At 27.1% G+C, this 136,715-nt stretch overlaps 4 protein-coding genes, 1 long non-coding RNA gene and 1 other non-coding gene across 6 annotated transcripts; 4 read left to right on the top strand and 2 right to left on the bottom strand.

The window, feature by feature from the left end:
* Positions 1 to 1,128: 1,128 nt before the first annotated feature.
* LOC136976367 (cysteine-rich venom protein 6-like) lies at positions 1,129 to 14,877 on the top strand. The gene is made up of 3 exons (XM_067271616.1): positions 1,129 to 1,267; positions 2,150 to 2,326; positions 14,677 to 14,877. The coding sequence occupies exons 1-3, from the start codon at positions 1,207 to 1,209 to the stop codon at positions 14,853 to 14,855; spliced, it is 417 nt and encodes a 138-aa protein (XP_067127717.1). The 5' UTR covers positions 1,129 to 1,206; the 3' UTR covers positions 14,856 to 14,877.
* A 4,934-nt stretch (positions 14,878 to 19,811) lies between these two features.
* LOC136976269 (uncharacterized) lies at positions 19,812 to 22,233 on the top strand. The gene is made up of 3 exons (XR_010880905.1): positions 19,812 to 19,932; positions 20,782 to 20,994; positions 22,206 to 22,233. It is a non-coding gene; the product is annotated as an uncharacterized lncRNA (long non-coding RNA).
* Positions 22,234 to 31,584: 9,351 nt separating this feature from the next.
* TRNAC-GCA (transfer RNA cysteine (anticodon GCA)) lies at positions 31,585 to 31,656 on the top strand. Its single transcript has one exon. It is a non-coding gene; the product is annotated as a tRNA-Cys (tRNA).
* A 4,855-nt stretch (positions 31,657 to 36,511) lies between these two features.
* Positions 36,512 to 38,010, bottom strand: LOC136976257 (uncharacterized). The gene is made up of 2 exons (XM_067271480.1): positions 37,325 to 38,010; positions 36,512 to 36,995 (listed from the first exon to the last, which is right to left on the bottom strand). The coding sequence occupies exons 1-2, from the start codon at positions 37,851 to 37,853 to the stop codon at positions 36,685 to 36,687; spliced, it is 840 nt and encodes a 279-aa protein (XP_067127581.1). The 5' UTR covers positions 37,854 to 38,010; the 3' UTR covers positions 36,512 to 36,684.
* A 6,369-nt stretch (positions 38,011 to 44,379) lies between these two features.
* LOC136976366 (disheveled-associated activator of morphogenesis 2-like) lies at positions 44,380 to 68,036 on the top strand. Its single transcript, XM_067271613.1, has 25 exons — positions 44,380 to 44,496; positions 57,049 to 57,270; positions 57,374 to 57,463; positions 57,585 to 57,650; positions 57,731 to 57,819; positions 57,913 to 58,048; positions 58,132 to 58,329; positions 61,588 to 61,802; positions 61,890 to 61,956; positions 62,252 to 62,369; positions 62,478 to 62,610; positions 62,693 to 62,819; positions 62,911 to 63,033; positions 63,102 to 63,279; positions 63,366 to 63,484; positions 63,571 to 63,675; positions 63,800 to 64,000; positions 65,645 to 65,751; positions 65,843 to 65,931; positions 66,003 to 66,217; positions 66,293 to 66,354; positions 66,446 to 66,506; positions 66,967 to 67,098; positions 67,178 to 67,348; positions 67,693 to 68,036. Exons 1-25 carry the CDS (start codon positions 44,476 to 44,478, stop codon positions 67,990 to 67,992), a joined length of 3,345 nt encoding a protein of 1,114 aa, XP_067127714.1. The 5' UTR covers positions 44,380 to 44,475; the 3' UTR covers positions 67,993 to 68,036.
* Positions 68,037 to 75,053: 7,017 nt separating this feature from the next.
* Positions 75,054 to 134,736, bottom strand: LOC136976255 (potassium voltage-gated channel protein eag-like). Its single transcript, XM_067271477.1, is given in 11 exon segments — positions 75,054 to 77,165; positions 77,715 to 77,911; positions 84,741 to 84,993; positions 85,078 to 85,277; positions 85,778 to 86,204; positions 86,271 to 86,392; positions 86,395 to 86,665; positions 86,735 to 86,868; positions 87,937 to 88,065; positions 93,103 to 93,336; positions 134,515 to 134,736. Coding segments are annotated over 11 exon segments (3,051 nt in total). The 5' UTR covers positions 134,594 to 134,736; the 3' UTR covers positions 75,054 to 76,160.
* Between the last annotated feature and the right edge of the window lie 1,979 nt (positions 134,737 to 136,715).

Below are 136,715 nucleotides of genomic sequence, written 5' to 3'. Positions count from 1 at the left end.
ATTTACGAAACGTTTTATTGAAACTTATCGTATTTAATGAAATAATTATTTATTTCTAGAAGATGAGTAACTACTATATAATTTATTTTATATATAAAGCAAAGAATGAGCATTTCTCATTATATGCAAAAGATAACATTTGAAATCATGTTAATTTTAAAAATATTGACAAAAACAATAGCAACAAGATATCACAAAACTTCACAAATAGAAAACCCCCAATAATATATTTGAACTGTTTCACATCTGGGGAGAAACTAGACCATATGTCCCCACTAAAGTATATATCCTTAGGGTACTCTTCAGTCTACAAATACGTAGTAAAAATAAAATTTTAGTGCTTAATTAAAGAGTTAAAAAGATCGATTGCAAATAAAATAACTCATAAGTTATAACTTACATCTAAATACCAACAATTGCAGAATCATATCGGGCTATTTATGGCTATTACATAAATTATAAACTAATTTGGCACTAGAGGTAGACGTTAGGCTCCATCTCATATTAACTTTAATAATTATAATTTAATTAATAAATTTAAATAATTTAGACCTACTGGAAGAAAAAATCGTAGTGACATCGGGCCAATAGAGAGCAGGGTGCGCGATCCTTGCGTAATGAGGTTTTCGCGCTAATTTTTATATGCGCGGTAATCAAGCCGAATAATTTGGCCGAATATTCGGCCATTCGGCCACGCTCCTGGCCGAATATACTATTCGTTACATCACTAAATTAATTTACATTTACACTGTTTGAGTTTACAGTTCGCCAAAGTTAGTCATTCGCGATTTTTTAGACAGATAATTTTGCTTTTTTTATAGTTATATTTCAAATTAACATTTAGGTAGTTGTATTTAATTCTCAGTAAGTATTACTTTCAAACCTTACTACAAAAAACGCTTTTGTGTTCGAAATGTAATTTGTATTTACAGCATACTGTAAACATAGAAAATAAATGTGCTTACTATAATTAAATATTAGAATCAATTGTATATTAATTTTTAAAAAAAATAAATATTCCTAATTACTTATGCAATTATTTCAAAAATTTATTTTAGAGTAATACAACTGTGGTTTTATTACAATATATAAAATATCGTTATTTTCTCTCAATATTTTGTAAACAGGTGAAGGAAATCACATTTAACCTATAAAAGGAATATTAAGAGTTAGTGTCGAGCCGGTCTTTGTGGTTAATTATCAAACATGAAGTTTCTTGCAACTTTTTTAATAATTTTTGTCGTTTATGCTGATTTTAACTTGCCCCGTAAGTATAATACATTACAGTAAAAATGGTTTACAAATTAATTTTATAGTTTTCATAGATATAGAAATTTATATACGATATAAATATACTTATATATGTAATATAAATAAATATAATTTACTTATATTATTATACAACTTTAATAATAGAAGTACAATTTATTTATAATAAATATAAATTATACTTGTACAGTACATGAAATAACTTGGAATTTAGATACAAATTATATTATTTTTTTGATGTCTTTAATATTTAAATATCATTGTTCATTTGTTCATTTTCATATGATATTTCACTTAAAAATTATAAAAAGTTAAAATATTTCCACTTATTAGTGACGTATTTTCTAAATTCAGGACACTAAAATATGTACATTTTTCAGAAGGTATTCAATATCTTTTTATCCTAAAACAAATTATTCTAAATCCTTTGCATAACGACACTAAATATTTTATTTATTTATTTATTAGAAAAACTCCATACATAAAATTAATTTTTAGGAGGAGGGATTACAATTAATTACTTTAGTTAATAAATTATATTTACACCAAATGGACTCTACTGAGTCGTTGATGGAGAATATGAATTCAATCCTCTGATCTTTACAAATACCATTATTAATACAAAAAACATTATTAGAAGGTGTTGATAAACGCAAATATTCAAGATCCTCACAGTAAAACATATAGTGATTTAAGGCCGCATTTCCTTTCTTACAATACGGACACATATCTGGTGAACGTAGATCAATACACAAATGTTTCCATATTAAACGGAACTTATTTAGCCGAATCTGTATGATCCTAACGACATTAAATATTTCATAACTGAAAATATGAGTAAACTTTTGAACTTTTATGTAGTAACATTTTTATTTTACAGGGTGTGACAGAGAAAATAAAGAGCTATTAGAATGCGGACCTGCATGTCCTATAACATGTGAGAATTACGATAACCCACCAAAATTTTGCACCATGCAATGTGTAAAAGGATGTTTTTGTAAAAAAGGCTATTACAGAGCATCAGATGAATCTTGTGTTTCGGAAGAATATTGCTTTTAAACATAAGTCATATTAAATAAGTTTCAGAAATAAAGACACGATTTAAAGCTGTATTCTGTGATTTCTAACCTTTTTATCAAAATTACGCAAACGTTTGAAAAATATTGTGTTTTACTATTATCGCAGTTGTTTCTAAGCAAATTGGCTATCAGTAACTTAGTTTTAATTTAAATTCAGGCTTGAGAAAAGGTGACGCTCGCTTACAAGCCACCTTCTTGTTGAAGTCTCTTATTGGTTTAAACAGTACTTCTATCTTTAATAAAAATATAAATACGACTGTTACAAAGAAGAAAGTTTGCATGTTGTCCTCCTTTTTAACCGTTTACACCATCAGCAGTCCTTGAACGATTCACAAAAATTTCGGAGACGACCATCCTTTTGAGGCTACGGTGAGAAAGGAGGACAACATGCAAAGTTTTTTCTTTGTAACAGTCGTATTTATATTTTTATTAAATGTAAATAGCGCCGGCCATGTACTGTACCTATATTGGTTTTTTACTTAAAAGTACTTCTATCATTTAGTCATATAATACTTTTTACTAAAGAACGAAAGTGCTGAAAAGTCTAGTGTTTGTCAAACTCACTGTATGATGAACAAGAAAAAATTAGATAATTAACACAATTCAGAAATTATACCTTTCCGTTGCAATTTAGACTGATACTTCAGAAAAGTTAATAATAATAAAAAGATTATTTTATTTACTTCTGAGAGATTTATAATTCATTAGAATAGGTTTTTATTACAGAAAGTAACTTTGAAGAATAATTTGCAAACCCGTAATTTTATTTTCATACTAAACTATATCATGATAAGAATTCAAGTAAACTACTAAACTTGTTGGCTACTAATGTAAGAAAATATTTTTAAAAATTATGTAGTTTACTATTCATCGTGAGATAGAATGTTTAAAAAATACTGTTTTCCATTGTATGTCGAGAAGAATCCTGTTTGAAAAGTCATTGGCCTTACCTTAACTTACACAATTTGTTTCTATCATCTCTTCTCGGCTGGAAGAAAGTAGGTACATTCCAGCAGCAGAAGAGATGATTGAAATTAAAGATGATAGAGATTAAATTATGAAACGTAGAAATGACAACTTTCAAAAAGGATTCATTTCGAAATACCTGGAGAGAGAGAGATTGCTTATTAGCACAAATGTACAGTACAAGTCACAGCAGCTTGTATTTACAACACATTGCTACTTGTAGTGTGCCTGTGTGTAATAAGATTGAGATTTTACTAAGCTTAAATAATCCCCTTGAAAACAGTAAGATAATTTAACTTCCTTACCCCGTATTTACCAACACGAGTTATTTCGAGAGTTGATATACTCGAGTTATATAACAACCCGGGTAGTATGAAGAGTTATTTAGTTTTGTATTCACTAATTTGTAGTTTCTGAATTCGAAGTTTGTTTACTCGTTATATGTCTGAGGTCGAGAGTTGTTGATTTGTTAGTATCTAACAGATACAGTGATTGTTTCAATAAATCACGTGATGTAGTGGATAAAATGGCGCAGGAAGTCGAAAGTGTCTGAAAGCATTTTATCACATTTGAAAAATAATTTTTATTGGAATTGATACAAAAATAAAACAGCATTATAAAAAATAAAAAATTCTATCTCAGTTAAAGTTTTGAATATTTTAAAAATTTATATTTTTTTATCACAGTTATAATCATTTATTTTTTATTAATAACTAACAGATATGTTCAGCATTTTCTGGTCAGAAAGTAAAAAGGATAAACGTTAAAATGAAAACTATATTACAAGTTTTGTTACTTTAGCTTACCTGTTAGTTTATCATGAAAAGTGAAGGAGATCAAATCAGGAAAAAAGTGGGCGTCTGGATTTCATGTCTATGTTTTCCTCAGGTTTCCAGAGAGTAAGTATGAAGAATTTTATGCAGATCGACCAAAAAGCTAAGAACAGAAATATTCGCAAACATTCTATCATAGATAACCACGAATAGACAAAAAGTCTCAAAACGTGGATATTTGGCAAAAAAACTGGGATGGTTAAATTTGACACGATTCCAATACTTTTCCTTGTTATACATACATAACAGCATTTAAAGAAAATGAGGCTTTATTTTATAAATATTCTATTTTTAAATCATTACGCTTGTATTAATTAATAGACTAAAAGTAACCGCAAATATAAAGTTACGCGATAGCCTGTACTTCAACATGTCACTTAACAGTTGATTGACCAACATGTTACCATTTAAAAAACGACTATTATTTTATAAATACTCAATATCTTAAATAAAACCATTAAAAGAACCACGTAAGAAATGGTCGACTGTCGAAAGAGTTATTAAACATAAGCAGACTCCTAGATTCTTCGGTAGCTTGGTTTCGCTATTTTCTTTCGGCTTAAATCTAGGCGAAAAATGCGACAAAATGCCTATTGCGTAAGTCCAAAAAGAACCAACGAATTTATTCAAAGTTTAAGACTTCCGTAGTACTCATCGTGAGCAATAAATACTTTAAATTTCATCTAAATCGGTTCATTGGTCTTGGAGATATTAAGGGTCAAAGTTGGCACTTTAGCATTACACGTGTGGCTAAGCTCTATTGTAGAAAGATGTGTGCTTTCTTCCGTTAACTTCTCGTAAATTTTAAATATAATTAGCGTCCTGGCTATTTACTGGTTTTATTAATGCTTTTATAACATGTTTTTTTCAACAAGGAAAACAACACTCGACAACGACGTTGACAGTGGCGCATTCGGGAGAGCGAGTTGAACGGATAAAACATTTTTAATGTTGAATTCAATAAAATTCCCACCGGTGGTCGCTAATTCATAAGTAGTATAGAAATATGACATGACATAATATAAATGCAAAAAGTGAATTTTAATTAGAAAAAGATTTTTAAAAAATTTTTAATGTTCTTTTTCCTTTTCCTTTGGAGGGTGCCTGGGCCCTTTGGCTCCTTCTCTGGGTACGCTACTGGACGTTGATAGTTCAAATGTCAAAAGAGCAGTTTCTTGGCTCATTTTTAACAGAAATTGTTTGTAAAGTGTCAGCCTTTGTTAACAGTTGTACCAATATATTTCAGTGCTTATATTATTTTGTTAATATTGTGAGAAACCGTAGGTCAGGGGATTAAACCTCTCTGACCGCTTACTCGGCAACAGTCTGCAAAGACCGCCCACGCTGTCGTTTCGGATGGCTTTTTATCGCGTGGCGAGAGGAGGTGAGCAAGTCAACAGGTGCTTGTGAGTGACAGGAGACAGGTTAAATAAAATAAACAAAGCATTTATTAAAATCTAAGGTTAACAAGGTCTACAAGGCTATAGTCGGTTAAAAGCGATTAACAACTAGAGATATACTGTACATAAAAGCCTATTCTCGTAGCGAGAGAGAGTTCACAATGGTCTAACAAGAATACCTCTATGAGGAAACGAACGGTATGCGTCGGATGGTTCGTAGAAATCGTAGTCATAGTCGATGTGACGATATGGCGATATGACGATATGGCGAGCTGTGTGGAAGTTCGAAGCCGTGATCTGTCTTCTACTGGAGTCTTCTCCTTTCGTTGAATCGGGTCCGTTGTATGGAGGTCCAGGTGACGGAATGCGCACAGTGACAAGTATAACTTCCTTTGGATCGCCCTAAGCTTCTGGGGACTCGAGCTTTTATTGGATTGTCGTGGGATAGGAGTCACATGATCGTCATATGTTGACAATAACGGTGCATTCTTGACACCTATGTGTCAACTTTCCCATCTAATTGTTATCACAACCGGTGACCTCTGGTCTATTCTCGCAAGGAGCGTTTTTTTTTCTATCGGAGTTGTTTACAAAATTTTTTCGACAACTGCGTTAAATTCGTGGATTTCACAATATATTTCAAATCACACGATTTTTCTGTAAAAGGCCTCGATAGTATTACTCGCATTAATTTTCCTTGTTGGCTTTCGAATTCATAATGAGGAAAATTTTTAAGTGCAAGAAAGATTTTTTATATACGAGAAAGAGATTTTGTTTCATATAACTTGAGAACACTGGATATCGTATCGAAATCGGTATGTAATATCAACATATTATCGTGTATACACGATACCAACGATATTATCGAACGTTAACATAGGTCAGTGATTCTTAACAGGGGAGCCGCGGCCCCCTGGAGGTCCATAAGAAGCTTGCCGGGGGCGCCAAATTATGCAAAATTTCCTACAGAATATAATAAAAAGAAAATTGATGTACAACCGAATATCGTATTGAAAAATGAAATAAGAAAGATAAAATTTTCCTATTTGGTTTTATTTATTTATTTTTTATTTCTTTCTACATACAACTTCGTTAGTACAGAAGAAATAAATGCAAATATGCTACTTACACCACAGTATTTACTTCTTTTATTCCAAAGCAATTCTAAGAAACTATTAATGCTTGGAATTTTAAAAATAATTAGGAAAAATAGTAGGCTTAGTAGTAGGCTTTAAAAATTTAAATATTTTTGCAAAAGATATACAAAATCTTCACGACAAGTTGTGGGTGTTTTAGTTTAGTTTTAGCATCGACTTTGGATCGATTTATCGACATGTTTCTTATTTTATTTTTTGTTAAAAATCAGTTTTCATGCTTAATTGTGAAGTTTGAATGTCATTTAAATAGATAATGAAATAATAAAGTTATGATTTACATTTATTATATAAAAAATAAAGCAATAATAAAAAAATCAATTTATTATAGATAATTTAACAAATATAAATTATTATTTAAAAAAATGGGGGTCACAAAAAAATTATGAAATATTTGGTGGGCCGAGAGTATAAAAAGGTTAAGAACCACTGATATAGATAATATCGTATCGTATTGAACAAGCTTAGTGTCTGTCTCAAAAGATGGCACTACTCTATTAATCCAATATCTCTAATCTTGAAATCGCGACTAATAATGTTGCCCACGCCATTTGGTCAAAAAGTTTTGCTCTAGAAAGTACTTTAGTTTCACTTAAAATTAAATAATGTACAAATCAATAAAGAAAAGGAAATAGATTTTATCATTTTGAATAATTTATCTATTTTTATAACATTATAATTTTAATTTTTTATTTTTTATACAATATTTCGGTGGTGCGCAAATGACGACCCCCGGGACAAATCCACCTCGCGAACATCACTTGTAAACGATAGAAATAGGCCTACTTTTAGTATATATTATTAATATTAGATATTAATATTGATTTTATAATTATTTTATAAAAATTTAATTATAAAATTTTAAAAAATATATATTACTAGCTGACCCGGCCACACGTTGTTGTGGCTCAAAATGTATCTATTATAAATGTATAACACTTACCCCGTGGGAGAAATTTCGAAAAATCCCTTCTTGGTGTACATTCTCTTGACGTACTCTATTAAAACGCAATCAAAAACGCATCTAAAATAGTATAATAAAAGCCGAGTTCTTCACAGTAAGCCTTAATCCTGTCCCTTTCCCCGCTGGGGAATATCGAAAAATCCCTTTTTAGTGTATATTCTGTTGACTAACCTATTAAAACGCAATTAAAAACGCAAAAAACGCAAAAAACGCATGCAAAATAGTATAAATAGAAGCCGAGTTCTTCACAGTAAGCCTTAATCCAGTCCCTCTCCCCCCAGTGGGGGGAATTTCGACATGTATATTATATAAAAACACGTGCGTATTCGAATGCAACGTGGTGTCAAAATTTCAAAGGAATCGGTAGGAACAAACGAACGTTATATTTTATTTATATAGATAGATAGAAAATGATCTGGTTTAGTCCGTTCTCACAGAAAAACAATGCCTCACAGAGAAGCAAACTTAGGTCGTCGGAAGTTAGCGCCATCTGTTGGACATAAAAGCCTTAATCCATATATAAATATATTTTTGAAAGGGGGGAAATGTGGTCTTCACATATGCCAGAAACCTTCGCGGGAATGTATTAAACAACTTTCCAAAGTTTTATGGCAATTGGATAAATGGTATGGTAATGCATGAAGGACAAACACACACACACACACACACAGACATACATTCATTTTTATATATATAGATTAATATATATTTATTTACTTACTATAAAAGCTTTAGGTAAAAATTTTATAATTAAAATTTTTATATCTCGTTTTGTACATTATCAGCTAACACATATTTTTAACATCTATAAACTATTCAAGTAGTGGTATATTTTAGTGACGGCACCTTTACATGTGTTAAATCCTCTGTGAGGGACTTAACACGTGTAAATAGAGGAGAAATCCTCCGCTAAGCGACGACGTGGAGTATGGTTATACGGAGACGATGACGGGAAGGTTTTCGGAGTAGACGATGCTTTAAAACGTAATCGTAGATGCTTCAGTTGTGACGGTACGAAAGTGAAAGGAAAGTAAAACTTAACTAACATATCCGACACATTGGAAACTTGGTCAACGCCATATATATCGATGTTACGCGAGTTTTCTTCGTTCTTTTGTGGTTCCTCATGAGCTTGATAACATTTCTCGCGTTAATTTTCCTTAATGGCTTCCGAATTTATGAGGAGAATTTTTCACATATAATTATATGAAAGGGATTTTTGTTCGTACAACCTGAGAACACTGGATATTGTATCGACATCGATATGTAATATCGTGTATACGAGATGTCGCTATTTTAAGACAACATATCGATAATATTATATCGTATTGAACAATCTTAGTGTCCGGCTCAAAAGATGGCGCTACTCTACTAATTCAGTGACTGATTTTGGATTGGTGACTAATGATATTTTCCATGTGGTAAAAAATTTATTACCATTGATAAAAAGAGTTTTACTTCCACTTAAAAAACTAAATATTGTACAAATCAATAAAGAAATGAAAATAGTTTTACATTTTAAGGTAATTTATACACTAAATCTCCTTAACAATATTTTAGCAAAAGATGATCGGTATCAAAAATTATTGCAAAAACGCAAAGGATCCTTCGCTCACGACCTAGGTTTTTAAAGCCGTGAAAAATGAATAAAAACCTCGTCTTATACGCAAGTAAATACGGTATTTGAGTATTTTTTCGGCCTGAAACGCATTATCGTATTTTACATTAATTTCTGTGGAAAAATTTGTTTCGCTTAACGCGTGTTTCGCATTACGAGTAAGGTTCTGGAACGAATTTTGCTCGTTAAGCAAGGTTCCATCGTACTTCATTTATTTTGCATTGCATACTACAATATTAAAAAGCGAAAATAATTGCAATGATTTAGTAGGAAACTTAAAACTGTAGTGAACAAAGTTTATATAATAGAAAATTTTACACACACACACACACACCCACCCACATACGTATATATATATATGTAAAATTTCCTATAAAATAGCCTTTATTTCTCGATTTTGCAAACAGCCAATTAAACCAATTTGCTCTATTATCTCAAGCTAACAGGTAATTTAATTTTATGGTTAACTAGCAGATAGAGTATGATCGGCACTGCCTGGGCAAAAAGTAACAAGAGCAAACATAAAAATGAAAACTTTATTAAAAGTTTGGTTATCTTAGTTGTCATTGTTATGCTTATTACGATATCTTAAAAATAATTAATATATATTATATATATATATATATATATATATATATATTATATATTATATATTAATAAGTATAGAAGAGTACAGAGAATAAGTATATAAGTATTACGCAATATTACAGCATTATCCTTTTTTTAATTCTTGATAAAATAGCAACAGCTTTTTACATTGTTTGCATGATTCTGTTGTTAAAACATTGACCATTTATATATTTTTATAATCTTAATTATTTTAAATTTACTAATTTCATATTTTAATTGTTAATTGTAATTATTTAAGGTTCACTAATTTTAAATACTATAAAATCAATAATTTCTTCAGACTTTAAATCTTCTATTTGCAGTTTTTCACTCGGAAACTGAATGCATTTCATTCTTTTTAATCTCATCTTTAATAGGAAATTCAAAAATAACAACTTAAAAACCACAATAATTTTATTATTTTATTATATCGATACTTTAATTATTTGTTTCAATTTTATTTTCGTCTTCTGGTTTAAACATTATCTTCCAATTTTTTTAAAAATATTTCAGTGTTTATTTAATAATCTTTATATATCCTATAAAATAACTGGTGAAACCAGGTTGAAAGTTTTGGATGAAGCGATGTCACCATGATAATAAATAAGAAAAATAAGAATCGTCACAGAAAAAAGCTTTAAGCTTTACTTTGTGCCTTAAAGTCGTTGCACCTATATTAATTTGGCTGAACGTTAAAACATCTTTTAGCAATAACAGTGAAAAAGTTTCAGGCCAAAGTAAAGCTCGACGCTTTTTTTTCTGATGATGTTTATTTCTGAGATTTATCATCATGTTGACATTGCTTCAAACGAAACTTCCTGTAGTTATACTCTGTGTAATGTGCACTTTATTCACATGTTCGGCCTTACTGCCAATCTACTTCCACTATTCTTATGCAACAAGTTTCAAAAGTTTCCTTTATTTAGATGTTTTTGTTGTGCCTTACTTTTTCAACTTGACTCCACCAGTTTTTTTATGCGATTTCAAGTATATTTCAATTATCAATAACTTCATAATAGAATAGTTTTCGTGATAATAGTTCTATATTGACGTGATAGCTGCAGATTTTCCTCGGGGCCCCAGAGAATAAGTATAAAAATTTGGTGCAGATCGGGCAAAGGGTTTAGTAGTTAAATTAACTTTTCTTTTTCTTTCTTGTACTTTTTATCCGTGTGTATGTTCTTATAATTTTTAAATCGGCAATTTTTAGATAGCTTCATTTGCGTGACAAGCATTTTCTACATAGACAAATCACGCGTTGATGTATAGGTGTCAACGTAGTGTAATAATTTGCAGTCAATTCTGTGAACATTTGCAAGCGTAATAAAACTTGCCATGTGTCAACAGCAAGTTGCTTGTTAAACATTACTGACATGTAAAAAATATTTCTTAAATGCATTTATAATAGTTATATTCAATTAAATATAACTTGACATCAGTAATCTGAAATAAGTATAAATATATTTAGGAAAGATGTGTTACATACCCATACATCAATAAATATGTATGTCAGTGCAGTCAAACATCAATAAATCATTTAATAAACTATTGATATTTATTTAAGAATAAAAACTGCATTTAAAACTTATAAGATAATTTTATTATAATAAAAATATTAACAAATATTTTTCTTCTGTTCGATATTTAAGAACATAAAACTTTAGTATTATGCATATTTAAAAACAGATACGTTATATATTATTATTATTATGTTGGGTTAAGTGAGAGATACTCAGTTAACACCGGTGGCTGTGTACTATGCCGGACCAAAGTCAAGGCATAGTAACCAAAACAAAAATTAAAGAAGTATATCAGTCTGTGTGTGTGTATTCAGGAATATCCTCACAATATGACATGTATTCAATATAGTGGCCTTCTGTAGTGTGATGTATGTGTTTCTAGTCAATTGTAATGTTCCCAGGCTTTTGTGTAGTGCGTGTGGTATAACACCTATAGAGGAGAGAACGACAGGTACAGTACAATAAGCACCCTATCCATCCTCCACAGATGCCTTATTCCCTGGGCAAATTCTGTGTACTTGCTGACTATTATTATTATTAAGAAAAAATTAGTATTTAAATAGTTGATGCTATACCTCGTATACCTGTTAATTATTTAATTATCATTTATACATTAAAATTTACCAATGTATGTAGAATATTCGGTGAGCATTTATTAATATATTTCAAAAATTTACCATCAAAAATTTGACAATTTGAAATAATAAATTTAGAAAATTTAAATATTAAGTGTAAATGAAACACAAGTCATTATATAGAGATTGTTCGCAAATCAACAAAATCTGCTTTTCATAAAGATACACTGTTGTATTTACGCGTGTTGTAAAAATATTTAGAAAAAATTTTATCGACCATAACGCATTTTATGAAATCGATAAAACGACTAAAAGGAAAGCTACGAGTAATCATATCGAAAAAGAAAATTTCGGAGGTATAAGTAAATTTATTTAGGTTGTTTATCGTATGAACAATTAAATTATAAGTGTAGTTCACTTTAATATTTGTAAATTATCGTAATAAAGTTCGATAAAAAGTAAGTACATTATTACAAGAACACATTTATTTTTATACTGCTTGTCTTATTAGAAAGTATTAGGAAATTTTAGAACAAGAGTTCATGTATTTCGGTTAGGCTTCCTACAGTATTCCTGGAAAAAAGCGAAAGTAATGTGACTGGTAAATGTACTGTGTTTACTGATTTTTTTCACAAAATGATAAAATTAAAGATGCATATTAGTTTCCATTCTTATAGGTTAAAGCAAAATTATGCAATAATCAATTATAACGTTTCCAAGTGTGTTATAAATTATCTAGGGTTTCCAACACTTGACGGGATAAAGAGCGATTGAAAGTACCTTAAATATCTCATGGGCGATCTTTTACTTTAGATATGGAAACACAATACAGCAATTCCGAGGGTACTCTCTTATGTTACGTTTACACAAAAGTTTCGTTGCTACAAAAAAGTCATTGAAATTAGAACAGCACACAAGCGGCTATTTAGATGCTATAAAAAAGACCCAACGTGTTTTATTCTAGTCGCTCTCTCTTGTGACTAGATTGTCGCAATTCCCATATGTTCTTCGTGTTTTTTTTTCTTTTGTTCGAATGAGGTATGTTCATATGTGGTCACAATCACATGATCTAGGAAAAACGCGTTTGTTGTATCTATGATACAGTCGTAGAGTCATGATACATATTTGGATATGCTTTAAAGTATACCAAAAGTCTTGTTGAGCTTTTGATTGAACAAATCATAACATGAAAATACATTTTATGAAACTCCCCCTTTAGTAGACGCCGATCTATCAATGGATGAATACAATATTGACTTTTCATTCTGTCCTTACGAAGCAGCACAAGAAGCGAAATACACGTAAGCTCTACAAAATCCATTTTCATACTGAAACTGGAAATTAGAAAATGTCTCTGTTATTTCTTAGTCGCAGCTGCAATTTATAGCTTGTTTGAACGTCTAAGTGATTATCTACACTTCTGTTGCAGCTACATATTTGTTGTTCGTGTGGTTGATTATGCGATTAATCGCAAAAAGCAGCGAGCAGCGACTAGCGATTTTTTTTATAACGAGATTAAGTTACTCGTGTAAACGAGCTTAAGAGCACGTTTACAGGAAACAGGACTCAACAGTATTCAATTATTACAATCAATTATAAACTTATTTTTAAAATATAAATATCTGTTTTTATTATAAAATTTTGTAAAAATTTATCATTGCTTAATGAATAGACTTTCTGATATAAGTTATTATATACTGTATTTCGATATTTTATAAACAGATAAAGTAAACAACAATCTCCGAAAAGAAGATTAAAAGTTCATGTTGAAAAGATCGTCATTTTCATTAATTATCAAACATGAAGATTCTTCTTGTCACTGTTTTAGTTGCTGTCGTTTATGCTCAAAGACCGCTGATTCGTAATCGTAAGTATACGATATTTCGTCCAGATTAGTTTTAAAATAATCTTTGAATAAATGAATAACGAATATAAATTTGATATAATTAATATATTTTTAATTGCCATTAAAGGCAATTAAATAATGAATCAAGTAAATTAAAAATTATGTTGCTAATTTCATTTAGCTTCTTGTTTGGATCTGTATCAAATTATTATTTCAGCAACCCAAATAGTGTTGTTTTTTCCCAAACTTATCACAACGACTTCTGTATGTTATAACTCTTTTTTATTCTACATTGGGTCTTCATTGGGTCTACAACGTCTTCATTTTTATTCTACAGGGTGTAATTCATAAAAAAATTTCCATGATAAAAATATGAAAAAATGAAGACGTTGCTGATATTTCTGATTAAGATCAACAAAAATGCGCTCGGAAGATGATACTTTGTGAAAAGAAAACGTCCTCGTTTAACTAAAATTTAATATTAATGCGTAATAGAGTATTGTACGTTTAATTGTGATTGTTAGTTAATTATCGATTGCTTTAATAAACATATTTCTCTGAGTAACGAAAAATAATAATAGTATATACTTGCTAACTTCTGGAACGTAACCCTATGTCTTGCACTAGTCCTTTGTTTCGTATAGCACGGATTCGCATAACATGACACTTTTTCGGAACGTGATTGCAGTGTTATACGAGAGATACCTGTATTTCTACCGTATTATTGGTGAAATAGAATACTTTCTATAGACTTCGGAACTTTCGCACAGCATTATTGAATATTTAATAATTGAAAGTTGGGTAAAATTTTTATTTTTGTAAAGTAACATTTTTATTTCACAGGGTGCAACAGTGAACGTGAAGAGTATATAGAATGTGGAAGTGCATGTCCTGCAACCTGCGAGAATTACAATATCCCAATACCTTGCACTTTACAATGTGTCTTCGGATGTTTCTGTAAAAAACAATATGTAAGAGGACCTGATGGCCTTTGTATTTTGCCAAAATATTGCTACAGTTAAGAGCGTCTGTTGACGACTTATTTTAAAAACAAGATTTTGGCAAAAGATAAGTCGTATTAAATAAGTTTCAAAAATAAAGAAATGATTTAAACTTGCATTTATGATTTGTAATCCTTTCATATAAAGTTACGAAAATGTTTGATTTTTTTTTTTTTTTTTGCAATTGAAATACGCTCCAGAACAACGTTTTATAGCACTCTGGAATTTTGAAATGAAATGACAATACCCTAAGTGTCAGATATCTTGTTTGCTAAGTTATACAAGTTAAACTGTTCAAGTGTGAGAATTCTAAAAGCATCTAGAGATGGAAATTAGACTTAACAGTATCCTTTCAGTGTGAAGGAAGTACTATACATTAATGTTACATATTAAACTCACTTTTCCTAAAAATATTAAATAGAAAGGTTGTTCCGAGACGTACTTCAATTATCGTGATTGTTCATAAGCAAAGTGATTGTTCATAAGCAAAGTGATTATTAGGTGTTTAAATGCGGTATTTAATATAAAAAATAATATCATATATTAAAAACATATTGAACAAACTAAATTCGTCTTCACATTTCCGTCACTTATAATCACCAGGAACAAACACTATTTTTTTCCAGACTCGATCTTTTATAGCTACGACTATATATAATTATGCAAAACGATTTAAAAACGTTTTCTGGAGATAATGTCAAACATTAATGACAAATAGTTTCGATTAAGACGGCTGACAGCATTTTACATATTAAAAATCAAAATTATTTGTTTTTAAGTTTTGGCATTATCAACAGAGAATGTTTTTAAATCGTTTTGAATATTTTACGGAATCGTAGCCTCTAAGAAAATGTCTTCTCTGCAAAGGACTCTTTGTTCCTGGTGAATAAATACTAATTTTGTAACCTAACTTATCTACATTGAAAATGCATACAATGTTTAAAATACGTACCAAATATTTGTGTCGATGTTGCTTATACTAAAACAAAAGAATAAATAATTAAATTCGAGACTCGATTAGAATGATGTAACATAAAAATTCTAAAAGGTAAATCGTTCTATTATTTATGATGTAACTTAAACAAAACTGTATAAAGCATATATACATTCAAGTTGGAAAAAAATTCCAGCGACGAATTGCTTAACTTTCCCGGCAACTGTGGCGCCATCTGTTGATCTTTTATTATAAAAAATATTTATATTTTTAACTATTATGAAATGTTAAAAAGCTTAATTTCGAAGGTAGGGATGGGTTTTATAAAATAATTGTAAATACTAATAATTAGTAAATTCGTCGTTAAATCCTACCCTACTGGAGATATGACACAAGACCTTGTTTATCTCCCAACCCCTTCAGCCTTTAATCACCAAAATTTAATAGCATCAATCTTCCAATACACAAACCTTCCTGAAAAATCTTAGAAATTTTCGACAAGTACCGGAATTATTAAAGTTTAAAGAGGGTGAATAAAATTGTGCCCCCATATACACACACTCTAACATCCATACATATAGAACAACCTATTATAATGTAACTGTCGATTGGTCATGACTGTGCACGTGTATTACTTAGATGTTACATCTAAACAATTGTAACACTGGACACTTGGACTAGACATCTGGTCACTTGCTTTCCTGGTTGCTTCCATACAGAGACTAGTGTTTACATGGTTGTAATATCTATTCTTTGTCTTGTTCAAACGTTGGTGGTTAAGTTTTAGTCTTATCACGACCCATAAATTATAATAATAATAACATAAAGGTTATTAATCCAGTACTCAGTACCTAGTAAAAGTCTATGATTAAGTTCAAAACTGACTTGGTGCAAATTGGAGAACAAAGAAAGACTGTGCCAAGAAGCTGATTACCATTGAGAAACTGGAATAATTCTCCAACTTGCCTTCGTGGCAATTCAACGGGAAGATGCTATTAATGAAAGAAGAATTGTGGTCGTCAATGGAATCATCACCAATAACGGGTAGAGAACTGACGAAAAAGGAGAAAAGTTATGAACAACGTGCATTGTGAACAATAGCGCTTTCCGCCCAAGATCATGTAAAGGAGGATATTAAACACTGTTCCACAACACGAGAGGCATGACAGAGAATCGCAAGTCTCTATGAAGATAAGAGTATGTTTAAGACATTATAATTAAAGAAGGAATTGTACTCTATCGAATACAGCATGTCCTCAGAACACTGCGTTAGGCGCACGGGGTGCCCCTGCACCCTAAACACTTTAAAGTGCGTGTATTTTTTACTGTAATTAATGCGTAAAAGTGATGCACTCAGTACCTTCTTTCAAAGTACTGAAGATCGCACTGAAAAAGTTTCAAATTCCTGCGAAAAAAAATTTTCTATAGGAAGCCACACCGAAATGCATGGGGTGCATTTGCACCCCGCGCGCTTAACGGAGGAAGTTTTATTAGCGCGACCACTGGAGGGGGTGGAGCCGAGTTAGTGTACTGAAAAAACGGTCATTGCCTGATATCGAATCAGTCATAACACAAATGACGAATATGAGCATAGGAAAGAAGGAAAGAAGGTGTCCCGTAGACTTAGCGTTGAAAGTTTGAAAAGTGGAGTTTTCTGGGAATATTTATTGCTAAATTGTCTTGAAAACATGTTTATTTGTCTAAATAATGTCAAACAATTTCTCGTTACCAAATTAGAAGTAAAAAAAAACGATTAAAAGAAGCGATTTTATAGCGACTGTTTACATAAGTCAAAGTGGTAGTCTGCGGGGGCGTGGCATTTTGCAGGAATTTTACCGACAATTGTTTTTACTGGTAGATCTAATAACAGACAAAGAAGGTAACCAGATACAGTGTAAAAGAAGTTAACTATTGATGTTATCTGCCAATAATCCACCTTTTTATCTCTAGTTGCTGTAGAGTTTCGGGGGGTGTATTTTTGGAAATACTGAAATATTTTTGGCCCGGGGTTTGTGACAAAGCATTAAATGGTTGGAACACTTAAAAAAACACATACAGGAAGACGATTCAACGATTAGATAGCAACAGACTTGTTTACAGTTTGAAAAATAGACTTTTGAAGTTCACGATTTTTTCCCTGGAAAATTCCCGAAACTTAATTCTTTTTTGTTTTCGTTATAAATAAACAAAAATGATATATTTTGAGTAGTGTTTTTGATTAATACATCAGAAACACAATTCCACTAACATCAAAAACAAAAAATCGCGAAAAAAATTTTGATTTTTACAGTAACAACTTTAGTCGCAAGGGGTGCAAGTGCACCCCGCGCATCCCATTGTGTTTGTCCCCCCGCGCGCCTGACGCAGGGTTGCATTCAAAACCTAATAGATCAATTGAGACGAATAGGCTATAATGTAGATGATCAAGAGCATGCGAAACTTTTATTATTGCGGTTACTGGAATGATACGATTTAATCATAACGTTGGAACATGGTGCGGACACTAAGCTGCGTTCGTCATTAGTGAAGAAAAAGTTATTACACGAGGCGGCTCAACTTACAAACACGGACGGTAACGATATAACTGATACAAAACTACTAAGTGTAGTTAGGAAAGCGCGCAACGATCATCATATTCTTAAATTTTGGCCATAGATTCATATCTATGGCCAAAATTTATGGAAGTCAGTATAAAGATAGTGAAGCTAGAATGATCACGAAAACAGGATCGCATATTAAACGCACAAGATTCAAAGGACAATGTTATAAATGTAAAAGGTAAGTCCTATGGAATCTGAGTGACTGAGAACTGATAAAGGGGAGATTAAGAAAGAGGATAAAGCTGGGGTCTATAGGATCCCTTATGAAAACCAGCAATTAGGACTAAAACAGGAGTATATAGGGGTTACAACGAGAAACCTAGGTGTAAGAGTCAAAGAACACAAATATGATGTAAGGAAAAGTTCTAACGCAACGGTACTGGCCCAGATGGCCCAGGCCGAAGGATCCGTCGTTGGATGGGAAGAGGCGGAAATCGTCAAACAAATATGTTCTCCAACTTTAGCAAAGACGGCGGAAAAAATAGAAATATACAAGAGTAGACTCGACAATAGATGCATTAACGCCAGAGACGCTGAGGGATTACCGTCAGCTTGGAAGTTTGAAATTAAGAGACTTACAAATGGCTCATGATTTGCGATGTGTTTCGTATTTGGAGAACCTTAATATTTTATTCTGTTAAATGATGTTAGCGTGTATTAATAACTTTGGTATTGTTATGTGTTTGTTAGTTTACATTTGTGTATTTTTTGCGCTTTAATTCTAATTTTAATTAGTTGCTCCGTTGTCGTTTTTTTTTAATTTAAATATGTTGTGTTCCATTCTTTGGAATTATTTTTGTTCGTCAGTTTAAACCTGAAGATGATCTATGGAATAGATTGAAAACGTTAGTTTTCTTAATTAAAAATTCCCTCAGCAACTTATAAGGTGGTGGTTATTGGAGTGTGGCTATTGTCATTAATGATATTATTCTTTTTGCCTTGTGAACATTAAAAGGAATTAGACTAGTTGTATATGGCAACAATATGTGGAGAGAAGTGCTTCTCGGGAGAATTTTCGATGGGAAACTGATCCCGGAAAATTCTACGTTGTCAGCTCTTCGGCGAGGTGAAAACTCACGAAAAACTACAGATATTCAGTGGTTTTTTCCACTCAGCTACTGATGAGCAACTCTAAAAGGCCTTCAATACTGTTCATTGTGAGTTGAACCATACCCACAATAAAAGGTATGGTCCAACCCACAATGGTGAAGGACGGGCTCAACGTATCTGGAAAAGAGCTTTCAAGAAGAATTCTTGGAAAGTTGCTCGCCGGATTTGATCCCGACTCCTCCAGAGAGGTGGGCCAAGACCTTTACTTCCATGACCATCACACTTTAATTATTATTACACAGGGACAGATTCAAAAATTATTTTAAAAAAAATAATAATAAAACCAAAAATTAATCATTAAAATTTCTATCTTCTTCAATCAACACGTAACAAAGAAACTCAACAATTGACCTGTGATTGTTTTGGCTCTTTTATTGCGAAGAGTGCGTTTTTCGAAAGATTGAAAGATGTTTTTCGATTCTGTGAATTATCAACCTTTGCCTCAACCGTTGGAGTAAGCGATTTTTCACATTTTATTGTTATTTATGCAAATACGAAATTCATTCGAAAAATTAATGGCTTTAAATGAAATTTCTCAGTGCAAATGTTAATTAATTTAATTTGATTTTAAGATTTCGATTCTTCGATATTTCTGAATATAGTTTTTAAGCAAACATTTTTGTGTTTTGCTGTATTTATAATCACTTTGGTGTTCACAAGAAAGGGTTGGATTTGCATGCGAGTTCAACAGCATAGAGTTTAAAGTCTCGGGCTAAGTAAATACATCTTAGGGCTTTTACATTTACTGTTACTTAGAAAAGTAAACAGATTACGTTTTTAACTCTATGAACCTAATTTAATAGACTTATTTGTCAATATGTAATTAGCTTCACATTTTTTCTTTAGCTTTTCCTTTATAGTTGTATGAATTATCTGTAGCCTTTTCGGTTCACTACACATAATAGATGAATTTATTCATCTATTGTCATAAATTAATAAATTAGTAGTTAATAGATATGATTTATAAGTTGTTACATGTTAATATATCTTGTTTTATAATAAGATAACAAGTGCTGATTTATCCTTATTGAAGATTTAACCTTCATTTATAAAAACCTCTTTCCCTCGCCTAAATTAATGTAATTTTATGAGGTCCTTAAGCAATGCTTTGTTTAGCATACAGTTTGATAGGAAATTTTGTTAGACACTAAATGAAAAGTTTCTTTAGAGTATAATAATTTTTCTAAAAATTTATTAAAAATATTCATTGGCAAATGTTTGTATATTCGATTTTAAAATTAAAAGAAAGGTTTCGGAATTTAACATTTATTGTGTTATGTGAATTTTCTCTTTCCATATTGAGGGCGAGATCGGATGGATGTGCGGGATTCGTGAATCCAAACAATTTGGATTATTTTAAATTTCGAGGCAAGAAAAAAGGCCTCTTGGAGCAGGATGAACCCGCACAAAGTGGATTTGGAAAATCTATCTTCGAAAATCATATTAATCCTGCTTATAAACAGGCTTAGAAGAAGATTCGGCCATTTTACCAGACTTCGTGCGACCGCTTTAACAGGTAAGTTACATTACTGTTTATATGTAATACAGTTATATCATGTTGATCTTAATTACTTATATTTACTTAATTAATTTTGTCCACTTTGGACTTGTTATAATGAGGAAAAAGAAACACATAATTTTCAATTAAAATATATTTACTGTAACGTAATCTTATATGCCACTACAATCCAGCATTTCGGGCCAACGTTCCTTCTCAGCAGACATTACCTTTTTATGCTTATATTTTAATATACTCATACAGCTGTAGAGTAAGGTGATGTGAGCTGGATAATTACTCCGTTGAATGATGGGTTGGTAATTCGTTTAACGAATTAGTGATGGTTAAGTGAATGAAACTGTATTGTAATAAACAGGAAAATATTTAGAAAAAGTTCTGCTGGAAAAATTTAAAAAATGGCATTTTAAAGGTCTATTCCGAAAATGTTGAAAGAAGCATATGGGTATATTAAACTATACACATAAAAAAAGATAACGTCTGCTGAGGACCGAACGACGATTTTACTCTTTGTTAGCATTTACAAATCTTTTATAAAACTCATCCCTACCCTCAAAATTAAGCTTTTTATTATTTTATAATAGTTAAAAATTTAAAAAGTTTTTAAAGTAAAATATCATAGCGGATGGATTACCAAATGTTACCAAAAAATTAAGCAACTCGTTACTGGATTTTTAAAATTAAGTATAGTCATTATTAGACTCATATTTCTCTCATTCTCCAAAACTCTCCTTGTTTAGGCGATGAATATATGGTCACTCCAGTTATTTAACACAATGATGTATATCTATCTATACTTATCTACACGTAGAAAAAGTACAGGAGGCTACGTATTCTTCGGCATCATTAAAAACTATAGACCTCTGTCGTGGTGTTATTGGGTCCATCGTTAACCGACACATACCTCCTGTATATATAAACAAACTTCGACATAGCACCACTGTTCTCCTCTAAACCGAAAAATCTCAGAGATACAGTAACGAGTTCTGCACATTACTTTGAATTTGAATAAGGGGAGGCCCTACACATCCACAAAATAGTAATAACTTTAATAACGTGTATTTCTAAGGGATCGGAGGGCATCGGAACTTTAATCGTGAATCACAAGGCATCCCCCTAGGAAGATCGCTCAAGAGTTGCGTTGCCATGACTTATAACAGATATCTAAGCGACAATTTGTTTATTTCATGGAAAATTTTTTCTACTTTTAGTGAAAGATTGGTGAAAGATAAGGAGGACTATGGATTGAATAATGACATCAGAGGTCTTCCAACAAACATCGAAATGAATAAAGAATTCGGAAAGCACGAAGATTGCATGGAAAATACAAACACCATTGGTTATACTATTGGATATATACAATGGTATATCCAATGGTATATTGGATATACCATTGGATATACTATTGGATGTGCTATTAGAGATAAAAAGGCATTGAAAAAAGCCGGATCTTTCTTCAAGGCAGTATGGAAACCAGTCAAGAGGTAAGGTTTTATATATACAAAGTTCGATTTAGCTTGTCATTCGTTCGCCTCTACAATTTTCACTAAATCCAGTGTGATGCTAAACCGAAGTATTTGAAACAGCAACAATACATAGTATTAAGATGTACATAGAGATTTGAGTTTGAACACTTTTAATTTTATGAGAACGGCATTACTTTCCTATATTTTTGGCGCTGTATCGAGATTTAGCAAACTAGTTTAATTTCTAATCCAATGGAAAGATAAGCTACAAATGAAAATAATAATGAGCAATTATTTATTGTGACATTGTCACAATGCCGGGCTGCGATTTTTAATCATATTTTTAATTTATTTAATTTAAAATATATGCTTTCATCTCAAATTAGTAGTGGCTTGCCCCTGTACATCATATTTCTCCATTAACAATAGAATCGTGCTGGTCATCAATCTAGCACCTTTCAGGAGGAATTTTTTAAATTGAAATAACGTAACTTACGGTTTGCATCAGAAATTCGAATATAGTTAATCGGGCCTCCTGTCCCTAAGGTTTTATATTTGGTCTCGACATTCATCTACCTCACTTCATTTTCGAGATTAAAAAAAGACAGACAAGCGGACGGAGGAACGACAGTAAAAATTTATAAGTCTACAATTTTTTCAAATTGCAGCCCAATACAGCTTCTAGAATAGTATAATTGAATTTGAATATCGCTGAAAGAATATCATTCAGAATGATTAAACAATTTTTTTTTTAATTCTCAATTTGATACAATGTAATATTTGCAGTCAATTAATAAGAATAGATATTCAGAGCGAATCTCGATATTCGCTCTCAATAACGATTTGATAAATTTCAAATTCTGATAGAAGTTCTCAATAAATAAGTATATTTGTTTTTTCGGTTAATGTTACCTATGGTAGCCGACTCGGCGACGGGGAAATTTTTCTACCCTACAATCTAGACGGCGACAGGGATTTTTTCCCCTGCCCATACATTGCACGCGGCGACCGTGAATTTTTTTCTTTCTACCGTACATTTAGACGGCGACGGGAAGATTATTTCTACCCGACGGTCTATATTAAGAATACTAAAAAACACGACAAAAAAAATGAGCACTTACTTTGTTACTGAGCTTTTCCTCTTTTTCTTCGTTTCCCGTCGACTGAACTTGATTCTCCGGCATGAGAAGAGGATCTCTTTTGCGCTTTTGTTTTAACAATTGTCTCGTTTTTTTCCACCGTTTTCCTGTTTTTTTCCACCTTTTTCTTGTTGGCAATAGGTGCGGGAGCAGCCGGAATAGTCTCCGGCATAAACCTCCAACGACCCATTTAGTGCTTTTCATCTTTCTTCCTTTCTCGTATTTTCGTTTACATATCACTGTTTCGTCTATTTCCACTGTTTTGCCGACGCCTCCTATTTTAAACGATGTCAGATTGTGTAAGGACACTAACATAACGAAACGTACTGTACGTGGTTAGCCCAGTCTATTTCTGCCTTTTTAGAAATACCCGAGGAAATTGCCGAATTACTCGTCGTGCACTCTAAACCAATATAGTGCCATATGAATGTCAGCGGATTAGCCCATGAAATATTACCACATTTCCTATTGAACGTTCCATCGAAAGCCGAACTATTCCGCCTGCATTTTCGGCAACGCATCACGCAAGAATTCCGGTCGCTGCGATAAATCAATTTGCATGTTTGGCCACATTTCTCGCAAACTTCCTCGGTGTGTTGGAGGCCTAATTTTACGGCAAATTTCAGTCCGCCATCAATTCTTTCGTCTAATCCCAATTCGGAAGACTCTGCTTCGATTAACTGATAAAAACGTCGTCCAGTACACTGTTTCCAAAATTCGTCCGATCTAAATCACAATTCGCCATGACTTGGTTGCGAAATATCTATTCCAAAAATCACAGAAAACGCTTAGCCAACTGTTCAATAAATAACTTCCAATAGCTTAAATTCGCAAATGAAATTAACAACATTATAAATTACCTCGTAATAGAAAAATTCCAAAAGTAAGAAAAACTCAACGAAATCGCTTGGCACGACAACACGCCTACTCCACTCTCGGCGGAAAAATTTGCATAATTCCGATAATACGCAATTCTAAGAATCAAAGCGCCCTCTACGGATATCTTTAGTTGATGACGAAATCATGACGAAATCCCGGTCGCCATCTTGAACGGAGAGGGAAAAAATTTCCCCACCGCGGTCTAGAATTTCCCCTGTCGGCCTCTAAAATTTCCCCGTCGCCGAGTCGGCTACCATAGGTATCATTAACCGTTTTTTCACATTCAGATCAGTGAATAAAGTATGGAATAGCATGAAAAATGGAGAAACTGAATACGTCCAGTTTGAGTAAGGATCTCTTTTTTTCCATCATTGCATCAAGTTTCCATCTGCTTGATTTGGTCCGAGTTCGTCTCGGGTAAGTGTTTAATCAGAATATTTTTGTATTTTACACTTAACACTTAGAAGATTTTCTACTCTCAACTTATAAATTGAACACCATTTCTATCCCCGATATACCACCAACACGCAATGGCCAGGTAACGGGAGAACAGGAAATGTGTATTAACGTGGAGATACATCACGTTCTTTATATGATTGAGATTTTACATATAGACAGACTAGAGTAGGCTTTTAGGGCATTGGGATTATATATATATATATATATATATATTATTGTCCAAGTATTGAAAAGAATATATTCTGGGAGTGTACTAGTCTCATAACACAGGGAAAGCATCAAGGTAAATGGGCGTAGAGATTAAAATATTCAGCAAGTTTATGCGAATACGAGTACACGGAGATTCTAAGCTAATCAAATTAATAATAATATATTTGAAACATAATAAATGACACAACAGTAGCAAATTAATAATTATGCACCGAATAATTTTCGTTTGATTCGTATATAATTGTTTTTAGAAGGAAATAAACTTATTGATTTAAAAATTATTTAAATAATTGAATATTTCAGATTAAAATATTGATTATTTTCATTTTATTTTCACAGATTTTAGAAGAAATTTAGAGATTTTCATCTCTATCAATGTACATACACTTTTTCATCATTTATTATCTTTATTCTTTTGTTCGTGTTTGTTCATTTTTAATTATAATTTTTTTCAATTTATTTGCATTTAATCAGGTTTGAACACTTCTGATTATTTCGACTTTTTGACTGTGGCTTCCTCAAATTTGTCTTTATCTCGATTTTGACTTTAACTCGATTATGGCAGTGACCTCCTTAATTTTGACGTTATCCCGATTTTGATTTCAATTTTAACCACATCCCGATTGTGACGTCTCGATTATTGACTTTAACTCGATTGTGACTTCACCAATTTTGACTCCCAATTGCGTCTCCTCAAACTTTGACTTTATTTTGATTGTGACTCTTCTAATTTTAATTTCTAATTGTGTCTTCCCGAATATCGACTTTATATAATTGTGTCCATTGTTTATTTTGTTATCTAAATTCGTTGACTACCCGATGAAGGCGAAGAACACGAAAAGACAAAGAAAACGAAAGGCCTCTGAAACATTAAAGGATACATATTATGAAATGGTAAGTGGTATTATTTTTAGGAATATATAAATTTTAAATAAATGTTGTTAATCATTGTTTGTCGTTTCCAGATTACGGATCCTGATCCTGAATTTCTATGATTAAGAAGCATTTGGAGAGTTCGGGAGAATGGACTTTAAAAAATTTTCAACGAGCAAACAGCATGGATTCATTCGAATTACATTGAATTAAACGCGTGCATAATGCAGCTGAAAAAGAAAAAAATTTTAATTAATTTAAAAAGTTTTTCGAGAAGATGATGTTCTCTCCACAGTCCTTTGCATCAATTTGAGAACTTCTAAATTAATCGTCTTTATACGATGATAGTTTGATGAATGATTAAATGCAATCAGAATCATAAAAAAAACGAATTGTCTCTGTAAACACTTTTGTTTTATTTTTCATCGAATTATTTCAAATTCACAAAAACTTGTCGGTCGTTATTTTTGTTTTTTAGATTAAGCATTCTCTGTTTTGTCAATTTTCTTACCGCGGATTTCATGCCCACATCTATCTTGATATGCACTATTATTTGGACGAGGAGTGTTGTAACCTTAGCTGTATTTTTCTTTGTAAAGTTTGTAATTCTTAAATAATGTATTCCGCCATTAAAAATTAAAACTCTTCAGAGTAAATTCGTATACGAGATTATCAAATACTGGAATTTAAAACATTTAAGTTTATTTCAAACTAATTTATCTTAAAAATGCATAACAAAAGATTTTAAAAGTTAAATATAAGTCGGTGTAAATTATAAAATTTAAAAATCTCAATGTTATTCAGTAGTTGACAGCATAAATATTTTAAAATTCGGAAAATTTGTTAATAAGCTGTTAATTAACCATTAATTTATTTTGTAAAATTAATGCAAATTACCAGATGTTTCGCTCGAAAGTACCCAATTTCATTTGGCTATAAAAAAATAACAGTTAAAAATTTAACTTCAACAAAGATTTTTTATAAGAAGAAAACCTCATTAAATTTCAATGAAAGAGTCATCCAGCCTTATATGAGATCCAGCAGACTCAAGATGGTAGGCAGTTTTCTGCATCATGTCACAATGGCGATCGCTGAGATAAAGATCCTGAAGGTCCCTGACCGGAAGAATAGCATAAACCATATCTTCCACTCAACCCTATAGAAATAAATGTAAGAAAGTCAGGTCGGGAGATCGTGCGGCCACATTGTCTCTCATAACAGACCACGAACTTTGATTGGACAGTAATGCTCACGATTCGACTTCTATGTCATCTTGCAATACGAAAAAATTCTCTGTAAAACTTGATAAGTTTTACCACCAGATATCATTCATTGCTTTTACACATCTTAAACAATTCGTTTTTTTATGATGAATTAAAATCGAGTATTTTCGAGCGGAACATCTTGTATTATTAATTTGATAATAATACCCCGTAAAAAGGTATAATCATTTCATAATTATGTCAAAATAGCTGTTTACATTATGATCGCACTGGCAATGTAAACAGCAAATACCTTTGTTTCTAGAGTGCCTAATTGACTCTTAATACAATCAAACTAAGGAAAAAATATTTATATAAACATAAACAGTTATTGGGCTGTAATTTGAAAAATTGTAAACGTATAAATTCACACTGTCGTTTGTCTGCCCTTCCTTATCTCGAGAACTGTGTTAGTTAGATGAAAGTCAAGACCAGATATGGAACGTTTAGAGGTAAGAGGCCCCGATTACGTGTATACGAACTTCCGTTTCGGACCGCCGGAAGTCACGTTATTTCAATTCAAAAACTTTCTAAACGGAGTTAGATGCATGACCGTCATGACTATTGTTAACAGGAAAAGTATGACTTACAGAGAGAAGACCCTACTAAATTTAAAATGCATTGTGACGAAAAATTGCATATAGGCATTGTGACAATGTCACAATAAATAATTGCTCGTTTTTAAATACTGTATTTTCTTGTTCATAAATTAAATCCAGTAGTTGCTGAGGAAGAACTTTCTCATTGAGAAGAAGTAGTACTCCTTGTTTTGAACTACTCCTGTAATTAATAAGAACACGAATAACGATATACTGATCCCTCACGAGATTTAAAAAATATTTTATTATTGAAAACGCCATTAAAATTTAAGTTTCTATTCGAAAAATTCATTTAATTAAAATGTTAACAAATTTACTCGCAGCCTAATTTAAACAATAAATGCTTTAAATCATCCTGTTGGGATCGAAATCGGCATCGAATTATCGTCCACGTTGACTTTTCTCGCGATCCGAAAGGTGTCTCAATTTTCACTTGGAGTCAGGCGAGAGACCCCTCGAATCGCGAGGATGAAACCGATCAGAATGTCAGATCGAGGGCTCCAACCTTTGAAAACTCGTGTCTCGGAGGATACGAAGTTCCGTTCTATTCTCTCCAAGCTACATTAGTCCAGTCCAGAAGAAAGAAGTGTGGGTGTATGTGTTTCTTGGCGGCAGAGAACTTTTTGAATCTTGTGTGCGTGTGTCTTCTATTCTCGTGAATCTGTTATCAATCCATTCTCGTCACTTCGGAAATTGTCGTATACGAGACTCCAGAGCCTTGCCTTAACTATTTCCGATAATGCAGAAGTTTTGGTAATTATCAGAGATCTCAGAGATCTCGACCACCCGGCCATCAACGTAACATCACTGAACACTAGTCGTCGGTTCGCGTTTTCTTTTCTCTGGACGTGGCAAATTCGAAGTAGTGCTACACGTAAGTATTATTGAATGTTAGTCGCTTAGGCGCTAACGTGCGGTTTGATGTTACACCGCTAATCAGGACGAAATAACCTTCCGCCAGCAATCGAAGCCCGGAGAGAGATCTGAAGGAATCGCGCTGCATAGCGGCAAAATTGCCATTTGGCGATATTTTATTACAGTCGCAATAAAAATATAACATGGCAATAAAATTTCTAGTCCGCTTGTAACTACGTTCAGTATAAAAAGAAATCACAAACGAGCTTCAAAAAGTATAACAGAATGTCGAACTCCGGTGCAACACACACCTAGTGATGTTACGTCGTGCCGTCAATTGGCTTCTATACGTAACATCACTGAACACTAGTCGTGGGTTCGCGTCTTCTTTTCTCTGGCCGCATAGATTTTTTCCGAGTTTTCTTTACGTTTCTAGCACGCAAATACAGGCAGGTTCCGTATAGAAGTCCTTCGAAATGCATCCGTTGACAAATCCCACACAGGCCAAGCGGTTCCGTCACCTGAACAGTGGGATTTCGGTCCGGGTTCGCGCCTCGCCAGGACGGGCTGGCCACGTGGAATTTTCCGTGTTTTGTCCACATCTGTAACACCTGAATATGGGCCCGTTACCCTTAAAAAGACCTTCCGGAAGGCATTATTCCCGCGTAACGACCATCATAAATGCATACAATTACATCACACTTTACCATGGGACAACTAGCTTTATACAACACAATGAGAGAGTGGTCGTATGGATAGTTACCGCCGTGTCTTTTCCAAACTGTTTATTTAGCCGCAGCCACATACTATACTTAATTTAATTGGGGAAACGGAAATAATCTAGCGCTTATTTAAATGAAAATTCGGACAAAAGAAAATAAATGTCGTTTCAATTTTTAGAATTAATTTTTACTATTATTATTTGTTTATTTGAGAATCGTACACTCCAAATAAAAATAGAAGTAAAATAAAACAATTTTCGTTAAAAGCGCATAACAAATTACCGAGCTATACCTGTATTTTCTGTCTTCTGTGGTGGCTCGTTATAGAAAGTCTGCCATGTTGTTTCTCACTAATAGCGAATCCATTCTTTAACGTTGCTATGACTACTGTCTTAAATAGAAAAATAATTTTAATACATTAATTGTGAATTAATTTATAAATTGGGTAAATACGGTTTATAATATAGGCCGATAACTTATTTATCGGCTATACATTTGTATGTAAGTAGACACGCGGCACAATCACGCTACTAATATAACTTATACTGTTTATGATATATAGTCTTTATTAAATTGTTTTTATATTACAATGTTAATCGTATTTGGTTTTGTTGTAGTTATAAATTTATAAGGATAGTAGGGAGCTTTGTCTCTCCACTTGTTCAGAAATTTCATGACGAATCATCGATTTCCGGTGCAGCTGTTTTTATTTTTTATTTTTTCCACGGAATAAATATCATGTTAAACTAAACTAGGTATTTTAATATAGGGAGATTAGGTTTAGGAACAAATATGTGTTAACAAAACAAATAATTATTTTAAATTAATGGCGTTAATTGGCTACGCGCGAGACGGATATTTAAAAACAATATTTCTATAACGTAAAAATTTTAATTAAAAAATTACAGTAAATCCTCGCTAACCAATAGGTGGTCCGAATTTACGAGTTAGGAGGTTGTTTTTGTAGTAAACGAGAGGGTAAATATACAGTAAAGTAATTCATTGCGACAACTCTATACAGAAGTTTTAATGAGTTGAGATTACACTATTAATATTATTATTACAGGAAACGATCTCAAAAAATTTCATGACAATACAACATAATCCTACAGCAACGTACAGTTTTTAACTTACTGACTATAGTAATATAATGCGCGGCATCAAAAAGACTTCCGGATATCAAAAACACTCGGTAATTATAATTTCGTTATAATCATAATTTTTCTGGTGTCGAGAAATTTTAAATTATTGTATAATTTTTCGAAAAAAATCTGTCCGAAATCCGAGTTGATGGGGTTCGGGTTAGCTAGGGTTTACTGTACTTTAAAAAAATTAAAAAAAGTGAATTTTAAAAGGTGAAATAGAATTGAATCTTAACGAAACCGGATGTGCCACCTTTATTATTGTCTGGAATATGAATCGCTTTCGTCTCAAACAAATATAAACGTGAAAGTAATTAGGAAATTATTTAATAAATGTATAACCACTATCAAAATATAAACAAATTACTACAAAATTAAATAAAAATTGCTGTAAGTACTCGAAATCTTCAAAGCTAGAGAGCATTTCCAGTTTGCTGAATGTTGAATTAGACTTGTATGATTGGCAGAATACTTACGTGTCGTAGATGAGCCTTTGATTTTGATTGGCTGTGTTCACGCACTTCCTTAACAGACTTCCGTAATGTAAATTTCCCTAATGACTCTCGAACATACACGTTATTCACGTCAAGATAAAAGTCATAAATTTATCAGAATATTTATATGAAATGTAAAAATATACATAGATTATATAACGAGTCGATATATTGACTAATCATTTTAAGATTATATAATATCGATCCTTAAAAAGTTATTTTACAAGTGATGTATATGATAAATTCCACGTAGGTGTTGAATATTAAACTATACGCCAAATCAACTTTATAGAATCATTGCTAAATATCATATTATATAAGTTTATCTCGTGGCGTAGGCGTATGTCTCCAAGGTTACACGCTTCTAAATCGTATGGTATTAAAAATGAATAATAAGTTATTAATATTATAACGGCAAAAGATATAAATGTTAAATTTAGAATAGTCATTAAGCAATTATGTAGTTTATAATGATAACACATGTGTCGACGGGGGTATAGCTCAGTGGTAGAGCATTCGACTGCAGATCGAGAGGTCCTTGGTTCAAGTCCGAGTGCCCCCTTAAATTTTTTTTTCTCACTTATTTTCTGTTAACACTTTATATAACTTTAATCACATTTATTTAATATTAATATATCAGTTTTAAGAAGTACAAACTCTACAAATAAAGTATAAAGTTAATAGGATATTCTTATCTATAGTTATATCTTCATCAATTTTATTACAAAGCCTAACAGAAATGTAAAAGTCACTTGAATTAATATAACAATATTATTTAAATATTAATTAATTAAATTTTTTTAAATTTGAAAATACTTTACATTCAAAATTGTTTTTATATTATCTTATCGTTATATTTACTTTTATCAATTATATGCACAGAAATTGTATTTATTCTGATACTCGTAATTCTTTTATAATTTTTAATAATAAAGGTTATGTTAAAAACTTTTAATTTCTTAAAAAATTAACTATTGTAATAAATTTTTTCTTATTGTAACTTATAAAGTCAGATTTAATTATTTTCGAACATTAATTTTAATTATTTTAATGAGATGTGAGATTCCACAACGTCTAGACACATGTTAAAATACACTTACGGGAAAAATCTTTTGTTGACAATAGACATTTACCTGTCCACGTTTTATTAATGTTTATATAACAATATTAATATAAAATACAATTTGTTTATAGAGAACTTTAAATTCTTTATATTTCCCCTCCAATTTTAGAAATTATTATTATTATTATTTTATTTTTTTAAATAAATTAGAAAAAGTATAAAACTTAATTAAAAAGGAATTAAATTTAAAAAATTGTTATTTTATGAAGATAAATATAATTAAATTTTGAATTATTGTTATATTGATTGGCATTTTATCAATTGAAACACCTTGCTTTTTTATGTTATTGATTGTATTAAATTATTTAAATTATTGATTTATTTTTTAATAGAAATTATTTCCTTTCTATAAATGATTGATTTACTATCGCGACACTTAATAAGCTCCATAAGATATATAATTATTTAAGTATTTTTTTTATAAGAGTATTAAATTATAATTGAAAATCAAATGATAATTGAATTAGAAATGCGTTCTGAAATTAAAATTAAAAAATATACAAATATTAATTTTTATGGGAAAGATCAACGCGAACTTGAGTTTTGCTGCCATCTATTGTGGTAAATCGGCATTACTTGATTTAAAAATCGTATTATATAATTAAAATCTCATTAAAATGCATAAAAATAGATGAAGGATCCTTTTAAATATTTACCGATTATTTATAAAAATTTTACTTAATGGAAATAATTTTTACACTAATAAAAAAATATTAAAATTTAATTGAAAAAATATGTTAAATAATATCGATTGAGGAAAAAGATTCAGTATTTTGAAATAAATGAATAATAAATTAAAAAAGGAAAAAATTTAAAAAATAAAATAAAAATAGGGGGCACTCGGATTTGAACCGAGGACCTCTCGATCTGCAGTCGAATGCTCTGCCACTGAGCTATACCCCCAACACAACCAAAACTGCTCTACAGCTGTATATATCAGTAACACGTGATTCATTTTCTACTCGTACGTGTATGTGTTTATGTGATATTTAGATATTTATGTTATACGCATTTAATGGCCCTTAAAATTTTTACATTTTCTGGACTCAGGGACCTTGAACATCGAGAAATGCAAAAAAATTTCGCGGATATTTTCTGTGATGGGGGGCAAGATTTTGTTCACCCTGTTTGAATAACTCCTGTGTTTTCTGACGAAATTTTCTGAAATTTTACAGGGAGGTTTGTGTATTAGCGGCATTGATACTGTTAAATTTTGGCAGTTAAAGATCGACGGGCGGGGAGATAGAGGAGGGTCGTGTGTCATATTTCGAGTAGGGTCGGACTTAATGACGATTTTATTCATCATTTACAATTTTTTATAAAACCCATTCTTACTCTCAAAATTAAGCTTTTCGCTATTTTATAATAATTAAAAATATAAAAAAGCTTTTTTAAAATATCATAACAGATGGCGCCATGCGCAGTTTTAAATGTTGCCGGGAAAGTTAAGCAATTCTCTGCTGGATTTTCTTAAAATTGTTTTCTTTTCGTATTTTTCAAAATTTAGATATAATAATGTCATATTTTATAATGTTTTAGGTCATTATTATTATTATTATTTTAAATTTATTAATTATAATTGTAGTTTTATAAAATTAAAAGAATAATAATAAATCTAAGTTTGATTTATTTATCATTGACTTATATATACAATGCATTAAAATATAGGACTTTTATTATTTTTGTCTGAACATTTTGCTGACTAACACACACACGACCTTCCAATTTTGCACGTGTATAACAACAAATACTTTACATTCTAAGCTGTCTTTGTCGTTTATATGACTTTCATTATATAACTTTGTCAGTTTAACCTCAAAATCTTATTTATATTCTATAGTATCGATGTTTTATATTTTAAAAATTAAAAACAGAAAGCGTGTATTTTTAATATTATTTTATTAAGTAATTTTATCCTTCAAGGACGAGTGTAGGTTTATCACGTGTTTATAGAAACTTGAAAATAAGTACAAATATATTTGTAATTTTATTTAGAATTTACACATGTTTTTTTTTTCTTTATTTTTACATTAGAAATTATATTTAATTTTTTTTTCTTCGCAATTTCTTTATTTTTATGAGGTTATAAATATCTTCCATTAGTAACAGTCATTTGGTTCAACGCATTTTCCATCGGATGCTCTTAAAAAACCTTTCATACAAAAACATCCAACACTGCACCATTCCTGACAGATTTCTGGACTATTTTTATAATTTTCACAATTTATACAATCCGATCCACATCCAGTAAATATTTCATTATCGATTTTACAGGCTGTCGATAAAATTTCAAATATATTAAATGCATTTTTCCATAACGTAATAGATAAATATAATTTTTATTTATAATTTTATTTAATAAAAAATATAAATAAATAAATAATATATTTATAATTGTATAATCGTTATATTTTTTAAAAATATTTTATGTAATGTGACTAAAGAAACGTGTGTGTTTTTTAGTATTGAATACATATTAAGCGTAAAATTATATAAAATTAATGGTTTATAGCTGTAAAACTTATTATTCATAATAATTTATTTACAAATAGAAATTTGGTAAGATAATTTATTTTTCTAATTTATTTATTTATGTTTCGCCTTTCTAAATCTGGAGATTACATTAGTACACAAAAACATATTAATTTAGTAGCATAAACCGAAACAAATTAGGCACAAATTCTCGTTTTAGAATAATTTTGAGCGATAGAACTGATACTTGTCTTAGTTCTTGATAAAGGGCCCAGTCGGCCCCTTCATCTAGATACAGAAGGCCCTAAAATTTCGTCTTTGATATTAAGAAATATATATATAAAAGCGATTGATGAGTGTTTTAAAATCTTTTTATATCTTTTTTTTATTATTCTTAGATATTTACGGCTTTCAGAGACATACAATTCTCATATTTGTAACTAAACTGGTTTTCTTGTAATCTCTCAAGCTTTGTTTTTCTATTGTTTTCATCGCTTTAAATCATTTATTAAACATTTAAAATATTACAAATTTATTAATTTTTTATATTTATAAAAACATAACTTTTTAAAAAAGACTTTCTGTAAACTTTGCTAGTATTTAAAACAATTAAAAAAGTTTATATTGCACAGAGGATCAATTATTTTCCATTTATTTTTTGACCGCTTAAAAGTAATAAGTTTTAGCTATTCTCTCCTTTCAGAATAAGCGCTTTAGGCTATAGATTAAAAACATTTATTGGTTAATGGAAACTAGTGAGAAGTTTAGAAAGATCAAAGAAATTATTAAAGTGTTTTATAAAAACTACTTTAAGAAATAGAAAAGTTTATCTAAGTCAATTTTTTTAATTATTTTTTTTATTTAATTTTATAAAAATAATTAATAAAATTTTTTTCTTCGATTTTTTAAGATTAATTATATTGAAAAAATATCAACTTTTTATGTATAATTATCGTGTTTAATATTATAATTTTCTTCAATAAAATACCGGTTTTTAATATTAAATTTTGTTATATAAACTAATTATTATCCGTTTTATATACTTAAGGAAATATTTATTTAAATTCTCCCACGTTATATGTATGTAATTAAAAATCTTGCATGTACAGTACAGTACAAGGTTATCAAAAATTTACTGTTCATCTATATTTATCGCTTGTAATCTAGATGTACTGTACAAGGACTTTCTGATCATCTCGTAGAACAAAGTTAATGCTATTTTTAGATTATTTTCTATCAATATTTCAACAAACAATATTTACCTTCATCACGTAGAGCAGAAACAACAAAAACCAAACTAAAAAATATGAGAACAATCATCCTTACTGTTACTTTCAACTGAAACTAAGACGTTTTTAAATCTCTTACTTTTGTTGTACTGATTCTTAACAGCTGTTAGTCTTTCAATTATAAATAAAAACATCTGCATGGTACTACTAAGTTTCATAGTTTAAATTTAAAATATTTTAAAATAAAATAAAAAAATTAAATATATAAATATTTCTCCTATAAAATAATTAGACTATATTGTAAAATATAAAATGTTCATTTATAAATTTATTGTATTTTTATTTATTAAAATTTTCCATAAAAACAGCTTTAAATATAGGCTATGTACGATATGTATTTTTATCGTTTTATTTTATGTTCATGAAATCTGTCCGTTTGTCTGTTCGCATTTTATATATATATATATATATATATATGGCTAATAAAATTTTAAGAATAAATCTATTTAACCAAATTTATTTTAATGAAAGAATTATAATTTTTTTTAAAATTTATTTAGATTTAAAGAGAGTAGAAATAAAAGAAAAAATAATTTTTACCATTGCAAAATAGCAAAACTTTAATAACAAGTATACAAATTCTCCATTTATTTACATAACTTAATTTAAATTAATAAATCCCTCAATAGTGTTGGGATCATCCGTTTAAATGGCATATTTGTTTTCTAAAGACAGTTATTGTTTTATATTATATATATATTTTTTTCTAGTTGGATATAGTGAGAGTGCAGTTTATGGGATGAATACAATTTTTGTTTTTGTCTCTGACATAACCGTGTACACAAAAACAACCGGGTCGACAATCCTCTCTACAGAACGGTCGTTTTCTGAACATTACAGGACATGTTGATTCGCATGGGTTTCCACAGCTCTTATATACTTCATTCTCTCCACACGATGTGCTGTTTTGACTTGTAGATTGTTGCGTATCATCTTCCTCTTCGTCGTTTTCGTCATCGTCTTCACGTGTATCATCGTCGTACTCATCATCATCATCATCATCATTTTCACCATCGCCTAAAAAAGCCATAAACAATGGGATCTAAATTTCTAAATTAAGTAAATTACGTACTTTTTATAAATTAATTACTTTTAGATATTTACCTGCAACCTGCAGTTTAGGATAGCTCAGCTAAATCTTAATTAACGTGTATAGTAATATTTGTTATCTTATCTAATTTAATAGCTTAATTGCTTTAAATATTCCGTGCAACGAATTAAATATTTAATGGGATTACTTTGTGTCTTTTTATAAATTAAACAACTGGGGCAATTCTTTTGTTTGTCTTCCTAAGCTGCTTTTGTTAATGGATTCAATAAGAGTAATACAATTGAATTAAATTTACCATTTATCCAAATTTCTGTTACGTTCCACGATACTTCTTCTAAATATACTTTAACTGTAGTCGTTTCTGCAGGTTCTGTAGTAACATTCGTCTGTTCTTCAGTTGATGTAGTAACATTTACGGATTCCTCTGGTGTTGTAACAGAATTTGTTGGCTCCTCTGTTGCAGCAGTAACATTCATTGGCTCCTCTTCTGCAACGGTAGCATTCGAGGATTCCTCTGCCGCTGTAGTAACATTTGAAGGTTCCTCTGCCGCTGTTGTAGCATTTGAAGGTTCCTTTGTTGCTGTAGAATTATTTGTTGAATCTGTCTCCGTATTTGCAGGCAGGTTTGTTTCTGTTTCGGAAGTAGTATTTGTTGCTTCTGTTGCTTCTGTAGTAATATTCGAAACTTCAGCTGTGGAATTTGAAGCTGTTTCTATTGTAGAATTACTTACAACTGTTGTTGTTTCCTCAGCATTACTATCCTCCTGAGCAATAATTAACCCTAAGCACAAACTAAGCACTAACAGCACACTGCATGAAGACATTTTCGAATATCTGTCTAGTCTGCCGCTGTCTTCTTAATATATTTGGTTCAATCGGGGTGGGGGCGCGTGCATAATTATAAAACACTACACATCATCCTTACAAAATTGTTATTTCCTTAGAGTGCTCATGATCCGTGACATGATAGTAACAACTCAACCGAGCGTAACAGTAACAAAATGAAATGACGTAGTATTGAAGTATAATATAAAAATTACATGTATCAAAATATAAATCTTGCAATAAAATTTTATTCTATTCCTTGACATATACCGAATTAAAGATTTTATTAAGACAATTTAACAATTAGTAACTTAATACAGATATAAGATTTACGACTTTTCCATTTTTAAGTGCAATTTTTTAATGATATGAACGATTTCTTTACGAATTTTAATTTTAAATACATTTTTATTACTTACATATATTTATCTTTGTACTTAAAATTATGGAAAAAACATACAAAAAATATTTATAAAAGTTGTCAGAAAACCTTCAGATTTAATGCGTTACTTCGATGTAAGTTGCGTAAATTATTTTGAGTCAACTCATTCTCTTAGTTTTTAAAATCATGACGTCAAAATTGACTAAAGGGGGGTGTACAATTCTTTCATAATTGTATATATTAAGCGAATGAGTCATTTTTGGTGGAAAATCTGCTGATAAAGAGATTACTATTCCTTAATCAATAAAATTACGAAGGATTTGTGTCCTTCGAATATTTAAAAAGTAATTACAAAATATTATTTTACTATAAGAGAACTTTTTGAAATATTCAATTTATTGATTTATTAAATTATAATTAGTATATATTCTGTATAACTCTCGACATTTATATTTAAAATAAGCTTTATAGTTATAATTATATCAGAATTATAATATATTCGCGAGCTAAATAAATATTAAATTAATTCATTTTGATTAAATTAAAGTTAAAATATTACTTTTTAAAGTTATATTTGAACTTCATACGTTAATATATACATACATACATATATATATATAATTTATTAAAAATACTACTTAGAGAAGAAAAAAGTTAATTAAAGCTAAAGAATAAATTAATTTTTCAAATAAAACTTTTTACATTATTAATATACTTTTAGTCAACTCTATATTATTGCAAAATAATATTTAAAGATTGAAATATCTTTTAATTTTAATCATTAACTATTGCAAAGACAGATTTTTAAACTAAATTTTTAATGGCTGAGTCACTTCCTTTCATTTCATTTAGAGTTATTAACTAACAAGTCTATTAACTAAGTCAGGTTTATTATTTGGTAATTTACAGGTGCGATTTATATAAAAGTATAAGTTAATTCATTTCGTAACTCGTATTCCATTTCGTATGGGTCCGACTGATGAATTTCGTAGTTCATTTTTTAATAAATGAAATATTTAGAATGTTTTTTTAATAGTAAAAAAGCAATGTAAAAGATTGTATTTTCTGTTTGAAAAAGTAATATTATTATTAATATAGGTAGAAATCAATAAGGTTAAATTAAAGAATCCTAAACTTTCTCCAGGCCTGGAGAAAAATCCCTAGCTCTTTCTCGGTATAAACATAATTAAATATTATTAATAAATATGTAAAAATATAGAAATTTATATTTTTTCCACATAAATATTGAATAAATCAGTTTTAAATATAAAATTTCAGAGAATTCTCGTAATAAATATTAATTCGTAACTATTCTTTCCTTTATTCTGATGAACTATTTTGATAAAAACTAAAAATTTTAAATGGGAAGATGTCCCATAAAATGCACCATTTACTAAAAACAGCGTGTTTATACATACAAGTATTTGCATGAAAAAATTTTTAATAATTTTAAGGACTAAACATTACATTAACATTCTTTAAATACTAAAAACGTTACAAAGGTTTAATAATTTAAACATTTATTTATAAATAAAAAATGATTTGCTAAATTATGAATAAATTATAAATAATGTTAAAAGAATAAATTTCAATTAGAATTTTCTGTAATATTTCAATTTAAAAAATTCGTTTAAAATAATTATTTTTAAAATATTTTAAATATAAATTAATTGATAAAATATCATTTATTTTTTTTAATTTAATGAATGCAATATGTACTGTACTGTACATAGCCAATAATATTTTTTCTAACAAAATCATTATTTTTAAATTTTTGAGAATATTTTAAATAAAAATAATAAAAATTTAAAGTAGAAATATAGCAGTTTGTTTTATTTAATGTATTTAATAATGCTTTTAATAATAATAATAAATGGAGTAACTTTTACAATAATTTCTATTGACGATAACAATAAAGATTTGACGTAGCAAAGGAAAATAATATTCACTTGCTACGTCAAATCTTTATTAAAATATATAAAATTTATTAATAAATTATATAAATTTATATTAATAATAAAAATTATTAATAAATATATAAAAATTGTAAATATTATATTTTTAATATGTTTTATAAATTTATATTAATTAGTACAACTTTTCAACACCAGATGGTAGCAAATTTCAATCCGTTGTTTTAAAAATTGTACATAATTAAAATTTATTAAATAAATTTTTAAAAAAAATTAAATATAATTTATAAATATATATTTTAAATAAATTAATATAGTTAAAAATATACATACGCTTGTTGCTAATTATATGCTTTCAAACTCAAAACACAAAACCCAGTTATATGTGAGACCTTTCTCATAGGTAACATTATGCCACTTTTGGTTAGATTCGAATATAAAAAGTGCCGAAATCACCTAGAATCGATAAAAGATGACGTCTCCCGGGAGGGATTTGTATAGAAATCTGCTTTTAACCTGCGAAAAGATGAGGTCAACATAGAAAATGCATTTCCAACTTAAGTCCTATGCATTGTCCTGGAATAGTTCCCTTAATCAAAAATGGATTTGAGGACTCTCCCAATTTTATTGGGGATAAAATGCGTTCTGTATACATTTTCCTCATCAATTTCGTATTAAACTATAAAAGAAAAAAAATAATTTCGATGTTTATATTCACACGAAGCTCCTTCACATCACTATTTTTATATACATTTTATTTATTTATTTATATATTTGTTCCTTAACATAACCCAGTTTTTATACAGTTAAATTTTTAAACATGAGAAAAACTCTATCTGTTACTGAAAATTTTAATATTTCAATAAATTTATTCCAAAAAAATATTTAATTTTTTATTTTATTTCCTTTATTTATTTTTCTCTCTTGTAATTTATTCGAAATTCTTTCATCTATAAAATTCTTTTTTTTTCAATATATAAATCTGTAAATTTGCATATGAAGTGTTTCGACTTATTCTAGATATATTCAAGTATCTTTCGAAGAATCTTTAATAAACTTATCCTAATTTTTTGCTCTGAAATTTACTTTATGCCTCATAAAACAAGTAAAATATCTTTAGAGACGTAAAGTTTTATTTATCACGCATTGGTAATTCGACTTTTAGTGTATTTTTATACAAAAATATATCATATTTATTTATGTATACTAATTATTTTTTATTACTTTCTCGCGATTTATTTACACGATTGCCTAAAGTTGCAATTGGTAGTCACTATGTCGCAATTGCTTAGCAATAACTTAAAACTACTCGATGATTGTTTAAAAATAATGTTTTAGATGTAATTACTTAAATACTGCGCCATATTTTACTTTAAATAAACATTAAATTAACTTTTAAAACGTTAGAACTGGGTGAAAAATCGTGACGCGAACAGATTCGTGTCACCGGAAATTAATTTACAAAAATTCTAATTATTAACTTAAGTTAATGAAATTTAATATATATAACATTTAAAATGTTTATTTTCTATATTTTATTCTTGTAATTATTTTATATAGCGTGATAATATAACGCGATGCGATAATTTGAAATTTCGCGCTTACCGTCGCGTCGCTTAATGTCGCGCTACCACGCGCCGCGCCGTTCAGGCATTACCAAAACAACACGAAAATTCTCTCTTCGTGTATTCGATATTTGAATAAAATTATTACATTTTAAATTTATATAAAGGAAAGATAACGATTTTGTAAAAGACAAGAATTTGCATAATAATAGATTTTGTGTACGAACAGATTTTTTACATTATTCTTGACTATATACCAGGCGTAACGGATAGTATCACGTCAACTAAACGTTTAAACATAGTAGAGAAGTGACATTAGACGATGCGAAATTCAATAACATTTCCGAGATAAGTGACATGGCATTTAATTATAACGTTTAACCTCTCGGAGTATATAAAACTGAACTAGTATGGTGTGTACAGTACCTCACCATAAGCTTTAATGGCACGTAATAACAATTGGCGCACAAATGAGAAGAAAGTAATTGCAAAGTTGCAAATTTAGTTTTTTTTTTCTTTGAATTTTTCATCGTCATAATTTTAAATTATAGAAAAATTTTGTATTTATCTTTTCTGGATATCATATAAACTCCACCCGAAATTCAAGACTGTAAATAGGGGCGTAGCGAGGTCAGATTAAATATCTACATTGTTTATTTAATAATTTAATCTGTAAATTAGTCAAATATTTTAATCTCTATTTTCCAATTTCTGCGTTATATAATTTTTCACTTAAATTTATCCTAATTAAAGTCCTACGTTTGTATTCTATGAGAGAATGAGGAAGCAAATTTTTGTATATTTTGTTCGTGACCTAGTTGTTTATTTACTGATATATTTGCTTGGTTAAACGTTTACGACCTTGCTTGTGATTTCTTTCGACACCTTTATGGAAAGGAAAAGAGCATCTTAGCTGTTTAGGTTGAAGTATTTGGGATGTTGTAATTATCTTCCTCTTTCAGCTTTGATAAAGTAGATTCCAGACTATGTGTTATATGGTAGCATGAAATAGGACCTCTCTCGGATGAAACCTCTTCCATCGATCACAATTCGGACACCCCTAGCAACGGATGATGGCGCTTCCCTGGCTACAGGGACATTGACCTTGGCTAGGATGCGGGGAATCAGAGAAGCAGAGAAGACCATGAGAAGAAAACATGTCTCCAGAATTCTAGACAGCCAAAAAGGCGCCTAAGGACCATTCAGATAATTAGGGTGAGTTTCGTCTCTTGGAGATTTTTTAGGAGGATTAGGGCAAGCAATTTTTATCTTTCTCCAAACACTAAGAGATGCATCAATGTGGATGTTATTACTATCTTTCTCTCTTTTCTAGCATGTTTTATCACGTATAAAATCAAAACTTATACGTATTACAATTAAAATTATGCATTTTACATTTATAATTTACCTTTATCTTCATCATTTTCTTAACATTTTCCATTCATAATTCTTAATTTATCATATAACATATATAATCCACATTATAATTTCTAAGTGTGCAGGTTTCTTATTATAACAGTATTAATAATTTATAAGTTGTGCTCTTATTAAAAATGTTAGCCATCCGCCATTATGCTACCACACCACCCAGGTGGTGCATGTTAATGATTTCCAAACATGCATCCATTGAAATGCATGTGCAGTTATCATTAATAACCAAACTTGTCATATAAACTCATAACGTTATATTTAATGATTCTCGTATCGGCGAATACTCGATTATATTATAAATTTTCTTATAATTGTTAAACCCCACATAGCTTTCACCTTCTTGTCATAAGAAGGTGAAAGCTATGTGGCAACGCAGCGTAAATGTTTTGAGTAACAGAAATAATACTGCCATTCGTGAACGTTGATCGAACAACATGAACGTAATAGCTTTGTGTAGACGGTCCATATTAGAAGATAGGTGGCTAATGGATAAGGTGAGAGACGTTTGATTCATCAACAATAATGGACTATTTAAAAGGAGGATTAAATACTTCAATTATTCTCCATGATCTGTTATTTAAATAAATTTACAAAATGCTTGAAACTTTAAGTAATTTGCACTTTAAAAGCAGTAAATGATGTGTTTTATGGTGTTTATCCTTTTAAATTGATAACCTAACAGTAAAATTAACGTTAATTCATCGCAAATTGTCACGAAATAAGTGTATTCTTTTAAATGAATTCATTAATCTTAGAATAACGGAAAATAATCTTGTTTATGATAAAGATGTCAGAAAAACATATTTTTCGAAATTATAATATAATTTTATATTTTAAAAAAATTAAATTTTTGGTTTTATTGTGTAGTGTTTGAAGTAAAACAATGTTTTGGCTCACCATATTTCAGAAAATCTACCATTAAAAATCTATTATTGTACAGTGACGCTTGGTATATATTGAATCAATAAATATCAATATCTTGCTACGCTATACCTTCTAAACTGGTTATTTTCTTTAGTTTACGCTGATATTTAGAGTTTCTAATCAAGTTTAACGTGTATAACCGCGTATAGTAGATGCAACAGGAACCGAAGATAAGTAAGAAAAAACTATGGAGACAGAAAACGGTAACTTATAAGATAACGTGGCCCTTATACAGGTGATGCCGGATTGCCTTATTCGATAAAAGGCATTACCGCTAGAGGTCGCATTCGACCGACAAGGCAGTGTCGTAGTTGAACGACCGAGTAGCATAGCAAGAGCTGGTCGTTCTGTTGATAGAGCAGGTTGTTGTGACGGTGGATCCGCTGCAGAGGATGTTACGGTGATCATGGATACGCTAGGGATAAAGGTAAAACTTGCTTATCTATCAAATAATCGTTTACCAATTATTTTTTGAGATAATACTAATATTCACGAAATTTCGTCTCGAGAATTGTATAATCGATAAGATGTAGCCATAATTAGCTCTCTCTTAAATCTTTGTTGGATGTTAAGTTCTAGAAAGAATGTAATCCAAACGAAAACTGATGTTTTTATTCTGTGTTGAATGTTTTCTGTGTAATCATACTACCTGTAATATCGATTAATGTACTCCTGGGTCAAGTAACACGAACGTTGCCTCATTTACTAAGAAGCATTGAACTATTCTGTGTGATACTACAAAAAGTTTATCGGGTTTCTTTTAATCTAAGTCGAAATCAATTTTGTAAAGGATAAGTTAATTTAAAAGGGAACAGAACTGCTAAAATTGTCCGAAATTGATGGCTGCTGCTTCGAAATTTGATCTCCGCTTTAAAATTTCTAGCCCAAAAAGCAGAAAAATTAAAATTTTAAATATTAAAAATAAATATTTATGATATTTATGAATGATTAATTATAACATGCGACTATAAGTCAATTAGGATATTAGAAGGGATGCTACTTTAAAGGAAGCAATTCTCTCGTAAATTGCAGCGCGCCAATCGATAACTGTAAATCTAAACCAAAATTCGAACTCGGAAATCAATATTTTTATCCTAAACACGCATACAGACATTCGAGAGAATCGTATCGATAAATAATCTGCATGAATATTTCAGAAAGTGAAGCTGCAAGGTCAATCATCCGAAAACAATAGCGAAGAGATTGAACTAAACACCATAAAAACTGTTAATAATCAATTCTCTTATTCTCTCGCCAATAAAATACCGTAAATGCAAATTTATGCAAATATTTTTATGTATTGATTATACTATATTTGTAACATACTCGGATAATCGCTGGTATGTTTTATTTAAACGATTACTGTGTTTACTATAGGAGATTGCGAGTGGCTAAATAAACAAAAAATATGCATAAAAACCATGAATTCTTGATATCTCTTTTGTTAAATACGTTGACCAACAACAATTCGTGATTGTTATGCGTTTATAGCCTTATATTTAACTATACAACTCATTAAGTGTCGATTTTTTAGAAGAAGCCAACACCCAAAGGCAACGTCCTCGACGTAAACAAAGACTGATATGTATTTATAACTAAAACCATTATTGAAAAAAGTTAAAGAAAGATAGATTAAAATCACATCTAAGAACATCCATTCAATTGACTTCGTGCCACTCGCTAGATTGAATCAACCTTCTTTTTTTCTAAACAATAACTTATCATTGCTCAGTTCGGTGAAGCTCAATGAAAGCTCGCTCAACTAGTTACAGATTAACCTACAATTATTTAAGTTATGCTTGGTGTTCCGGGTTCAAATAAATCAAATATTTAGAATCTAGAATTTAAGGTTCCTTCCACTTCTTCGGGTCAAAAGTATCGGGTGTTAACTAGACTAAAACGACGTATTGAAGTAGTGTAAACGTGTATTTTTATCGCTTACACCGTTACAATTTTTGATGACTATAGTTTGATCTGTGACAATGACTTCTTTACACTCTCCACTGTAAAAAAACTAAGAACATTACAGAGCGTAAACATCCAGACACTATTTTAAAATTGATAAAAAAGTATAATTATAACGCTTGGACGATTGAATAAAGACAAAAAACAGGGAGAATCCTACTATATTCAGGTCATTTACAGTTAAGTCGTAAAGACATAGTTGTTGTGGTTCATGTAAGAATTTAATGTTTCATCTTGACAGACCATTAAATTCTCTTGGGATCATTGTTAAAGAGCAAGTTGTATCGATCTACAAAATTTCTCAAAATGATGAATGAGAGAGAGTCAGGGTTCGATTTCTGCAAGAAGATCACGATGATGAACGAAATGGAGTAGTGAGAATATATTTATAATAAATATTATTCAATGTCGACCGTACTGATACTTATTTTTCTAGGCAATTTTTGGCCTGGAGCCAATGCTTCTGCCTTCAAGGTTGGTCATTATAGTTTGGAACTCATCCTGAAATGTTCTAATAAAAAAAAAAAAAAAAAAGAAGAAGAAGGGGTGCACTTGACTCTTTCAGTAGCGGTGATGGAGAAGTTTTAGAATAAATGTCTGCATGTATTAAAAACATATCGAGAAATGGCTCTTTTCGAGAGAACAGAGGATAAAAAAAAAGTAAGAAAATGACTGTAATTTTCTATTCGTTCTGGAAGAAAGCAAATTTTCCGATTTGTTTAAATTCTGTCTGTCTAAAGAAATGGATGAACTTACGTTTAATCGATGAAGATATTAAATTTTATTGTTTTAACGTTATTATTATTTTAATGTCTGAATATAAGCACGAAAATTATTTAAATTTTAAGATATTTTATTCGTTTTATGAATCATTATTACATAAAATTCGTACGCAATAATCATTCGTCAGTTTTATAAAATTTATGATCTGTTATTACGAAAAATCGTGACATAATAATCAATTTTCTAAATTATAATTTTTAATATTATGGCTATTTTTATACATTTTAAAATTTATATTCATTTTCTACACTATTCTTACGTAAATTTGTGATGTAACCATCGTTTTTAATAGTTATTTTGCCAATTTTTTACAACGAATTCGTGAAATTGACGTCATAAATTTTGAAAACTATAATAGTATTATTACGTCACAGTAAAAATCAGTCATATTTCATATTTCTTTGAGATTTCTATTTAACGTTCGAATAAACTTCTCCTTGTGATGTCATACGTAGAAACAATTACTAGCGAATTTCTGTTCTTTCTTCACTCCACCCAATTAACTCGGGAAGATTAGATTGCTCCATTTTATGGCACCACAAAAATATTTTTAAAATCTCTTTTGTTTTTAATTTACAGTTGATTTTTTTGCTACATTTATTTACTGACTTGTACAATTTTTGCAGGTTTTTAAACTCACTCTTTTCCTTTTTACGAGTCGAGTAAAATTTTTAATATATTTTAGCCTGTATGCAGGTTGCATCACTGCGTATTATAACAGCTAGAGTTAGTGTAAAGATATAAAATACTTTTTATGGCGTTAACGTATTGAATATTACTATTAAATAGGTGGAAAGTAAGAGAATTGGTGTCATCTTGTTGATTTATACTAAGCGTGATGGCTCAGATACGCCCCTTCTACATTTCATATCATGGTTACTCCCTGCACTGACCACTTTTGAACTAGCTCTATATATCACAAATGCGACCTTCCAGTGAATAATTCCTTCTTTTTTTAGTATGTAACGCAGGTGAAGGACCTCGAATGTTGTTTTTTTTTTCTGTTTATTTATTTTTTCCCCTATATAAATATATATATCTATACGTTTCTCTCATTTTTTCTTCAGACTTTTCGCTAAATGACAACGTAAAAAAACGTAGTTTTGTGAGCCTCCATGCGGAAATTTAGCTCAATTTGTGAAGTTTGAATCTTTTTATGCCATTTTTAGTGGTGTAAACAAGTTTAATACGTAGGATACGTGTGGGTTTTATCAGTAGGAAATAGCCTAATACATTCCTATCCTTCCTGAATTTCTTGAAAGTCTACGGATTTTTCTTTTATTTGGTATGCATTGTTACTACACCGAATTTCGTTAACCATATTTTGTATTAAAAAAAAAATCGATAGAAATGTTTATAAATTTGATGCGAAACTCGACTCGTAAATTGATTTATTGCTTATTTTTTCAATTATAATCGTAGAATAAGTTTAAATAAAGAATATTTATAACTTATTTATTTGTTAAAGTACAGTATATAGCAACTCACGCGTAATGATATTACGTAAAGTCAAATATTATCGAATTTCAACTCATTGTTTATCTTTGAAGCGTCGCGAACATATATATAAAGATATTTATAAAATGTTTTCAGTGCTTAAAAAATCAGTAAAAGGAGAACAAAAAAAACCCATGCATTTTTATTAAAAAAATTTACAAATTTTATCACAAAATCATGTTAATTTTTACCTCGTGTCCCTACTTCTTAAACATAAATATATATTCATTTAGAATCTCCGTTTGTTTAAAAAGAATATAATTTAAGTCAAGAAACAAAGATTCTATAGAAAAATCTTCGTTTAGCCAATATATTTATGAATGAAGCAAGTGTAATCTGGAAAAAATCTCCTAAAATTGCAAGAACAAAGAAACTCTCTAAAAGTCACGTTTTCTAGCGATGACTGTTTGAGAGAGTCGGCACTTAACTCAAAAGTAGAAGATGCAAGTAGGAAGTAAACCGTACACGACCACGTCCTTCTTAAGTTTTTTTTATATTTGTTATCATCCTTTGCATGTAGAAGTGGTCTGACCGGTGAGTCTGTGCCAGTTCAGATCTTTCACCTTTCTCATCACGTGATTTCTCTAGTATAGCAATATCTTGCATACAGAATAAACGGTAAGTCAGTTATTATACAGTTTTTTTTACCTCTCCGCATCCAAAAGAAAAATCTTCAAATCTCCATAAGTGTGCCACGTGCTATTAAAGGATTTCTCGTCTAAAATGCCTTCCAAATGGTATAATGGTGTTTTCAAATATTGAATTAACCAGTTGAGCACGTATAATATTCATAACTGGGGTGGTTTAATGATAAAATTATTTAAATTTTATTAAAATAATTGCCTATTTAACCTAGATCTGTTTGAATAGATTATACAGTCTGTTTCGCTTTTTTTATGATTGTATAAATCGTAGTTAAATTTTATATGAGGCTTCTTATGCGTTAAAATGTGTTTATCATGAATAAATACATGACACATGTACGTCGTCACTATAACTGATGAAACAGTGTGGTTTTCACCACACCTATTCCACTGATAAGCCCACTATCCATAGAAACAAGCTTTATACCTCATTTCTAAAAGAATAACGGACCAGAAACTAGAATTTTAGCTGAATACGGTTGTTTTTCAGGTAAGTTATTGTTAGATAATGTTCTTTCCTTTGTTAATTCTTAATCTCTTCATCACAAAAGCTGTCGTTTAGTTTGCTTCTATTTACTAAACGTGACTTATATTTTGAGATTTTTTTTATAACATTAACTGTAAGACGAATGCTGTTTTTTGAATAATTTAAGGAAAATATGGATCCTGTAATAGCAATAAATCGTTTTATGACACGATTTTTTTTTATAATTATTTTTAGCTCGTAAAAAGGATAAAGTCGCGACAAAGATTGATGATGATACGTTCAAATATTTTAAATATTAATTATATGAAGTTGAAATTTTATTTTTTCTATATAAATTTACACTTAAAACGAAGCTAACCGCACCTTAGTAAAGAATTTATTACGCTTTATGACGGAAAATTTCGAAAATTGATGTTTCGGGAATAAAGTAAATAAATGTTAATTTTTTAATGAATTATAATTTAATAATTCGAAAAAATGACCTAGAGTATATTTTTTGTCGAGTTTTTTATATATTTACGTTGTAAATTGAATAAAACTAAAACAAGGGCAGAGGAAGAGTCAACGTCCAGGCGTCGACGAGAAATCGGAAAAGAGATAAACAGCCTGCTTTCAGGAAAGAATTATGTAGCCTGTTGCATAGCGGTTACCTATAGCTAAAGGCTTGAGATTTTAATATTCTACTTATCAATGATTTGGGAGTATCAACAAACCCATGGCCTTGTTAACTCATCGAGAACGACCCTTTGTTGACCAAGCGTAACATCTACATATCGAAGTAAATAGAATGTATCCGACATTTTCACCTTTCTTTATCATTTTTCGTAGAAAATCTACGGAAGTGTAGAACAATTTAGGTCATAAATTTTTATTTAACTTAAGAACTTTCTTCTCGATGAAGTTCTTTGCTCTGTAATGAGATTTTAAAGTGGAGTAGGTTGTTTTAAAATGGTTTATTCCTTCCAGAATTTAAATAAATGAGTAAAAGTAACCAGGTAAGTTTTAACTTGTTAAGCAAACTGTAGATTATTCTGTTTCTTACAATTCTAGACTTGGATCAATCAGTAATCAAGTTACAAGCGAGAAATTTGATTTGTAACCGGACTTAACTTTAGTTAGACACTCAGTAAATTATATTAATCAATTATTAATGGCTTTAGCTGTAGTAAAACCTTTCTTTCTGTTAATAAAACTCTAGGTGGAATCCGGAAAAATGTCTAAAAATTATATATTGTAAGCCTATGATTTTAGTTCCACAGTATTGAACTTTATAGTTAGTGAGTAAATGGTACACACACGATGCAATTTTAATTTCTTCAATAAATCTTTCTTCTTTTTTTTAGTCTGAAGGCTTTATAAATGTAACCGAAATGAAGAATACTGATTAAATTTTGTATTGGACAAGAACAATTTCATTAAGGATAAATTAATTAGAAAAATTAAAATGAAAATTTCTCGCATGGGAGACAGAAAAATGTCAAAAATAAAATTTAAATGATTTATAATATTTCTAAGCAGTTAGTTGAATATTCCTATAGGAGAATAAGTTAAATTTGTGTATCTTTTAAGGCAATTTTACAGGAATTTCTTATTTTCTCATTACATTTTTTGGTTCCTAACTTTGATTAGATTTTAAAAATGCCATTTTACTGATCTCTGATATAAATCTTACATAATTAGCTTTGCATATATCAATAATAAATTTTAAAAGTTTGCTTAATTCATAAAGAATTATAATTAAACTCATCTAAGCCATTTTTTAAGCTCTTTCTGCCTCGAGGGCACTATGCATTAAAAACTGCATTTTTTAAAAATTTTAATAAGTTTATTATGATTTTTATCTATAATAAGATTGCTTACGGGTATTTATAGTTTAAATTTTTATTTATGCAGGTTTAAATTTATTAATATAATAGCTAACGAAGCGAAAAAAGTTGTTAAGTTACTTATAACAATGAAAAAACATAGCTGAAAATATAACTAGTTATAAAAATTGCATTATTAATAAATTTAACTAATTTTAGTAACTATAAAAACAATATAAAAGTTATAAATAGTTTATTTTATAGCATTAAATGCACATTTTTATAGTACATTTAAGGTTTTGATAATGTTTCATTGTTTATTATCATTAGTAACACTCAAAAGAGTCGAGTTTAATATAATTTTTGAAAGGAGATAGTGATTAATTCGCTTCACTTCTAACAGAAAACGTGTAATGACATTGCTGACATGATACATTAAGCATATCCAGATCATGCAGAAACGAAACGAAAGCATGAACAAAAACATTAGTACTAGAAAAGAAGTAACAGCTTGATAGAAGAGCTTCATTTTCAGGTAATTTTCTGCTGATGTATTACTGTTTGCATTTATCTTCTTCTCTCATACACGTTTTGAAGGAAATACATTAAAGGAAATTGCTTGGAATGTTTATCTGTTATAAATCCATTATAAATATTGTTATCTTTAATGGGTAAAAAGCATACGAGGATACATATACATATATATATATATATAATTAAATCAAGTTGATGATCGTAAATTTGAGTTTGGCTTTGTGAAATATTGAAACAAAGAGGGAAATGTGTACAAATATAACAATTATTAAACAAATACGAATAAAGACTAATTAATTTAAGAAAGAATAACTTTTGAAACTTCATCAATTATTACTTGCATGTTAGAAAAATGAGTACAGACCAAACACGGTCGTAGCATGAGATGTGGAAACCTACTCAAACTCTTCGCTTATACAATCAATTATCGCTTTGGTAAAGTTTAAAAAAATCATTCTTTCATCAAGGAAAACTCTAATTAATTCATCTTTATTTCACACTTATTCAGTAATTGTTACGTTCATAAATTTCCTGTAAAAATCTCAAGTTTGGTTCTTTGTTTTCAACGCTTCAATTATAAGATACACAACAATTACACAAACTCAAACTAAAATTTCAGATTAGTAGTTTGTTTTCATTTTATAAATATGATACTGTATTAATGTAAATCGAAATCGCATAATTTGATAGTTACCAATATGCTGCGAGGAATTAATGATTAATTCATAAAGCGTTTACCTTGATACAATTTATTCATCTTATTATCTTCTTATCTGTAAACGTTTTTCGTACTTTTGATATTTCTTTAATCATAAGCCGCTTAATCGAGGTCGAGGAATGGTTAAGGGTTTTAAAAAAAATTCGCAAAATAATGCGGTCATTGCAAACTTGTTTAAAAACGACTGTCATGGTTTTGCTTTCCAGCAGGAACCTCATCACTTCTAAAGATAAAAAATAATATATATATATATTTGAGATGTGGAAAATAATTTTTAAACATTTCAATCTCACATTTTCTTCTTCCCATTTCTGATATCACGCCTTACTCTTCGGGGACAAATTCATAATCCCTTGTAGATATACACTAACATTACTCGCGCACGCTATAAATGCGAATTATTTATGAAGAAAAAACAACTACGCAAGTTTATTTTCACTCGAAAATTCAATCCTCTTCACTAAAACGTATTCCCAAACCCATATTTCATCCATTTTCAGTGAAGCCGAAGTCCCCAACAGCCATTCAATACATTTCGTGGATTAACTAGTTGAGCAGCTGCATCACGTAGAACCTAAATTTTGTATGGTTACAAATGTGGCTACGTTAATGGCATTCGATACACAGTTGACTTAATCAGGGGATATTCAATTGATAGATTGGACGAATGCAGGCTTCTCGCCCAGAACAAATCGTCTTTTCAATAGTATTTCGTGCAAGCTGTAGAAGAATAATGGCGTTAAATTATACAAGTTTTAAGCTAAAAATTATTATATTTAATGAAATTTTGTAACCTGTATAATAATAGGTATAATATACTGTTCGTTTCTAATTTATCTATTTTTTTTTTAAGTTTCTACAAGTAATCACCTTACAACTCAACTCTATTTTCATTTTTATCTTCCGTATGATCTAGATATATTTAATTTATTATATTATCCCATTGCCCATTCCCATAATATGAAGATTATGGTAATTTTTATTGTGTAATATTTTGACAATGTAATAATTTTATAAAATTATTCTTCTCCATATGTAACTACGATAACAATAAACAATACCTCTTAAAAATTGTAATTTATTTATTTAAATGCAGTTAAAATAATTGTAGACGATTCCTTTTTAATTCATTATTTATATATAACAAAATTTCATGCATTTATAGCAATAAACTGCAGCATTAACTCGATTTATTAAGTGTTTATATGCATTATATTCACAAAAGATCTAATTTTAAACCGTTTTTCATGACTTAAATTTATTCATTAAAGCAACTATAGGAATAATTTTATTATAATATACGCTATTTAAATCAATTCTAAAAGAGTACTTGAACTCGTAAAATATGTAAATTTGAGTAGTTATAAATATGAATTCATTATATGCAGTTGCATTAACAATACACAGTATATATTATATGCTAACTCCCAATCATCGTTTCTCATCTGTATCACTTTATCAGTTATTATAATATAATTTTTATTCCTTTAATAATAAATTATTAATATTAATAAGCAACTTTATGCAGCTGTAGCAATAATAATAATTATATCTGAAAGCAGGAACTTGGTGAAAACCGCTTTGCGGCCTTCACGAAAACATAAAATTAAATTGTTAAAATCTACAAATGTAGCAATAATTTTATAAAATTTAATGGTTTACACAAGATGGCCCCAAAAATTATTTAAAGTAGCTTATGCAGCCATATATGTAATAAAAATAAAAATATATGGCGATTTAAATGAACCGTAACTAATTTTATGTACTTAGTTTCGGTATAAATAAAAGTGTAGACAAGTGTCTATATAAAATTACAGTGTTATAACAGCTTATAAAATATTCTATCAATCTTCTCTGCTTGTATACATTCTTATTTTTGTGCTATTATGGTAAAAAAAAAGCAAATTTTCTACGCTGAACGTGGTAACTTCCGCTATAAAAAATTGTTGAGAAACAAAGATCACATTGGTTATATAAAATTTACCATTTAGCTACGCTCTGATAACATTTTCCCCCGTTCTGGCTGATTTAATATAATTTATAATAATTTAATAACCCGGAAGCATATGGTTTGGGATTCGAAGACAGTTTAACGAATCGTTGTCTGTCCTTTCTCTATACAAAAAAGGGAAAAGGAATTGTTCCGTTTCCGCAATTCTTTCCGTTTTTTCCCCGTATTTGTTGAATATTTATATATTTTTTCTTTAAATATTTAAAAATAGTACGGTTTATCCTCAGACGTAATCTCTTCTCCCTTCACTTAATGTTCTCGTCCCGTTATCATGGCAACAGAACAAAGGACGGAAGACATCGAAGGAACTGAAGATCGATACTTCTACATATCCGTTCAGTCTAATGAGCATAAATACATTTTTGACAATTATCTTTAGTGTCGAAGACAAGTTTAATCTCGAGAAATTTCAATTTTCGACGTAAATTTTCCATTTTATTTATCGGTTTTCAGTAATTTCGATTCCTCTTCTCTCTGCTCAGCGAAGAAACAACGATACTGTGTGTTGTTTATGAATACGATATTAAAAAATCCGTTTGTCTGTCTGAGCTTCTATCGCCGGAATTTAATACTACAAACGTAAACCTTTAATGATATTTAGATTTTTCATCATTTTAATCAAAAATTATGCTTATTATTATTGCAGTAATTGCTAAGATATATTTTTTATCATTAATTTTTATTGTAAAATATTTTAAAATATTTTTAAATTTAGGAGAAATATGTTTAATATTTAAAGACTAAAAATAATAAATTTAATTTCTTCAATAAAAATAGTTTATTCTTTAAAAGAACATTTTTAAATAAATAAATTGTTTATTTTCTTTAAATTCCATAAAATTAAAATGTATTGAATATTAAAATAAATTAAATAACAATAAAATAATATTTTTATATAAATATTTAAGCAAAAATATTTTAAAAATTTAATTTTTCTAAAATTTTAAAGACATTTAAAAAGATTTTTAAAGACTTTTTAATGTTATTTAGAAATTATTTTATATTTAAACTTCCCTAAGTTAGACACAGAAAGTATTATTATTATTATTATTATTATTATTTTTAAAATATAAATCCTTAGAAAGTTTTTGATTGAAAATTAGTTTTAAAATTCGATTCATTTGCATAATGATAAAATTCCAATAGATTTTTTGATAAAGCAAAATCGACGATCCGACACGTGACTTGATGCAAAGAGTCGGGGATTTAATAGGGAAAAACGGAAAAATCAATTGTCAACATTGAGCCATTGTCATGTAGTTGTTATTGCTACGTCACACACGAAAGTGATTGAATTGATTAAGCACGATATGCACGTGACTTTCGTTGAAACTGACATCATTGTGACGTTTGAGAAAAATGGCCGATCTTACAAATAATAATGGTTCCATTTTTCTGTATGGCATTCTGTCATACTCTGCGGATTTTTGCAGCGTTCTTTTATGATAATCTTCCGTGAGTAAAGAGATTTTTTCCATTGTTTCATGCGTTTTCCCCTCCTACTTTTCTGGAGGTCATTTGCGTCATTCAAAGCAAATGGATCGGCGAATTAAATTTGCGAATTTTGAAAAAAAATAAAAAAATAACGCAAAGTTTGTATTAAGCCGAAGAGAGTAAATGGAAGAATTTTTATGGCGTGATGCATTATATCTGGTGTTAAGTGAGAATTTTATTTAATTAATTCTCTTTTTTTTCGTATCGATTGTTGTTGCTAGGCTTTAGGAAAGATGGAAACGTATTAATCAATAAAAGGCGAAAATGGATTTTAGGTTAGTGTTTCTCGGAAGCTGTTTTCAGGAAATAATGTTCTGACTAGATAAATGCGACTGTTGCTGATCGTTGAAGAGAGACGAGACTTGCAAATCATGATAAAAATTCCTAAATCTATATGTCAAACTTTCTTTCATCCTCTAACAAATATCCTCTTCCTCTTCTGCATCTATTACGTATGAGATTTTTAACACCCTGCAGTTTGCATCTTGTTTCAACTTTGGGGATTATCACGAATTTCTTATCGATCTGTTTGAAGATTTTCGAAACAAATTCTCAATTTCAAACTTGTCATTGTAGCGTATAAAGTACTTTATCACTTCTTACCACAAAGAAAGATTGTTTCATTAAAGCTGGAGGAACATTGAATTCGAAAGAAACAATTAAATACTAAAAATCCTCTTAGTGATTTTGAACTACTAAATACCTCTTCAATAAATAAGGAAACATTTAACTAGTGAAGATCCTTTCATCGAATTTAAAGAATAATATATAAAAGTTTCTTTATTGAATTTGAAGAATCATAAAGATCTCTTCATTAACTGTGACGAACTTTATAATTAATGAAAGTTCCTCTGTTGATCTTGAAGGAAACATTATAAGTCGTTATACTGAATTTAAAGCATAAAGATTCGCAAATGTAAGAATGAATTATACTTATTTTATCATAATATATGCTAATGTAAACAGGAATATAACAATGAACAATATTTCGCTGAACAACGATTGTTTCTTCCATTACTGAACTTTAAAATTATCTTTCAGCAATTGGTTCTGTCAGTTCCCACCACCTGGCCAGCCATGCCAGCAGCCAGAAAGAAGACGAGAATCGGGTTGTGCAGTTGTTTCGGCAGCGACGATCCACCGGAAATTACATATCACGTGGTCGAGAATGGGGGCGTGGTCAGTCTACAACCACACCTTCTGACACCGACTCAACCAATGCCTGATATCGAAGAATTGAATGCCAAATTTGCCGAATTAGTAGTACGTGTTCTATTATGTTAATTAATATAATTGATGCTAATTACTTTTAAATTAATTCATTCAATGCTGGTTTTTTTTTCTATTTTTTTTTTTATGTATATAGGAAGAACTAGATTTAACAGCGGCTAACAAAGAAATTATGTTTAATTTACCTTTGGAGAAGAAATGGCAACTTTACTTAAGCAAAAAAATGGTTAGATTTGTTATATTTTAATATTTTATTCTCAGTGCAAAAATCGATAAAAAACACGAACGTCAATGCCCTCCTTTAGTGGTTCCATCTAGTGGTATAATTCTTAATTATTTTTTCCTAGGAACAAGAAGATCCCTCTGCACATTATCCCGACTACTACATCGAACGTGTTAATGCCATGTCGCATGTAAGTAAACAACAGAAAAAAACACCTTAAGCTTTCAAAACCTTAAATTTATTACTATTTATTTTTCATTCTTCTTACAGTTATTATTCCCGAGAGAAGAAGAAGAATTATCAGTAAGAGTGAAATTATTGGATAACTTGAAAACTGCTCTCAGAACACAACCAAATAGGTAAAAATCAATGTTAAAAACTAGAGGAATCTTTAGAATAATTTAATTTTAAATAATAACCTTAATATTTTTACAATTTTCACTATTTAACAGTTTTGTAACGAGATTTCTAGACCTCGATGGACTTCCTTGCCTGCTAGATTTCTTGAGCAATATGGAATTTAAAACTGCCGAGAGTTCCATCCATACATCACTCATCGGTTGTCTAAAGGCTTTAATGAATAATTCGGTAAGTTATTAAAGGTTTTTCTCTTTTAGAGTCAATTAATTATGCACTTAGCACCTTTTTTTATTATTATTTCTTTTATGTAGAAAGGTCGTGCTCATGTTCTGGCTCATCCGACCGCTATCAACACAATTGCTCAGAGTCTTAGTTCCACTAATATTAAGACTAAAATAGCAGTTTTGGAGATCCTCGGAGCCGTTTGTCTAGTCCCAGGTGGGCATAAAAAAGTTTTGGAAGCTATGCTACATTATCAGAAGTATGCTTCTGAACGGACGCGTTTCCAGGTAAATTACTTATATTGCTTCTAATGAGCGAAAAATTAAAGTAAAATGTACATTATAATTTTGCAATTTTCTTGATGACTCAGGATATTTTTTCTTCAAATCCGAAGTTTAGACTATTTACAAAAATATACATTTTCGAGTCTATCTTTTAATCCTTTAACACCACCACAGAAGTAACAGTTACAATGATTTTTGAAGAAAAACTTCATTAAAAAGGGACATTAATTCGGTAAAAAATTCACAAAGTTAAAAACGATCAAAAGTCAGCCTTTTATTCGAGGATCTGACGTTTTTACATTAAAAACAAACAAGTAAATCTCACCAACTATAATATTGGCTGAGGATTTTATAGTTGGTGAGATTTACTTGTTTGTTTTTAATGTAAAAACGTCAGATCCTCGAATAAAAGGCTGACTTTTGATCGTTTTTAACTTTGTGAATTTTTTACCAAATTAATGTTCCTTTTTAATGAAGTTTTTCTTCAAAAATCATTGTAACTGTTACTTCTGTGGTGGTGTTAAAGGATTAAAAGATAGACTCGAAAATGTATATTTTTGTAAATAGTCTAAACTTCGGATTATAATTTTGTCTTATTTATTCATTTTTATCATTATGATTTATAATATAAAAATAATATAATTTATTTGAATTAATTTACATTATTAATTAAAAAGCCACAATAATAATAATTCATTGAGAATATTATTTAGGAAACCCTCATTAAGAAGAAAATTAAACTTCAGTAAATAGTCTAATGTATAAAGAAGAAAGTTTGTTAGTTTGTTCTTTATGTATTTCGATACAGTTTGAGCACATACACCGAAATTTTTTAGGACCATCCTCTCATCTGGGAGGTTAACTTTGGTGAAATTAACTTCGACCCCTACTCGCAGATGGCCCCCTTTCTATCTGACCAGCGGGATGGTGGTGTTCGAATAGGAAAATTACTTAATAAAAAGTTGCCAGCGAACACAAAATATGTTTTTAGGGTGGTTTCGAGGATGCCGAGTTCAAACACTTGGTCCATTTATCGCGAAATTTGATTGGTTGGACGATTAATATTCACATTCGGCTGGGTATGTGATTATTTTCAATGGTAATGCCAATTTACGACACTGTGTTTACAGAAAACAGGACAGTTTGCTTTACGACCTTTATCCAAAAATCAAAAAGGGCATACACTACACATACTGTATTTCAAATTTATTCAAAATTCTTAGGTTTAATGCTTGAAACTAGGAAGATTGTAAGCAATTCTAATATACAGTATTTTCAATCAGTAAATATTCTGTAAAAATATCAATAGATGAGAATTTGGAACAGTTCAGTCATAAATACAAAATGTGATTATATTTCATTAACTATGAGATATTCCAGACAAGAGAAACAAGCAATTGAGATGAAAGTAATATAGAAGTAGTTTATTATAGAACAAATATTCTATTTACATACAAGTAAATAATATTATGTTTGCTATAGGCTAATGTTCATGATATTTATGATATATTTAATAATTTAATTTAATATAGTTTTTATACTAAAAAATTAAATTCAAATGAATAAAAATAAAGTACATAAATCAATTATTGTGTTTATGACATTATATAAATATTGAGTACATTAAGTCTATGCAGTTTAATGATTAAATATGCTTCCTTGTCTGACAACATTAATACACAATCAATATTTAATTCAATTTATAATTTATTTTATTGATTTCTGTTTATAACTATTAGATATGTCCGGGAAAAAGTAAGAATAACAAAATTTAAAATAAAGACCATATTAAGAGTTTGGTTATCTTATCCTTCCATTCTCATGTTTATCGCCATACTCGGATGATACAGAATGGCGCAATTTCGTTGGTCGAATAGACAGAAATTGATGTTTTTCGATAGAAAATAGTCGTTGACTTCCGCTTGCACGAGAAATTCGAGACATCCAAATTTTTTCTCTTAACCCTAACGCACTCTACCATTCACAGCTATGGCCGGAAGTCTCGTCTTCTTAGGAGTCTCGTCTCACTGCTCACTACTAATATTTTGGTTCTGTAACTATATCTGTATAATACCTCCAAATAAATTTGGCAGAGGATGTCAAAAGTGCTTAAAATGCCCCCAGTCTCAATGTAATTGTAACAAACTCGATCTTATATTTATTTATAGCATTTAATAAATCTCCACTTTACGAAACTCGTTCTTACGGCTAGTACAAATTGTTTATCATGACTATCATAAAATGAATATTTTTATTGGCATCTCCGTATGATATTTCTATAGTTAGAAGTACAGTACACATCGAAGAACGTAGTATCAAATACAGCACTGTGTCTATAAGAAATAGAACGACTCGCTTTACGACATGACGTCAATTAGGATGTATAAAAGAAGTCTACTGTATTATATATTAACTTTTATTTACTACGTACTATTTTTTCATAAACTGTTCTGTGGACTCTATAAATTGTATATAAAACTAAACTTTGTAATTCAGAGATGTATGCCTAATAAGATCAAAATTATTTAGGCATACTGGTACATTATACTTTAAAGCAAAATAGCTATATCTCTATATAAAATAGAATGTCTGTTCTCTTCTCTATATAATTCTAAACCTTTCGGCCGATCTGCATCACATTTTTTATAGCACTCTCCGAGACCCTGCGGAAAATATAGGCTATCATAAAACTTCGACATCCCACTCTCTCCCCTGATTTCATCCCCTATTAACTCCTAAACTCTTTGAACGATCTGTACCAAATTTTTCATAGCTATTCTCTAGGACCCTGCGGAAAATTTAGGTTACTATAAACTCGCACACCCCCATTCCTTTCACGATTTTTTCATTCCTCTTGGCACTTTATGATATTTATAACAATGGTAGGCCTATAGTCTAAAATAACTAAACATATAAGAAGAAAATGATTAGAAATAATTTTTAACGAAATAAATGATAAATATTTTAAAAAATCAATATATAAGAGTTTAAAGAATTACTTTCTAAATATTAATATTTAAATTAATTTATTTAGAATATTCAATAATAATAAAAAAGTTGAGAATTTAGTCAAAAAACCTGCGTCGCCATCTGGTGGTTGAAATTCCAATTAATTTAAAATTTTCTAAATTTAATTATATTATTCTAATTTATAATTAAAACAGTTTATTAATGTTATTAATATTTAAATGACTAGAATTTAATTTCTTTAAAAATTATTTAATGTATATATTACCTTTTTCGTGTTAATGACCTAACCAGACATTAGTCAACTATCTGGATAGCAGCTGTTTCGAATATAAAGATGAAGTTAGCTTGAAAACAGCAATAATGTCTTTTGTTAATGCTATTATTAATTATGGACCCGGAGAAGATCACTTAGAATTCCGTCTACATTTACGTTATGAGTTTTTGATGTTAGGAATCCAACCCGTTATAGATAAAATGAAAGAGCACGAAAATGCCGTTTTAGACAGGTAAATATATATTTTTTTTTTAAATAACTAAAATTTACATAAAGCAATTTTAAAAAATAAATTTGGATATTTTTAAATATTTCTAAGGCACATCGATATTTTTGAAATGGTGAGAAACGAGGACGATAAGGAATTAGCAAGAAGATATGATAAGGTAAAATCAAGGTTTTAATTAGTAAATTATCTCTAAAAACTGTTTCTTAACCTTTAAACACGCCAGAAGATACTAGTGTTATTCGATGTGTCGCGATCTACAGGTTGAAAAGTTGACACTATCAAGATTTAGTGTCGTTATTATTATTATTATTATTAATTTAGAAACATATAAGTTCTTCTGGAAAACTTCTAGAAAAATTGTTATAATACAATAATAATGCTTTATGATTTTTCTGGAATTATTGATATCGATTTTATGTTATTATATATGTAAAAATTTATTATCGAAACAGGTTCATGTAGATACTAGAAGTGCAAGCAGTATGTTTGATGTACTAAAGCGAAAATTGACGCATACTGCAGGTTATCCGCATTTTCTTTCTTTGCTACAGCATTGTCTTCTTAATCCATGTAAGTACTATAATGCAGAACGTAAAAATCACTAGTAGAGAGGATAATATAAATAATATTAATACAATAATACAATTCAGATTTTAATAATTGTATCTGTTTTAACAGTTCAAGGTAGTTCCTATTCTCAATTTTGGCTTCTCTTGGATCGAATCACCCAACAAATTGTCCTTCAGAATCCTAAAGGAATCGATCCTGATTACTCTCCTTTAGATATTAACGTTAAAGAAATTATAGAAATGTAAATAAATCATTTTTATTAAGAATTTTTTAAAATATATTTTTTGTTTTTATACATTTTGTAAATGTATTTTGAAAAATAGGTTAGTGTCGGAAGATGAATTGAAAGCGGCAAAAGAAAAGGCAGCTTCTTTAGAACTAGAAAATAACGAAATAAATTGTATACTTAGCAAAAAAGATCAGCAAATAGATCAATATTTACAAGAGAAGGTGGGGTTAGACGAATAGTTTTATCTCGTTTAATCTAAACAAAATTTCCAGAGAGTTATGGGAATCAGATAACATTGCTTTGTTTTAATAGGAAGACCTACAAGCATCTTTGGATAAGTTAAAAATAAAGCTAGAGAAGGAAACCCTTAATAATTTAGAAGCCAATCAAAAGTTAGCTGAACAAGAATGTCGCATCAATGAACTCACGCAAATGGTGAGAAGAATTTAATCCTCATTTCTTATCAGAAAATTATTTCTAAAATAAATTCATTTCATTTTTAGTTAAAGTCCGCTAGCACAGATTCTAAAGAAGTAGGTAATATCCTTCAAGATAGTAGCATCTCCGATGATGTTAAAGCTGGGATTCATCTTCCTCCCCCAACGCCCCCTCCTTGCGTCCAAACACCCTTATCAGAGAAAGGAAGACCTCTCTTCCTCCTCCTCCTCCTCCACCAGGATTAGGTACTGAATTTATTTATTAACCGAATAAATTCTTTTACAGGAAACACGTAATTATATTAATATGTAAATATTCTTAATTATAAGGTTGTCCTCCCGCACCACCGTCCATGCCTTCTAGATGTAACACCTTGAAATTGCCAAAAAAGGACATTCCTCAACCTTCCACGCCATTAAAGTCTTTTAATTGGTCGAAATTATCCGATGTACGTAAATAAAAATAAATAATTCCAAAATTATACAAATGGCAGCCATTTTAAATATTTTAAAATTACAATTATTTAAATTTTAGGCAAAACTAGAAGGGACCCTTTGGGCCGAATTTGATGTAAGCAAACTTTATAAAGACATAGATTTAGCAGATTTTGATAGATCATTCTCTGCTTATCAAAAACAAGTAAATATAAATTTTAAATATTAATTAATAATTATATAAGGATATAATTATTAAATATTATATTTAATAAATCGATTTTACTTTGTCGAATTATATTTTTTAATGATTTTTTTTTTCTTATTAGACTTTGGGTTCTGTAGAAGACATTCCTTGCATTCTTTCACGTCCAACTCGTTTTACTCGCGAACTTTCAGTCATTGATTGCAGGCGTGCACAAAATTGTACAATTTTATTATCTAAGTTGAGATTATCGAATGATGAATTATGTAAAGCCATTCTCAGCATGGATAGCAAAGATCAATTGGCTAAAGATATGCTCGAACAGGTAAGGAAATTATACGTCGCCTTCAACAAAAATAACAAATTATAGAATCACAATTGAGTTATCACTCTTAATTTTTTTTATTTTATCACTGTTTAAACGAGAAGAAAATTATCACAAAAATTAAATCAAATCGATCCACAATAAACACCAGTAAACATGCAAAGAAATTTAGCTTTTTTTTCTTTTAATTAATTGAATTAACACTTTAAGAAGTCGATCACTTAGTAATACAAAGATTCGTTTTATATTTTATCAAAATGTAGGTGAATTCATAAACAAATTCACATAAATTTCATATAAATAGTCAAAAATTGCTTCAATTGTTACTAAGAATAGAAAAGTCCAAGCAAAGAGAATAACATATCATTAATTAAAATATTAATGAAATTAATGGAATAAATTTACTGTTAAATTTAGTTTTAACTTATAATTGTAGTCAGAAAGAGCAAACAGAATTATTTTAAATTGAAATTATAATTGTAAACATAAAACTTGCAGATTTGTAGTATAGGATTGAGTAATAACTCCGTAAACAACAAATATTCTTATATGGAGGGTAATAATGCATTGCTTTATTGGCATTACTTAATAATCGATGTAATAAATAAATAAACAACTTATTTATTCTTACAGTTATCTTTTAATAAATCGATATTAAGATACATACCATATTTATGTTCTTCACGTATTATATATGATGCAAATTCATGAAATTTACCACAATTTATTAATAAATTTGTTTATAATACTTTATTATATATCAGAAAAATAAATAACTATAGAAAAGTATTTGTCCATTACATTTTCTTACAATAATCCACTGATATAATCATAAATGTATGGAAAGTTTTTCGGAAAAGTTGCCTTCATCGATGTGAAATTATCTTCCATTAACATTCACTATTTTGTTTAAGTGAAATTTTATTCTTTATAAAGTCTAAAAAATAATAATTTCTTAAGAAAACCTATAAAACAAATGCATTTTTTTTTACAATTTAGAATGTCTAATCACTAACCAGTACTCAGTAAAGACATATTTTAATAAAGGAGATAAAATACGTTAAATTGTTTAATATTTTTAACTGGAATATTAATTCCAATTCTATTAAATGCATTTTGATATTAATTTCAATCTTTAAATAATCGTTTTTAAGCGTATTCTAATCATCTGGATAATTGCACGATATCATCTTGAATGATCTAGGTTCAAATCCCTTATAATTTTGTATGGGTGATTGGATTTTGAACGTCATTTTCCATTTCTTATTAATACTGCCTAACCTGATTTAGGCTGGGCTTATCGATAATAGAACAAAAGATCAGCTAATCAGCTACATAACACTTTACGTCACATAACAAAAATCATATTGGGAGTACAGTAGATCAATAGGCACATTCGTATTTTATCTGTGATAATTTTTCATTGTTAAGCATTAATTACTCAGTACTATAAATTAAATATTCTAAATATGTGTCCATACACGATAAAAACGTATAAAATTCACTAATTTAAGTGTTTGATTCTCTCTTTTTTATCGATTTAATTACTGAAAGTTAATCTTTGAAATTTTGCCAACACGTAATAAGATTATCAAAGTGTTTCATAGTACATCATACAGATTTTCGCTTATTTTTTTCCGACAGATATTAAAATTTATGCCAAGTTCCGAAGAAAAAGCTCTATTAGAAGAACATAGCAACGAAATCGAAAATATGGCCAGAGCCGATCGATTTCTTTACGAATTAACTAAGTATAAACACTATATTCGTGTACTTAAAAAAATCATTTCTTAAGCAAATTATTAATTTTATTTATTTAATTGTATTATTTTTTATTGTTAGAATTCCTCGTTATGAGCAACGAATAAGAACACTCTTCTACAAAAAGAAATTTAAAGAAAGAATTGACGATTGTAAACCAAAAATAAATGGTACGAATCTGCGTAAACGTGTGAAAATTACTTAAAAAATTAAATAAAATTTGACCGATTTCTTTTTGTAGCTGTTTTAGAAGCTTGCAAAGAAGTGCAAAGAAGTAAAAAATTGAAAAAATTATTGGAATTAGTTTTGGCATTTGGAAATTACATGAATCGTGGACAGAGAGGAAATGCTTCAGGTTTTCACGTCGCTAGTTTAAACAGAATTGCTGATACTAAATCTAGTATCAACCGCAATGTCACTCTCTTGCATTACATTCTTAAAACTGTCGAAAATAAGGTATGTGAAGATAAAAATTTCATGAAAAACGGTTAGAAAAACCTGTTTCTTACTTATCCATCTTCTGTTGCACAGTTCAAAGATGTATTCCATTTAGAAGAAGATATCCCACATGTTAGAGAAGCTGCTAAAGTTAAGTTAGTAAATTTTATATTATTTTTAAATATTTATATTTCTTTTAAATGATTTTCTAAGATTATTTTAAAAAAAAAATATTCTTTTTTTCAGTTTAACAGAATTATCCAAAGAAATATTAAGTTTAAAAGTCGGTTTGCAAGAAGTTCAAAAGGCAAGATTTTTATTAGTTTTAATTATTTTCAAAGCTTATATTTTAATGACGATTGTTGGATTTTTATCATATTTTTCAATTAGACTCGAAATATAATTTATTACAAAGTAATAAAAAGAAATTATACAAAATTTTGACCATAAAAGTATAAAAAAATCATATAAAAAATTACGATAATTTGAATCAGACATCATTAAAATATACCTTGATTGATTTTTTCTAAGCTCTCAGATAAATTTACTTAATTTAGTGGATTTTTTTGCTGTTTTCTGTATCTAATTTTTGATGTTATGAATTTATCATTAGATAAATGAGTTTTTTACGACAAGAAATGCCTTTATTTTTTTTTATACCTTAATACTTTTATTAATTTCAAAAATCTAGATTAAAATGATTTATCCAGTTCTATAAGTTTATTGTATATATTAATTATTAAACGATATATAAAAATAACATTTAGGAAATGGAATATCATCGTTCTCAACCTCAGTCTTCTGGTGACCAATACGTTCCTGTCATGAAAGAATTCGTTACAATTGCCATTTATCAAATGTCTGAATTAGAAGAAAGCTTTCAAGATATGAATACAAGGGTATTAAATTTTAAATATATAAGTTTATTTGAATTATTTTCCCTTTATTTATTTATTTATTAAATTCTTATCTCGAAAGTATGAACGAGTATTGAGGATTTTTGGTGAAGATGCTTCTCACATGCAAGCTGAAGATTTCTTTACCATTTTTGATACGTTTCTTACATCATTTACTGAAGCTAAACAAGAAAATGAATCTATGAAGAGGAAAAAAGAAGACGAAGAAAAGAGACTTAAACAAGAAGAAGAAGTAAATATATTTTATTCAGTAGTTTAAAAAATTGTATAATTCATACGCGAACCGTCGCATCGCCGTCAACCATGTTATCCGCGGCATCGCATCTATCAAAGATTTATTTATATCTTTTTACCTTTCTTATAATTTTCGAAATGTTTTATAAATATAAAAATAAGAATATTTTTAGATTACGTTACATAAAATCATATAATAAGCGATGCGACGTTGTTTTCGCTACCGTTCGCTTCCTTTTACAATATGGCGTGAAAACACGATGCAGCTAGGAAGGAATTTTCTTTTTACTCTAAAAAAATTTCTGTCGATTAATTACAGCCTAATGTCGTTTAATTTTTCAGCAACGAAAACGCGATAGAAATTCTAAAGAAGAAACAAATTTCTCAAGAAGTAATAGACTTTCCGGTATCCACACCCTGGGAAGAGGATCCGAAAAAGGAGAATTTGACGATCTCATTTCTGCTTTAAGAACAGGAGACGTTTTTGGTGATACTTTTACAAAATATCGTAGGAATCGTAGAAGGAGTAGTGCCCAAAATTCACCAATACATAACCCGGATGTAAATCAGTGGAAGAGTAGAACCTTGGACTGCAACGATAGAGAACGTTGTTACTTCGATGGTCAAAAAGGAAAAGGATGATATCAACTATCACATTGATAGAATGACAATCTATAATTAAAGAAAATAGGAAGAAAAATAAATAAGAAAAAGATAAAAAAAAACATCCCTGTTTTAAGCGATGTAAATAATTTTTGTGTTTGCGGATTTGGAAAAATCAAATTAACTTCTTTGATTTTGAAAATATGATCCTTCAACAACGTCAAAATAGTTTAACTGATGGAAAAATAATAACGATAATACCAAAGTTTTTGATATCCCCTATTTATTAATAAGTCGATAAACATTTGTATACAAGCAAATTTTTCACATTTTTCACCATCATTCTCCAATCTTGTAACAAAGTTACTTTAAGAAAACATAAAGGCATAATTCGACTACAAGTATATTTATCTGTGCATCATTTGTCGCGTGTATAAGATTTAATCTAAATTTTTCTAACTTTTAACCATTAAAAACAACTTTTTTTAAATGAAAAAGTAAGTTTTCTTATGAGATATTTTGAAAAATTAATCATTCTGAAACAATCTTTACATTATTTTTTTTCTTTTATTTAATTTAAAAGTTGATAAATTTCTCATTTAAATTATTTTTTTAAAACTTTTTTTTACTGTTTTACAAGTAAAAGATTTCATTTTTTTAATTCTGTATTTTGTACATTTCTAATGAGTAAAAAACAGAAAAGAGTCATTTATAAAATTTACAATGTTTTTTAGAATTTTAATAAATAATAATAATAATTCTGTTCTACGCCTTTAAATTTAAATAAATTTTTTAAAAATTAATCAAATAAACCAATAAATATTCTTATTTTTAAAATTTTTATATACATTTTAAGCAATTACATACATTTTTTTTAAATCGTTTTATATATCAAAACCCTTCTTAAAAAATAAAGAATTTATGATATAAGTGATAAAGTTTTTAGAATTTTTTTTTTAAATCAATTTTTTAATATATAAAAATTTCAAAGAAAATAATCTAATTATTTATAAATCTTTTACTTTTATAACGAATATTTAATATGGAATTTTTAGCCTTTATCTGCTTCCATCTGCATAAATTTATTCTTAAGGTAACTTTGATGTTAGTTTGCACCTTTAGACAGTTTTGAATGATAGGTGCAATTTGTTGTTGAAGAAATTCTTCAAATAATAGAATTAGATTAAAGAAAATATAGGAAAAATATTATATTAAAATAAAATATATATAAATATATATATATATATATATAGAAAATAATTTGATTATAGTTGTTTAATAATAATTTTAGAATTAAATTACGTAAATTCCTTTTATAAATTAAGGGAAAAAATATATAAATTTTTGATTTTATTTACAATTTTTTAAAATGATTTTTATTCTATTTATAAGAGTTTTTATAAAAAATAAAAATAAATAAAATAAAAATATAAAAAATATATATAAATATTTATATATATATATATATACAAAGAAATAAAAATAAAAATTGTTATATTTTTATTTTTGAAAATTTTTATTATATCAATGGTTTAATTAGTTCCTCGATTGTTTTTATGGAAAAAAAAAAGTCGGAAATTATCATGAAGTTATTTCTTACGATAGAAATTAGATTTTTCTACATCTGCACTCTTTTCGCGAAAGTTTATGAAAATTTGATTAATAAATGTTCTTTTTTTAATTATTTGTATTCATTTATTTCATAGTTTTATCGCCTTTTAAAACGTTTCTAATCTCGTTTTTCGCCTCTCGAAAATGATTTTAAGAAAATTAAAATTGTTTATAAAGTAAATTTTAACATTTTTTCTCCATTTTTTTTATTATTATTTTGTTAATTTCAACGATTTTATCGCGTCGCAACGTTACTTAATGCAATTATAGGCTACTATTGTCGCGTGTAAACGCGTCGCGACGGCGCGACTTAATATATTAAATACTAGAATTTTAATAAAATGTTTAAAATTAAAGTTTGTTTGTTTGTTTTTATTTCGTTTAACAGATAATAAAATAAAATATTTATTTAATTAATTAAATCTTGTTTATTCTAAAAACACGATTTAATAATTATTAAATCGAATTTATAAGGTAAAATTTATCTTTGAAGGTCGAGATAAGACAAATGCCACACGAGCCACAGTAGTTACAGTCTTCAATAATAGCATTTTAAAAATATTTTTTGATGTATCGAGTCGCGTGTCACCGCATCGCTACCCGAGACGAGATTCCGACACAAACAAATTATTGAAAATAAATAAATAAAAATTAAAGAATATATTAAATAATTAAGTAAAATCAATTAGTACACAGACACAATATTAATTTTTGAATAACAGTTTTTATTCTTTCATAAAAGAGGTATATAAGATGCTATTTACAAGCGGGGAAGAATTTTTCGACGATGAAATATCGTGTATATTTTAATAATTCGCATTGATTTCCTATACAATTCCCAACTAGACTAATAATAAGTTTCAAAGTAAATCATTTTGTGCATAATTACAAGAGTGCGGTTCTAAAGTATACTCGAAAATGTCACAACCATTATCAAACCCGTTTCTAAAATTTGCATACATGATATACAATTACAAACTTTTACTTCATACTTTCCTCATTCACGCATCACTTTGCATTAATAATTCTTTCAAGTAACACGATAAAATTTTACTAAGAGAAAATGGATGATTACTAATCTAACAAAAAACAATTGTTTTTTTTTAATATTTGGACTGCGTTAATTAGCACAGTGAACCGATCTTTACTCCTATACAAGCATCAAAAAAGGGCACTTTGCATTTTCCTATTTGAAAAAACTATTTCAAAGGATTATAAAACTTTTCCAGATAAAAATTATTAAAAGAATATACTAAATTTTAAATTAAAATTTCTATGAAAAAGGCGCACAAAAAGAAAAGGAACCATTCCAATTCGTTCTCTCTATATAATTTTTTAAAATAAGATTCAACTACTTCCTGGAAAAGGGTTCACAACTCACAATTTTTTAAACATTCACACACCCTCTGCAAGAATGTGTTTAAGAAAATATATATTAATTATAAGACTATTTACATCGTTCTCGAAATATTCGAGTATTTTTTTTAAAAGAAAAAAAAACCGTATCTAAATTTAGATTCTATCTCGTGGAAGTTTTATATATATTCTCCTCTCCCTCCTATATATAATAAATTAATATTTACAAGAGAGTCTCTCAAAATAGGAAGAAAAAAAACCTTACTAAATGTATGCATATTCCCTTCTTTCTATATCTTGTGCAATAAGGAAAACTTACCAAAATAATTAACATATCCAGGGCTTTACCGGAAGATATTTCCTAGTGTATAACACTAGGTTAAATTTTAAAAAAAAGCATAACATATTGCTTATGCTCAGTATTGATAAAACACCTAACTTTAGAAGCTCATGTTGTACAGGTGGAAGGGAATTTTGAAGTTCACTGTGATGTGTTCAGTGAAGGATTTTGGTTAGGTTAGGCACGTAGGCTATTGCTAAGGGACTTCTCTCGTCCTATAAAGGATAATAAAGGACAGGATATGCCTATTATTTAATGGTTTATGATGATAATGTGGCACTCGCACCTCATCCCAGTGCAGCCCTGAATATAGCTATTCTTAAATTGTTTTTTTTTTATTATTTAAATTTTTGTTTATCTATAATATCTAATAGTTTCGTACTATTTTCTATAATATTTTAAAACTATTTAAAGTATCAACGATTAAATATAATTTTCTTCCAGAAAAAAAAGGAAAAAGTAATTTTAATTAATGACATATATTTACAAAGTTTTTATGGTGAGCTTTATGAAGATATGAAAAAATTGATATGCACCACATCCCATTTTCCCTGGAACGCTTATCCGAAGACTAGAGGAAAAAAAGTCTTCGAAAATGAAAAATGTGATTAAATATGGTCCCACATTAAGCTGAGAGTATGAAAAGAAGCAAAGACTTTTATTTATTTATGATTTTTTATTAATATTTTTGTTAGAATAAACTTTTTTTTAAAATTTATTAAAGCATGCAATATGAGAGTAAATGGGAATAGTAAAGGAATTGTTATGCTGGACTGCATAGATTTATTTATTTTATTTTTTAGAGGATGTTTGCATCCATAGTAATGCATTCAGTTAAAACTGTTGAAGATGCGAAAATTACGAGAATTCCCATAAATGTTTTAATTATTTATATTTATTTATTTATTTATTTATTTTTTATTTCTAACTCTCAAAAACTCAAAAAGGAACAATATATATAGAACTAAAATTTGCATAATGAAATATCACAATGGGAGTATTTACCATATTATTTTTGAGCTAAATTATAGGTATTTTTTTCTTTCTTTCTCTTTAAAAATCCCCAGACTATGAAGGGTAAAGAAGTAAAATAAATGAAATTTTTTCTTATATTTATATTTTTGTTTATTGAATGGCTGTTTCGATCTCATTTCATGGCTCCATGCTATTTTGAGAATTATCCAGCTGTGCGTGTTAGAATTGTGCGGATGGGATAAACTTCAAGTGGGATAAAATAATATAAAATGACGTTTGTCATCTCTATTTGGGAGTGTTATAATTATATAAGCTAAATTAGCATTTATGTAAAATATACCTTTACACAAGATTAAAATTTTTTTAAAAAGTTTAGAAGTTTTCTAAACATAAAGAAGATGCGATTTCAGTACTCGAGTATGGAGTATAATTATTAATATTTTTAATTGCTTATAGTTAATTAAGTTTTCTAACAATTTTAAATCGATTAAAAAAATATATAAATATTTTAAAACTTAATAACGATTGAAAAAACTCAGATACGAGGCATTCTTTATGCATTAATTAAGCACTCAAGTTGCTCTCTTTTCCATCACAGTGATCATTACGACATGATTAGCCATTCTGATTAATGGAAGCAGATTATGATAATAACTAAATATTTATAATAAAATTCAAACTATCTAATAGTAAAAATGGAAGAAAATGATAATAATGATATTCAGATAGAGAATTAATCTAAAATAGAAGAATTAAGCAGAGTGCCTCAATAGAAAACATAGGATTAATGTATGAAGAATTTAAATTATTTTTGATTTTATTACATGGATAAAAGGATTTCAAGGTTTGAATAAGTACTTTTTGTCTGGTAATCCGTAAGTCAACAACAGCAGTTAAGACATTAAGACTCAGAGCACATTAAAAAATATTCATGTCTTCGAAAGCTGTACTAGCACATCCCTATTTAGAATAATAAATATTCTAACTATTATTTAAGCTGTACAAGTTCCTCACGAGAAATAAGTAATTCAAAAACATATACACACGATTTTAATTTAACAATTCTTTAAGTAAATTAATAAAATTATAATTTCAAATCATTAAAAATTACATTTTTGAATGTCTAAAAATTATAAAAATCTAATTTACTATATTTTTTTCAGTTCGAAAGTTATTATGTTTCAATATTATAAATTTTAAAATTTAGAATTAAAACTGAGAAGAAGAAACATTTTTAAAAAGGAAACACATCTAAAGAAAAGTAAATTAATTTTTAATAAATCTCTGAATTGCATGTCTTTGTAAAGTGTTGTAGTACTTTACTACTACCATTCATTAATTATTAAATCTTATTAATAATTAATTTTTAATAAATTTAAAAACATCTAGGCAAAGAAAAAATAACACTAAATTTTGTAACAATAATAATAAAATTATTTTAGTAAATTCATTGCGCTACCAGAACAACAATCTTCATTTGATTCATCGCTTCTCGAGATTTATCTTCGGTTTCAATATATTTGTATCAGGTTAAAGTTTTCATTCTTTGCTGTATATTTATATATATAGTTATATGTATTCATATATGCATTTATTAAGTATTAACCTAAGCAGAAATAAATTATTTAATTGTGTAAAGTGCATATTTATTTATATTTTTGCATACTTAAGTATATAGTTTGCATATAAGTCTAGTTTTAAGTTACTTACGCTTTTTTAAATTTAAAATTTCCAGTTTATCAAGGATATATACGAATAAAACTAACATTAAATCGTGATAATAATTTAATTGTTTTTATATAATTTTTTCAAAATTAACATTTTTAATAAGAAGTAAATCTAGCCTTGAGCCTAAACAACAACGTATGGAACTTAAACAAATCGCCCTTGTTAACCACATAATCATGTTTTATAATTGGAACAAGCTTTAATAAGGGAATCTGATGATAAGAAATATTCTAAATTTAAATTTATTAAAATAAAATAAAAAAAAATTTAATAAAATAATAAATATGTTCTTAAGGCTCGGAAGAATCACAGATAAAAAGAGGTTAGATGAATCGAGACATTAGTTAGTAAAGTTATGTTTCCTTTCATAAACAGAAAAGAGAAAAATTTATGTACATATTTAAGAAATTAAAAAATAAACTAAAAGTGACTCGCTTCACATTCATTATTTTTAAACAGGAACTTTATAATGCGAGATGTATCTAGAGAGAAATTGCGCTCTTGAATTTTAAAACGAAACAAGAGAGGTCAAAAACATTCAAGTAAAAAAACAGCACCATACTAAATTCTATTAAGTTTCTTTACGCTTATGCTTTAACTTTCCTTTTTTTGCAGTGTTTTTTCCAACTTAATTCTTTACATCAATCTGGGGAGACCGGTAGAATGCTAAAAATGTTTACTCTTAAATAGACTCTACACTTAAGAGACGTAAATATCTCTTCGTGTTTTTTTATATATATAATTTCAAGATATGTAATTTGTTTGTGGTATTTTAAACTTCTAAGAATTTAATTTTTTTATAAAAATATAAAGTTACCCTCTTAAATATTTTAATAATTAAAGATACTATTTTTAAATACAATCTAGATCAAGAAAGATGAATAGAATGTTAAGAGTATAAAAAAAGGATTTGAATTTTTTATATGTGTGTATATATATATATATATATTTTTAAATACAGAAATTTATTATTTAAAAATATATAAAATTCTATATTCTAATTTTAATTTAATCAATTTTAAATAGAAGAAAGTAATTAGAAAAAGAGGCTCAGTTACGTCGTCCCCGAAAAAAACAGAAGAAAAAAACATTAATTGAAATTGATATACATTATTCAGCGTATAACTGTTACGTTTTTAAAATATTTTTCTAATTATATTTTAAAAATTTAATTAATAATTTGTATTATAACTCCTCTTAACTGGATTATAATGATATTGATTTGTTAGTGAGCTCGACCGTTCGCATTCGCTTCTTAATGGAGGAGGATGTAAGAAACATTAAATGCGTCCGGTCTCCCCTTTTCATCCGAATTATTTTTATTTAAAGTTAACTGTCCAACATTCTTCTCTCTTTAACCTTTCACAAAATAAACAAAAAGCCAATTATTACTTCGAACACAGCTCTTCACTTATTGACAAGGTGGGCATTGCTTCTTCGCGTTAATACCCGACTCTAGTAGGAAAGAATCACATTTATATTAAGGCCATGTCGACAAGGCGACAGACAAACAGATTGTCTTCACCTAATATCCACTAATAGGTCTATTTTTTCTATACAATATCTATGGACGGTATGTCAGCTAAATCAGTAGCAATAATAAGAAGAAACGAAACGTAATACAGAGAAAGGCCCCATGTACTACTGTCTGTTCCTTCAAAAAAGAGTTTTTCTTCAGTTGTTACACCATTAGAATAAAGTTATAAATGTTTTCGACAACGTAAAACATTTAATAACAATAAAAAAGTCTAAAAAACATTTAGTTTATGAATTAAAATTTAAGAATCTTTTCTTATCTTTCTTTTCATTTTTTACCATTTTTAATTAATCTTAGAATTTAAAAATTAATTTTGTTTTTTGGGCTTTATTCTAAAGGTGTAATTTATAACAGTATCCTTGCAATAAATTTTCCTATAAAGGCCTGAAAGAGATTTTTTACGATATTTACTTCTCAAAATATAATTATTATTTTTCCTTTTTTTTTAAATTTTTAAATGGACAAAATTGAAATTCTATTTTGGACTTCTTTTTTAAAATCTAGTTACTCTCAACCTAATGCACGAGGTTGGAGAGATCTAGAAGAAAATGGCCAAGAAAGGTTCCTTTATTGCATTTGTTTGGAACCCTGGAGTTTTGCAAAAGAAGAAATTTGCAATTTCAGGCCTTAATAGTTAGTTAAGCCTTTGCTAAAAAGATCTTACTGTGGATCTTTTTCTTGCTCATACAATTCTTTATTAGTGCTGTCCCTGTCCAGTTCCTCAATCTCGTTTTCGAGCATTGCCCTCATATCTGTAGGCGAAGATTGAGAAACTGGACCTTTATTCTTCGTTTTTCCCTTCTTCTTGGATCCTCCGTGAGTGCCACGTTCACAACCTTCTTTCTTGCTTCCAGCTTTGCTGCACGTATGTCTCGTATGATCTCCAACGTTTCTCAACACCAAAGTATTTGATTCAAAACGCGGTACATGGTGAATCAATTCGCCAATGTGATCGTCTATCCTCGTAATTTTGTTGTTGAGTCGTTGAATTTCGAGCTTAAGATCTATTCGAAGATCCATTAAATTTGCGACGATTTGTTGATAGTCCGAACTGTTACGTTGATGCAGAAAGTCACAAGTTTGCATTGAGTCCGCACTTTGTTCTTGTTGTGACGTTTGTTTCTGCAGAGAAAAGATTGCTAAATCTTTATCAGACTTGGAATCTTCGTTATCCACATCGCCACTTTCCGATTTATCCATCAGTTTGGCCCACTTACTACCTTTACCTTTGATTGGAGGTATAGCACCAATTACTTTCTTGTTATCCAATTTATTCAAACCTTCATTAAAATATTGATTTTCTTTATTTTCCAAACTAGTTTCGTCGGCTATAAGACTCCATCTACTCGAATTACGACCACTTCCATTCTTCAATTCTGTACCTTCTGAAGAATGACTCTCTCGACCTGTTTTCCTGCTGTTTTCACTATTGATGTCTATCTGACTTGAAGTGGGTCCTTCTCCTTTCTCCAAATCTGGAGATGGTAATGCAGCAACTTGATTAGAGCTTCCGGGCCTGTTTGTTGTTTCTGATCCATTCTTGCGGAACTTCGAGAAGATTTTCCTAACCAAATGGTCCTGGGAGATCTCTTGCAAAGGTTCGCTTTTCTTTCGGTCAGCCAATTCTCTTTCTCGCTTTACATCAGCGACTTTTCGAAAGATTAACTGGAAAATTTAAATATAAATATTTCAGTATTTGATATAATTTTCATTAATTTTAACATGATAAATTTAAAAAACAAGACACAAATGGAAAGAAGCAGAATATAATTGGGCCATCCCCAGTTATATTCCAAGTGATATCAATAAATTTACTTAACTTTCATCCCTCTCAGCAATTTCTGAGAGAGTAAACTTAATAATTTTACGTATAAGAAGAGTATAAATATTAAACAAATCGTTTAAATTCTCATATTAATTCAGAAAGTAATTTAATGGATTATCATCAGGTATAATTACGCATCGAGTTAACAGATTATTATCAGTAAGATAAACCGTTTACTGCATCAATGTTATGAACATTTCGTCTTATCTGATGATAATAATTTTGAAAATGAAAATTTAAATTGTCACCACAGTAAAATAGACAAACTAATGTTAAAAAAGTTTGTTTAAAATTATCCATTAATTATCTCAAATAGCAGAGATCATGAGAGGTTAATGAAATATCATTTAGAACCATTCCAAAACTTGATATTTATAACATATACTTACTCGATGCCTAAGATTATATGTCAAAACTAAGTTGCGAGCGAAGGAATTGGCGAAAGCATGATAGAAATTTAACACTTCTAGTAATTTATCTCTCTTAATTGCGTGCAGGTCGCAATATGTTAGACCTCTAACATTTGCACAAGATTGACCAATTGTCGGTTCCTTCCAAAAAGAATCGCCAAATACGTCTCCTTTGCCTGAAACGAAACATAACCATGACAATATTTTAAAAAAACCATTCTCAATATTATTTATTCTTCATCTCAATGATTAAGAAACAGTCTCTGTTAATTATAGCATACTAAAATTAATAAATATTATCAATAATGAATTCTAATCATTTTTAGCTTCGAAAAACTTATTAATTTATCCGAAAAATAAAACTAATTTTAAAAAGAAATCTTTATTTTTAATTAATGAGGCGCCTCTTTATCATAGAAAAGTTAATTGCTGTTTAATAAAAAATCGTTTTACCTAATTAAAAAAAGGTAATCGAATAAAGATTTAATTTATTAATTTATGTCAAAGTAAACATATTACATTAATAAATTGCAATTAATTGCTGACAAGTGTATTAAGGAAGCTCTTAATCATTAAAACCTTGTATTAAGTGAAGAAAAACTTAGACATTTTTATCTTTGTAATGTCTATTTTATTTAAATATTATAATTAAAATTTATTGAAAGAATATTTAATATTTTCAATAAACTTATTATATTTAAAATAAACTTGTTTTTTATACTAATTCTTTAATCAGATATGTAATGAAGTCTCTTTGGTAATGCTATCATTTCCCTACGTTCTCTTCAGTATTGTGTACTGAAGGAACTGTAGAGAGTAAAAGAAAATACTTCTGTATTCAGCACATATAAGAGAGTAAATGAAGATAAAACTATTATATAGATTGCTAACTTAATATCAAAGCAAACTCGAATTATTTCAAGAGATTATTAGAAGTTGGATGGAGAAGTTGGATGGAGAAAGTACAGATTGCCACTTTCCATTATAATACTTGGTAAATATTGTTACATAAAACGCGTGACACAAGTTCTAATATCCAGAATGAATTAACAAATAATAGTAATAATAAACGTTATTTTATATTCCAGACTGTCAAGATATCTTTTTAATATTTAAATTCATGGATATTCTACAAGAAGACATTAAAAATGTCTCGTAGATGCCAAATCATTCTACGTAGCAGATGTTTTCCAGAATAAAAGAGAAAGAAAATCTCGATGGCTTTCTGAATGACATCACGCATTGTCCACTTGAATTATTGATAAATGTGGTCTATGTTAAACTCGGCTATATTTTAGACAGAGACGAAACGATTTATTCTCACGCCATACTTAAAAATTATTGTAAATCTTGGCATACTAATCTTTGTCAAATTTTGAAAATTTATAAAAGAAGGAGCGTTTTTATATAAGCAAGATAAATCTTTTATAAAAACATCATTTTGTTATTACATTTCATACAAATTATACTCCCTTAACGTTACTAAAAACTGTTTTTGTTAAAGTTTTCCATACTTTTTATATTAAGAAAACATAAAAAAATTGAACATCCTGACGTAAAGGAAAGGTGTCTTATAGACTAATTAAAGATCAATTCTTGGGGTAACGCCTTCTTTGTGTTGTAAATACTTCAGGATCATGAAAAGCACCATTTATATTGCATGGTCACTTTACTTCCCACACAAACCATCGCAGGAACAAGAATCAATAGAGTAGAATAACATTACGAGTTTCTTCAGGAAAGGTACACTACATATATATATATATATACATACATATATATAATATTATTATATTATCGATTATGAGATGGAAATGGTTATAAATTTATACGTTACTGTTGCTTTGATCGATATAATAAATTCAAAATATTAATTATTTATGTTTTAAGAAATTGCCTACGAGAAAAACTATCTATTTAATTTATATTTATGTGTTTATTTATATAAATAATATATATATATATATAAATTTTATAATCGAATTTTTATAAAATACAAAACTCAATTTTAAAAAGTTTGAAATTAATTATATTTAAAAATATATTTTTAATCAATTTTTCTAATATTTTATAAATAAGATCATACAAGTGATGGTTAGATTTAAGTCTGATCCTATTTACCAAGAATTATAAAATTACAGATCCTGTAATGAACAATCAGATAAAACAGAAAAATATTAAGTATTTAAGAGTGATTGCGTTAAATATATTGTCAATTACCTACGTATAGAGGAAAAAATACAATAAAAATATTTTAATTTCACCTAATTAATTAAAATTATAATTTATATTATTTAATAATGTTTGTAATATGTAACAACAGTATTACTGTCGATAAGATGTAATAAATTGGTGGTCAAATGACTTTTTTAAGCTGTACGCGCGATAGCACAACTCGTCTTTCAGAATCAGATAATAAATAGTTTCGTGTAATTAAATTTTTGAATATTAAAAACCGGTTTACGAAGAAAATTGTCCAATGTATTAAATTTAATTATGCGTGTAATTTTTTCGAAAGAATGAAAGGCATATGACGAGCATCTTATTTTCATTAACCAGATATCACTTTATTTATATTTAACATAAAATACAAATAAAAAGTAAGTTGTTAACATTTTAACATTACATTACTAATCCATTTTTTAAAATTTTTCTTTATTGTAAACTGATAAACGATTTTATTTTATTGTGATAACTCCTGTTTAAGTTGATGCATAATCTTTAATTTTGCTTGAAAGCTAACGATTAACTTTACTGTTTCTTTATTATTTTTTAAGTTTATTTGTATATAGCTCATGTTTTGTTACTAGAAGCAGCTTAATTTTTATCAGAATAGAATCAAATCCTGCATTATTTTGGTATATAGAAGAGTGAATTGAAGATTAAGAATAGTTTCTCTTATCAATGGAGAGAGTTTATCTTTGTGTTATGTCAGAGTTGGAAACAACGTAAGATTAGGAAACATTATTTATATTTAAATTTTAATAACTCGAATAAAATATATTTTACTTTGTTAATTTATATTAATGATCTACAGAATACACCACAGTTATCAATTATTATAATTTGAGTTTGTTTTTTAAATTTAAAATGTCATATTTAAGAGAATCCAAAATAAAAAACATGCATTTGTTATCTATCTAATTCATCATTAAACTGCGATAAAATTACAATTAAAAAATAATGTTTCTGTAATATATCTTGTAGTTTGCATTTTTTGTAAATAAAATAAATATACTTCTTATAAATGGTATGACAATAAATCTTTCAGATTTTATATTTTCTAGCATAAAATAATTTAAGTAAAAATTCAATTTATTCCTATATAAAGTAATGCTATAATAAATATATAATTATTAATTTTATGTTAGTTAAAATATTAAATACGTTTAATCTCATCGACTTAATTAAAAATATATATTATATGCCATATATTAATTGCTTATTGTGGTCCCCAGATCTTAACTTCCTAACTTTTGTCTGTGTATTTGAAGGCTTTGGTGTACCAGGGAAAGATTCAAAACATGTATCATTTTAATAGAATTCCTTTAGAAGATACATTCCAAGTTTCAATTAGGTGCATAACGTTTGATATGTTAACATGTGTTTAGCTTGAGTGCATCCTTATGTTTGGAAAGAAATGGCCTGTATGTAAAAATAGTTTTATCGTGTAATTAAAGTTACATTTCTCTAATAAATGTTAAATTTTCCTATGTATCGCGCGACCTTTGGGATACCTTGTAAGATTTTGCTATTAAGTTACTTTTAGTCATAATATATCAATTATACGAACAATAACAAATTATAATAATTTATTAAAGTATTAAAGTTACTAGTTAACTTTCAAAATGCTAAAGACCACACAATAATTCAAACAAAGCGGTATCACAAACGTAAGTAAAATTCATATCGGTTTATAATGAAAGAAAAATGTTTAAAAATAAGTGAATCTCATTAAATTAACTTCATGAACGATAAAAAAACATATTTAATCAATAAAATTTTAATTTACTTCATGCAAATCAGAGAAATACGCCATTTAAGCAGAGCAATCAATTCTTCATTAATACAAGTTATCTTTATTCCATTTCGGGAAATATCCACGGTAATTCAGCTGAAACGCATTAATCGCATGTTTGATACATTCTGGAGGCAATATACTAAAAGCACCACCTGCAGAAACATTATACGCGTGACCTACTTTGCCCCAAATGAGATGTTCGAATAGCCCACTAAGAAAGTTGAACGTTGAAAGTAAAGTAACCTGTAGTAAAGTATTTATAGACAGAACTTGCCTCGTCTGTGATTACACCCTGTGATTTTTTTTTCTTACGAAATTACAATATAATGAAACTAAGAATCCTTTGTGAGGTATGAACTCAGAAAAAAAAAAGAAAAAATTCATACCATCTGCCATCACGTTTATATCTATAAAGTTATAAAATATCCCTTTATTTCTCTATTAGTATTTCATTATGAAAAAAGCTGCTATTTTTATCCCATTTCTATGATATTTCTTTTGTTAGAATGAATCGAAAAATTTACTTTTGATACTCCTATTATCAAAATTTGATATATATATATATATTTTTTTTTATTCTTTTAATCCATTTCTTTGTTGTAAAAATCTAATAATTTAGCCACTTTTTCAAATACTCTTCTTATATTAATGCTTCGATAGAGTTGATGTAGCTTATAAAGAACTACGGACAAATATATGAGTAAATAAGCTCGCTTGTCAGATAGAGAAATGTGGTTAGGAGTTCAATTCAATAAAATAAAATGGAAGACGACTGAGAACAAAAGAATTCTGCCATGATGAATGAAAGTAGTTTAGAACATTGCAGGAGGTTTAAATGTGAGAATTTTTATAGTTAAATTAAATTATCATATAAGTCTTTGGCGTGTTTTACATGTTTATCATTCTGATGAAGTTAAACAGATTTCCTTCTAAACAGTTACAAACTATGAAATTTATTTGCACATAAAAATTGGATTTTGAATATAAAAAGGCATTTAAATAAATAGTAGAATTAAATAAAATATACATCCATTTATTTATATAACGTAGCGTAATGTGTAGTGTGGAATTTAACAAAAAAAAAAAAAAAAAAAACGAATAAAAGATGCTGGCTTACATTTAATAGCATCCCTAATTCTCATAACATTTAGAACATTAAAAAACATGAACTTTTTATACGCTCTAAACGCTAATGTATTCATTTTTTTTCTTGCTTAAAATGCTTGCTTATTGTAATTAATTTTTTTAAAAATGAACTGCAGAAAAGATTAATTAGTACAGATATAATTAAACGTATGTAAGCTGACTTTAACACAAAGAGGAACAGTCCTTTTTTCAGTCTAAAGATGGGCTGAAGGACAATTCTTCACTATGTTCAAAATCAGTTTATATATGATGAATACTTTCCAGTGTCCGAAGACCTAATTAATATTCATTCCAGAAAAACATGCAAATAATACTATTCATATGTTCTTTATCAGCAAAAATATGATTAGAAGTGTTTATTCTGCTTGAAAAACAGATTTAACATTAGATAATAACATAAAATAGGAAGATTCTTAAATAAGTACAAAGGAATTGTAAATAGTTTTGATCATATAGAAAGAAATAAATAAAAATTCTAATATTAAATTGAATCTAATTACAATACAAAAGAGTATTAATTAAGAATAATTCATAGAGAAATTGATAAGGATAATTCAAACACTTTATGCGTAATTAATTTTTTCTTAATTTTTCCATAAAATGAATCCAAAAGTTTAGTTGATCGAAAGACGTTTGAACTGGTAGATGATATATTAAATATACTAAACTTCAAAATGCTCTAATTTAGCTAACAGAAAGATTCTAAAAGATTCTCCTCCTCCTCCACTTTAGCATTTAAATATTCCATTAATACACTATCAATATTCATGAACCGTTTGTTAAATGATTTATGAATTTTTATTCGTTACGGATATATAGATCAGTCAAGGCTCATTAAATTAGTCAGGAGACTAAGTGAAGATTAACACCGACCTTTTCAGTTTCGTGACGGATGAAATGAACATTTAACAGCATTATTCTCGAAAATCCCATCAAAGAAAGCAAACGCCCAGACACATGTAGATGATGAAACATCTTGCGATTGACCTTTGCAACGGAAACCCAACCCATACTTTACGATCTCCAGCATCCTTAATTATTGAACTATAAAAATTCGCAGAAACCATTTTATCAAAACTTTTAAAACTTTTTATTCCGTTTAAACGATGCAAAAAAGGGGAAAAAAGACTAAAACGCTTTTTTTAAACTTTAACAATTTGAGATAAAGAAAATATATTTTACTGAAGATTTTTACTTTTCAGACTAGATTTATCATATGAACCACGTTAAATTCACTTACAAAATTAATTAAAGATTGCATTTAGATAGGTAAATCGAGTTTGCTTATTGTTAATAAAAGCGGATTTTATAAAAGGCCATGTGTTGCTCAATCTTCAAAACGAAGGGAACAAACCTATAAATATGTTCTGAGATAATAAAAAACAAAAATTAAAAGATTTTTTCAATTTTTCTTATATTTTCGCCATTAGAAACTTGCTAAAACATATTTCATTTGAAAATTTGCAATTATTTTAGAAGTGTTATACATCATATTTAAGTATTTTCGCTAAACGTTAGATTAAATTTATTATTATATAAATAATTGCTTTTTGAACTATATCATTATCGATTTTCTGTAAAAGAAATTGATTTTGGTTTTAGTAAATTTAAAAATAATAATAATAATAATAATAATACATCCACTTCCCGCAATTGACCTTCGCACCGGATTCTACTAAAATGATCATTTATGATTGTTTTTTTTTATGTAAAACGTGACGACCTTCTCCCGTCACGCAAAACTCGTATCGTTAGTTTGACATTTAGATAATCACGCAAAGTATTTTTTTTCTATATTTTCATGTATTTTTTTCTATAAAACAAAATTCGGTATTTACCTAAAATAGCAACTACTTCGTCATCTTGTATAACCTCTAACGATCCAGTGACGACAAAGCACAGTGTATCTATACTTTCTCCAGTATGGTACAGCAAATCACCGGGTGCACTGTGATCCATGCTGAAGTACATAGCAAGTGCTCTGAGGCAACCATCACTGGCAAGCCGAAAAGCTGGATGTTCGTTGAAAACTTTTCTGTTTAGATGGACACAGATGTCGGCTGTCATGTCTTTCGGACAGTAACTCAATACCTGGATGGAAAAAATAATGTTGTAAATCAATTTCTGTCAGAAAAAAAAGATATGATTTATGACTCTTTAAAACAAGGCAAATACTTTTTTCGTATCAATTCCTTTACTCATTGTCCAAGTGGAAACAACGTAATCCATAACTCGTTCGCTTAATGCTTTAGGCACCTCGTGGAGTTTCATAAATTCCCGCACGCTGTTAAGCATTTCGTGATATTTAGCTGTTGCTGATGTCATTTGTTGAATGATTGTTGTAACATGACCGAAAATTGTAGCGTAAAGAAGAGCTGTAAACGAATTTTCTTGTTTTAAAATGCGTTGTAATTATAAGGTTCACTAAGGTAACTTTATAAAATAGAAAATCAGACAAATTTAATCAAAAATTTACATGAAAATAGACAGCATCACTCCAAAATAGATATGAAAATATATTTGTAAACATTATTTTCTTAATGATAATTAGTTGAAAATGTGGTTTACCTAACCGTGATTGCTTAAATTTGAAAATAATTTTAATAATAATTTCGAAAGAAAAATAATTAACTAAACTTTCTACTCATCATTGTTAGCAATTTTAGTTTAAAAGAACTACATTCAAGTGATTATAATTAAAATTCTTTCCAAATGATATTTAAATTCATTGCAGTTGACAAAAATCAAATATGAACCGATATTAATAATATTTTTCATATTTAATTTTTTATTTCTGTAATCTGATTGATAAGTTTACTGAACAATCCCGATTCATTATCTTAATATATGACAAAGATTAAGTAAGGCTAATTACCTCCGATGATCATCATGCAAATGGTGAAAACCTTCTCATTGTCAGTCTCAGCTGCAACGTTGCCAAATCCTACACTGGTCATGCACGTCATTGTGTAGTATAAAGCTGTAACGTACATGGTACCACGAGGAGGCCCGTCCACTAATTCACTTTTCATCGTTTGATTAGAGATGCGAAAATGAAAATCTTTCATGGTTGTATTGGATAATTTCCATAACCAGCTATGAGTGCAATTGTTTTCGGCATCGCTACGTCCTATGCTATACCAAATACAAGCTAGCCAATGGGCTACTAACATGTAGAAGCAGAGAAGGAGAATTAACATGGCTGCACCGTACTCTAAATACCTATCTAACTTTCTTACAACTCTACCAAGTCGAAGTAGGCGAACCACTTTCAGGGCGCTGAAGAGGCTGCCGATTCCTTGCTACAAAATAAAATATCATTTATCTTCCAGACGTATTATGTAAAGTTTTAATTACTCAGAACTTACATCGTCATCATGGTCAAAGGCATTGAAGACATCATAAGGTAGGCACGATAAGAGGTCAATAATAAACCAACTCTTCAAATAATTCATCCTGATGATTTTTGGGTCCGAAACAACTTCACCTCAGGTCCGACAAATGTTGTGTGAAAATTCAACACGATGTCGATGAAAAAGATGACGTCCACGATGCTGTCCAACACCAGTAAAGTAACGTCTTCGCTCGTTTTATTTTTGAACGCAACGTTATAGGGCACCATAATGGCAGTGTAGAAGGTAAGGCATAGTATCACCCAATCCCAGATAGCTTTGAAGGCGCAATAATGGAGAAGAATATGGGGTGGAGTTTTGGGTGCTTCTTGACGGTATTGGGGCAGGACATCGGAATTCAAGCTTATCATCTGAAAACCACAAAACCTTAGTTATTACAATAGAAATTACAAGTGAAAAAATTAATGGCAGTTTCTTACGTGAGCAATCTGCGATTGTTTGGCATTTTCGGACTTTATTGCAGGAATATGTGAAGAGAATTGTTGGACAAGGACTGAACGACTTCTGGTGACAGATCTCGCCAATCGAGCAAACTTACTAAGACCAACAGCTGCTAAAAAAAATAATATTCAACAGCATCACATATCTGTCTGTGAACAAAATCACATAAATTAATAAATGAAGACATACAGTTCCACAAGATCATCAATATAGAATTAGCCACAGTTTATATTAATTTTTCGATAAATTTTTTACATAAATTTGCATTATAGTTAGCTCATAACCATGTATATATAGTCGTATTAAGTTAGTACGTATCCTATATTGATTTCGAAGCATATCCCTAGTAACAGTAAAGAAATATTGTAATATAATTTTATATACTAATTAAAGATGCAGAAATTCAATTATATAAAGTGTATTCTTTTGTAAAATTAAAAGATTTGTATCTGTATGAAAATTAGTAAAATTTATTTTCGAAATTATTTACAAAAATTAAATATAAAATATTTAATCATCCGTACAAAGAGTGGAAAACCTTGATCTAATTTAAATAAATAAATAAAATACTTTAAAAAATGAACGACTGAAGTTTTATTCGAAATTTGAACACGATACGTAAACAAATTTTAAAATCTAATTATTTGATTAAAGTAATTTAAGCATCATCAGCAGAATTTAACTTCATTCAGATCACATCTGTGATATATATACTTATATAAGTCAAAATATGTTTTTATGACTTCTATAAAAAGCTTTACTCTTCAAACTTTTTTGGAGTTGTTTCAATGGAAAAAGTTAATAAATTTTCCAAATATAGAAAAATATTCCAGGTGTTCATTCTTGAAATATTTGGATATATTCCAGAAATTTTTGAAATTTCAGCAAATCCAACATCCCAACTTTTGCCATAAAGATATTAATAGTAATTTATTTTTTAAAAAAATACAAAAATTTTTAATTAAAATGCATATTTCTTACAAAAATGCGATATATTTTAAATAAATTTAATTTAACAATAATTATTTTAACTGAAGAAATTGATATCGAAATTAGCATCTTTTTTCTTCTACAATCGAAAATGAAAAATAGAAGAAATAAAATGATAAATGGAAATGAGGAATTTTTACATAAAATTTTAAGTTATTTTTAACTTATTGTGGCTATAAAAAATATTTACCTTTGGCTGCATCGTCTTCCAGAGGTTGTTTCAGAGCTGTTATGTCCCGAAATGTCAACAGAAATAAAACAACAACATCTTTTTCATTTTTAATAGGTGCTATGTGTAAAAGAAGCCATAATGGGCTACCTAAATTTAAAAAAAAAAGAAAAATTAAATTTATCCATCAAAATTTTATCGTATTTTAATCAAAAAATTATAAAATAAACTATTTTATAAAGTTCTCAAATAGTTTTCAAGCTTGGAATCGCATCTTTCCAGCTCTTTCTAATCCTCTTTGTATGGCTTTGTAAGTTTTCAAAGACTCTCTTTGAAAACAGATAGGATCTTTAATTCAGTTGAAAAATATTTTTAACCGAAAAAATAAGATTTTTAAGAATAATATTTTGATCGGATTTGATAGAATAAAATTCTAAAAACAAAGGTTTTAAACATCTGTAAATACGTACACCAGAAGTAATTTCCAATGGGATTAAGTATGCATAAGCTAACTGTTGTTACTGGAATCATTACAGAAATTTACACATTTCGGTCGAATCAATCAACATAAAGCAGAATTATATATATAGCTGATGACGTCAAAGAGTGCTTAGGTTAGATAGTTTGCTTCGTAATATCTGAGATGAGATTTTGTAGGTAAATGTACCATTAGTTTAATCATAATGACAATTTTTATGGCTGCGATTGTAAAGGTTTTATCAATTACAATAATTAAGGTAATTATTTGTTTAAAAATCATTCGTTTTAAATCATTTTAAGATTTTAAAAGTATTTTTATAATTATCTAAGCAACTCTCCATTAAAACGAATTGTATTTTTTAATACTTTTATTTTAATGCTTAATTTTATGATTATTATTACCATTATTGTTATTATTATGAAGGTATTCTAGTAAATGTTTTCAAAACTCTCACATCATTGTTATAAAAAGAATACGAAAATATTTAAAATTAATAGATTTAATTTAATAAATTTAATCGAGATTTTTGTTTGGTAACAAAATGATAATTTTGTAACAAAAATTCCTCGAGCACTCCTCATTATCAGATAGCGATGTCTTGCGTGAAGAGAGCAATTATTATTTTTAAAAATGAATATTTCGAGTGATAAATTGTTAAAATATTTTGCCTAGATTATAATTAATAACGCAATAATATTTACAAATTGGTTTATACATAAAACGAGATAAAAAAAGATATGGTAAATACGTTATGTGGCTGATTGATTTGATGGGATAAGGCAACGCAACAGATACCCAATCCACCAAGGGGATGCTTTCTAAGAGGATTCATTCAATAGAAAATTGACTCCAATTTAAGTGTTAGACACAAAGAAAATGCGCAAAACTCCACGCGCTCAGGAGCGAACCCATGACCGTGTTTAGGTGTTCTAGCTACTCGACCATTGGTATGCCGTATGTTACGTAGTCTTAAGGTATTTTGATGCTTAAATCTGCGCCAAAGTTATACGAAAATTGAATAATGGCAACTCCCTACCTTCAAATATTGTTTCCTTTTATGTACAGAACATCAAATACTTTAAATATTGATTGGAGGTATTTGAAGTACTGTATATAAAAGGAAACAATTAATAAAAAATGATGTTAAAATTTATTTAAGATTCGTCTGACAATAATGTGAAACGTCTTATTTTCTATTTTTATATTAAAAATTTAACTTTTTATTTTAATTACTTTAAATCATTTATTAACAAAACTTCATTGTTTAGTAAGTAATTCTAAATATTTGCCATAATTTTAAATATATAAAGTATTTTTATAAGCTGCAAATAATACAACTTATATAATAGTTTTAGTTTTATTTAATTTATTTTTAAATAAATTAATTTTCTAACATAAAATTGGCATTTAAAATATCAAAACGAACTAAATTGTAGCTACATACCTGCGGAGAATATATTATTTGATACACTTTAAATTTAATGTTAAGTTATTCTCTATTAAAGATACTTTATTTATACAAATCATCTGAGGTTTTAATAACAATTTTTTCAATAGTATCAAGCTTATTGTTACTCTTAATAGTGCCAAAAAGTTCCAATTTTTGCTTAATATAACGTTCATACGAATTAGTGTCACGTCTTGTCGTTAATGTACTATTAAAACGCATAAAGTAAAACAAATCTATAAAATCTCAATTGTTTTCTTTAGTAAAAAAAATGAAGTACTTCATTGTTAATCTTACTTTAAATTAATATATAATAAATTAAAATAATCGATCTTCATAATTCACAGGATCAAAGTTTCTCAAGAGACAAACTGATGGCTGTTAAAAAGTATTTAAATAATTACCTACTAATTAACATGCAACTGGGTCAAACTTAAAATAGATTCGTATGTAAAGGTGCTTACTTTAATTCGATTAGATGCAAAAAAAAAATAGTTTTTAAAGCAACAAAATTAATCTTATGTTCAATTTAACATTTTCAGTGTTATTTTTTTCCTTCCTTTCTTCTTCCTAACTTAATAAATTTTAAAGGATTTTAACCTAAACATTTTCATAAGGAAACAAACAACAACGCGGGTCATCCATCTTAAATATTATTTTTTAATCTTCACGATTATAAAATTGGCTAAACGCCCTTATACAAAAAAGAAAAATTAATCTATTTTATAATAACATTATTTGAATTTTTTCAAATTTAATTATTTTTATTGTAATATTCATTTATTTAGTCATCAATTCTGTACACGTGTAAGAAACTTTAAATTTGATATCAGAACATTATTATTAGAGTAGAGCCTACTCAAAGGACTAGGTTAAAGAAAGGAGGATATTGCTTAGGGATAAGATGGAGGAGAGAAAATCCTTCTCGTCTCCTTCTTATCCTCGTTCTCGTCCCTAAGCTATATCTTATTTATATGACTTGTATTTTCAAACATTTATTTAAAAATTTAAAAATATAAATATTAAAAGTTAATTTGTCCTTTGATTTAAAGTTTTATTATATTTATATATAATCACAGAGATTTTATATAAATTATAAAGAAATGTTTTCAACTTTTTACTTGTAACCATCAACAAAATTTTTAGAAATATAATAAAAATTTTTAAAGACTTTCTACTAAAATATATTATTTTTATTATTTTCTATTTATAGATACATAAATTGATTAAAAAATAAATAAAAATTTGTGGTATTTATTATTATAGTTAGATTGAAAGTTGAAAAAAAAAATCTATATTTGAGAAACATTTTTAATGTAAAAACGAAAAATGCAACTAAAAATAAATTATAAAAAAATAAATATAAATATATATTATAAGGTTAAATCTATAATTTTACTATAAAAAGTTTTATTTTGTTTATTTATTTTTTAATTGAAATATTTAAAATTAAGATTTACAAAATTTTAAAAATAGAAGGAAAATTGTTAAAGAAAACGAATTTAAAAACTAATTTTTTTTTTGTTTGTATTTTAAATTTAAAAAGTTTGATTTTAAATCCAAATATTTTATTTTCATCTTTCATTAAAGAAATGGAATTAGAAAAGATTAAATAATATTTTTATTTTACTGAAAAATTTAATATAATTATTATATTTAGTACATAAATTTTTAAAAGAATTTTAGAAATTTAACAAATAAAACTGCAATAAGCTACAGAAAATGCTGAGAAATTTATAGTTTTCCTATAAAAGAAAATGTGAAAAGTATTCAGATAATACTTTTATGTCAATAAAATTTATAAATAACAAAGCTTTTAAAATTGAATTTATATCACAATACAAATAAATCGTTTAATTTATTTATAATTTTAATAGAAGAGTTTCTATATTAAATAGGCTATATATAAACTTAAAATGCCGACATTCTAGTTAATTTTTCGAGAATTACTTTGGTTTTTATTATTATTTTCATTTAAAGACTGAAAATTGAAGTTTTCATTAAGTAAATTAACATTTTTCGTGTAATAGAACGTTTCATAAATATCATAATTTTGTTGTCTTAGAATTGAGGAACAATTGATCAGCATTGTTATCGATGTATGATGATGAATTAAGTTATCACTTATTATCAATTATACGCGTCATAATATAACGTACAGGAAGTTTGTATTATACTTTCTAATAATCAATGCTATACCGAATAAATTACAGCAAATTTGCGTACAACGCGGGGATAAGTTCCACGTTATAGGGAAGCCCGTTATACAGAAGTTCACTGTATAAACTAAGCTAAAATATACTTAAATTTTAATATACAGTCGACCCTCTAATAAGCCACCTACAAACGGCTGCCGTTATTAGAATGTTAAGCAGAAATATATGCAAAATAACCTCCATAAAGATTTTTTTTTTTTTTTTTGTTTCTCTCAGTTGTCGTTATTCAGAGGTTTCATTGTACTGTAGGTTATTTTATCGTAAATTCTATTTTATCCGAGAATATTTAAAAAAAAATGAAAATAGCTTCGACATTTATAACTAAGAATGTTTGTTTATCAATTATGAAATTTGAATGTATATTTAAAACTTATAAATTTGAAGAAGATTAATGATGTAAGTGAATTTAATCTCATAAAATGACAAATTTTATTATAAAATTGTAATAACTTAAAGGTAAAAGAAATCAAAAGCAAATGACAGCTGTTTATTATATTAATCCAGAACTTCTTTCAACATAAATATTGTGTGAGAGGCAGATTTTATGAGTCGACTTAAATTAAACATTGTTTGCGCATTAGTTACGCAAGAATTACTTTCTTCTCATCTTCACGCTATTCTTTTACTTCGGGCGATTCCAAGAAGCATTTATTAATTTTAAATATGGCATATATTTTTAATTTTAAAATAAATTCTTTAATAAAATTAATTAACTCTTTTTATGAAATTTTAAATTAAATGGGAACTTTCTATATATTAAAATATACTTTAAATTTTAATTTTTTTTAGAAATTAGTTATGGAAGAATCTTTTAGACGTCAGATAAGAGTTAAAGGCTTTATTAAAGTGTAGAAATGATAAAGTTTTCTGAAGAATTCTGCAACGACTCCAAAGGGAAAAGTCTTGATAAACTGGGAGGATGGGGATTTATCTAAAGTTTTAACTTATAACTTTTGATCATATTTTTAATGATTTCTAATAAATTATGTTGAAATAAATTTATTTTAAACTGTAAAAATTCTTTAAATATGGCATTAACTTACGGTTTTTCTTGTAGAGAAGGATCTCCACTTGATCAAGCGATTGATTATCCAGGCACTGTTCTATCCTCGATATAGTGGCTTTGTCTGTTAACTCACCAAACATAAAACTACAACGACAACTCTTCTGCATCACCTCAGCTCTGTTATAACCCGCAAGTTTACAAAATGTTTCGGAGCAATATACGATAGGAAAGTCCACAATTTGGGCATTAGCCAGTAGAAAACTGCAGTCAGCTATAATACATAAAAATTAGAGATAAAATAAATATTATACATAAAAATCCGGAATTGAAATTTAGTCAAAAAAATTAATAATAAATAAAATGAATATGTAAAAAGTAATTGATGATTGAAGAAGTGTGTATAATCTCTTTCCTGATTTGTAGCATTGTGTGTTAATAGAAAGTTAAGAAAACAATGATTGATTACAGCAGAAGAATACATAAAAAAAACACAAAGATAGAAAGGAAAAACAAGAAAGAAGCTTAAAATAAATTTAAAATATATAGCATATGACAGTTTTTAGTTGAGAAAAGTATCCATTTTTGACTTTGTTTTCTAAGTATATTTATATTTAAATATTGCACCATTTATTCTGATTATTCTGCTTCGTGACATATTTTTCAGATAGAACTTATAGAAATTTTAATATAGTTTTCTTGTCTTGGATAGTAAAAATGTGTAAATTTCTGTTTCCTAGGAATATTTTCAGGAATATATTGCTTACTACACGCTTTTTCTTTAGTATATAAACAAATAAAAACACATCGAGTTGTTGATCATAATCAAAAATAAAACTATGTTACAAACTAAGTTCTTACAAATAAATTTAAATAAAAATTAGTAAAAGAATAAAATATTTAAAGTAATTTTAAGATTTTAAAGATAATTAATTAATTTTAAAACAAAACACTACAGTAAAAGTTTTTATTTATTAATTAATCACGAGATGTTAAATGTCAAAAAAATTAACAAAATATCTTTTAAAAGTCATGTTAAATTATTTTACTTAAATATTTTATAACAACTAAATTATTTTAAAAATATTTAAAATAATAATAATAATAATAATTAAAGGTCAGAATTTCTCAATTTTTATCACTTATTTTCTGTTGAATTTTAGAAATTTTGAAGATCATTTTTGCATTACAGATTTGATTTCAAATTTAAAATATTATATATTTTATTAATTTTGTTATCAGTTCATCTGTTAAAATGAATTTTTGCTAATTATGGATTATCTATAATCTATCACTACACTTGATTAATGATTTATTCATTGGTACATCCATCACGTTAATACTTCAAATGCAAATTACAGATGTACAAATGATTATATTCCGAATATTTTAATTAATTTCCCTTGTATAATAAACACGGAAACAATCTTAAAAACAATATTAATATAATTAATATTTTTGTTTATAAATTTACATCATTTTAAAGAACGAAAACATGAAAATAAAGGCACGAAACGTGGCTTGATTTTATAATATGAATAGATTTATAAATATAAATATATAAAAAAATAATTTTTTTAATGTTTAATCTATATTTTCCAACTTTTACTCGGTCTATAATTCATGACTCGAACGAAATTTCATATAACAACAGTTGTTTATATCAATTTTCATATAAGAATCACGAAAAATATATCAATAATTTTTCAAATAAATATCCTATATAAATAATAATTTCGATATTTTATATAACAAATAAAATAATAATTATAAATATAAATAAAATAAACGTTTAATTTAAACAGTAACAGATGGGCAATTTTCGTACGTTGCTACTACAAAATAATTACTTTTAAAATTGTTTTATAATTTTATACTTTATAAAAAAAATTATATATTATTATTTAGTAAATTATATTAATTTTTTAAGTTTAATTGAATAGATATTTATATTTAAAGTGTATTAATTTATAGAGTTGGTATTCTGATCTTGCTGTTATAGTTTTCCTGATAGGAAAATCGTTTAAAGTTGTACAGTTTAAAATTAAAAAAATACGTCAGTATGTTTGTACGTTATCTGATATTCTTAAATATATCATTAATAAATTTTAATAAATTTTATATAAAAATATACATTAATTATTATAAAGAATGAAAAAAAAATAATTAAAAAAGTTATAAAATTTTAGATGGTATAGGGCTTAAAAGCGTGTTAATTTGTTTGTGATTTATTTAAATATTATTACATAATTTTAAAATATATAAAATTAATTTAAAAAATTACGTTCAAATTTCTTAAACTTAGACGAATACGGAAATAATAATGAAGAAAGATGAATGAATTTCATCCATTTTTCATCGTCTTCCTGTGAGAACTAATCCCAAATTCCCTTAAGCTCTTTAGAGTTTGCTCCAGTTTAATTTATCTCCTTTTGTTTTTATTTTTTGGTTTTTATGATGATATATCAATTATGCGGTTATTGCACGATTAATATGTAGAAGGTTCATGCCAAACCAGAACATGATTCAATAACTTGTCAGCGTAATGGGAGGAGATATCACTTTGCCCATGTGATATATTAAAAGTGTTTAAGGTAAATTAGGTTTTATGGATTGAAAAGTAACTCCTCTCCTTTGTTTATAGATATTTATTGATGCTATATTTTCGAGATTTATATATAGATTTTATCTTGATTTTCTACAAATTTTCCTCGTCCAATTTGTTAAAAAATGGAAATAATCTGTTCGACATTAAATACAGATTTTTATTCGAATTATAATTTGGAGGATAAACATTACTCCTTGTTTAATACAATAAATATAACTTTAGTATAAAGTTTATTTTCTGGAACGGAAAATGGCATTTTTCGTATGGGATTATTCTATAAAATAGATTTAAATACAATAATATTAACAGAATATATCTCTAGTAATGTAACAATCAGGACAAGAAGCCAAAGATATTAATGTATAAATAAAATTAAATAAATTTAATAAGCAAAGTCAAATCTTGAAAAAAATGGGGTTATATTATAAGCAATGTAAAGATGTTCTTGTAGAGAGTCTAAAGTACTACACAATAATGTTCTATTAAATTATTATTTCATTGTTAAGATCAAAGATTAACTTTTTTCTCGGAGAGACTAATTGTACAAAACTTTTATATTAAAAGTTATAAATACAACATAATCTTGAAAGTAAATACAGGCAATTTATAGATTATATTAAAAATTTATAAATACTTTATTAAGCAATTTTTGCTAAAATCGAATCAATTTATTTTCTGCAACAGAATGAACACAAAAGACTTTATTTAAATGTCGATACAGAGTGAACCAAAAGTAGGTGGAATAGGGTTTGTGTTAGGGCTACACTATAACAATGGCGTATATTTAACTTGGTTATGGTTGAAAAATTACGTCAGAGATGCATTTCAAGAATTAATACGCAAAGTTACTTGTTCAAAAATGTTTGTCGAAGCGTGAAATGGTGAAATGTGGACTTCAAAGCTATGTAAATTTTGATGGACAGCAGTTTGAGCTCCTGCATTGATACAACTGTATTGTATTGTATTAGTAAATATAATTGTATATATAATCTCAATAAATGTTATCATTTATTGTCCACCTACTTTCGGTTCACCCTGTATTTGTGAAAGGAAGAATTCGAACAAAACATACGATAATCAAGAATTTTGCAATGTTTTCAAATAATACTTCAATAATCTACAATAGTAAATACAAACAATATAGATACATATAAATATATAGACTGTTAAACAGAAATTTCTATACAATATAAACTGTAGAATTGTAATTTTAATAGCTATACTAATTTTTTTTGAAACAATAAATGCCCTAAATCAGTGGTTTCCAATGTTTTTTATTTCGTGCCTCTTTGGAATAATTAATGTTTATGTAGTCCCAGATATTACTAATTAATGGAAAAAACACATCAATTTTGTAATAAACTCTATAAAAATATCGGTCTATTAATTGCACATTTATTCACTATTATGTCTTCTCAACTATTCTGTTTTTATTAATAAATATAAATAGACATTTATGCCCCCGTTTGAAATTACAATAATAACATATAAATTTAAAAACAACTTTAAAATATAGTTTTATTTGGCTTGATAATATGGCAGTGACAGCATTTTAGTGATAAACTTTGAAATAGGAGAAACATCCCTATGTTTCTCCTATTTCAAAGTTTATCATTAAAAAAAAAAAAAAAAAAAAAAAGGAAACTTAGCCCCCTAATTTCCAAAATTTTTCTATGGCCTCCCGAAATTTGCCATGGTAACCGTTGCTCTAAATCATATGGAAAGTTGATTTTAAACTATAACAAACGTATAATATTTTACGTAAAGATTTTTTCCTGAATAAGAACAAACAAAGCAGAAAAGCTTGTTTGTTCTAATTCAAAAATGCTTTTTCTAGAACAAACAAAGGCTATTTATAGAAGCAAATATTTATCTAGAACATTTGTAAATGTAAGAATTTCAATCATTTTTAATTTATTTAATTAATTTATTTCTATTATAGAGGATTTTTTTTCAATTCGTACCAGAAAATAGGTCTTATATAATTTAAAATTAATACATTTACAAATAACAAGCCAACATACACGACGTTCGATTGTTTTTTTTTTTAGAATATAAACAAAGAATAAATTACAAGAATTTCCAACAAATATAATTAGATACATTTAAAAAATAGAAATGTTATTATACTTTAGAAAGAAAATTTGTTTGCGTTTACATTCGAGTAATAAATTTCTGATGGATTTTGGTCATTTTAAAATTAAAAAAAAATATATAAAAAATATAAAATTTCACAAAACATTATCTTTCTTACAAAAGAAAAGAAAGTAAACTACATTAAAAAAAGGAAGAAATAACAGAAACTGTTAACATATTTGGAAGATGTATCACTTGAAAATAGGATCAAATTGTAAACAAACTCATGAAATGAAGAAGAAATTTTATTTTAAAACTTTTAACTAACTAAAATAAATAAATAAATTTTTACAATTGTAACGTAACTTGATGGAAAAGATGGAATCCAAGTACTTTTTCTGTATTTTAAATTAAATTTACTGTTAAAACTGCATTTCATGTAACGTTGTTTATATACTAAAATCGATAGCGACTTGTACCGAAATATATTTAAATATAAAAAAAAAATAAGTCATATGTAATTACTTTATCTATAATTTTAGGTTAATTAGTTAAGAAATTCGAACTTTAAAGTGTTTTTATTGATGTAATTACGATAAATTCTTTATTTAAAAAAAACTGTAAAAACTTTGAGTATATTTTAAACATTTTAAAAGTCTTAATGTCTTAAAAACTATTTAATTTTTAATTTTTCATGTTTGAATTTTAATATAATTAATAAATAAGACATTTGTTTAAATTACTACATATTTTCTCCTTGGAAAATGGCAATTCGTTGATAAACAACACGTGAATCTATTTTAGCTACGAACTAATACTTTTGTGTCCAAAACAATTATTAACACGAAAAAAAACACGGATTTAACACGTGATAAATGAAAGTAACATGTTTATAAACGAATGGTAATTAATGCAATTTTATCGAACAACATCGTATTGCGTGTTGTAAGTAGGTTCAATAACTACCATATATTTTTTTCCTCCCTTAAGGTCGATATAGTCGGTGTTAGTCGCAATTACTATGACTAACTAATTTCAATTGATTTTGCTTTAAAAAATAATAAGTAATTTAATATTTTTATTATCTTGACTAGTTTCATTAAGGTCATTTTTATTTAATAACCTAAAAACATTATAACTTTAATTGATGTTAAGTATAACCTTTATATGATCATTCTTATAAACAAATGTTATCATTTTTCTTTATAAAAATTAATATATTTTATCAGTAAACTTTCATTTCTTTTAATACGGTCGAACCTCTAATAACGGCCACCTCCCAACAACGACCACCTCTAAATAGCGGCCATCTTTAGAACATATTTTGAGGAAAAAGACATACAAAATAACCCCCAAACAACGGCCATTTTTTAATGTTTCCATTAATGGTCGTTGTTCGTAGGTTTTACTATACTTTGTTTATTTTTATATACTTTAATTTAATATTTTTTATTTTATTTCTTATGAAACGTTTGCCATTTTTATAAGTATATTATTTACATATCTTATATCTAAAATCAACTCAATATTTTTATTTATTTCTATCAAAATATTATTTTTAGTTGGATTTTTATATATTAAAATAATTAAAAATTGTATACGTATCATAATTATAACAAGCATTGAACATTTTAATTGTTTACATAATTAATATGGAGTGTAATAAATCAATTTATTAATAACTCTATTGAGAATTTATTAATTATATAAAGTCTCAATTAATTTAATTAAAATTAAATAAAAATTTTGCAAATAAATAACATTAAGATTATATTATAATAGTAATAAATAAATTATATAATTAAGTTTAACAGAGTCAAACCTCTGAACAATGGCCATTGACAGGAACATTTTTTTAAAAAAATGGACATTGTTCGGAGGTTATTTTATATGAAATTTTGTTCAAAAAGAAAAATTTTCTGGAAAAATGGCTGCTATTTACAGGTGGCCGTTTCGATTGTATCTAAATTGATAAATAACATTATTTGGCTGCAATTTTCAAAAGCTGTAGGCCTATAAGTTTCGTATATCTGACTGTCCTGCTTTACTCTCGAGAACGATATTAGATACATGAAAATTGAGACCAGATATGGAAAATTTAGGGGTAGAAAGCTCCGATTAACTAACTATATTTATTAATTCAAAAAGTTCTCCTGAACGGAGTTAGATACATGAGTGGTATTACTTTATTGTTAAGAGGAAAAGTATAATGTACAGAGGCAAGACTACTAAATTTGAGAGTATTGTGACGAAAAATTGCAGCCAGGTATTGTTACAATATCACTATAAATAATTGCTCGTAATTATTTTAAATATAATAAAATTAATTATAAATTATACAGAATTCCATATTTTTTATTTTAATTTCTTAAAATTATTCAAGTAAATTTTTATTTAAAGTTTATACAAATAAAAGAAACTTTTTAAAAAGTCTACTATAAAAAATTAATGAACCAATAAAAATTATTTTAAAATATTTAACTGTTTAAACTAAGAGTAGAGAAATAAAAACTTCATAAAATCCCTATTTTAACGTAAATTAAAACGTGAATAAAATTACATCATAAATTCGAATTAGGTTTAAAAATATATTTTAAAGTTTTCATTTTAAAAAAAAAATATTTTAAAGCATTGATTTCGATCTATACGAAAGAATATTATGTAATATATATTTAAAAAATAAGAGAAAAATGAGAAAAACTGAGAAAAATTCGAACATATTTTTCATTTTTTCGAGTTTTTATACTCTCAAGCCACTTAAAATTAAGTTTACTTTAAAAAAATTAGTAAAATAATCCATTTAAAATGGAATTAACTTTAAATTCCTTTATTATAAATTTTTTTAGTAATCGAATTAAATTTGCACAAATTTCTTTCCTATTTTTTTAAAAATCTTAACTTTTTTAATGCATTTCTCCGTAGAAAAACGAATGTTTTGGTTTAAGTTTGAATCGCATCAAAAAATACATTTACGAAACAATCATCCTGCATATGTCTATTTATCATTCGATTGTCAATAGGGAGAAAAAATAATAATTTTTTTATGTTTTTTTTTTTTAGAAGAAGAAGCGAGCACGAAACACATTCTTCCAATGTCTTGTAAAGTAGTAGCCCTTTCCATCTATAATACGCTATAGCTACGTAGAATACAATACAAAGCTGTGCCTACGATTCTATTTTTAACATAAAATTTATCTCTAAAAAAGTTTCAGAATGGTCTGTTTATCAATATTTTTCTTTAAGTTTATTTCTCAAGTAGAAATTTTTGGTTAAAGTTGTTTAGAAATTCGATAGAAAAATCGAGCTTTTCAAATTCCTCTCGTTCTACTTATAATTTTATTGAATTATTTATAATTTTTATTGTATAAAATATAAATTTTACATCGATTAATAGTGCATAAAAATGTTAAAAATTCGATAAGTTAAACTATATAAAAGTCACTCTTTAGCATCAAAGTACTTATATTTCTAAAGGTTTTATTTATTCTATAAAAGTTTAAAATATTCACAATTTTAACTTTAAAATATTAAATTTTTAAACATTTTTTTAAATAATTTAAGTTTTTTTTTAAATTGTAAAAATAGTAAATATAAACAGCTTAATAATTTGAAAATAATTTAAGTGATGAATTACGAAGACGTAATACATTTTCACACAATTTTCTTTATTTAAGGGTGATAAATTGTAATTATTTTTAAAAACTCGAATGTAAAACCTAATTTTTAATTTCCTATGTGCAAATTAATGTTTTTCATTTAAATAAAAATTTATTTTGTGAACAAAACAAACTTATAAATGATTATTGTTACGAACTTGGAGAAGTGGTTAACTCTTGACTGATGATGCTAGTGTAATATATTCTATAATACAAACGATGTCTTTTTAATTAATTAATGCTTATTAACATGCAAAGATTCTATGTCATTTTATCACACTTCCACGTGTGATACAGAGTAACGTTTATTCTATTGTAACTCAGCTAGCTGATCCTGCAATATCAATCTTATATCTTGACTGGTTATGAATGATATATAATAGAATGCCAGCGTGAAATAAAGGAAATTTTTTTTCTTTCTAAGTGAAATTAATGAAGCCTGTTTAGATATTTATCCAGGAAACATCACTTAAATAACTTCAGTTAATGGGCCAGATGATAAATTGTCATACAAAGTACAGAAATTACAATAAAGAGCTCGAAATGCTTTCTGAACTTATAGAATTATCTTTAACTTACAGAATATATCTTTAACAAAATGCCTTTTTTTTTCTTGCAAATATTTAACTTTAACAGGATAATAGGTTTAAGTAATAAAAATGCGAGACTGTTGTGGCATTTTATTGTTTTTTGTTAGATAAAAAATAGAAAAATTTAATTTTTATAAATAGTAATTATGATTGATCTTACAATTTAACACTCATTCAAATTATAAATAAATGTTATACAGCTTTTGTAAAGACAGTTAAAAATTGTCTATAAATAATAATTTCGTTATTAAATTAAATAAAATTTTCAATGAAAGCAATTAAAATAATGTAGCTTATAAGTTGAAATCATATTTTGCAAAAGAAAAAAATATCTTTGGGGAGTAAACAAATTTTTATAGAAAAATAAGATAAAAAGTCAAGTTCTTTTTCTCACAAAGCAAATTCTATTCTATATTTAGATACGAAAATTTCATATCTTTTCTTATATAGAAAGGTATTTTGCATCAAAAATCTATTTTTCTACATCTATAACAGAATTTTAAATTTATTAAAAATATGAAAATAAGAAAAATAAGTTATAATACAAGAATGTAATATTGTCATAATTTATTATAAACATAAAAAAATATAATTTAACAAAGTCTGAAATAGTAATAAGGTTAAAAACATTAAATATATTTTATCATAGACTATAGGCGATTTTGTCACATCTCTAGCATTTTTATGAATCCATAGAGAAAACTTTATGAACCATCTCAAAGATCTCAACTTTCTTAGCTTCTAATATAAAAGAATCTCACAAAATATTATGAGAAAAGTATTTCTGTAACCTTATAAATTCTACAGCTTATAGCCTCAAAAACTGCTACATTTGTATAATATATAATTTAATAAGTATATAATATAAAATTCTAAAAATTATATTGAAAATAATTTAATATATAAAACCTGTAATATTTTATTATTAATATATTTATAAATTAAATCAAGATTTTAAAGGAGTGTTTACATTTATAAAATTTACAACGATTATAAAATAAATATGCTTTCAATAAAATTTATTGTAGAGTTAATTAAGATATATTAATGTACGTATTTTTATCACATAAAACATTATTAATAAATCAGATATAAATGCATATTGAATAAGAAGAAAAATGAGGGAAAAAAAGCATGCTGTGCACTATTAAAAATGCTATTCCTTGCTGAATGGAATTCACTAATGTAATTTTTCTGGTTATTATTATTAAATTATTAAACAAGGATGATATTAATAATTAAAGACGTTCGTACAGATGAGGAAAGGCATCACAAGAGGGATATTTCTTTCTCTTCTTATCTGCTAAGGAAAGATCGCGAATGATTTATCGACGTATTAAAAAACTTTCTTTGTTTTGTCGGCATATAAAGACGTTAAACTCGGGTTTTGCCTCGGTTTATGAATAAACATTAAACAGAATTTATTGCCTTACATTAATACTATTACATTTTCTAATATACGAGATGCACTGATTAACAAAAGTAAAATAATGTAATATTCATAGAATAAATTTTTTAAAAAGAAAAAAAAGTAATAACAGAATAAAATATTAAAATCAACAAAATTAGACAAAAGGTTATTTTGAAATTAATAGAATTAACAACGAAATAAATTTGTAAAGAGAAGAAGAAGACGAAGTCAACTAAATATTAAGCTGAGCTTACCAAAATGCTGACATTAACATAATATGACAAAGTAACGTAAATTTTACATTCTAGAAAGTTTATTCATTTGATTAAGAACTTTTACTAAACGCAAACAACAAAATGAATTTTGTATTTTTTTCTTGTTTTAACTTAAAAAAAATAATGCAAGAACTTGATTAAGATTTGTTTAAAACTCAACTAATTTATACAAAACTTACGATTGGATAAAGACGATTTTAACCTATCAATCATTAATATTTCTAAATATTTAATTGCTTTAGTTGATTATATTTTACTATCCTCATGATTTATAGTTATATCATGTTTACAACGTTCTACTTGTATAACTTGTTTCTATGCTTTTCCATAAACAACATATTCATATTGATTGTTTCTTCTGTCATCTCTGAATAGAATACATTAGCATAACATGTATACCGTATGTTTTATTGCTATTAAATAATTAATTTTCTATTGATTTAAGAATGTATCTGTCGACTTTAAAAAATAAAATATTTTGTTTATTATAACGAAGCTTGAAAGCTTTCATTTCTTATAAATTGTCAAAGTAGAGATTTGAGTAATGCTTTGTAAAACATCCTAAAGGTTTGTAATTAATGTAATTTTTGTTAAATTTAAGTAGAGATGCATTTTTTAACAAAAAAAATGAAAAAATATCACGCCAAAAACTAAACTGAAAAACTGACAACGAAAGAATATTTTAATTGCATTCTAATGTTACAAGAAGAAGAATCAGAGAAAATATTTTGTGAAATAATCTTTTAAAAGAGAAGTTACAAAAAAAGTACGCATTGAAAATTTACATTTTAACTTAAACTTTGAAAAGAAATCTGAAATAAAAGAATTTCGTCCAGTCTAAAAATTTTATTAAAAATAAAGAAATGACGTCTATAAAATACTGTAGACAGGTTATACAAGTCTAACTTATAAAAACATATATTTCTTTCTTGTTTTTTCACAGCAGACAAACAAACAAACGGAGAAAACTGTGTTGTCAGTTAGGAGATTGATGTAAGAAAAGGAAATCGGATCACCACAGATGATGGTTTGTTCGATCTTTTCCAGATTCCCAGCTATTTCCTCCAACATTCCGGAAACTTATTTTCTTTTACCATTAAGATAGCATAGCAGATGGTTGTCACGTATTATCGTCATTATTTTTGACCATATCGCATGTAATTTGCAGACTTAGAGCTTCACTATCTCTTACCGCTAAAGAAGATTCGAATCAGTACTCAAATTTATGCTCATAAATCTAAGACATTTTAAATTTATGGTATTAAAAATCTATTTAAAATTTATATTTGCTTATATAATAGTTTATATAAAGTGAATAAACGTTATCAACTTTAACGGTATAATTGTAAACATTTATTATGTGTTTAAGCCTACGAGAGTGTGATATTGCATGATAAGGTGTATTTAATAAGGTAAAAATTAGTAAAAAAAAAAGTTCTAAATTTATCGAGTTATAAATAAACTTTCTTAAAATAACGTTATTCATACATTACTATCGTTCTTAAGGCTATATATAAAGTGATAAAAATAATTATTAAGAAAAAAAAAATGTATATTTTTCTTTTACTTATAATGCTACAAAAATCAGTGTAAAGTTTGCTATGTTTTTACTATGAAACCTATCTAAAAAATAACTTGCAAAGACTTTTTCCCATTTACTTTCCATGCAGAAAAATCAATAGAAAAACTCTTTGCCATTTACTTGCCATATAAAAATCAGTAGCAAAAAGTTTCTGCCATTTACTTAAGTATAACTTGTAGTAAAAAAAATCAATGGTAAACTTTTTACTGGTGTTTTTACCATAAAGAAAATTAGTTTAAAACTATTTTTCCATTATTCTGTACTAATAAATTAAAAATATATTAACAACAGAAATTTACTATGAAACAAGTAAATATACAAGATTTCTATTGTAAAAAGTAAAAATTTCTTGAAAATATGATTTATATAATATATAAACCAAAATTAATCACGTTTTATAGCATTTACGTAAACAGATTACATAAAAATAATAATATATAAATATATATTTAACACAGATATATCTGAAATTCGAACTTTTAAAACGTCAAAATGGCATCTATAATGAAGCATTTTGTTGTTAAAATATTTTTATATGGGTTTATTGTTTGATTTATAGCATTAAATATTATTTTTTAAGCTAAAAGCTACTTTATATAGAAGTTTAACTCGATAAAAACCAATCTAGTATATAATAGTTGCAGTCGTGTATCATGTTCTGAAACTTAATTTCTGTCTGTATCTATCATGTTTCTTCTCACGTCCCAAATTCTGAGAGTGCTGCATACTTGTACCACTTCTACCCGACCTTAATAAATAATATTTTTTGATTTATATCGATTTTAATGAATATTTTAAACTAATAAATTAAAAAGTTTAATCCTAAAGAATAAAAAAAAATTGTGTATAAAAATTAATGAATTTAATTAATGTATTTAACAGTTAAAGCTTATAGCGTGAACAGAATAATTATGATTAAAAAATATATTAATAATATTTTTAAAAGATACTTCTGTAGTAACAATTAATGTAAGTTAATTTGTGAATGTATAGCGGCATATTAATGGATGAATAATTAATAATTCTTGAAAATTAAGCTTAATGCGAACCTTTTATGCTTTAATAAAATATCAGTAAAATTTATGAATAATAAAAACGATAAAGTTTTGATAATTATAGGGGGAAAATTCATTTTTATTTTAAGCCATTTTCTTTTAACTTTATAGATATTTTAATTAAAATATTTATATAAATTACATATAAAATTATTATACAGTCACTATCAATAATGGCAACTTCTAAACGGTGGCCACTTTCTCAAGAACGTTATTTTTTGAAATGCATACAAATTAACCTGTAAACAACGACTGTATTTTATGTTTTCGTGAGTGGACGTTGTTCAGAGGTTTGAATATATTTATAATTGATATATAAACTAGCCTTTGATTGATTAATTCTGAATTATCTTATTTAAAATTATATTTTACTGAATATAAAATTTGTTTAAATAATTTTAAAATTTTCGAATATTATAGAAATGATTCTTTGAAAGTTTTTTAGTAAATATGATCTTGTTTTTATTTTTGTAGATTTATCGAGAAATGTAAATATTGAAGTTTCGACATAAATTCAAACTAAAACAGAAAATCATAAAGTAAACATGATTAAATTTTTGTATTATAAAATTTACCAGTTAAATCTATTACTCAAAGCTTCAAAAAATAATATTTTTTCTTTAATTGAATAAATTTAAATCCTTACTTAAAATTCAAATGATATAAAACAGCGTAAAATGCAATAATCTATTAAATCGTTGCTAATTCGCTGTTTTTTTAAATTTCAGTTTCGAAATCAGCCAATGAAATTCTTTCAATTTAAAATTTTAAACTAATTTCATTTACGTCACTAATAAGTTTGAACAAATAATTATTATTAGCTAAAATTATATTATACATGATATGAAATAATAATAATCGAAACAGTTAACTATTTTTTAAACAATAAATTGATTAATTTCAAAATTTAAAATCTGAAAGTTTGATTTGTTAAAATTTCAAACACATCGCATTTTATTGGTTGATATAATTTCACGATTAGTCCGAAACAACCAATGAATGAAAAAAACGTTAATGACGTCATGTTGCATAATTTATTAATATGACATATAACTTTTGACGTAACGATTTAATGGCCAATAAGAGTAGGAAAAGAATTTTTTAAATTCAATTAAAAGAAATAAAGGCTTTAATGCCTATAAACATAAAATCTGAAGAAAATATAAATAAATAATGATTCTTTCTGTATTTAGCTAAAGGAATATGAAAATATTCTTCAGTTAAGCCAACTGCGCAGATAACATTTTTCATTTTTCTACTAGAATAAACTCACTTAATTCAATATTAATCAGCAATTATATTCACGTCGTGTGACTGAAACCATTAACATTTAAACCAATAAATTTTTCCTACACAAAAAATATAGTTTTTTGTGTCTTTTTTATGAGAGAAAAAATAATAAAGAATTTCCTATTTAAACTGGAACTTAGCAAATGTAAAATTATCGTGACTGATAAAATATGACTACTTCCCAAAATATGAAAGATTTTACAATATTTATATTTTGAATTTTAAAAAATCGTTTAAACTATTACTTGTGTTTTTATAGATTTTTCATAATAAAAAATTATTTATTTAGTAAAAGTTGTTTGCCGTACATTAATTCTTAAATTTAAAATTATTGAAGTTTTATTGGTCGATTCGAAATTACGTATCTGCTTTATTGGTTAATTTCAATTACGTCTACATAAAAGCAGCAAATAAAAAGCTTTTTAAGTCACGTGAGCAAGATTCTCGAATAAACTTCAATTGAATAAGAATATAATTAATATAATCTGTAGTTAATTGGTTAAATTCAAATTTTAAATTTTAAAATTAGCAAATAAAGTAATTTTTATTATTAAATTAAATTAATCGTTATTAATTATTAGGAAACAGTGAAAACAGTTCATACAAGTTAATTGAAATCATTTATAAATTTAGAATTTACGAACAGAACGATTTAATAGTATTATAGAACGAAAATTAATAATAAAGTTACAAGAATAAAATCTAAATTTGAAATGTTTATTATTATTTAATAATATAAATTTTACAGTTATTTTTCTATTATATTTATTACAATAATTTAATTTTAGTATTGGATAATTTCACGTTCATTACTTGTCCAGAAGTAAGATTGTAAATTTATGACTAATATATACAAGTATTTAAGACATTAAAGAATTATTATGATGATAATCATAGAGTTCAAATTATATTTTATTAGTTTATGGCTCAAAAATAAGTCTAAGTATTAGAAATTAAAAAAAAAACAAAAGTATTAATTAATACCATTGAGTGAAAGAATTATGGAATATTTATATATGTATTATAAGTTATATAGAATATTTTCCTGCCTTCATCTTAATATAAATTTAACTTATTTAATTAGGGACAGTTAACTACTCCAAACTAGAATAAATCTTAAAATATAAATTTACACCTCCTTCTTCTCTTTAATAATTTTTTTAATATTAAAAAATTTAGTTAAACAGCTATTCAAATTTCTCGTACTCTCATCGACTTTCGCAAGTTTTACTTAAATTATGATATTTAAACGGCTTAAAAGACATCTAAATTCGTTAATAACTCAAATTATTACATTCTAAATGACACTAACCAGAAGAGAAATTAAAAATATCATAAAATAAGTGGCAATAAAATAACAAAATTGATTTCAAAATATCTTTCTCTATTTTTAACGTTTATAAACGTTTCTTTTATGTGAGATTATTAAATGATTCTGGCGATAAAATTACTTTTTTAAATTTAATTTAAAATTAATTTTAATTATGTAGGGATTTGTTCTTATTAAAATCACTTATGATTTAGTCGGTATATTTATAAAAATTTTGTCTGTTAACCTCGTTTATTCGCTATGTGACCTACTGTTCGAATTACTCAACGTTTCGTAACAAACTTGACTTTGTTACATAGGTATGGGTTTCTATGGTTACCGGTCGCCCTCCACCCCTGGGATGTCATCGATCTGTCACGTGACGGCACCATGCGGTCAGAAAGAAATTTATGTCAATACATGGCATAGAAATATGCTGAAAGTTTGATCGTTTCTCCAATTATCAATTCGACTAAATTGTTATTATATTATTTATTATATCCTAATTATATTTAAGAATTTTTTATAATACGAAAATGTTTTTCAGCTTATATGTGATATGTTTTTGAAACGTCTATCACGACTGATGATCGATTATGGAGTATATATTTAATATTGTAGCGATAACCTTGGTTACCTATTGCTGAGTTTAAAATTTTGAAGTGTTTTAAGAGATTTTTATCAAGTTTTTTACGGTATAAAAAACAATTTTAGTTTCTAACTCATTTTAAACATTCGTATCCTATTTGTACTTAGAAACACGAACTTTATAGAAATGCTTTCAGAAATCTTGGACAGAAAACTGTAAAAACCCGAATTGAAATTCGTCTATTCAATTTAGGATCACCTAGCTTTGGTCTAGTAACTAGACACGTCTCTTAATGCAATTTAGTGAACTAAATTTCTATTCTAGTTTAGAAATACGAACCTTAAATCTGAATTAAGAAGCCAAATTCTTGAAATAATATATATTTTAGTTTAAATTGTAAAAGAGAAAAGAAATAATAGTTTAATATCTTTATATTTTTATCCACAGAATTATTATTTTTTTAAATAAATCGAAAAAATTATAAACTGATATTATCACGAAAGCTTGCACTTCTTAAAAATTTATCGTGATTTAGAACGTGTTTAAAGGTTTATTAACCTTGAAAACAAACATAAGTTATCAAAAATATGAAAAACTAATAATAATATTGTTTACTTATAAAAGGCAACGGCGTTAGAACTAAAGAGCTCCAATGTTCTACGACTCTCACGAAACAAAGCGTGAGAGAAAGTCGGTCTTATTGATGATAGTCACGTTAAAGTCAGTAATGCTAAATGATCATTTCCGTGACACAAATATAAGGATTTTTTATATAAAATACATTGGTTTAAATCCTTGAATATCCTAGTTTTATGCGTAGAAGTTAAAAAAATTATATAAGGATCGAAATTAAATCAATTCTGATATCTTAATTCTTAGATCCATCTTCAAATCATCAAGTCATTTAACTTGATTGATTTTTATATGAATATCTTTTGACAGATATTATATGTGCTCTTAAATAATTCATAGAATATTTTGTGTGAATTACACTCTACAAATTAGAATAGTAATACAATTTTATTTAAAAAATCATTTGAATATTTTTTTTACATTTTATTCTTACTTGAACGTACAGTACTTTTTAGAATTATTTTCCTAGTTTTACAATTCAACATTATTTATTTACTGGTTAACAAATACATATAGGCCATATATATATATATATATACATTACTTCATCATTTATATGGTTTCGTCTTACGGAGATTTATCTCGATTTTGTTTAAATCTATGTGAACTATGTCTAAATCTATTTAAAAAACATGCGTCTTGTTTTAACAGTTTATTCTTTCAACATTCTCATCGTATTTTCAGAGACAACATATCTCAAATAATATAATATAATAAAGACAATGTGAATCATATTAACTCACATTTTACAACAAACTTTAAATTTTTCTTAAAATTATTTATCATTTATTTAATTTTTAATGCAAAATTTGTAAGCAAAAACTTTATTATAAGTTTTTGCTTACATATATATATATTACTATATATATATATCATCTTTTCGTGTTTAACAAACATTTATCATCACACCATCTTTGTGTTTGAGAGGCATTTATCATCTCATCATCTTTGTGTTTGAGAGGCATTTATCATCTCATCATCTTTGTGTTTAAAATAGATTTATCATCTGATCAGTTTTGCAGTTAGAAAACCTTATTTACTCTCCTTCAGATAAATTCATCCTCACATCATCTTTACACTGGAGTGCAAGAACGATTTATTATCGCGCAATGAATAGTTGTACGAGTCAAAGAATCTATTAATTTTCTTTATCATCATATTTTTTATTATTAAATTAGATTAAATGTATTATATTATCGCCATTGAGACATCCAGTTATAGATTTGAAAACATTTAAAATATATTAAAACGTTATAATTATAAATTTTAACGTATAAAAAGTAAGTTACAAATACTACATTCCTAGTGACTTCATGTCTCAATTACCATTTATCAGTAAGAAACAAAAAAAAAAAAAAATATGCGGAAAGTAAGTTTAATTTACTGTCACGAAAGAAAAGAAAATTTGATTTTTGAGTTAAACTGATTATGCCATTCAAAAACTTGATAAGACATAAAACCGAAAAGAATCTTCCTGTTTGAAAGAATACAAAATTTCTATAAGAATCTGTCAAACGTCTCTCTACCTTCTATCAATTAACATGAATAAAGTATGGCACGGAATTGCGTGTAACATCTGGTTGTGGACATGTGAATAATGCCACCTACGCTTTTATTTTACTACAAAAGGTGATTAAAGTTCCACTACAAATTCCAACATTTTCTTTCACACCTCTTCCGATTTTTATAATTATCGTAATGAATGCTTCGCAAGTTATATGCATTTAAACAATATTATTATAATTTATGCTATAAAATTGTTGTTTTAAAAATAATTTTTACGCCTTTCTAATATAAAAACCTTAAAATAATTAATTAAAAAGGTGTTTTAACCAGTATAAATTCGTATTAATTACGTAACTTTTTCATTGAGTTAATTGTTAAGTATATAAAATAATTAAATATTTTTTAAATTTTAAGAACTTTTTATAGAAAAAATATTTAAGTTATAAATTAAGGAAAAAATTACATTTTTCTTAAATTTATAAATTAATTTATGTACTGAGATAAGAGATATTATCAAATTTAATTCGTCGAATAATCAATAAATGGATTTTTTTGGATGTTATCGTTGTTAATGTAAAAGTTTTGCTTAAAATTTATGTAAAATAAATCAAATTTTATTCTAAAAATAGTAATATTTATATATTTAAAATTCTATTAAATTATTGAAATTTTTATAAACTTACAAGACTATTTTGTAGTCGTATAGTTACTGAATTATGGAATATTTTTATGTATAAAACAATAAATCTTAGAAGCTAAATATTATGTAATTGAACAAAAGGTAATTTTAAAATTTTAATTCGTTAATGTATCTTTACAAAAGTAAAATTCTTTTGATAAAGTCCAACAAAGACTTTGGTTTTTTATTTTTATTTGTGAATCTCTTGCAAAATAGAAAAAGATATTCTTAAGATTGAATAGGACTTTTGTCATTTTTTCTTCTTAGAAAATAAACGAAAAATAAAAATAAGAAACAAAGCTATTTACGGATCACAAGTGATTTATTACTAGAAGTGATGTAACAAATTGTTAAATATTTCGAAAATAGCAAGACAAAAATATATTTTTAAATATGTAACCGTTAAAATACTGTTAATAATAATTAAATACATTTTACTTTATATTAAATTGTATTATTTATTTTAAAAATATTTAATTTTAAACGAAATTAAATCTTTTGTTTGCTTATGAATTTATGAATATAATGATAAAACAAGAAACATTATTGACTAAATTAAGTACTCTTCTAGCCCAAAATTAAATACACATTAAACGGATAGCCTGTCAGATTACGGCTACAATGAAAAGGGCTTATCACATCAAGACGAGAAGGAACCAGACTCAAATTATTCAAATATAACTTTAATTAACGTGGGAAACGCATTTCGGGTACTCTGACCCACATAAATACAATATTTATTGTGTTTACTATATGTCTAACCTTCAATGGGTTGATGAGGGTGATGATCTGTGTATCCGAAATGCATTACCTGTATTAATTAAAGTTACATTTGAATAATTTGAGTCTGGTTCCTTCTTGTCATGATGTGATAAGCTCTTTTCATTTTAGCCGTAATCTGATATTTCTTTCACGTAAACGGATAGCCTATTATCGTTTTCTAAAGCATAATTATATATGAATTACATGAAACTCTCAGAGAAGTCATGCCAATTTCTGGATTTTACAAAATGTAAATAAATGCACAAAATTGGAACCGTTGGAAAAAAGTAATCCACGAAAGACTCAACTCGTCCTTGGCGGATGAAGAAGAGTAAGAAGACGGAGAAGAATATATCAAATTAAACTGTTTAATATCTCGTTATGTTTGCCAATAAGTTTATTTAAAGTTATCCTATTTAAAATTGTTTTAGTGAAATTATATTAGATGATAGAATCATTTCTACAGATTGGTCTTTCTTCCATTGCGTAAGCTAACATCTGAAACCTTCTTCAAACATAAAAACATTTTATAAATTGTTTAACTTCTGTAAATATTCAAAAATGTCGTATTTTAAAGTAACATTTCATAATTTTAAAAGTCATTGCCCTCTAGAGATTATGGAAATTATTGTTTTTCGATACATTTAAAGTTAGTGGAGCGTTTACGTTTCTAGTAACATTTAGTTTTAACCAGTTAGATATAAACATTGATCAAAATGCAGTTAATATTTGTGAAATATGAAATTTTAAATTGAAATTTATTCCTTCGTAACCATTCTTGGTTTCACTCGTGACGTTTACAACCCGTACTTTATGGGAGCGATTTTTCACTAAACTTCACAGGCGTGGTTCACCGCGGCACGCGATGCTTTTGTACACTTTCTATGCGCAATAAACGTTTCTGTGAACGTTTTCAAACATTTTCCGGGTAATTTACATTAATAACTCGAGGGTATACCGAAGAAGAATGGAGTTAAAGAACGGGAAGTATGTCTGTACTCGACTCATCTCGGCCTTCTACTCATCTCGGTCGTGCTACTAGAGTAGCATTTAACCATTAAAATAGCCGAGAAAAATCTATATTTTTTGGTGCCTGTACTCACTTCGCACCAGTTGTATTGATTAGTGATGTCGCAGCTTAAAAACCATAAACAATTTCTGTTCTGTGGATAAAAACACAACTTGTACTTTGTCTTCTGTAAGCATTATACGTGATGCTATTCCTCGAAAAATAAAAATTCCTAATCTAATTATCGATTTTCTGACAGATCTTGTTACAAAAATAAAAGTTTAAAAAGTAATATTAAGTTTATTTTATATTGAAGTGTTTTACGGACATTTTTCTAACAAAAAGTCTATTTTATCCCTTACAAAGCACTCTGTTTACTTTACTTCTTAGGAAAAAAACTAGAGCAATTTTTGTTATGCATAACTGAAATTTCTTTGAAAAGATTTAGCAAAGGTTGTTGCATTCATAATCGTAATCTTAAATTCTTATAGATTCATAGAAATATTTCAATATGAGGATTTACCAACATCTTGATGAGATTCTTAAATATAAAAAAAGTTTAAGCTTAAGAGTTTCCCTCGTAACAATATCGACTAAGCTGTTTTGTATTATAATTTTTTTTCGATAAAAATTAAAACTTTTTAATTAAAAAAACAGTTTTTACAGAAAAATTATAATGTAAAATATGTATATTTAATCAAAATATTAATATTTTCTCCATTTAGGTGAGGAAATTAAAGTTAGAAAATGCGGTCATCGCACTTATATGCCTTATCAGACATCGACTTTTATTCATTATTATTCACGAACGATTCATTTATGAAACGAATTTAAAGGCAATAAAAATATAAATAATAATTCTTTTATAAATAATAACTTTTATAGATAAAAATATAGATTAACTTAAGCTCGATACGCATTCTGTGTACAAATGAATATTTATACGTTTCGATTTATTTAGACACAAACATCGTTTATTATGTAAAAGTATAACGTATGTTTAATATTCTGAACACGAATGGTTTAAAAGTTATCTTATACATCGTTCAGGAAACCTTAAATCATTATTCTAAACAGAAAATAAGTCCAAACATAGACATGATTTGTATTACTCCTCCCAAACTAGCTTCTGAATTTTTTGATTTATTTTATAAATTAATGCATAACACAATTTATAATTTATAAAATTTGTTTAGATAATTTAAATTTTTAAAGGAATTTTTTTAATTTCGATGACAAATATTTGAAAATTCCCACCAATTAATACATTATTAATTTATAATTTACAGAAAATATTCTATATCTCGAAATTGAGTTGTCGTTAAATATTAGTAATATTTAAAAAACTAAATAAATAAAATATAAATATAAATTTTATCAGAGATTTTTTAAAATTTTTTGCTATTTTTTAAAATAAATTAATACGAATTTATCGAATTTTTAAAATTAAATTCTAATTTATATCACTTTTTTTTAATCTGAAATTTATTATGAAATTTCGATTTATTAACTTTAATTAACAAAAATAAAGCCTGTAAAATAATTATTAAAAGTGTTTACCATGATTTAAATTATTAAATGTGTTTATTTTTTAATTTTTTAAAATCAATTTTTAATATAAAGTTAGTAAATTTTAGATTTAATTCATTAAAAATTCAATTTATTAGAGCAAACAACTAACACGTTTCAGAATTCATTCAGGAAAAATTGTTTTTAATAAATAAATTTTGAAAAATATTTAATTTTTTTTTATAAATTAAATGTAAAAATCGATGAATATTTTTACAGTTAATAATAAATATTCGACAATTATTAGTTATTTCTGATAAACAATATGATTTAAAAACGTTACATTAACTATAAATTTAATATTTTATCTGAGAAAATTTCTAACACGAAATATTAATTTTTTTAAAAAGATATCAGCATGAAATTTTTAAAATTCGATTTACAAATTAATTTGTAATTTATTGAGGTTTTTTTTATAAATTAATCTCGAATTTATACCATTATTTTTCGAATTTTAAAATACATTAACGAAATAATTTTGAAATTATTAACATTTTTAGCTTACGATAATAAAATTTTGATATTTTTTGAATAATTAACATAAAAATATTCTACATTATCTTAAGAATTAACTCTTAATGACCATCAAAAATAAAAATAAACCATTAATTTTATGTAAAAGTTATTCAAAAAATGTTAAAATTTTTAATTATGTTTTAAATAAATAAACATTAAAATAAATTTTATTTATAAATTAATATAAAATATATTTAATTTTTACGAATTAATATTAAATTAAATGAAAAATTTACCAAATTTTAACATAAAATTGCTTAAAAAGTTTTTTTAAAAATGTACACATTTAATAATTTAAATCATTGACAAAACGTTCGATAATAATTACACGAGCTTTATTTCTCTTAATTAAAATTAATAAATCGAAACTTAATTAATTAATTTTATGAATATTAAAATTAAATTTATCAATCGACTCTATCTAATGTAGATGTATAGCATTACTAACGTCTTAACTGTTATCGATAAATGATATTCCGCATCATCTAATTCTAATGCTTTATATTATGTCTGCTACGGGATTTGCACATATTTTTGAATATATTTAACGAGCCGAATGAGGAATTAATTATTAAATCCAAGAAAAAAAAATCATCATCCTACTCCATACGTTACAGTCTAAAAATAGATAAGTAACTATATATAGATTAGGTTATCAACGAGTTACTAGACGAACCCTTTAACTTATTTTATGTTTTATTTGTTTATATATTTGGATATTTTGATGTAAAAGTCATTATCAACGGCTTATCAGCGTTATTTTTAGGATAAATCTTCATTTTTTTAGTGATTACCAGAACACTTTCAACTGGTATGCCAAGAAAAATTGTTGAGATTTTCTACGTCAGAATCGATCTTTCTCTTTCGATCACTTTTTTTTTTTAACTTTTGTGTTTCTTTATATAGAGGCAATAAGAATTTGCTATTTTTTTTATTATTTTCTACTACTTTTTTTTAGATGAAGCAAGTTTATAATTAATTAGACAACTTACAACTTCATTACGATGATGAATGCAGTTGTAATTGATCAAATTTTAGATTCTATTAAAAGGAATGATTTAATGATTGTGGTTTTTTGGGAAAAATAAATAAATTTCTAGAAAATATAAAAAACCACGTCAAATATTCTATAAAAGACTTTGAGGAGAACGGATGGAAGTAGATATTTCATTGGAATTCGATAGATATATGAAATTCTTGATATGAAAACTTGAATGTTTTAGATCTTAAAGGGTTTTTTTTAAATGTTAAAGAAATATATTTTAAAATATTTACCGTATAAAAAATGCATTTAAAAATATTATCGTATAATTTCATTAAAAATTAGATTAATTAAATCTCTTCAATTTGAATAAATTTACGTATTACTTGTTAAATTTTGCCATATAAATTTTATTTTAAGATTATTTTAACATTTAATTTAAAATTTTTACAATTTTAAATTAATTCTAAACGCATTTATAATAGTTAAAAGAAGGAAAATAATTCAAATTGTCTAACTCGTCTTCAGCTGTTCGGAAATAACAAAAGATGCATTTAATCTTAAAATAAAGTTCAAATATTTTCTAATTTTTAGACAACTTTTTATTTTATTCCTCTATTTACTTTATGTTAAATATATTATTTAGTAGTTAGCTTAAAAATATCATAAATCTATCAACTGTTATTCCTTCGAGAGCATCTCCTTCAATTTTTTATACAAAGAGCACATCTTTCTGTAGTTTTAGAATTTTCTAAAAGTGAAACACGGTTCAGAACCTTTATAAAACTTAATTACAGCATAATTCTTACTAAAAATATTTAAAGTTTTATTAGTAAATAAAGCGAATTCAGTTTATTGATTAACTTCATCGTGTATAGTTCCTTAGAAGAAATTTGATGATTTACAATATAAAAATTTAATATTTGTATATTAAATATGGTTAGATAAAAATCATATTAGTGTATGGAACGTGATTAAACATATATTTTCATTCAAATAAAATTAGTTTTTTGGTAAATAATTTATTTTTATATTCGCACGTGGATTATTGCATTCTTTAATTAAAAATTTAATATAATTTTCTCTTAGTATAAATTTAATATTTATAATAAAAGTAATTATATTTTTTACAGATTCTTTGAAATTTTATTATTAAAATTTAAGAGGAAAATGTTAAAATTGACACCATATCGTTTAACATGCGCTTATTTGCATATTTCGAGAAATATGTAATAATTTTTCCTAGTAGTCGGCTTCGTATTCCCCTAATAAAACCTGACGTATACCTTCTGTTATTTTTTCAGGAAATAGACGAACCGAGAATATTTAAAGTGCCAAAAATATAAAAATATAACAAAATTTAGTTATATAACTTCTGAAAACATAAAAATAATTTTTATCCAACGCTTTTATACGAAACATTTATCAAATGTTAACCCCCGCATCTCGACGATGACATGGAATCGTAGATTTCCTAACGTTTACATCCATTTAAATTTATCCATATTGTAGTTTTTCAAAAGTCTCCGAGCTCGTTAAGTGTCTAAATGCTATCTTACATCGAAACTTTCTTTGAAAAGTGCGGAATCAATTGGTAATTTCCCAAGTTCCTCATATCACAACAGCAATATCACCTCGGGAGAATCAGGATAAATCCCTCATCCAAACAATTTTTCTTTTGTAACAGAAATCAATTTATAAACCCGTAGAGAGGAGAAGGGAAAAAAACTTATCAAGAGCAACGAAAATAGGTTATTTCGGTCACCAGAAGAGGCTGTAAGTATGGCGTTAAATGTAGTTTGCGTGTGGTTATTTTTTCCTATTAAATTGCTTTACTATTCTATTCTCTGAACTGTATTCTGTATAAATGCCCGCTTGCAACACGAATCGTGAGCTTTCATAAACAACGGTGCTGTGCCAAGCGCACCTGGATTCGTCTATGAGAGAATCGAGTCAAAACCATCCTCTCTGCTTAGTATGAAGTCACGGAAAATGTCACAAATATCGACCAGATGAGGCAGTCTACTAATAAATGTCACCTTATTCAAAGGCATCACCTGACTATTCTACTTTACCTGCTATAATTGAACCCGATTCGTATCGATTGTTTAATACTGTTTTGGGTAAATAATGATTTTATATGTTACTATTTAATGGATTTTTATACAGTGTAATCAAACTATAAATTTTTCAACCAATCAATCATTTTGCTAACAAAATTACCTTTTATGAATTCAGGAAAACGTGATATTGAATTATAAATTATTCAAAATGTATGCGTTCCCTTTTATTACGTGTATTTTAAGCATCGCTTTCATTGTTTATATTTTTAGCATCGTTGTTATCTCCATATATTTTTAAACGTGATTTTACAAAGCTAATTTTTCATCTCTTACACTCTCGACACTATTTTCACAACGTAAGTTTTAAACTCCTCCTTCGATGGCTACAATTTTACAATCATTTTTTACATCCGCGTTCTCTTTCAGCATCAATTTTATTATTTATATTTGTAATTTAATTTGCACTAACCACATTCTAAATATAATTTTTTAGCATCTGTATTATCATTGTCATTTGCAATATCTGCATTTTTTATCATCATTCTCAGCATTTATCTTTTTAACCTAATTTGCTATATCCATATTATTAATACCAATATCATTAGCAGAATTTTTAATATATAAATTTTTAGCTTCGTTTTTAATATTCTTATTTTTAAACAAATTTTCAACGTCATTAGAATCGTTGGAAGTGTAACACTTTTAACATTATTTTCAGCATTCAAAAGTTTTACATCATTCTCAACATCCGCATCTTGAATATCGCTATGATCATTTATATTTTTCAACATCATTTACAGTAATCCATGTATTTGTACAAGCTTTCCATCAAATTCTTTGCACTATTATTTTTTATTGTTCATCATTAATATCAATATTATATTCTACATTTTAATATTTATCATCATTCATGAGATATATTTCAATATAAACATACAACAAATATTAATAAAATTAATTTTACAAAGAAAATAATGAAAAATTTCAGATTTTGGAGTGATAATTACCTGGCACAAAGACAACTTTATTTGGATAAATTACTATGCACTAATAATATCATTGTATTTGCGACATTTTTCATTACTTATATCATGGAATGGCATCGTTAATCATTAAAACGTAACGTTTTAAATCCGTAAACCGTTATAAAATCTTCAACGTTATACAAACATTTAAGGAGAAGGGGCTAAGAACATTATTTGACCCCCATAACTGCAATGCAGTTACCATGACAACGTGTGCACCACTTGTCAGAAGAAATGGCGAACTTTCATCGATTTAAAAGACAGACCGGAAAAAACAGGTTACTATTTTCGGAAATGTTGACAAAGTCAACCACCTGTGATGCGAAGGGGGATGGGAAAAAGTGCAATCCAAAACTATCCTCATCTCAAGGTCATCTTTTATCCAATGCCAAGTGTAAACCGCTTAGATAAGAACTCAGATCGATCGATTCTTCTACTAAATCGCAAGAATAACGTTAAATCAAGCGTAATCGATTATCATCCAGATAATCTTGAAAGAGAAAGTATTTTTCTAAAATATAACTCTTTAAGATGATGATACTTTTTTTCTTTATTAAATTCTCACTTTTATACGAAGAAATTTTTAGATAATAATTTTAATTATTATTTTTTTGCATAGATAATTACATTTCATAGGTCAACGTGTCACTATTCTTTAAGTGATCGTGATAAATGATTCTTCAATGAACGATAAGCTGCTATACCAATAGACAAAGTCAATGATGATGATGTGTAATACATACTTCATTATCTGCTAAAGAATTAAATAATTTTACATATATATATTTAATTATAAATTGAACAGTATTCAGAGAAATAACAAGAAGATGTAATACTTAAATTTTAGATTATTATAAAACCAAATATTAGCATAAACCTCTGCTAGGAAACAAGCATAATTTATTTATTTAGGTAATTACCTTTATAATCAGCTTAGATAAAATCAGGATTAGTTAAATATGCATCGAATGAAAGGCATTCACTTGAAGCAAAATAGAACGATTGTTAAGGAAATTATCATTTTAATAATGCATTAAGTTGAAAACTATATAAAACTTTAATATAGAATTTAAATTAATTATAAATTAATACTTAAATAATTGCCTCAAAAGTTAGATAAAAGTATTATAATTTATATGATTATCTATAAATATCTATATAAATATTTTATAAATATTTAAGAACATTTTAAGATTATATTCGTTTAATTTGCGTTGTTTTAATTACAAAAATACGAACTTTCAAATAGAAAAAATACTGTTAATGATATGGAAAATACATAAAAACCGAATAAAAATGTAATGAAAGATTATATCATGGAAGCTGAATTATATTAATAAAATATATGTATCTTATCTACGAGATAATCTAGATCAGCAGTTCTCAACCAGCCCTAGGGAATGAAACAATAATCGATTAGTGCTACAAGTCTATACACACAAGACTTAGACAATACGTGAGTGAAAAAGGTTGGGAGCAGCTAGAGAATTAACATCAGATAAGTTTTCAAATATTTCTTAAAATTATAAAAATTTATTTATAATTTTACTTAATACATTATCTAAAGAAACATAACTAGATAAGGGTGAGAAATTGTATATGAAACAACAAAACTTAAATTTATAACTCGATTTAATAAACAATTTAGCTAATTATCAATAGATGAAACGTCTAAAATAAGCTTTATAAACCTGTAAAAGTATTTAAAAATTAGTATCCCAATCACAACTCCATTTTATAGCTCACGAAATTGCCCTTCTTCGCATCTCACGTACAAATATATTCGAAAGCAAGAATTAAAAAAAGAAATAAATAAATTTAAGTAAAATAAAAAGAAGGAAAGAAGCCATTTTCTTATCTAATTTTAATAATTACGTAATTTTATTCGAATTTTATTTTCGACTCAGTTATTTTAATTGCATTTTATAGAGATGAGAGAGAAAAAGAAAGAAAGAGGGGAAAAAAAAATTAAAATGGAAATTAAAGTCAATGCTAGCGTTTTAAATCGCATTTAAAGATGAATGAAAGGAATGTTTGTTGTGCAAATATTGATAATTTTCTGAGATATTTTTTTATTTATTTTATATTTATAAAAGTTTAAAAGACAAATTTAATATTTTAATATAATTAAAAGCTAGCATACAATGTAATATAATTAATAAAGCAAATTATTAAAAAAATTTCAATAAAATTATTTAATTTTCCATACATTTAAACATTACAAAATTAAAATAATTAAATTTGATATATCAGAATTTCTATTTTTTCATACAATCAAACTGATCGAGTTTATGCATTTTTAAAAATAGAATTAAATTTAAAAACTTTACACTTTTATACGATTAAAAACTAAGTATAAATTAATTTAATTTAAAAAATTGTGTAGTTTTATATAACCAAAACCAATTAAAAATAGGCCTATATAATTTTTAATATAAATTTAATTTAAACATAAAAAATTATGTTTTATAAAATTAATTGTCTTTAAATAATTTTTTAAAAATTATTTACAAGACAATTCATTTGACTATTAATTAAAACACAAAACATTTATAATTAATGCATTCAAACAATAAAAAAATAGAGATTTTAATGTTAATAAACTAAAAAAATGTAATTTATAAAACAAAAATTGATAAAATTATGTTAAATATTTTAAAATATAATGAATATAAGAAAAAAATATAAAAATTAAATATTTAATTTTTAAATATATATTGTTTATTTATATTACCGAATTTCAAATTTCGATAAATAAAATATTTTAAAATATTTCCTATATTTAACAATAAATCATGATTAATTAAATAATAAATTTTTTATAATTCTTTTAACAGAATTTAATGTAATAGGAAAAATTTTAACTTCGTCAGAATTTTATATTTATTTTTAAATATAAAAAATATAATTATTTTAAATATTTATGTTCAAAAATTTTGAGTTGAAGATTATAATTTTTACATATGAAATATTTTAATTTAAGAAAATTATTATATATAGAATCTTAAACTTTAGAGAAATTGTAATGTTAATTTTTAATTATTATAAATGTAAATTTTGATAAATAAAAACATAATAATTAAATTTATAATTTTTATTATTCTACGAATTTCCAAGGAAAGAAATGATCTTAACTAAAATTATAATTTTTAAAGCATCCCGAGTGCTTTTATAATGAAAACAAGTTTAATTTCTGTTTTTAAACCATCCATTTTCCTTTCAAAATTGATTAATATGAATTTCATCGTCAACATTTCGGATATTATGACCTTTAACCTTTTAAATTTTAGCAAGATTTTTTTTTATTTTTTAGTATATGATAAATGCATTCTCCAATATTTCAAGGAACAGATTGGAAAGATGAATAACTTCAGAATCAACAGATTCTATATTGATTTTAACTTAATTTTATTTTGTTAAAAAATTAATATTTTCCGTTAAACTAAAGAAAAATCGAAGATGAATTTGTTGGAACGAAAAAATTACATCTTGTACGTACTTTTTTTTAACTTGCTACTTTAATAATAAGGGTAATAATAAGGTTGAATGTATTAACTAAATTTTACTCCATTGTAATTAACAATAATGTTAATTTATGTTAAAATTTGTGCAGTTATAATAAAACATAAGGTCTTTAGTATGATTTTAAGACCGTTGAATCATTTAAAAGTTATAATATTGTTAAATTATTTACAGATTTTGCTTCACTATACCAGCAATAACAATTAATTAAAATTGTTGATCGAATCGTTCAAATTTTTCATTTCTATTAGTAAACAACCAAAGAATCTCGTCTGTATACATTATCTAAAGACACAATAACGCATTCTTAAATGAGAATAACCCTTTAAGTCTATCTATTGTTAATGATCAACCTTCCTTTCACGTTATTGTAAAATTAATAATTATCATGTTTAATGAGTCAATGTTTTGTAATTTGTCTAAATGTAATAAAATTAAGTTTCAGTAATTAATAATCATCTGTTTCTAAAATCTAAATGGTTCTCATTAAAACGTAATTAAAGTATTCTAGTCGTTGCTCGATAGGAATCGCTTCTACTTTATACAGGAATAACTTTTAATTATCTTTCATTATCTTGAAAGTCACTAATATCTAAAGTAAATAGTATTAAAAGTATTAATGATAGATTACTCTGTTAAGGATCGGATGGATAAGGATTAAGAGAAAACTAATAGCATCTTCAGAGATCAAGAGGAACGTTGCCATTGCCTCTATGATAAATGTCGTATAAATCATCCATTTCATAATGATACTTGCTGTAAGAGCAATTGAATGTGTAAGATTATCTTGTAGATGATATATAGATACTATAGAGTAAGTCATGAGAAAGCAGAAGTTTTAGATATAAAAGAAATAAAATTAACTATATTATTATTATTTGTTGCGCTACTTGACATATTGCAAAGATATCTATCTAGCTTATAATTAATTGAGAAAGAATTGCCTTTACAATATTTAATCTTAAAAGCATAGAAATATATTCTTTAGTTGTTTACTCATATGAATTAAAATAAGCGAAGATGCATTTAAAATTTTAAATTTTACACCAACCAATTGGCGTTAAGATAAACATATATTCAGCCAATCATCGCTGAAGATCTTTTGTGTTTAAACCTGTCAATTGCAAACATCATTTTATATTTGAAAAATCTTTGTATTTAATTTTATGCTTATTCCGTCGATGAAAATTCTTATAATTAAATAACATTTATCCTACATAAAAATATTTTAAGTTATATTAAAAGTTTGAAATGAGTTCTTTAACGTCACTTATTATTATAACATTGTTGAGTTAAATATGTTATAAATGTACTATGTATAATCAAAGAATGTGCTTCTCAATGAGTACAGAAAACTGAGAAAATTATAAATTCGTTTAAAATAAAATAATTACTATATTAACAATGCATTTAGCCGAAATTAAAAGATTTGCACATAAAAGTATTTTAATTTTAACCATGCGAAATCCATTTCTAATGATATATAACAGCTTATATAATAAGCAAATGTTATACAATTCTAGTAATTGTTTTATAAATAACAAAACATTTCAAATGCTTTTGGATCTTAATGGAAAAATTTATAGCATCATCTTTCTAATTTAAATGATAAATTGATATGAAATCCAAGTTTTGTATTTCTAAAATTTAAAAACTACATAAATGTTTTTTATATTAAATTAAGACAAATAACAACAATTTTTCAACATTAATTTTTTTACAAAATTCAAAAAACGGGCTTTAAAAATTTATAAAAAGATTGTATTCATTGTTATTTATTTCTACAAATTTTAATATAAAAAATATTAATTAATATATTTATTAAATGAATACTACAGTGTTTATTTTAATTATATTTAATAAAATATTTTAAATTTAAAATAAATAACAATAAAAAAATATTAATGTGAACAGTGAAACAAGAATTTTTACAAGAATATTCAGAACTATAACAGTTTACTTCATACTGATAAATTAAGGTAATTTAGACTAAATAATGACATTTACTAGAAAAAAATAACATCAAGTAGCGAAAATTTAATAAATTATATTGGAAATAATTACAATTATATTTATAATATATTAAATAAACAATAGGATGTGATAAAACCCAATTTTCAACACTTTTCAAACTATTCACGAATCTAGATTACTAGATAACAAACTACTTCCATTTTCAGTAAAGTTAATTATGGTGAAAACAATTATACAACGTTTCCATAATTAAATATCGTAAGTAAAATATTATATCAATGTAAAATACAATTACGAAAACATTATAAAAATAGGCACATACACTGAGCGGTAACGACGAAGAATGCAAATATATGGTTGTAGTACAATCCATCCTCAAATAGAAACATCATGACGCTAAATTGAATTGAGTCGAATGTGTCAAATTTTTGCCATTTTATAGCATTACACAGAATTTGAACTGTGATAAATTCTTAGAAAGTTTGAAAACTAACTACAACAAAATACATGTAATTTGATAACGTTTGTTGTAGACAAACTTTCAGTAGGTTATAACAATTCGTAGAAGACAAGGGCAAGGACATAGATAGGTTACAACCCCTGACGAAGATCGATAAGTTTTCCCACTGGATTGACAACGGAGAAGAGCAACACTAAATTAACTAAACCAAGACTTCCTCCAGTCATATGGCAAGTTGTTTATACATCCTCTATGCTACATAATCAGTAATTTATGTTTTTCTAACTTGACTCAGCTTGTCGGTTGGAATTAGTTAAAGTAATTATTATTTCGCTCTTGCTTGATAACAATTGCTTTAATTGATTTATAGAATAGCTCATTTATTAAATGAAACCAATTAAACTTGTGAAAATATACATGCAAACGATATTATCACGTTGAAAAGTCGTTCCCTCTTTCCATGTTGGAAGCTATATTGAAGCTAGCACCTTCTCTATATAAACATAAAATTGTTCGTTACATCTTTTTAATCGTGTAAACTACAAACAAAATATTTCTTTGTAAAAAGGGCTGGCAGAATTGCAATTTAATAAAAAGTAAAAATACGTTACAGATGGATACTAGTCCTATCTTCACTGCTTGCCACGTCCAATCACCAGGAACAACTATTTCCATTGAAGAGACAACCTTTCTTTAGAGGCTATGCCTCTGCACAAATATGTAAAACAGTTTAAAATATGTCCGCAGGTGACAGTCCCAGCAGTCCGGACATTTTAAACTGTAACATATTTGTGCAGAGGCATAACCTCTAAAGGAAGATAGTCTCTGCAATGGAAATAGTTGTTTCTGGTGATTGGACATGGCAAGCAGTGAAGGTAGGACTAGTATTCATCTGTAACGTATTTTTACTTTTTATTAAAAACAAAATCGATTGTAATTAAATATATGACTCTTGAATGGCGTCAATAGTCTATTTTATAATTCATTTTCCTCCAGTATGTGAGAAACTTTAGCAGTAGGACTGCACTTTCAATGATATTGATGCAGAAGAGTAAAATAATTTAGTTTAGCACGTTCAAATGATAACCATATTGAACACGCACGAGATGTTTTCGAAAGATTTATTCTCTCAATTATCGTTCTGCAAATCTCTTGGCGATCTTTAACATGGCAATGTCGACATCGAAAAGTTTTGAATTAATTAATTAAGAGCTCCATGAGAGTTGTAATAGCAATACAATAGCATTAGATCTATCATGCTGTACATCTTCATTACTTTATGACGAACTTAAAATTCACTCTTCAGATTAATATGTAGAATTTTATCACGTTTTAAATTATTTGATAGTCCTTAATTGTTATAAAAAGTTGCAACGTTTTTCATGTTTATATGTCTATTTGTTAAGGTAAACTCTATCTTATAAAGTAAGAAGAAATGCATTTTCGATGAGATAAAATTATTTCAAATCTTTGTTTTTATAAATAAAAAACGATAAAATAAATTTAAAATATAATTTCACAAATATATCATTTATAAAATTTACAATAAAAATAGTAAAAGTATTATTTATGCATATAAATAAATAAATAAATAGGTAGAAAATTTTTAGAAAAACATAAAAAAATATAAAATTTAAGTTGAAAAAATTCATTTTTATATATAGTTTAAATAGGGTTTTAAATAATATATTATTAAATTCTGTTAAATCTGTAAAACAACAGAAAAAGCATTAAAACTAATAACTTGAATAAATAATTATTAAATAAATAAATAAAATAGTTATTAAAGCTAAACTTTTTATAAATTAACACTTAAAAATATAAAAATTTATCTAAATTCTATTATTTTAACAAATAAAAAATTTATATGCATAAAATTTTTATAAATGCTTTTTCTTTTCTTTTCTTTTTTTTTGACTTAATTCTCATTTAAAATTTTTTAAAATCATGTTAAAATATTTAATTCTCTAGAATTTAGCAATTATAAAATATAGTTTATAAACTGGAAAATAAACATCATTAAAAATGAGTCTATGAGATAGGGAAATTATTAAAATAAACTTTAATATGCTAAACTGTAGTATTAAAAGCTCGTGTCATGGACAAGTGAATCCTATAATAATGTTTAATGGGTTTTCTATTAATTAAGTATTTGGCATCGTCGTGTATGCCATTTCGCTTTGCTACAGAAAACGACAATTCTCTGGTTTTGTAATGTTGTTAGATTGATAAATGTGAATTTTCAAAGAGCAAAGAAAAATTTAACAACGGATTCCTGATTATTGTTGAAATAATTTAATTAACATTAATTTAACGTTAAATTAAATGATTTTATCCTAATAATAGGAAATTATTTATCTATTACTGGGCTTTGTTTGTTTTTCTATTATGTAGTACGAAGAATAATTGTATATATAAAAGTATTAAATATAAATTAATATTTAATATTCTTACGTGGGAACTTTAATGTTTCGGAAGAAATTAATTATTAAAAAATTACTTTAATATTATTTTGAAATTCATAACTTAATTTATTATACAGAGTTACAACTTTGTTATATTTAATAATAATTTAAAATTTTAATTTTATTTACTTCAAAATTTTATAAACAAACGATTAAGTACTATACATTCAATTACTTAATTCATTAATTACTTTTATAATTATTATTTTTTATTTACTAATGTTATAAATATTAATAGTCGAGAATTATATTCATTTATTTTCTTTTCTCCTACATAAAAATTCAACATAATTCATACGTTTAATGCTCTTCAAGTAAGAAATTGAGTTGAATTTTGATTAGAATTCGTAAACGACATAAATTTTACAGAAAATATAATTTTGTATAATTATCATCAAAACATAAAATGATCCAAATTTGATACAAGTACAATCCAGAGAGGAGGTCAAATCTATAAATGGTGATACGAGCTCCACCTTCCCTAGAGATGCTCATTTATTCATATCAGGAAGTTTCAGCTCACGTGATAATGCTGAATATCCAAATTGGGACAAAATGAGACACTTCGAATAAAAACTAACCTACTTTAAGATGCGCAAAGACTAATTGTTTGCATTTCCTGAGTAAAAATTCTGCTAGATCGACAGAGCTAAGCATTTTATCATTGCTGTTAAGTTTGTTTCCTTGTTAAACGCTATATAATAAGGAAAAGAGACATTTACAGGAAACAATTCATATAAAATTATAACAAAATTTTGTTTAAAAACTAATTTTCTTATTAAAAAATTTGTCATTTGAAAGCTTATAATTATATTTTAAAATAATTAAAGAAAAATTTATTGCAATATTTAAATCAAGGAATAACTACTCCCGAATACATTTATTTTTCAAAATTTTTGCATTAAAAAATAGTCATTTGAATGTAAAAACTATTTTAACGAAATTTATTTAAAATGTTTCTATTTTTTTAACATGCTCGTTTAAAATTTAAACAGTATTATCTAAATTATTTGATAACGTATATAAACGTTAAATAAATATTTACGCCTTCCTCATTAATTAATTTGTGCTAAAATTACCAAAATATTTAATTAATGAATAAATGTTTTCTCAAATTATCAACCACTCTTACTTTGCTATTAAAAGATATAAACAAATATTTATCATCTGGAGTGAAGTGTCTTTTGTTGAACTATTAACACGCAATCTAACTAAAGAACATTACTTGTTTTTATATATTTTAGAAACATTTTAACCAAAATATTTACAATTCTAACCTTTTAATGGCATTAATCACAGTCTGAAGTTAAACGGCATATAATAATATAAATTTTAACTCAATTATTTGTTAAAGTAACTTATAGAAAATATTGATATGAGAAATAAGAGATAAGATTTGTATAATTCTTTATGGGAAAACTGAAATCATTGTTCTATTCTTTTGGCTCTTTGCCACATCTTAGTCTCTTTTGCTGCATATGTAATAGGAGAAAGTATCAGAATTTCTGAAATGGAAATTCGAAATTGGTTTATTCTTTTCTAAATTATTGAACCGGATCGATGGCATTTAGAGGATAGAATCACCTGAACTAAATAAATATTTTCATATTGAATTTTCCTTTTCGAATAAAGACGGATCGGTTTTATTTAAGAAATATGTTTTCATAATATAAAAAAATAACAATTTAAATAAAAAACAAGAAAATATTTTTATATTAAACCGAAAATTGTAATTAAGTTTACGGTGCAAAATTTCTAAATTAAATTAAGAATAACATTGCCGTAAAAATTAAACCGAGAGAAGAAAAGCTTTACATTAAATATGTATCATAGACACTAAAAAACTTTTAATTAAATATAAAAATTACATAAAATATACGATTTAGAAATATACCCGAATCAATTTTCCAATAAAAACGATAGAAATTATTCATTTATACAAAATGCCACACAATATTAATTGTTTTTCAAGAAATGAAAAATATTTATATTTATAACCATCAATTATCAAATTACTTACAATTATCTTTAACTACGAATCGATATAACGGTTTTCTATTAAACGTGTTCAAAATATGATTTCTAAACTAAATGATTAATTAAATCGATATTTGTGTTTGATTCCAACTAACCAATTACGACCAACGAATTTTAATTCGCTTCACGATAATTTTTAGAACTTTTCGTGCAACGACTCGAATATGTCAAGTGGGAAAAAATTAACATTTTAAACAAAACGGTTGCATCTATACAATCCGTAAATATCATCGTGTAGTTTTATAACGTCACACATGATCTAGTAGTTTGGTTTTAGTACGCGACTGTATTATCCTATCGAAGAAAAAATATATACGATTCAAAATTATATAGTATTAAATGTAATACTAGGGACAAAGAAAATATAATTTTTAAATTAATTTTTGTATTTATAAAGAAAAAATTGTGTTACTTTAACATCTAATTGACATCGATATAAATAAATAAATTGCTATGCTTTGCCCCTGTAAATGTATCTTTTCTGCAAGTAAAATAGTTATGCAGGATAGCTACCTTTACAGGAAATGTCGTCCTTTTGTGTGGTTAATGTGGAATTTTATAGATATTTTTTCTATAATATATATATATATATATATATAATAATAATAATTTTAACAATGCTTTTCGAAATTTCTTCATTTGTGTTCTTGTTTTAATTAAAAATAAATAAATAGGGAGAATCAAATGAAGTAAATTGTATTCGAGGATATAAATTTTTATACAATATTTATACAATGTTTTTATAACAGAAAAGTTTCTATTGATATTTTATAGATCAAATATCGAATTCCCAGACAGTCTGGCATTAGTGAGACTTCTTACTCCACCCATTCGAAAAGATAAAATATTTTTTATTCTAAATACTCTATTATTAACATATAAAATATAAATTTATGCAATTTTAAGTCTAAATGTAAGAATTAGCTATCGATTAAAGAACAAGAGCATCGTAATCAATCAAATAATCTATTAAAAGCAATAATTTGTCTCATTTCGTATTTATACAGTTTATAAATCTTTCTTGTAAAATTAACAACATTACATTAACAACATAATTCTACACAAAGATGTTTTTAATAGCTGCCATTCTAAGCTGTAAAAATTATCATTTTAGTGATTAATCTTATATTTTACCTTTTTAATTTAATTATGAACTTGTTCTTACGTGGGAATTTTGTCTAAAAAGATACTATAACTTGTTATCTGAATTATTTTATACATAAATTTTAATTATGTTAATCCCATTTACGTAAATCTTTAGAATGAAGTACTGTTTCTTTTGATTAAATTAATATACATACTAATTTTAATATTTATTTTAATTTTAGTAATATAAAAGAAAAATGATTTTACATAAAGATAAATATTGATAAGACAAAGATAATTAACTACATTAAATCTTTTCTTAGTTAATTATAATTTATGATAATTTTATAAATTCCTCATAGAAGATAATAGAATACAAGCGAGAAAAATTAATTTTCATTAATTAAAAAAGTCACTTTAAATCAATTTTATAATCATTTAAAAATCTGTATTATTTAATGAATTACCAATCATTTTTATTGGTTTTAAAATTCGATTTAACAAAAAAAATCAGAAACAAAAATGTATTCTAAATTTACAAATTACCCAATAAGAATTCTAAATTAGACAAAGTGATTAAAATCAGAAAAATGAAAGAATGAAGAAAATTAAGAGCTATTTTACTAATTATTCTAACGGTATAATATATAATTATATCAAATACTGTAATTTTGAAGATGAAAGAATGCATTAACCGAGTTCATTGTCTTTAACTGACTTTTTAAATTGTTAATCGACTTCTCAAAATTGATTCTGGGCGGATGTTAATAAGTTAATAAAAACTTTTTTTAAACTTTTTCACTTTATATATTTTAGCATGTACATTTAAACATGGAAGGTTTATAGACTTTTTGCTTTTCTATTTTCACAATATACAATACTTTTTTAAAGAAAATAAATCAAGCTTCTCTTTTCAATTTCAATTCTATTAGTAAAAAGTCACGGTCGACAAAAATAATTTCATTTTTTGTATAAAAATGCATTTAGAAAAACAAAAAACGTGATGACATCCTCCTATTTATATTTGGAAATTTTAACAATTCTGCATCATCCTGATAATGCAAAATGTCTTTGATATATTTCATAGCACAGGCAAATTCCATATACTGTATATATATATGACTATTTATGATGATAAAGATAATCTTTATCAATTAAATTATTACAAATTATTGTATAATAAAGTCTTCTTCGTAAGTTTTTTTATAAGACTTTTCATATGTTGTTATTTAATATCTGACAAGAGAAACTTGATTTTATTATTTAAAATCAAAGAGAAAATGCAAAAATTTTCATAATGGAACTAGATAAAGCTATATCAAACACTTTTAATCATCAAAAATCATCAGATTAAAAGTAAAAAAATTAATAATGTCTGCATGTTATTGAATAATCCATAACAGATCAAACTTTTCAAGTCCAATTAATTCTCTTGTAAAATTAATATATAAAAATTGCTTTAAAAAACTTATAAGCATGAAATATTTTTATAAATTTCAAATGATAAATTGCTCTTTTGATAAAAAGTCAACAAAAGAAATATTTGGAATGCCACATTTTTCTTTTTTAGAATGATTGACAAAATGTATATATATGTATATATATATATATATATTGTACATATAAAATATAAACGTAAAGAAAGTTCAGAAAACATATTTTCACTTGGAATATCAGACATCTGGATCTACTATAAAATTTTTATCATCTTTTTTACATCTAAAAAATCATAAACAGCACAACAAAGACTATTTGACTATTCCAATATCATAAAAATTCAATTTTTTAAAATATTTGTTGAATTTCCTTCATAAAAATAACTATTTTTTCTCCATCTTAAACACAGAAATCATCAAAGAGCATTAATACTTATTGACTTAAAACGCTACAGATGATTTGATTGAAATTATTTTCGTAAAAAGCACATTTTTCTACGATTTTATGAGAATTTTTTCATGTCATCTGATTATTCTCCCACGAGAAAAAAAAATCCAATTGTTTCTCTTTTATAATTTTCTTCTCTTCAAACTGATGCTATTTCATTATCGTATCTTCATAATTCTTATATATAGTTATTGCATTCAATCTAATAGAGATGATGATTTTCTTTTTTATTACAATTTAAGTAGTTCGCACGTACAGGAATTTTTAAGAATAGCATTTTAATTAGGTCAAAACGATGATAATTTATCATCTGGCCTACTGTTAAGTGGTTGAGATAAGCAATCATCTCTTAAAATTTTGTATATTAGATGTGTTAAACACATTAAATAAGATTACTTCCTCGGAAACAAGAGCTTTAATTAAGTTTTGGGCAAAGATTTTAAGAGACTCTTCTTATTTTATAAATAATTTAAAGATATAGCTATTCCAATTAAGGACGGTTTTAACTTTATTAGTAGATCTTCAGGGATTGCAAGCAAAGATCTTTATTTTCTACATCTTAAATCAATGGTATTCTTGAAAGATGGGCCATTATAAGCATATTTACAATCCGAATTTGTACGTAATTCTTAAATATTTTTGTATAATGTCTACTGAAAAAAAGATAGGATTGATAGAGAAATTGATAAGATGGAAAGGTGCTAGTGCATTTTGCAAAGCTATTAGCCATCCAACTGAAAAAGTTGATGCGTTAGAAAGGTTACACCCCACGAAAACTCGCGCGTTTCAGAGAATTTCGGTGTTTATATAACATTTTTGAATATTAAAAATATACTTACGTAAAGAATTATATCGTCGCAAAATATTCTCGAGAAAGGTGTTCTGTGGAGCAACCAATCCTCTTCGTCCTCCTGGCATATTGACATCACGACAGGATATAAATGGATGTACACCACATACACTTCAATACAAACACCTCTTAGGTGCATTCGCGAACGATTTTCTTCAACTCTTGGTCGAAATCCATCTGATGTCAAGCATAACTTGATATTTGACTGGACTTCTGCATCTGCCACAGTCCGATCGCGTTTGCGCATGCTCACAACAGTTACCATGACAACAGTGAGAATGTATCAGTTACGGCACGCGCCCTTACGTCGATAAAAGTGATTGGATCATCTCGAGCGCAATGGATTGTGGGCAGAATTTTTATATATCCATAACTCTTTTTTAAACATTTTTAAAAATTCCATTCCCTCCGAAATTATATTCGAAATCGATTTTAAATATATACTTATTTCTTAAATTCAGAAAATAATCATTAAAATCGAAAATAAAATGCTGTAAAAATTAAATAATTTAACGCCATTTAAATAACAATTGTAAAATTTAAAATCTTAATCGGTAGATGGCGCTTTGCACCAAAGATTTAAAAATATTTTTATACGCATGACCGGAAATCGCGTTTTTGTTCCGGTTCGATGACGTAAGAAGCGCATAATTTTTTTTATCGTAATTAATTTTTTTATTTAATTGAATCCCTATTTGCTATTAGAAAATTAATATATAAGTAATTTAAATCAAGGAATTAAAGAATTGAGAAATTAATCGGCTTTTTACGAGACTAAATTAGAAGCGAATTAAAAGTAAATAAATAAATAAAATCCGTGACGTCACGGATCCTGGAAAAGTTATTTTTGATCTGGGATGATGAGCCAATGTACCGATTACCTTAATTACCGAGAAATATAAATTTAACGTTTAATCTTTGCGCAATGAGATTATAAATGATGAAAATTGCATATCAAAAGTTTTATTTTCTGCATGAAATTTATGCGTAAAATTTATATTTAATAATATAAATTTACGAATTAAAATTGGTAGAAACTGTCAAAAATGCTACTTTTTATCTTTCGCACGATATTTAAAAACGTTAAAATTTCTACTGCTAATGTATATAAATTCTTACTTCTTCTTAGAAAACTTTGAATAAAATTTCATAAAATTTTTTTTATTCTTATTTCCTATATTTTTATACAGAAATATTTATTTTTACTCTAAAATTTAATAATAATTATTACTATGACATTTGTTTACTTTCAATCTTTTATCAGCGCCATCTGAATATATTTTAATGAATTACAAGACCCTTTCATAGTTTTTCGAATAGTAAAAAATAATTAAATTCTATTTTATTAATATCAATCAAGGTTGTTTTTGTTACATCTTACCTCGCTTTTTTTTTAATTGTCTAGATGTGATCATCGATGTCAAACTTTCCGATACGACATACGACTGAGTTTTCATCCTGTTTCGCAGTTGAATAAACAATATAATGGAATAAAAAACAAAGAAAAAAATGGATCGGCATGGATGAACACCTCATTTTAAGCATCTCATTCGCTTAAAATGACCATTTGCCCTTTCAGGAAGGGCAGAAAAAGAAGTTTAAATACACAGAAAATGATCGCTACTTAATTGTGAAGGAGTGAAAAGATTTTTTCTTTTATTTTAGATCTTTTATTTAGATCTTATTTAGAAAAAATTTTGCTATTTTAAGTCATTTTTTACGAGGAAAAAAGAATTGAATGACTCGTTAATGACTCATCAAAATTCCTGAAGTTCCTACAAAGGGATATCTTCAATACAGACTCTCATTTACCGTGCTTCCTGATCATTTCTCTATACTTATGGCATTTCTTTTAGTAAAAAAAAGTTATCAAGCATATATGTATTTTTTGTATTATTCGAATGGTATCAAAGCTCAGAACTTGATATCTTTCATAAGAAAAAAACATAAAGATATCCCGTACTGAGTCTCTTAGCTTTTTTTTTCGACTTGAGTTTGATACTCTTAATATTTCTGTTAATATTATTTGCCTAAACCTAAACTTTTTAATTTTATAAAACGCATAAATTAATCCTTATTTATATACATGAATAAGTATTATTAATAGGAACTTTATATTAAAATTATGAAGTGTCAAATTTTTAACTCATTGTCTTTGTTATTTAGAGTCAATTAAACGGCTCTATCAAA

The sequence above is a fragment of the Centruroides vittatus genome, unplaced genomic scaffold, assembly GCF_030686945.1.
Source record: "Centruroides vittatus isolate TY-2023 unplaced genomic scaffold, ASM3068694v2 contig_4, whole genome shotgun sequence".
Classification (NCBI taxonomy): domain Eukaryota; kingdom Metazoa; phylum Arthropoda; class Arachnida; order Scorpiones; family Buthidae; genus Centruroides; species Centruroides vittatus.
This window is presented reverse-complemented; position numbering and strand designations above follow the sequence as displayed.

Coding starts and splice junctions, on each gene's coding strand:
- LOC136976367 (XM_067271616.1), top strand. CDS start 1,207: ATGAAGTTTCTTGCAACTTTTTTAATAATTTTTGTCGTTTATGCTGAT. Junction 1,268..2,149: donor TGCTGATTTTAACTTGCCCC/GTAAGTATAATA, acceptor TTTATTTTACAG/GGTGTGACAGAGAAAATAAA. Junction 2,327..14,676: donor TTCGGAAGAATATTGCTTTT/AAACATAAGTCA, acceptor TTTATTTCACAG/GGTGCAACAGTGAACGTGAA.
- LOC136976257 (XM_067271480.1), bottom strand. CDS start 37,853: ATGTCTTCATGCAGTGTGCTGTTAGTGCTTAGTTTGTGCTTAGGGTTA. Junction 36,996..37,324: donor AACAGAAATTTGGATAAATG/GTAAATTTAATT, acceptor TGGCTTTTTTAG/GCGATGGTGAAAATGATGAT.
- LOC136976366 (XM_067271613.1), top strand. CDS start 44,476: ATGGATACGCTAGGGATAAAG. Junction 62,820..62,910: donor ATCAATATTTACAAGAGAAG/GTGGGGTTAGAC, acceptor TTGTTTTAATAG/GAAGACCTACAAGCATCTTT. Junction 63,280..63,365: donor CCTCCTCCTCCACCAGGATT/AGGTACTGAATT, acceptor CTTAATTATAAG/GTTGTCCTCCCGCACCACCG.